General features: G+C 54.5%; 1 protein-coding gene across 1 annotated transcript; it reads left to right on the forward strand.

Moving 5' to 3' along the window:
• Positions 1-1,521: 1,521 nt before the first annotated feature.
• PARVB (parvin beta) lies at positions 1,522-114,979 on the forward strand. Its single transcript, XM_065945150.1, has 13 exons — positions 1,522-1,754; positions 59,828-59,917; positions 62,332-62,402; positions 75,897-75,999; positions 82,337-82,477; positions 84,146-84,261; positions 87,261-87,319; positions 90,485-90,504; positions 98,064-98,125; positions 101,126-101,194; positions 105,015-105,116; positions 110,533-110,605; positions 111,812-114,979. The coding sequence occupies exons 1-13, from the start codon at positions 1,640-1,642 to the stop codon at positions 111,886-111,888; spliced, it is 1,098 nt and encodes a 365-aa protein (XP_065801222.1). The 5' UTR covers positions 1,522-1,639; the 3' UTR covers positions 111,889-114,979.
• The last annotated feature ends 6,350 nt before the right edge of the window (positions 114,980-121,329 follow it).

Consider the following 121,329-nt stretch of genomic DNA (forward strand, 5'->3'; position numbering starts at 1 on the left):
CATCAGGTGGTCACAGTACTGGAGTTTCAGCTTCCGCATCAGTCCTTCCAATGAATATTCAGGACTGATTTCCTTTAGGATGGACTGGCCGGCCGGATGTCCTTGCAGGTCAACTAAGGGGTGACAAACCACCTAAGCCACCCCTCCCACCCGACCCTGGACACACCCCCTACTCACCCCATATAAAGAACCAGCTTGCCCACTCCCCAGGAAGTGAGGAAGGGGGCCTGTGGTTCGTTCTCGCTCCCCCTGGCTGCAGCAGGGCCCCCAGTACAGCCCTGCCTGGGAGCCTTGTCTGGTCTCTGATCAGTTTCTGGTGATTACGCAGGGCAAGCCTCCTGGTCCATAACACTCTGGCTGCCCTCCCCCCGGCTGGGTTCCTAACTGTGGGGCGTGCGTGTCCCCTAGATCACCAGCTCCGGGAGGGCAAGGCTCTGCCCCTGTGATCAGCGCAATCTCCGTGGGAGGGCAGGGCCTGGCCCCAATTGGCAGGCTAACAGAAACCTCCGCTCCCGGAACCGGAGGAGTTAGAGGAGTTAGAGCGTGCTGTGGAGCACTGGGCCAGCCCTCAGGGAGACAAAAAACAATGTTGCCCACACCGGGACCTGGCTGCCCCTGCTCCTCCCAAGTCGGGCCTCCTCTGATAGTTTCTATCTGCTGGGGAAAGCCCCCGCCCCACTGGCCTGGGCCCAGCAGGAAACAGGCTTAACCCTTCCCACCCCTTCCAGCCTGGGGCGCCTTCCACCTATGAGCTTCTCCATAAACCTGTTCACGGCTCTCCCAAGTCATCGAGGCCTGGGACCTGGGCCCCGGGCTCACTCCTTCCCCACGCACCTATCACACCTCACCCAGAGTCAACTCTGCAGAACCCAAGTCCTGCACAGCACCTCCACCGTAAATCTCTTCCTCATCTTATTCTCTCCTCCTGGGAGCCCGGACACTGTCCCCTCTGGTTCTCCTGCCCCGCCCTCCTCCTGAACACCCACCCCTGATGCCACACTAGGGCTCATTCCTCTGTCAGAATCACCAGGAGTTCCCCTGGGACAGGGCGAGGTGTGCAGGAGGGTACTCATGTAGCCGCACTGCCCGTCGTGCCCAGCTTCTGGAGGGCAGGCACAGGTCACGAGGGCTCCCCCTGACCCCTGGCCTGGTTGTGGGAAAAGCTCAGCAAATGAAACGACCCATTTGTGTTCTTATTTGATGTGCCACGGCTGTGCAAAGGTGGTGGCCTTGGCTGCCTCGCTGCCCGCACCCCCCCACCCCCAACCCCGGCGCCCAGGTAAGGACCCCAGAGTCCAGGGCTCAAACGTGTAGAACAAAAGGGGGCAGAGGGTCCGCGCGGTCTGTCTGATTGGCGGCATTTAGGAGCGGAACCACCGCTGCGCTTGGAGAGTGAGTGTGACGCGGCGCGTGGGAACTGCCGACGGCTCTCGCGGGCTGGACGTGGTGACCCAGAGCCAGACCTCGGGCGGCGGATGCCGCCGGGGCCAGGGGCGGGCGGGGGGCGGGGGCCGGCGCCGGGGCCGCGCCCTCCCGGCCACTCCCCGGGGCGAGCGGGTGGCGGCGGCGGCGGCGGCGACCAGGGCGGCTCCCAGACGCGCTGCTCCCGGCCCGGCCACCAGGGTCCCCGCGCGCCCCCATGTCCTCCGCGCCGCTGCGCTCGCCCGCCCTGCGGCCCCACAGGATGAAGAAGGACGAGTCGTTCCTGGGCAAGCTGGGCGGCACGCTGGCGAGGAAGAAGAAGGCCAAGGAGGGTGAGTGCGCCCGCCGCCGGCCTCCAGCCGCGCCCGCGCCGCGCTCCGCCCCGCGGGACCCAGGCGGGCGGCCGACCCGCCCCGCGCGCCCGGGCGCGCACAGCGCCGAGCCCTGCCCGGACCCAGTGGGGCGCAGCGGGCGCCACGCGGCCCGAGTCCCCGCCGGACCCGACTGAGCGGCTGCGGGCACCCCGCTGCCTCTCCTCTCCGGCCCCGCGCGCACGGTTCCTTAAGCCCGCCGGGCCCGCGCAGCGCGCCGCCGTGACCTTCAGGACAGCCCTTGACCCCCTTTAAACGCCGCCGGGCCGGGAACCAGCCGCCAGCCTGGCGGCGCCCGCTCCCCCGGCGGCTCATGGAGCCCACTTTGGGCTCCTGGCGTCATCGAAACGCGCATCGCTGGCTCCTGCTCGGGACAGGACGCTGAGCAGACGTGGGGACAAGCCCCCCGGCCCGCGGGAGACAGCCCTGCGCCCACCGCGGCCCGCTCACCAGCCGTTCCTTTAGCCTCCTCTCCCGCCCGCGGGCTCGCGCGTTCAGCCCTGCCTGGGGCCCGCTCGATGAGCATGTATTGGGCACCACTGCGGGGCGACCCTACTGCTGGGGGCCCGCTGGTTTTCGGGGTGCGGTGCACTGCACGGATTGCGCCCCCAGCCTGGGCGAGAGGGGAGGAGGGAAGGGATGCCCGAGGCCGCGAGGCCCGCCGCACGGACTGCAGAGGCCCCTCGATGCTTGCCTCCACGGGTCCACGAAAATTATCCTAAAAAACTTCCTGCCACCTCTTACAAGTCTTTTTTTTTAAGAGTTGTGGAGGATGTGACTTCGGGCCTCTTGTTTGTGTTCTTTAAACACGGCTGTTCCCCGGGCCTCCACGGCTGTTCCCCGGGCCTCTCCCAGGACTGCATTCCTGATTTTTCCCTTTGTTCTGGCCAGGGGAGTCTTCCCCCTGGCCCAGATTCCCTGTGGGTGAGGATCGGTTATGCTGGGGTGGCTGTGAACCAGGCTGCCGGGAGCTGCCCGTAGTCTGGACCTTGGGAGAGAGAATCCCCAGTCAGGGGTGTGCAGTGAGATCCTTAAACCGCCCGGAGCCTGACTGTGCTTTAGAAAGTCTTCTCGTACCTGCCAGGCGAGTGCACCCCCCTGGGCCGTGTTACCCCAAGGACAGGCTTGCAGGCTCACGTGGCCACATGTTAATTTCTCTCTTTGACATGTGTATTCCTGGGGATGTCTGTACAGACAGTGACCCACCTTCCGCCCAGGGGTGTGTGTGTGTGTGTGTGTGTGTGTGTGTCCGTGTCTGTGTCCGTGTGTGTCCATGCGTTTCCCACCAGGGACAGTTTTACCACATTAGATGGTTTCCCCTGAGGGCAGGGCCTTTCACCTTTACTTTATCAATGAAAAAAATGTTGCCTGCCATATCAGTAAGGGAAAGGATGTGGCATTGCACCCGGAGGAGGAAATTCAGGATGGAGACAAATCCTGCTGAGCAGCCCCTCCCCTGGTGATTCACCCCAGGAAGCGCGGGCACGCTGGCTCCAGGAGCTGAGGGGCGAATGCCAGGGGTGATCGCAGTGATCCAGACCTGGGCCGCTTCCCGTGCACTGTTGTCGTTAGTCGCTCAGTCGTGTCTGACTCTCTGTGACCCCGTGGACAGCAGCACGCCAGGCTTCCCTGTCCATCGACAACTCCCGCAGTTTGCATCGAGTCGGTGATGCCATCCAACTATCTCATCCTCTGTTGTCCCCTTCTCCTCCCACCTTCAATCTTTCCCAGCATCAGGGTCTTTTCCAATGAGTCTGCCAAAGCATTGGAGCTTCAGCTTTAGCATCAGTCCTTCCAACGAATATTCAGGATTGATTTCCTTTATGATTGACTGGTTTGATCTCCTTGCTGTCCAGGGAACTCTCAAGAGTCTTCTCCAGCATCACAGTTCATAAGCATCAATTCTTCGGTGCTCAGCCTTCTTCATGGCCCATCTCTCACATCCGTACATAGAAACCTACTAAATGCTTTAACTTGAAATATCTGGTTTTCTTTAATTAACAGTGATCTTTTGATGTTCAGACTCCCCAGTCTTTGTTGCAAAAACTGCTGCATATTCTGGCTCCTCCGTTGCATCTTCTGGAGCCCTCTCTCAGAGCTAGCGGTGTCCCAGGCTTATGTCCTCAGTTTTGTCCACCGAGTAAAACGTAACTCTCAACTTTGAGGCTGTGCTTTTTTTTCAGTTGACACTGTTGTACCAAGCAGATGAGTCACTCCTTTCCTAAGCCTGACATTTAGGATCCGGAATGTCTTTCGTTACTTGTATCAAGTCACACCTCCTAAAAGAGATGATAAGTGGCCTTCCCCCAACCTAGATCATTCCCGCTACCTCTCTGATCTGCAGATCAGAGGGACAGTGGGAATGATCTGTCGTGCTCACCAGAATGATTTCAGTTCCTCCTTATGCCTTGCGGCAATTATAAACACAAATGTCATACACTCTCCAATTCATTCATTGCCTGCCGTGGGACCCTAGGAAGAAAAGATGGACAAGGCTCTTCTTTTGTGGACCAGGAACTCAGTCATAATAAATAAAACAGATTTATAATAATATCTGCCAGGAAGAAGGTGTAAAAGTGCAATCAGAGAGGTGCCTGGGGAAGGCCTCAGAGCAGGTGATGTTTGGGCTGAGACCCGAAGGAACCAGGAAAGCTATCTCTCACAGAATAGCGAGTCAGTGGAATGTTGTGGACAATGACAGCTTTTGATAGGTGACATTTACTCCCTTGGAATATGAAGAGCAAATGCCTGAACTCATGGACTAGCCCCAAGTTCCAAAGCAAAGTGTTTTTCTTTGCCTTTGTGAACTAGCATGCGTCTAGAAAATCAAGGGCGAATCAGGTTTAATTTGAATATACCAAGAGTAGTCGGCATCATCCAGTGATGAACAAAATAGTCATGAAACAGCAGAAGGAAAGAGATATTTCTGTAGTATAGCTGTTTTTTTTTTTTTTTTTCTGTTTGTTTTGTTTTGGCCACACCACATGGTTTGTGGGATCAGTTCCCTGACCAGGGATTGAACCCAGGCCTTTGACAGTGAAAACGCTGAGTCCTAACCACTGGATCGCCAGGGAACTCCAGCTGCTTTTGCTTTGCTGTGTGAGTTAACTGGGTCCCCTGCCTCATTTCTCAAGATTGGGGTGCCTGGCACCCCCCTCATGCAAACAGAAGGTCACAAACGCTAATCAAACTTGGATGTAGGAATTCCAAGAGGACTGACCTTGGAAGGGTGCAGTGGCTTCTGTCTGTCTTGTGGGAAGAGCAGAAGGAATGGGGAGTGGGAGGGAGGCCGAGGTGCGAAGGCTGGAGAATGAGGTCCTGAATGATTGATGGAGAGTTGCTGGTCTCCCTCTGGGGCTGTTGCCTTGGCAACCTGACCTCCCTGCCACTCGTGTGGTTCACTTGGAGCAGGTCCTGGTCCCTCCCAGGCCCCCCATGGGAAGGTGCTCATTTGCCTGCCAGGGACTGGCGGGAAGACAGTGATTCGAGGTGCGCTGGGCGCTGCCAGCTGCGCGGTGGGTTTCATTTCCTTTTTGTTAGAAAGTCCACAGTGAGTTCAGGAGCGTGGGTGGAGGTGAGGGGGAGGGCGCTGGGACGAGGACCACGCTGCTGGGAAGTTGGGGCATTTGACACTGCAGAGCTTGGGGCTGTGACAAGCGCTGAGGCACGTATTAGGGGTGAACATCTCCTCACTTTGCCGGGGGAGGTCATGTTCAGAAATGTGTTCTGAGGTTTGCAGGAAGTGCCCTGGGTGAATTCATAGCATGATTAAGGCTGTGATAGTCTATGGGAGGGAAGCAAGTCACATCATGTGGTGGCCCGGCTTAGAAAACGGAACTGTGATGAACAGTGGGGCGCTGGGAAAAGTGGAAAGGAGCACTTTAAAAACCCCAAAACTCCCCATAGAAAGCCCAGGGACTGTGAAGGGCCACTCGCTGAAGTGGTTCGGTTTAACGAGCTGAATGGAGCAGGCCCAGAGGAAGACTCCCCGCGAGGGTCCCCTGGTGACCACGCGTGACTCCCAGAAGTCCCGCGGGCCAGGACGGGGTGAGGGGGCGCCCCGGGACAGATGCCCTTGCAGCTGGGTGAAGTCCTTAGAGGCAGGGGTCCAGCTCTGGGGCGGGGAGGCCCTGGATGGAAGGTGGGGACGGGCTCCCCTCCGCCCATTTGCCTGAGAGGTTCCCACCTGCCCTGACCTCCGCCCTCTGCCCAGACCCCAGGGCCAGCGCCAGGCTGTGAGAGCCGAACCCACCACGGCCGAGCCAGAGGCTCTGTCCCTCCTGCTTTTCCGGGGAAAGCAAGTGTTCATGAAGCTGCCGTTCCCTGATTGCTTTTCTTTCTGTAATTATATTTTTTAGAGCAGTTTTAGGTTCTCATTGTCAAATGACATGATGTGGAGCTTCTTTTTCTAGGCGTGTGTGTTATCTGTACATCTTTGGCAAAGTGTCTGCTCAGATCTTTGGCCCATTTTTTTTTTTTTAATGTATCCTTTATTTTATTTTTTTTGGCCATGGCTTGTGGCCTGCGGGATCTTAGTTCCCTGACCAGGGATCGAACCTGTGCCCCTGCCTTGGCAACTCAGAGTCTTAACCACTGGACCTGCCAGGGAAGTCCCGTGTTCTTTAAATCAAGTGGTTTGATTTCTTGTAGTTGAGTTTTAGGACTTCTTGGTGTATTTTAGATACAAATCCTTTATCAGATGCGTCTTTGGTAAACACTTTCTCCGGCCCTGCGACTTGTTTTCTGACTTTCTTCAGCCTGGTCGTCTTCTGAGCCTTTGATGCACACAGAGAGATAAATGAGCAGGATATTGGCTGAAACCTCAGGAGCGAGATCTAAAGAGACTCCAGGTGGCTGCGACTTTGCCCTGAGGGTTGAAAGTATTGAGTTGCTTTTCAGGGTTTTAAATAACTTCCAGGAGAGACCGTCAGTCAGTGGAAACCAGCCCTGCTGACTGCAGTGTGTCCCCGTTGGTTCACGCTGCTCTTTACTGAGTGACCAGCCGCGTGGACTCTGCTGTCCCCAAACACCGCCCCACCTCAACCCGTCTCTGTAAGAACCTGGACAGAGGTGCTGTGTGATTCAGCCTGGAAAGGGTAGGACTTCTCACCTGCCCACAAGTTACTTGCAGGACAGGACTTTTGCCCTCACTTTACGGTTGAGGAAACACAACCTTACCTGGCAGCTGCAGTTTAAACCAGTGGTTCTCGGCTTGGGCTTCCCTGGAGGCTCAGATGGTAAAGAGTCTGCCTGCAATGTGGGAGACCCGGGCTTGATCCCTGGATGGGGAAGATCCCCTGGAGATGGAAATGGCAACCCGCTCCAGTACTCTTGCCTGGAAAATCCCATGGACGGAGGAGCCTAGTGGGCTACAGTCCATGGGGTTGCAAAAAGTGGGACACGACTGCGTGATTTCACTTTCTTTCAGGCTCTCAACTCGGGGAGGTCCTGCCCCGGGGGACATGGGCACAGTGTCACGACTGGAGTGGCATCCCGAAATGCACTGGACAGCCCTGTGCAATGTCGGGTGACAGCGCTGAGCTGGGGAACCTGGTGTTTCTTTCCTGAGGTGTCTGCAGAACCAAGAGCAGGTTGACAAGCCCCAGGGGTGGCGCAGCTCCTCAGCGGCCCTCAACCAACCGGCAGGGCCTGGAAATGCCCCGCGAGTACCCCACCCTCCACCCAACCCCGGGGCTCTCGGCTCAGTTTCCTAAGGGGGAGAATCCGGACCGCCCACGGGGGCTGGCTACCCATGCTGGGCCAGCTGGTTCCAAGCAGGTGTGGCCCAAAGACAGAGTCACCGGGCCTTCTGGAGATAGATGGGGTGTCCCTGGCAGACCCCCTCCTCTCTGGACGGAGAGTGAGGAGACACGAAGACTTCCGTGAAGGTTCAGTGGAAATTGCAATTGAGTCCTCCATAATTGCTGTGGCTGGGAGATGGATGGGAGGTGGGGTGGGGAGGTGAAGGCCCGCTTGCCTCGTCCCAGAACAGCAGCGGAAGGAGGCTCCCGGAGCTCCCAGGACCTGAGGACAGAGGGGAGAGGATCTTAAGCTGGAAGCTGGGAGCTGGTGGCCTGCGGGGACCTGACCCAGGCCTGTCCTCAGGAGTCTGGGCGCTGCGGGGCCGGGGGCAGGTGTGGTGACGGATACCTGGGGGGACACCCACTCTGAATCGGAGGGGCTGTGAAGGAGGCCCCAGCTAACCCCGCTGGGGAAGTGCAGGCCGTTCAGAGCGGCTAGACTGTGGTGTGGTGTGTGGGCCGTGGTCAGCCTCAGGGCAGGCTGGAGTGGTCACCGGACCCTGTCATCTTTGGTGAATAGTGGGCGCCAGTGTCTGATCTGTATCCCTGCTACTTTGGAGAGTCTGGTGTGGAGTGAACTGGATTGGGGCAACTGGTAAGGAAACACCTGGAGTGTAGGTGCAGGCAGGGTGGGCTTCCTGGAGGCAGTGTGCGGGGCTGGGAGCAGCAGGATTCCTGAGACGTGAGGAAACCGCGGCTGCAGGACTTGATGTAGAGGCAGCTACCCAGAGGCTGCTCTGAGATGGAAGGAACTTTGCATAGAAACAGATTAGACGAGGCCTGCGGTTCTCCAGGGCCCCTGACCCTGCTTCCAGTTGCTCCCCGGGCTGAGGCACCTGGGGAGGTGTGGAGTTCACAGCTTTTCAGGGTGTTTGCATAAAGAGCTTATTGGGGCAGATGGCGACTTCGAAGTGATTTCCACATCCTCTTTTAGGCAGATCTCAGCACACTGTCCCACGTACCTTTGAAAATAAAAATGGAATAGTGTCTTTCTTTGCTGCAAGACGAAGGGAAGGGATTTATACTGAGTGTGGCCTCCTTTGTCCAGGGAGGTGGGATGTGCCTGGGGCTTTTTACTGACATGATGACCTTGATGAGGTGCAAGATGGTTAGGAAGAGATCACTACAGATCACAGGGAAGGTGGGTTGGACCTCCTGATGTGCAAGGAAGGAAAGAGGGTGGCTGGTAAGAAGGGGAGGGAGGTGAGCGGTTGAGGGACTGGGGCCATGTGCCCAGTGGGCTCTAGAATGTTCGGTGGGAAGAGAAGTCGGTGTAGGTCCTGTTTGAATCCCGTGGGCTGTGAGCTTTTCAACAGACCCTGCCATGCTTCTCCCTCCAAACCCTCTCGCGTCCTCTCTGAGCAGGGCTGCCTCTGCCCGTGGGAGCTGCTTTTGGTCTGAGAGGGGGTCAGTCTGTCAGCCCCTGCAGTGTACACACTCCTTGGGGAGTCACTGGAAATCACTCTTCTGTTTTCCTCTCTCTCTGTGGCTGAGAGGAAGTGGCTTTCAGTGGGGCTTGGTATGGCTTTGTTAGATTTCCTTTTTTTATTATTCTGTTTATAATCTTCAGATCCAACATTTTTCTTTGTTTGTTCCACGGTTGTCCAGATGCACCCGGAGCATTTCAGAGAGAAGCACGTAGGCACGTCAGCATGTCCCCTGCTGGGCTTTTTTTTTTCCTGGCCATCTGCTGAAATCTCTTGGAAACTTTGCTTTAGTAGAGATGCTGGGCCCAGAGTGATGACTTTGTGTTCATTACCTTTCAGTTAACTCTCTGTGGTTCTCCTAGCATCTTGGTTTTACCTGAGTGGTCCCTGGAGAGTCAGGTCGCCTTGGCAACCCCACACTCATCAGAGGAGCTCAGCTTTGAATTCCTGTCCCCAGTCTGTGGAATTAATATTTATCATATATCCCGAAGTTGCTTACCCTCGCGTTCCCTGTCCAGTCGTCAGAATAATAAAGGATGGTTAGCGGATGTAAGTGGGTAAGTGCCAGCTGTGAGCGGATTTCAAGTGCTCTGTGTGATGGATTTCCCCCCGCTGTGGTCAGCAGAGGGCAGGTACTTTTACCCAGCTATTTTCTTGTTTTCAAATGTGCGGTTCCATCACAGCAAACATGTACCTGAAGAAAGCATGTTTTCTCCTTGTATTAGCCATATGCTTGACCTTTTAGGTTTCAGATGAAAAATGGCTTTATTTTCTAAGGAGTATATTTATTATTTACCATATTATGTGGTGACTGAAGAGACATTTAGTAAGTCTGTACAGTGCTTAGTTGCTCAGCCGTGTCTGACTCTTTGCGACCCCATGGACCGTAGCCCACCAGGCTCCTCTGTCGATGGGGATTCTCCAGGCACGAATACTGGAATGGGTTGCCATGCCCTCCTGCAGGGGATCTTCCCAACCCAGGGATGGAACCCAGGTTTCCTGCATTGCAGGTGGCTTCTTTACTAGCTGAGCTACCAGGGAAACTGATGAATACTGGAGTGGGTAGCCTATCCCTTCTCCAGGGGATCTTCCTGACCCAGGAATCGAACCAGGGTCTCCTGCATTGCAGGTGGATTCTTTACCAGCCGAGCTACCAGGGAAGCCCATTAGTAAGTCTAGGAGTGCCTTATAGGCATTTGTTGATGCAGTGGTGTTAATCTGCTGGCCCGAACTCAGTGCTATTGGGGTGAGAATGTGAACTGCCGTCAATTCTAGGAGCTTTGATGGCTTCTGACTCATTGAAATGTTGCTTTGTCTTTTAAAGTATAGTTGATTGACGATGTCATCTTAGTTTTTGGTGTATAGCAAAGTGATTCAGTTGTACATACACAAGAGAAGAAGGGGATGACAGAGGATGAGATGGTTGGATGGCATCATCGACTCAATGGGCATGAGTTTGAGCAACCTCTGGGAAATAGTGAAGGACAGGGAAGCCTGGCTTGCTGCAGTCCCTGGGGTCGCAAAGAGTTGGACATGATCGAGTGACTGAACAACAACATGTATGTATGCCTGTGTGTGTGCTAAGTCACTTCAGTCATGTCCAACTCTTTTCGACCCTGGGAACTGTAGTCTGCCAGGCTCCTCTGTCCACGGGATTCTCCAGGCAGGAATACTGGAGTGGGTTGCCATTCCCTTCTCCAGGGGATCTTCCCGAGCCAGGGATTGAACCTGGGTTTCCTACATTGCAGGCAGATTCTGTACTGTCTGAGGCACCAGGGAAGCAAGTGTTACTTACTGATAATGTTGACAGGTACGATATTGACACAGAGCTGGTTCTTGGTAGGGCCGGGCTGGCAGGCCGTTTCCTCCTGACAGTTCAAGTGGTAATGACTGTCTGCCTGTGTGTTATGAAGGATTCTGAGGCTGCATCTGGGCTGGGGAAAGGATGCTGGGACTAAATTAGTGAAGCGTGTATATAGCGTGTGTATGGGCGGGTTCACTGCTGAGTGAGTGTCCTCCCTGGAATAGAAGCCTCTTCTCACTATGGTCCTGAATCGTGTCAGCAGCTCTGGGCTGCTTCCCTCACGGCGTGTCCCATGAAGGGGCTAGTGGGCGGTTGGTGTCAGAGAGACACAGATCCTTTAAGTCGTTTGCCTTTTGGGGAATGTTGGGGTCCTACCTCTTGTCCTGCCCAAGTGTGACCCGGAAGAAGCATGCACCTTGAGGTGTGTGCTGCCGAGAAATGGAAATCCCCATGTCTGTGTGGCAGCCGGTGTTTCTGAGCTGGGGTTCAGTGGTCCCGGGGGTGAGACCAGCTCAGCAGCCATCCTCCCCCACCCTGGCCCCTGAAGGTGCTTCCTTGCCAGCAGCCTAACGAAGCAATACGTTAGGTGAATCTGAATAGATTCTTATGTTTGCAGGTTAGTTGGAATGCTTGCTTGTCAAGCATTGTCCTTAGTCTGGGTCTTTGAAACTTTACTTGCTCGTCAAGCAGAGCGGGTTAGGGATGTTGGTTTCCCCAAATAACACCATCTTATTGGTTGATGCCTGTTGTTTTCATAAGTTAGTTATTTTCATACTTTAATCTGAAAAGTGACAGTTCCAAAGGATCTAGCTTTTAGTTTGAAAAGTGAAGAAAGTGTTAGCCGCGCAGTCGTGTCTGACTCTGTGACCCCATGGACTGTAGCCTGCCAGGCTCCTCTGTCCTTGGGATTTTTCAGGCAAGAATACTGGAGTGGATTGCCACTTCCTACTCCAGGGGATCTTCTCAACTAAAGCTTAAACTAAGCTTTTAGCTTAATATTGAGTTATTAACAAGGTGAAGATGGATTGAAGGTCTCCTGAGTCTCAGGGCTTGCTTGAATCCAGCAGTCTCGGAAGCAGCTGTCTGGTTCGATGGAGGCGAGGCCACCCTTGGTGTTTGCTGCTTCTCCTATCATCATGGAGTCTGCTCGAAGCATCCAGGTGCTGCTTTAGGTATGTGGGCAGAGTGTCCTTTGAGCAGGCTGGGGAAGAGGACACCAGGCTTGTGGTGGTCAGAATTCACTGTTGGTATAAATAGACTTGGAAGGACAACTTTCCCAAAGCCTCGAAGTGTCTTCATCCTCTGTTTTTGTTTTAAAAATTAATATTATCTTTCAAAGTAAGACCTGAGTGAATTTAAGTCTTAACTTTGAAAGACATACCTTACTTTCAGAGTAAGACCTTGATATATACAAGCTGAAAGGGCATTCATCTGAGAAGTGAGAGAAAGATTAAAAAAAAAAAAAATTACCCAGAACAGAGTCGACTCAGGTCGGGGCTCACAGCTGAGGCTTGTTGGCACCTGGGATATTCTGGGCACAGTGCTAGCCACTCCATGCATGACTCGGTTAATCCTCACGCACAGCTGGTGAGTGGGTACTTCTTAGTGATTCCCATTTTTCAGATGAGCAAACAGGGGCCCAGAGAAGTAGTCCTTTGCAGGAGGTTACGCTGCTGGGCCCGTGCGATTAAAACCTTGGCAGCCTTGGCTCTTGATCTCCACCAACCTTGTCAACTGGAAGAGCCTTTCAGATGCCAGTTACCTTTCTAGCTGGTCTGTAGCGAAGTCATTGTCATTCCTGGCATGAGGTCCACTCAGCCCCGGTGGTAGAAAGATGCTCTGGAGGAGACAAACGAGATCCACTGTGTGCTGAGTGGACTTGTTGGCATTTGCAGAAAGCAGACAGAACCCCAGCGACTTCGGGCTGCTCCAGGACTCAGGCCAGGCCCCTGCCACCCCTGCTGCCTGCCCGGCGCTCAGCCCGTCTCCCCATCCTCCTTGGCTCGAGGCCCTCATGTGCACTCTTTCTTCCGCCCCGTTGGCTTGCAGGTGGAGCCCCGTGCTGCCCACTTGCCCACCACGTCCCGTGCCTTCCTCCCAGAGGTTATGGGCTCTGTGGCCAGCTCCCGGCTAAGCTGGGTCCCCCGGCCTGGCGTGTCACCATCCCCTCTCCAGAGATGCTAAGAAATGCTGTCCGCTTACCGTGGTCTTTGTGTATTTGTTGTGTGAGCAAGAGGCAGTCTGCGTAGTGGTTAAGGCCGCTGGCCTGGGGACTTACTTTGGAGGTCTGTGACTCGTCCTGCTGCTCTTGGGGGCCTGGTCCTGGGCAGGGTGCTCACCTACCCCGTGCCTCAGTTTCCTCTTCTATAAAGAGTCCTTAACTCAAAGGATGTTTGGGGGAATTGGGTTATTCATTGAAATGATGTGGGATCACGCAATCACGTGGAAGGAAATATTCCTACGACTTGGGTACCAATTCCACTTTCTGAGCACCAGCTGTGATTCTGATGCCGATTCCAATGTGTGTGGGTTTTTATTATCCACAGCAAGCAATTCTCCAGCGCTAGCCGGTTGCCCAACAATTCAATCCCATTCTCTCTGTATAAAGTACATAACAAACAAGGACCTACAGTATAGCACGGGGAACTCACTATTTTGTAATAACTTATAAGGAAAAAGAATGTGAACAAAATAGATATGTGTGTTCGTATAACTGAATTACTTTGCTGTATGAAGTGAAGTGAAAGTGTTAGTTGCTTCATTCATCTCCGACTCTTTGCGACCCTGTGGACTGTAACCCACCAGGCTTCTCTGTCCATGGAATTCTCCAGGTAGGAATACTAGAGTGGGTTGCCATTCCTTCTCCAGGGGATCTTCTGATCCAGGGATCGAACCCAGGTCTCCTGCATTGCAGGCAGATTCTTTACCATCTGAGCCATCATGGAAGCCCTACTTTATCGTATGCTTGAAAATGAACGTAACATTGTAAATCCCTCAAGTAAAAAAAATTCAGACACTATCCAGAGATGGCATCAGATTCCACAAGTTAAGGGCTCAGTCCCACGAGACTGCCTTTGACTTTGGTTGCTGATCACAAGTTCAAGTTGTTACTTGTGCTTCTGACCGACTAGGTATAAACCTGAGGTTTCCACAACCCCCTCCTTGGGTTTGATCACTTTGCTAGAGTGGGTCACTGAAGTCAGAGGAACGTTTTACTCAGTAGGTTGCTGGTTTGTGGTAAAATTATGTGACCCGGGGACAGTCAGATGGAAGAGATGCACAGGGTGAGGTATGTGGGAAGGGGTGCCTCCCCAGTACCTACTTTGTTCACCAGCCTGGAGCCTCTGTGGACCCAGTCCTTCTGGGCTTTTATAAAGGCTCCATTATGTAGGCACGGGTGATTAACTCCCTGACCACTGGAGACTGGGCAGGTCCATCTCTAGCCCTTCTCTCCTGCCCGGAAGTTTGGTGGAGTGCCTGCAAGTACCACCTTTCTGATCGCATGGTTGGTTCCTCTGGCCTCCACCCCCCATCCTTAGGGGCTTTGCACAAGTTGCCGCATTCACCTAAGATGCCTTTGTTGCTCTCATCACTTAGGAAATTCCTAGGGTTTAGGATCTAGGGCCAGGAATTTGGATGAAGATCAGATATAGGTATTTCTTATTACAAACCACCATGATCACAATTTCCAAAGCACATGTCTGATAAAGGACTGGTGTCCAGGATATGGAAAGAACGCCTTCAACTGATAATAGAAAGACAACCCAGTAAAAGAATAAAGGTTTGAACAGATGCTGCATCTGAGACGATGTGCAGATGACCAGCATGCGTCTGGAAAAGACCTCAGCTCAGCATCGTTAGTCACCCGGGAAACGAACCACAGATTAGAAGCAGAGAGACACACGCCACACCTGCCCGCACGGCTGAAATGATCCCACCGCAGTTCAGGCGGAAAGTGGGGCAGACGGAAGGCTCATACACGCTGGAGGTGGGGTTTACAGTGGAGCCGAGGCTTAGGGTCTCAGTTTGGTAGTTTCTTGAAAAACTAAACCTCTCTCCTCCCTGTGACCCAGCAGTTCCGAGATGAGATACTCAAAGACATAGAAACCTGTGTCCTTATGAAGCCTTGTAGCAGAATGTTTATAATAGCTTTTTTCACGATAACCTAACCACGGAGACAGCTCGGCCGCCCGTCAACAGGAGGATGGAGAGGTGGGTGGGGCTCCTGGGAGTGAGGGGGAGCAGGTGACCGGTGTGCACAGCCCCGTGACTCTCAAAGCCGCTGTGCCGAGCAGAAGAAGCAGGCCAAGGAGTGCTCACCGTGACCCCGTTTCTCAGGAGGAGGAGGTCTAGATGGACACAGCTAATCTCTGCTGGTTGCCTCGGGGGTGGGCTGGAACCTGGCTGGGGAGGGGGAGATAGCATCCTCTGTTACTGTGAGGATGTCCTCTATCTTGATGGGGATGTCCTCTATCTTGATGTGCATTTCAAGGTATGCACATTTCAACTCGGAAAAAAAGAATTATAAATAAATACAGCGCTCTAGATAGAGATATGTAAGTTTCGGGGCAGAGTCTCTCTGTCTGCAGTTTACTCTGAAATGCATGGACGTTACGATGGTGTGGCAGCTGATCACAGAGATGTCCCCAGAGATGTCCACTTCCTGTTACCCAGAGTCTTAACTCCATCACCTGACATGGTCAGAAAGACTTAGCAGATGTGATTGAGTTGAGGGGCTTGGGTGGGGCGATGATCCTGGATTATCCGGGTGGGCACAGGGTCCTTATAGGAGGAAGGCAGGGGGTCTGTGTAAGGGAAAGAGATGTGTCAGTGGAAACAAGCTGGAGCGATGCAGGACCACAAGCCAGGGAACGTGGGCTCCTGTCGAAGCTGGAAAAACCAAGAAACAGTTTCTCCTACACCTGCCAGAGGGAACACAGCCCTCTTGACACCACGGTGTTAGCCTGCGAAATTTAGGTCCTTGTTGGTTATGTATTTTACACAGAGAGAGCCAAATTGAATTGTTAGGCAGCAGGCCAGCACTCGAGAATTGCTTGATGTGGACAAAAACCCCACACACATTGGAACTGGTGTTAGAATCACAGCTGGTGCTCAGAAGTGGAATTGGTACCCGAGTCAATTGGACTTCTGACCCTCTAGAACTCTACGGTAATAAATATATGTTGTTTTAAGCCACTGCATTTGTTGCAATTTGTTAAGGCAGCCACAGGCAACTAATACAGATAGATTGCTAGATAGTTAGAGCGATGGATCGATGGATACACAGTGAAATAATTACAGAAAAATGTTAGACTCCGGGCAGTGGTGTACAGATGTTCATGGTCAAGTTCCTTATATGTTTCTGCACACTTGAAAATTATAATCGTGAACATTGAGGAGAACGCCTGGGCTCGCACATCATGAGCTCTACCTAGATGTCAGCCATCGGTCTCACCGAAATTACCGTTGTGGCCACTCCCCACTGTATCCATCAAATACAGAACAGGTGCAGAAAGTGAAGGCTGCAGGCGGCAGTAACTGAACAGAAAGAGTAGAATGTAAGGAGACCGTCATGGCCTATTAATATTTGGGTAGTTGCTTGCATTTATTTAAGAAAACTTGAGAGAAGAACTCAAGTGGAGGGACTTCCCTGGTGGTCCAGTGGCTGAGACTCCTTGCCCCTGACACAGGGCGCCGGGTTCCATCCCCGGCCGGGGAACTAGATCCTGCAGCTAAGGATCCCTAGTGCCGCAGGGAAGGTCAAAGATGCCGTGTGCCGAAACGAAGACCCGGTGCAGCCAAATAAATACATACTTAAAAAAGAACCTGAGGGAAGGGAGGAGAGCTCAGAAGCTAGAGCACAGTTGATGTGTTGGGTTAACCAAAAAGTTCACTCAGAGTTTTCCATCGCATCTCATGGAAAAACCTCAGTGGGCTTTCTGGCCGGCACAGTAACGTCTGCCAGTCGTCCGATCGGGTCCAGGCAGCAGACCTGCCCGGATGTGCAGAGATGGGCCAGGAGACCAGGTGTCCCCGGGGTTGCACTTCCTGCTCAAACTCCCCGAGCTGCGACTGTTTCTGGGAACAAAGTCTCCACTTTGTTAGGGGAAGAGGGTGTTTTGGTTAAGTCGATCTAGAAAACATATTATTAGTATAATGAGATTTTAATGATTTGAAATTTTGTTGGAGACGCACACAGCCTTTCAATCTTATTGTGTGCAGCTGGGCTTGGTTGTATTTTATTTTTTGCTCGGGCCCCGTCACAAGGACACATTTCTACCATTATTATTTAGATTTTCTTTCTGAGAGCCCCGCTTGTAGGCTGCTCTTAATTTTCTTGTTTAGAAAAATCCCTTGGAAGAAAAGAATATCCTTTCTGTAAACACTTAGCTGGCTTGATCAGAAGCAGAGTGTGAGTGCTGTCACTGAAGAAATTGATGTTTGTTTAAGGGTTGTGCCAGGTCTTTGCTCCTTGTTCGAGATTGCCACGAAATGGAGACAGCCCAGACATCCATCAACAGCAGAATGGAAACACAGTGTGGCCTCTCCGTATGGTGGAACGTGGTGATGGTTTTTTAGTCGCTGAGCTGTGTCTGATCCTATGGACTGTAGCCTGCCAGGTTCCTCTGTCCCTGGGATTCTCCAGGCAAGAATACTGGAGTGGGTTGCCATGTCTTGCTCCAGGGGATCTTCCTGACCCCGGGATCAAACCCCAATCTCCTGCATCGCAAGCCCATTCTTTACCGCTGAGCCACCAGGGAAGCCGCATGTGGTGGAACACTATTTGTCAGTAAAAAGAAGCGATGTGCTGACACAGGCTGCACTATGGATCAGCCTTGAAATCCTGATGCTCAGTGAAAGAAGCCAGACGCAGAAGGCCACATGTTGTACAGTACCTTTTGAACGGCGTGTCCAGAATAGGCAAATCCACAGAGACAGGAACTGGGCTAGTGATTGACAGGGGCCGTGGGCAGGAGAGACAGGAGTGACTGCTGTCAGGGCCCAGGGCTTCTTCATGGGGAGACGGGAATGTTATTAAATTGATTGCGGTGATGTTTCCAAAATTCTGTGAATAGACCCCAAATCATTGAATTCACCCCAAAGGGTAAATTGCATGGAATGTGAATTCTATCTCAATCAAGCTGTCAAAAAAAAAAAAAAAAAAAAAAGTGTGGGCTGAGAGCAGAATCTCAGAACTTGTCCCGCTTCCTCCCACGTAGATCAGCGTCCCTGCCTGTTTCTGAGGCGGGATCCTTAGCCTGGAGGGGAGGATGGGATCCTCCATGAAGCATGTGGACTTTTCCTATATGATTCTGCTTCGTGTCACTGGAGAAATGTGCCGATCATAAGCTTACAGAACTGATTTGATGACCCCCGGGGTCAAGACGATGATTTTGAAATGATGCTCTGAGAGATTCAGGGAGGGGGAATGAGCCCACATGTGTTAGGGGCCTGAGTACTTCTGAGGGGTCTTATTGTTGGCACAGGTGTCTCGTGGGGCTTCCCAGGCTGCTGAGGGGCCTGCCTGCCCATAGAGGAGATATAAGAGATGCGGGTTCCATCCCTGGGTGGGAAAGATCCCCTGGAGGAGGGCATGGCAACCCCCTCCAGCATTCTTGCCTGGAGAATCCCCATGGACAGAGGAGCCTGGCAGGCTGCTTTCCATGGGGTTCCAGAGAGTCAGACAGGACTGAACGACTCACAATTTCAGTTTCCCTGGTGTCCAGTGCCCGGCTTCTCATCTCTTGTTTGTTCATTGTGATTCGTTAATCTTTGAGCCTTCCAGGCACACTGTCATTCATCAGCGCATTCTCTTAGCTCCCTCGAGACCAGCTACCACGGTGGGATGGGTGACCAGTGGAGTGACCTTGAGCTCTTGTGGTGTTGATTCTCCCTTCGCTCTTCCTGTCCACTTTTTGAAAAAGGAAAAGTGAAAGTCGCTCAGTCGTGTCCAACTCTTTGAGACCCCCTGGACTGTAGCCCACCAGGCTCCTCTGTCCTTGGAATTCTCCAGGCAAGAATACTGGAGTATTCTGGCCTGCATACTGGCCATTTCCTTCTTCAGGGGATCTTCCTGACCCAGGGATCGAACCTGAGTCTCCCACATTGCAACCAGATGCCTTACCGTCTCAGTCACCAGGGAAGCCCACTCTTTCCTCCCCATTGAGTGAACACCAGTTCACTGTTGGCTGAGGGTGTATTTTGGGATCTGTGTGTCCAGGCTGTGTGCCAGCATCACACTGTATGTAGCTTCGTAGTAAATTTCCTCCACTTTGTTCTTGCTGTTTCAAGATTGTTTTGGATCTTCAGGGTCTTTTGAGAGTCCGTATGAATTTTAGGGTGGATGTTGTATTTCTGTAAGAATTGTTGTTGGGATTTTGGTAGGGATTGCATTGAATTTCAAAACTGGGTAGGACTGTCATCTGAACAATACTAAGTCTTCCAGTCCAGGAACACAGGATATCTTTCTGTTTGTTTAGGTCTTTCTTCCTTAGTGTCCTCCGGCAGGGATGTGTAGTCCTCAGCGTGTAGGTTTGCCTCCTTGGTTAGATTTGTCCCCGGTGGTCCATCTCTGGATGCTGTTGTAACTGGAACTGTTTTGTGTGCCAGGTGTTGACTGGTTCCTGCGCTTCAGGGCCCCCCTCTCTTGCTCACTTGCCTGGTTCTTACCATTTGCTGAGGTCTTGCTCTTGAGATTCCCTTGGACAGCAAGGAGATCCAACCAGTCCATCCTAAAGGAGATCAGTCCTGGGTGTTCATTGGAAGGATTGATGCTGAAGCTGAAACTCCAGTACTTTGGCCACCTGATGCGAAGAGCTGACTCATTGGAAAAGACCCTGATGCTGGGAAAGATTGGAGGCAGGAGGAGAAGGGGACGACAGAGGATGAGATGGTTGGATGGCATCGCCGACTCGATGGGCATGAGTTTGAGTAAACTCCGGGAGTTGGTGATGGACAGGGAGGCCTGGCCTGCTGCGATTCATGGGGTCGCAGAGAGTTGGACACGACTGAGTGACTGAACTGAACTGAACTGCCTTTGTGGATGGATATCCCTGACAACCAGGGGAGTTTGTTCAGCTGGCAGGGCTTGGCCGATGGGGCTCGGGGGCCTGGCAGGGAGCTGACTGCAAGAGGGGATAAGCCCATCGCCCTGGAGGTGGACCAAGTCAGCTCTCAAGTGGCCACCTGGCAAGTCTGATAGAAGCTGGGGTCGGGGCACAGAGGATGGTGCAGCTGACAGTCATAAAGCCAAGGCAGGCTGTCTCGGTGATACCTTATCTCCTTGTGCAGCCCCTGGGTGCACCTGATTAAAAGAGGGGCGCTTACTGCTCTGGCAACATCAGCCAGACTGGGTGCTAGCCAGGGGTTGTTGTTGCTCTGTCGTTAAGATGCATCCAGCTCTTTGCCACCCCATGGCCTGCAGCAAGCCTGCCTTCCCTGTCCCTCACCATCTCCTGCAGTTTGCTCAAACTCATATCCATTGAGTCAGTGGTGCCATACAACCATCTCCTTCTCTGCTGCCCCTTTTCCTCCTGCCCTCTGTCTTTCCCAGCATCAGGGTGGTTTTTTTTCCAGTGAGTCAGCTCTTCACATCAGGTGGCCAAAGTATTGAAGCTTCAGCTTCTGCATTAGTCCTTCCAATGAATATTCAGGGTTGATTTCCTTCAAGATTGACTTGTGTGATATCCTTGCAGTCCAAGGGCCTCTCAACAAACAGTCTTCTCCAGCACCACAGTTCGAAAGCATCAATTCTTTGGTGCTCAGCCTTCTTTATGGTCCAACTCACACCCGTACATGACTACCAAAAAAACCATAGCTTTGACTATTGAGACCTTTATCAGCAAAGTGGTGTCTCTGCTTTTAATATGCTGTCTAGGTTTGTCATAGCTTTTCTTCCAAGGAGCAAGTGTCTTCATTTCATGTCTGCAGTCATCATCCGCTGTGATTTTGGAGCCCAAGATCCCAGGAGGGTCAGCCAGAGTGGGAGCTGGACAAGGATGGTTCTGCAGAATCCCGAGTGAGACCACAGGGTACTCTCACGGGCTCATTTCCTCCGCTGGTTCAGAACAGAGTAGAAGGCGTGGCTGGGGACTTGGAGGCTGAGGCTGAAACCGACCAGAATCCTGTGCGGCTCCTGGGCACAGAAGACTTTTTGCGCACTGCCCCCCTCCCCCGCCCATTTCTTGTAGGCACGAAGCTAGGCTCCAAGACCTTCCCTGAGTTCCAAAGGGCAGATTCTAACAGTTGCTAATCAAGGGAGGAGCTGCCAAGAAACCACCTGAGGCAGGATGAAAAGGGCCAGCAGGGTTTCCTTGCCGGGGTCTACTGACCTAGCCTCAGGGCCCTCGCTGATAGTGATGTCAGGGGAGCGGCAGCCTGGTCTCCGCTGGCCTGGAGGATAAGCAAGGTCCTGCACGCAAGGCTGGCGGGAGCTGTGGTTTGCCTTCCTTCTTGTTTTTGATGCCTCCTCCGAGCCAGCACCCTTCCCAGCCCTGCGCACTATCTGCTCCTCTGTCTTCGCAGCAGCCCCAGGGCTTGTTATGATCCCATTTCACAGATGCGGAGCAAGGGCGGAGAGGAGCGGCCCCAGGGCTTGTGGAGCTGGGCTGCACGAGGAACCTCTGCCCACTCCTCGGTCTGGACCACACCCTGGAAGTTCAGTGACCACATCCCGGTCATTCCAGGGCGTGGTTTTAATGACATTTGGGAGAGTGGCTGCAAGAGGATGGGGCAGACTTGTGGTTCCTCTTGTTGTTCAGTCGCTCAGTCGTGTCTGACTCTTTGTGACCCCATGGACTGTAGCACCTCAGACTCCCTGTCTTTCACTATCTCCCGGAGTTTGCTCAAACTCATGTCCATTGAGTCGATGGTGCCATCCATCCATCTCATCCTCTGTTGTCCCCTTCTCCTCCTGCCTTCAATCCTTCCCGGCATCAGAGGCTTTTCCAGCGAGTCGGCTCTTCGTATCGGGTGGCCAAAGTACTGGAGCTTCAGCTTCAGCATCAGTCCTTGCAATCAATATTCAAGGTTGATTTCTTTTAGGATTGTTTGGTTTGATGTCTTTGCAGTCCAAGGGACTCTCAAGAGTCTTCTCTGAGACCACAGTTCAAAAGCATCAATTCTTGGTGCTCAGCCTTCTTTACTGTCAGCTTTCACATTGATCCATGACCACTGGAAAAACCATAGCTTTGACTATAGGGACCTTTGTCGGCAAAGGTTCCTCTGCTGCCTTCTTTAGGGAAAATGCAGTGAGGCACTGACTTGTTCATTCATACCTTCGATGAGCAGCCTTGGGAACAGAGTCTATACAGTGCTGGCACAGTCCCTCCCATGGTGGTCCCAGAACAGACAGAGCAGACCCTGAAGCTTCCCAGGGACCAGGGGGCCTTAGCACATGTGTTGGTCCAGCCCTGGCCTGGGTCAGGGAGGCCGGCACTCCTGCAGAGGTATACTTGAGCTCTGAGCTGGGGAATGTGTTGGATCTAGCAGGAAGTGAGGACAGATGAAGGGAATAGCACGTGGGAAGGCCAAGAGATGAGGGTGGGGTAGCGGATGGGCAGGGAGAAAGAAGGTTGTGAGTTGTAGCCTTCCCAGTTCGGGTGTTAAAGTCCTCACCCCTGGTCCCTTGGTGTGACCTTGCTTGGAGGGAGGGTTTTTACAGAGGTAGTTAAGTCAGAGTCAGGGTGGAGGGTGGGCTCTCATCCAATGTGAATTGAGTCCTTATTTTAGGGGAACTCAGGACACAGGGCTTCCCCGGTGGTGTTAGTGGTAGAGGTGGTGATGCAGGAGACGTAGGAGAAGCAGCTTAGATCCCTGGTGGGGAAGATCCCCTGGAGGAGGAGATGGCAGCCCACTCCAGTATCCTTGCCTGGAGGATCCCATGGACAGATGGAGCCTGGCGGGCTGGAGTCCCCCGGTCGCAAAGAGGTGGACACGACTGAAGCGCCTTAAGCACGCACAGGACGCAGACTCACAAAGGGAAGCCGTGAAGGCGCGGGGAGCAGGCAGCCGTCCACAAGCCCAGCAGGGAGCCCTCGGGAGAAACCGCCGGGATGGCGGACCTCAGCCTCCAGGACTGCGAGGCTGGGCCCTTCCGTGGTTTAAGCTGGCCCGGCCTGTGTGCTTCCTCGGGGCAGCCCCTGGACGGGAAGGCAGTGGTTGGCTCATGGAGTGGGGCGGGCAGTGTGACCGGCGAGGCGTGGCCGCACAGAGGACCACGCGGAGGCCAGTTTCGGGCCTTGACCGTCATTGGCAGAAGCAGCACTGTCCACTCAGGTCGAGGACCAGCGCCAAGTCAGTCACACACCGTGGGGAGGCCTGCTCCTTCCTGGGCCGCCTTCTTCGAGGTGTGTTTATTTTTAGAGAAGCGCATTGGCAAAGATGCTGAGTCATGGAGCTTTGCTGCAGCGGGACGGGAGGGAGGCAAGGCTGTTAACCCGGGGGTGTGAACTTAGGCCCTGCACACAGGCCCCGAGCATGGTCATCCGTCTCCCCACGGCTCCAATGCGGGAGACCCGGGTTCGATCCCTGGGTTGGGAAGATCCCCTGGAGAAGGAAATGGCAACCCACTCCAGGACTCTTGCCTGGAAAATCCCATGGACGGAGGATCCCGGTGGGCTACATACAGTCCGTGGGGTCGCAAACAGTCGGACACGACTGAGTGACTTCACTTTCACTTTTAACAGAGAGAAACAAAAAACACCCCAACCCAAGATAAACCGGATTGAGGGCCTTGCATTTGAATGGGGTGAGACTTAAATCCTTTTTGCTTCCTTATGGAGGGAGAGTCAGCTTTGAGCCAGAGAGGCGCTGGTCAAGATCCTTTAGGTGGTAAGTGACGGTGATGCGCCTGTAATTGTTTCAAGCAAAAAGGTTTGGCTTAGATAAACGAGCCTGAGAAAAGACAAACGGGGCTGGTCTAGGGAGGACCTGCCCAGAGATTGGGGTTGGTGCTGAAACGGAACAGGACCTATGGGCCCTGTCCCCCATGTCCTCTTCCTGCCTTTTGTCTGTGGAAAAACTTTAGCCAAAGAAGAACTTTTATCACAGATGTGAGAAAATGCAAAAACAAAGGAAAGCAGTCAAAGGAAACCAAATAATAATAATAGTTAGTCATTAAGCATGGCCGAGGACCTTTAGTTCCTTCTCAAGGGCTGTAGATGATATTCTGAGCCATATCCTGTGAGCTGTCTTACAGATTCTGAAGCCCTCACCGGGTGGTGAAGGACCACCTAAGGGCCAGACTCTAGCCATGACGTAAGTGGCTGCAGTTCTGAGAACTGGCCTCAAGGAAAAGGGAACAAACCGACCCTGGTACGGAAGATTAACTGTACTTAGAACAGTCAAGATAAGGCCGGTCAGACCACTGATGACCAATTTCAGGATGACTGTAGGAGCTGACTGCTATTTCTGCATAAAGCCTCCTCCCTCCGCCAGTAAAAGCTCTAGCCCACTGAGGTGACTGTGCATGGGGAGTATGCCTTTGCACAGGCGTCCAGCCCCTACCTCACCCCCTGGTTGTGCATGCCAAGCGTGCAAGCTCAGCTGTGTCCCACTCTGTGCAACCCCATGGACTGTAGCCCACCAGACTTCTCTGTCCGTGGGATTCTCCAGGCAAGAATACTGGAGTGGGTTGCCATTTTCTCCTCCAGGGGATCCTCCCGACCCAGAGATTGAACCCGCGTCTCCAGTGTCTCCTGCGTTGGCAGGCAGATTCTTTACCCCTGAGGCCACCTGGGAAGCCCCCAGTTGCCAGCATCTGAAATAAAGCAAACTTTCCTTTCCACCAACCTTGCCTCTCTTGGCTTTTGAGGGATGAGAGCAGCCAGATCCCACTTTCAGTTTCAGTGAGACCCTGCCCTGCCTGCATATATGGGTCACCTCCCCGCCTGCATCACTTGCCCCGCCTCCCCTCCCCCTCCCCCCAGTCAGGTCACCTGAGCATCCTCAGCCCATCCTGTCCTGGATCCTGTGTGTCCCATCCTGTCTCTGGGGTGGCCGGTAGGCTCTGCTTCAGATTATCTGACTCTAGCCCCGAGGTCTCTGGCTGCAAGCCCAGCTCTTTGGCTCCAAGGTGAGCCTCCTTCCAAAAGACATCAAATGAGCATTGAGTCTCATGTGCAGATGAGGCAGCTGAGGCCCCAGGACGGGGTAGGGATCCAGGGTTCTGGTTGGGTTATCGTCTCCCTGTAGGTCCTACATGATCTCAGAGTTCGTGAGTGTCGTCAGGAAGGGCACCGACCATGATTGTGATTGGCGAGCGGCATCAAAGGGACTCCTTCCTTTTCTCCCTGCCTTGTCCTCTTTTCGGGCCCTGCCTGAGATTGGAAGTTCCATTTCTCCAGGTTAGCCCGATCTGATTCAATTTGGATGTTGTTCCACACTTTGAACCGGCTTAAAAATATCCACCTGGTGAAAATGTGAGCAGGGGGACCCTCCAGAGGCAGAGGCTGATTCGATTTCTCCAGCGGTAAAAGGCCCTGTGAGGCTGCGTCCCCACGGCCGGAGTGGCTCTGCTGATGGCTTTTATTGTTCTCAGTGTTTGGAGTGATCCAATTTGGAGCACGATTTCTGAGCGCATTGTAAGAAACTTTAGGGACTGCGCTAGCCCTGGAGGTTCAGGCTGGAAATCAAACTCAAATTGATGCTTCATTCCTATTAAAGGCAGCCGATTTCCGCCCAGAACACAGGCTCAGCCATCCGGAACGCAGAGCCAGTGGAGTTTAGCGGCCAAGCAGTTGGTGCCTGACTCAGCCCTAGCTTGTCTCCGTCGGGGATTGGATCTGGATGCCCCCACTGTGAACGAGCCTGGCACAGAGCTTCACATTTGCTGTCGTGGCCGCACAAGGTCCTGGGTGTGTGCCTGGGGCTGGACTTGCCCAAATTTCTTCCTCTGCCTTCCAGCCATCATCTACAGAGGGGTCTGCAAACCATTACTGTAAAGGGCCAGACAGCAAATATTTCAGTCTTGTGGCAGTTACTCTACTCTGTCCTTATAGCCAGCAAGCAGCCGTAGAAAACACACAACCAATGCGCCTATGTTCCAATAAAGGTGGTTTACTGCATTCAGCCAGGGACCAAAGCTGGGCCCCGGGCCGTAGTTTGACTCCTGCGGTGTGTGTGTCCTGTCGCTCCAGTCATGTCCGGCTCTTTGCGATCCTGTGGACTGTAGCCCACCAGGTTCTTCTGCCTGTGGAGTCCTCCAGGCAAGAATACTGGAGTGGGTTGCCATGCCCTCCTCCAAGGGGTCTTTCTGACCCAGGGATGGAACCTGTATCTCCTGCATCGCAAGTGGACTCTTAGCCCTGTGAGTCACCAGGAAAGCCCGACTCCTGGTCTATGGCATGGATTCTACAGCTCTGGGTTTGGAGTGTGTTTTGAGTCCTTTCTGACTTCCTAAGTTTATGTAAAGAGAAATCTCCTACCCAACCCGTCTCCCCTACAGCACCCTTAAGGCTCCGTGTGCAGATCAGAGGCGAGACCTGGGTCACTGGTCCACTCTTAGCTTGGGGACCTTGAGCTGGGCTCAGCCCTGTGCATTTCTCTGAACAAGGGATGGCCGTGTCCCCCTCATCAATCTCCAGGATTGCTTTAAGACTCACACTCGACCTGTGAGGAGGCCCTTGTGAACCGTCACGGGCCATCTGAGCGTGCACACGTTTGTCACTAAGTGGAGCAGTGCGTTGGGCAGAAGAGTGACACCAGAGCTGAGACCAGGGAAGGGGCGTTTGTTTCTGCCTGCGCCACGCTCGCGCCCCTGGTGTCTGGCTCTGGCTGTCTGATCTGCGGGATTGAATCCCCGGTGGCCTGGGGCTGTTCCTGGAGCAGCCGGCTTCCAGGCTCCATCTGGGCTGAGGAGCAGCTATGAAGGGAGAGGCATAGATCTCCTGTGACACTTCAAGCAATAAAAGTTCTCCTGCCGGTGAGTGGAAAAGGTCTCCTTTGACAGGTGCTGTGTAATCAAAGACGTGGGCTTTGTAGCCACAAATTCTCTGCTGCAAAATAGACATAATTCTTCTGAAGCGAGAGAGAGGGCCCGGAAGAGCTGTTCCACCACTCGGGCTGTTTATAGGCACCGGGGGGGTTTATGACAAAGAGGACAGTGTTCTGCTGGCCTGGCTGGAGCCGGATATAGCCTGTGACTCTGTCCCTGGGCGTATGGCCACGGGCTTGACCTGTGCCGGGTCAGTGGGCTCATGACAAGTGGGGGTGGCCCCAGCGGGGAAGGGGGGCAGGCGGCTACCCGTGACCCCTCTCCTCTCTCAGTGGCGGGAATCTGTGGATAATTGACTCTGCACTTAACACATTATTGACCGGAGATGTCTTAACATGTTTTTAGAGGATGATACAGTTAATATCTCTGGGTGAAGTTGTCAGAGCTTAAAATTGATCAAGGGCTCATTAGACAACCTATGATTGCCATTATCATTCACATTTTTGCTTCATTAGGTTTTTGTCTCAACTTTGTGAATGTTATAAAGGTAAAATTTTCAAAAATGACATTGCAAAGTTTTGATCGAAGAAGAACTTTTTGGTGAATTTTATGCAGCTCCTGTATCTGATTGTCCAAGTGATTTATATTCCAGTGTCTCAGAAGATGGTAATTCTTCAGCATATAGTTCTGTTTTAGATGATGTGAGTATTAAGACCAAGAAAAAGACAAAAACCCTAGTGATTGATTCTGATACGGAGAGTGAAAATGAAACTCATGGTGCTGGAGAATATGCCTCTGCGTCTTTCTACGGAAGAGTGGATTGAAGATAACATTTCCCGAAAACTAGGAGACTTTACGGGTGTGTCAGGTGTAACTATTGAATGTAATAACTCGCAAACTGTTAGTGAAATAACAGAGATAATTTTTGGCTGGCCAAAATAAAAATCACTGGTCGCAGGTGTTAGTTGCTGCAAAAATCCCCTGGTCAGTAATTAGAAAATGGCGCTCAGGGCAGAAACGCTTTGCTTCTGTGAATGTCATCGGCAGACCAAAAAAGACTGGGGAGGAACAGGGGTGATGATCTCTGTTTTGGGGTGGAACTGTGTCCTCTGAAGAGCTGTTCAAATCCTCATCCCAGGACTGTGACTGTGGCCGTTTAGGGTAATAGCGTCTTTGCAGATGTGATTAAGATGTAAGTAAAGGGGATTCCCTGGCGGTCCAATGGTTAGGACTCTGTGCTGTTGCTGCAAAGGATACAGGTTCAGTCCCGACTCTGGGAACTGAGATCCTAGAAGCTGTACACGTGGCCTGCCCCTCCCCCCAAAAGATGTAAGTGAGGATGAGGTCGTGCTGGGGTGGGATGGGCTCTATGCATGTGACTGGGGCCCTTAGACGAGGAGGGGGAGAAAGACACAGTCTTGCGAGGGGAGGAGGCTGTGTGAGGACAGAGCAGGGGGACGAGGGATGCGGCCACAAGCCAAGGACTGAGGGCCACCGCCGGACACTAGAAGGAGGCAGGAAGCGTCCTCTCGGGGCCTCTGGGTGTGTGTGTGGGGGGGGTACCATCCGGCCTACACCCTGGTCCCCAGACTTCTGGCCTCTAGACTGTGAATGAGTGAATGTCTGTTGCTTTCAGCCACCCAGTCTGTGGGCGTTGGTCGCAGCCGCCCTAGGACACGCATGCGGCCTCAGCTGGCCTCCGACCTGCCGCTTGCCTGGTTCTCCAGCCAGTTGAGGTCGTGAGTGAAATCTGAAGGCCGCAGGGAGAAGTCAGGTTAAACTGGAGGCCTTGGCCAAGAGGTGTTGTGGATGGGGACAGACAGGCAGGCCACGCTGGACTTGCTCAGGTGCTGCTGGCTAGACCCGGGGCAGGGGGAGGTCTTCAGCCTACTCTCCTCCCCTGGTTCTAAGAGCTGAGGAAAGAATTCCCATTCCTGCCGTCACCCCAGCCCTAGCTCCTCCACGTCATGGCAGTATTAAAAGATGGTGTGATTTCTGTTAATCATTAAAAAGCTGGCAATCTTCGTCTGTAAGGGTCCAAAGAACAAGTGCTTGAGACTTTGTGAGCCCTCTGGCTTCTGCCGAAACCGCCCAGCTCCGCCCTTGATAGTGTGAAAGCCGCCGTAGATGACACATAAACTTACAGGTGTGGGCGTGTGCCTGTAAAAGCAGGTGGAGGGGACTTCCCTGGAGGTCCGGTGGATGAGAGTCTGCCTGCCAGTGCAGGGGACGTGGGTTCAATCCCTGGTCCGGGAGGATGCCACATGCCTCGGAGCAGCTAAGGCCATGAGCCACAACTACTGAGTCCACATGCTGCAAGTACTGAAGTCCGAGTGTCTCGAGCCGGGGCTCCCCAACAAGAGAGGCCACCACAGTGACGATCCCTGCACTGCAGTGAAGAGTAGTCCCCACTTGCCGCAGCTGGAGAAGGCCTGTGCGAGGCTTCAGAGACCCAGCACAGCCAAAAATAAATGCATTTAAAAAATATAATAAAAGAGCTGCATTAGAGAATAAAGTGGGTGGTGGGCTGGATTTGGCCCACTGGCCACATTTTGCCAATCCCTGGTTTAAACCAATGATGGAAAAAGCCCCGCTTGCACAACCTGTTCTACTTTCTGGAATGTTCTTAGATGACCCTTTAAGGTATTACATTATTGCCACCTCTGCCTTTTCCCGGAGCATCTGAAGTGGCTATCAGAGCACTCCGGGGCACTGTGGGCCAGCAACCCTGGTTACTTTATGTGTGAGAGGACACAGGGCCTGGGACCAGGAAGGACTTGTGTGTCTTTTCCCAAACCCTCTCCTTCTTGGGAAGCTGGCCGTTAAAAAATAGATCATGACACAAACTTGACTAGCAACAGCCCCGAAGTGAAAATAGCTCGTGAGTCCACGGATGGAAGAAATTAAGCAGATGTGGCTTATCCATACAAGGGAATATGACTCAGCCTTAAAAAAGGAAACCCTGACACCAGCCTGCAACACTGATGAACCTCGAGGATGTTATGCTCAGTGAAACGAGCCAGTCACAAAAGGACACATACTGCGTGACTCCACTCACACGAGGCCCGAGGAGAGTCAAGTTCACGGTGACGGACAGCGGCGTGGTGGTTGCCAGAGGCTGGGGAGGGGGCAGGGGACGCTGTTGATTAATGGGAACGGAGCCGGGAAGAGGCAGTGTTCTGTGGGTGACGATGGCCGGAAAACAGTGTGAATAGACTTGCTGCCACTCAGCTGTCCCCTTAAAATTGCTGAAAGTGGTAAATGTCATGTTACTTATATTTTACCACAATCTTTAAATTTAATTTTGTTTTGGTTTTACATTTTTGACTGCTGCATGTGGGGTCTTAGTTCCCCGACCGGGGGATCCCACTTGTGTCTCCTGCACTGGAAGGCGGGGTCTTAACCACTGGACCGCTGCGGAAGTCCCTACTTTATGTTTTAGGTTTTGTTTTTATTTATTTATTTTCTTGACCATGCAGGATCTTAGCTCCCTGACCAGCGAGCGGACCCATGCCCCCTACAGTGGACGTGCTGAGTCCTAACCACTGGACCTCCTGGGAAGTCCCTACCACAATTTTTTTAAAAAGTAAAAAACTATTATGAGATGTATTGCACTTCCAAAAACAGTGTATATGGGTACAGTGTAAAGAATAATAGAGAAGTCCCACTGTCCTGCCACTGGGCTTAGACTACGCTGTCTGCACCCCTCCCTGTTGGGGCCTCTCCCTTCCAGTGGATGGGACCCACCGCCCCTTGAACGTGGCGCGCCCTTAGCATGTTTTGTTTCCCTGTGGCGTGGCCACACGCATATACATGCTCTTCTATGTTCTTGGGCTTTGCCTGACTTTGAACTTGACGTGTCTGTGTGTCCCGGTGACTCTTGAGGTCGCCCAGGGCTCTGCCCAGCCCCTCCCGCCGGGCAGCCAGGCCGCCCACCTTGGCCCTGGGTGCCGCATTGCTCGCTAGGACCACAGTCACTCCGGAGCTCAGGAAAGGGTGATGTGGCTGCCTGTGGGTTTCTTGCGGCCCAGTTCTGATCCGAGGCAGGCGGGAAGCTGGGGACAGGAGCTGACCCTGACGCTGTAGATGCCTGGCTCCTGGCTCTCCTCCTGGGAGCTACTCCGCCTCTCTGCCCGTCACCAGCTTTCCAAAGCAGGTGATAAGACAGCCTCAGGGTGTGAGGTGACCACCTAAGATGCCCAGAGGGCGGCAGGGTGAACGCAAGGGGCAGAATTCTTGTTGGATGGGCCTTGATGCCGGCAGCTTCTCCTTTTTTCTGTCACTCCACAAGGCATGCAGAACCTTAGTTCACTGACCAGGGATTGAACCCACGCCCCCTGCAGTGGAAGCGCCGAGTCTTAACCTTCGGACCGCCAGCGAAGTCCCCTCTTCTCACTTTTTTGCTACTTGTCTCAACCTGGCAAAAATGCTCGACTTGTAATCTCCTCGTTCCATTTGTGGGAAAATTAAACACATTTAAGAGCAAATTTAATTAGGGGATTTGTGATCGTTAGCTAAGTTAATTATTTTTGGAAAAATGTAATGTACCAAGCCCAATATAGCACATGGTGGCATGCTCAATAAATATTTGTTGGAACGAAGGGTAATTTTACAAGCCAATCAAGTCATATATAATGGGGTTATTTGGCTCTAAAATTAATGAAGTGACAGGAGAGCAGTAATGGCTGCTAAAAATAATCTGAGTGCTTGTAGGACATCCAGAGAGCCGTCAAGAGGTTTGTGCTGGGTCTCAGCCCGGAGCCAGGCACAGAGCAAGCTGGCGCGCCGTGTTCCGGGAGGCATGCAGGGGCCATCTGTGACCGAGGCCGAAGCCTGAGCTTTTCGGCGCTCTGAGCAGGCCTGCCTGGGGGCCGCACCTGCCTTAGCCATGCTCAGGAGCCAGTGGACACAGCCAGGGAGCCCACTTGGTAGTTTACATGTGTCTCAAGTTCAGCTGGGATCCTGGGGGTGGGGTGCTGGGGATGGGGACCCCTCCTTGCCTTTTCCTAGTTTCCTGGTGGCTCTGGAGGTTGTCCGTGGCCTTGGCTCGTAGGCACATCACTCCCATCTCTGCCTCTGTCGTCACGTCGCCTTCTTCCCTCTGTGCGTGTTCAGATTTCCCACTTGTAAGGACACCATCAATCCCGCTTGTAGGGCCCACCCCAGTCCTCTAGGCCCCATCTTGCTTTGATTTACTTCGGCAGAGGCCTCGTCTCCAGATAAGGTCACATTCACGGGCTCAAGGTGGCTGCGAAACTTTGGGGGGACCCTATTCCACCTATTCTGGGCTTCCCAAGTGGCTTAGAGCTAAAGAGTCCGCCTGCCAAGCAGGGGACATGGGTTGGATCCCTGGGTCGGGAAGATCCCCCAAGGGGAGGAAATGCAACCCGCTCCAGTATGCTTGCCTGGGTAATCCCACGGATGGAGGAGCCTGGCGGGCTACAGTCCACGGGGTGGCAAAGCGTCAGACACGGCTTGGCGACTCAAGAACAACAAACAACGAATTCTACCCACAGGCCCTGCACTTCGTGTCTAAAACCTGGTTATTATTGTTACTACTGTTGTTTTCTTAGAAGAGAGAGCAGTGGGGATAAATTGTACACACACAGTGGGTCGTGTTTCATTTTGACTCTGCCCACTCCGAGGTTCTTCTGGAAAAGTGTGCTTGGTTTAGAAAGAGCAGAAGGATTCGTCTCTCTGTTTTCCTTTGAAAAAGACAGTGTGAGGCTTGCGTTTTCGCAGTGCCCACAGCTTACAAACCGACAAGTGCGTTTAGATTAACTTCGCCTTTGTCGTTTCATTCTGTGCACTTTTCCAGCCGTCGGACCAACAGCCATTTGCTCGGACATACACTCCATCCACGGACACCTCGGGACCTTCAGTGATCCGACATCGTGTCCCATCCCCGTTCTTAGGGGAGGGAGACGGCCGCCGCCACACGATGTGGGTGTTGGGCGTAAACCCAGGGTATCCTGCCCTTGGTGTGGGCTGTGTTGGCTGAAAAGGAGATGCTGTAGGTCTCTTCCTTTTAAGACTCTTGCTTCGTTCGTTTGACAGGTAAGGAGGACGCGCTATTCGGCAGGTGCTCAGGCAGCTGTCATTTGGATTTAAATAGCACTTGTCACTCTCCTTGGGGCGCGTGGCTGAGCACAATGGCTGGAGAGGAGGATGCTGTCCCAGGCCACATTGTCCCACCATGACGCCTTCTCTACTTGGCATGGGCGGAGACCTTCTTGCTTATGTTCTGAGAAGGCGGAAAGGACATTCAGAAATGGCAGGTGGCTTTTCACGTGAGAATTCCGTGGCTGGTTATTGCGGCAGCATCTTTAGCTGCAGTGTCTGGGACCAGAGGAACTGCCTTCAGTAAGGAACTTGTAAACATTTGGAGCAGGAGAAACTTGGGCTGAGCCAGAGGTGAAAGAAACCCGTGGGGAGAAAGGTGGGAAAGGTGGAGAAAGGCAGGAGTTTCAGGGTCCATTCTCGGGGTTTCGGGTGTGGCCTTGAGTTACATCCAGTGGGACTTCTGAGTGATTATCATCTGGTGACACAGCTGTATTGGACATCTGTGTGTGTGTGTGTCTGCGCGGGCTTAGTTGCTCAATTGTGTCCTATTCTTTGAGACCCCATGGACTCTAGCCCACCAGGCTCCTCTGTCCGTGGGATTCTCCAGGTAAGAACACTGGAGTGGGTAGCCTTTCCCTTCTCCAGGGGATCTTCCCAACCCAGGGACTGAACCCAGATCTCCTGCATTGCAGGCAGATTCTTTACCATCTGAGACACCCGGAAAGCCCCTGAATAGGTAGCTTATTCCTTCTCCAGCAGATCTTCCTGATCCAGGAATTGAACTGGAGTCTCCTACATTGCAGATGGATTCTTTACCAGCTGAGCTACCAGGGCATCCCCAATTGAAATTGATGTAACCGGCCTGTAAACAGGAAGAAACAGTTAACCTGTGTTGAAAATAAACTTATGGTTACCAGGGGGTAAGGGGTGGGGTAAGCTGGGAGATTAGGATTGACACATAGACACACTAATAGGTAAATAATAAGGACCTACTCAGTGCTGTGCCATGACCAATATGGGAAAATAACCTAAAGAGTGGCTGTATGTATTTGTATAATTGATTCATTTTGCTGTACACCTTCCCTGGTAGCTCAGCTGGTAAAGAATCCACCTGCAACGCAGGAGACCCTGGTTTGATTCCTGGGTCGGGAAGATCCCCTGGAGAAGGGATTGGCTGCCTATTCATGGGCTTTCCTGGTGGCTCAGCTGGTAAGGAATCTGCCTACAAGGCGGGAGACCTTGGTTTCATCCTTGGGTTGGAGAGATCCCCTGGAGAAAAGAATGGCTACCCACTCCAGTCTTCGGGCCTGGAGAATTCCACAGACTGTATAGTCCATGGGGTTGCAAAGAGTCGGACACGACTGAGCGACTTTCACTCTTTTTACTTTGAAACTAACACAACGTTGTAATTAACGATGCCCTAATTAAAAAACAAAAAACAAAACCCAAACAGTCTACCTGCAGTTGGATAGTGTGAGTTACCTTAGTAAGGTGTGGCTTCCATCCCCTTGCCTGTCTCCATCGCACGGTGCATCCTCTGAAATACCGTATTTGCTTGTTGATTGACTTTCTCCCACGTTGAAGCCGAGGCCCTTGTCCTGTCACTGCTGTTCTGAAGCTTCAGGGACGCCGGCACACAGTAGGTGTGCAGCGCACGTCTGGGTTGGGGTCCCGACTCGAGCAGCCCGGAGCACCACCCCCTGCCTCAGTTTTGTGATCCGTTAAGTGGGGATGGTGATGAGAACTCTTTCTGGCTGCCTTAGGGAGCGTAATGAGGGTCCAAGGAAAGAATGGCTGTAACCCCTATTTTATTCTAAAGTTGGCACATGAGGAGCGGGCTTCACCGGCCTGGCCCAGCGTCAGGGACCCCCAGCGCCTGGCAGGCAGGAGGCCCTGGATGCACAGACAGTGAACAAATGAAAGGCGAGCTGCCCTTCAATTAGAATTGTCTAAATCTGACCCTTTGAGATGACACCGTGGGGCCCCCGATTCTTCTGTAATTTTTCAAGCGCACAGCTGTTTGCTGTTAAAACCTGGGCCATTCTCCTTCCGTGACTGGCACTCTGTTATTCTTGCCCTCCAGGAGCTGGGCGCCGGCTGCTGGCATCTGTGTGGCAGAGCTGGCAGACCCGGAGGTTCTGAGACGCGCCTCCTCCTGCCGTGGCGTCCTCCGGGTGCAGGCCTCCAGGGGGCGCTGGCGCCCTCAGCCGTGGCGAGGTCCCGGGCGGACCAGGGCCTTCCTTTCTGAGCGCCCGCGGGAGGCCTGGGTCCTGCTCCAGCTGGACAGGTGTGCCCTCGGGCACCCACAGCAGAGGGCCGCCGCCTGGGCAGCTCCATCTGCAGACGCCTGTCGGCTCACAGCTCTGGGGGCTGGCTGTGCCGGCAGGACCGCTTTCTCTGCTTGGCTTCAGGCTGGTGTCCGCCCTCGTCCTCACGTGCTCAGGCCTCTGTGTCCCCATCGCCTCTCCTTCCCAGGCCACCAGTTGCAGGGCTTTAGGGCCCACCCACATGACCCCGTGTAACCTCGAGCTCTTTAAAGGCCCTCTCTCCACATTCGGTCATCTTCTGAGGTCCTGCGGATTAGGACTCCGGCAAATGGATTTTGGGGGAAACGCAGTTCACCCCTAACAGGCTCCTTCATCAGGGGCCCCAAATAGAGGAACCGTTAGACCATGACCAGCTTTGGGACTGTATCAGCCTTGGGTTCCTCGGTGTCTGGGGACCGGGGTCTTGACTCTGAATGACCCTTGGTTTGCACCAAGTCTGGGGGACCCTGTGCTGCTGCTGGCTCAGCCTGGGCTGGGGTGGGTCCCCCAGGCGGCCCTGTCCCGTGATCGCCCACCGCCCCAAAGCCCCTGCCGGCAGAGCGCCCGCCCCAGGCACCAGCGTCCCTGCTGGGCTCACACACTCCCCGCTTGAGCAAACCTGGGAATTGGGGGGTCAGTCAGGCCGCCTGTACAGCAAGCCTGCGTTTCCTTTTGGAGTTGGGGGATTACTTTCTTGTCCAGTTGCTCAGTCGTGTCCGACTCTTTGTGACCCGGTGGACTGCAGCACGCCCTTCCCTGTCCATCACCAACTCCCGGAGTTTACTCAAACTCATGTCCATTGAGTCGGTGATACTGTTTAACCATCTCACCCTCTCTCGCCCCCTTCTCTTCCTGCCTTCAATCTTTCCCAGCATCAGAGTTTTTTCCAGTGAGTCAGCTCTTCCCATCAGGTGGCCAAAGTATTAGAGCATCAGTTTCAGTATCAGTCCTTCCAATTAATATTCAGGGTTGATTTCCTTTAAGACTGACTGGTTTGATCTCCTTGCCATCCAAGGGACTCTCAAGAGTCTTCTCCAACATCACGGTTCGAAAGCATCATCATTCAGCCTTCTTCACAGTCCAACTCTCACATCCGTACGTGACTATTGGAAAAACCATAGCTTTGACTAGACGGACCTTTGTTGACAAAGTAAAGTCTCTGCTTTTTAATACGCTGTCTAGGTTTGTCACAGCTGTTCTTCCAAGGAGCAAGTGTCTTTTAATTTCATGGCTGCAGTCACCATCTGCAGTGATTTTGGAGCCCAAGAAAATAAAATCTGTCACTGTTTCCTCGTCTGTTTGACATGAAGTGATTCAACTGGATGCCATGATCTTAGTTCTTTGAATGTTGAGTTTTAAGCCCTCTTTTTCACTCTCCTCTTTCACCCTAATCAAGAGGCTCTTTAGTTCCTCTTCACTTTCTGCCATTAGAGTTGTATCATCTGCATATCTGAGGTTGCTGGTGTTTCTCCCAGCAATCTTGATTCCAGTTTTGACTTATCCAGTCTGGCATATGGCATGACGTACTCTGCATAGAAGTTAAATAAGCAGAGTGACAATATACAGCCTTGATGTACTTCACGTACTTGATGAATGGCGGGACTTCCCTGGTGGTTCAGTGGTTGAGACTCTGTATTTCCAATGTAGCGGATGTGGGTTCCATCCCTGGTTGGGGAACTAAGATCCCACATCTTGTGCAACCAAAAAAATTTTTTTTCTAAATAGAATAAATTAAAAAAAAGTGAGTAGTGCTTCCTACCAGAAACTATATACATTTATTTATTCTGCCACAACCCTGTGTAGTCGGTCATTGTCATCAGTCCCATTTTATGGATAAGGGAACCAGGCGCAGACAGATGACCCGCCACGGTCACCCAGCTGGTAGGTGACCGGTCCAGGCTGGAGGCTGGGCGGTGTGTCCCATGGCTAAATCGAGGAGGAGTTTGGGGCAAAGGCGGGCATGGTTCTGCTTCTGCATACCACCCCCCACCAACGCTAGCACCTTCCTCGGTCCCCCACCCTGAGAAGCCCATGCCACAGGAAGCAGTCTGCCAGTTTGAGCGGCCTCAGCTCCTGCTCCGGCTTTGTTTCTGGTATTTGATTTCTGTTGTCGTGGAAACAGGGTGACAAGTGTTCTCATTAGCGCCGGCCCTCGTGAGGCAGTCAGCGTCCAGGAGCAGCGCCGTGGGGCCCGTGGGCCTGTGATCTGCGTTCTGCTTGGCGTTGGGACAGGCACCCGGGCTGAGCCCCCTCGTGGACCCTCCCGTCCACCTGCCCAGCAGCCAGGCCGAGATCGAAGGCGTATCGGAGGCCAGAGTCTATTGTTGAGCTTTTTGCTGAGCCAGACACGTCTTAAGTCACACACAGGAATGGATACTCCCTTCCTTCCTTCTTCTTGTGGGTTTTTTTTTTTTTTTCCCTGGGGAGTAGTTTGCCTGCCCATGAAGCCGTTGACAGCAGAGATAGAAATAAGACTTTGTGGTTAGCAGGGTCCTATCGTGTGAAAACGGCTCCATCCTCCCGGCAGCTCCGTCCCCCGTGGCCTTCCTCAAAGTCGCCCGAAAGGGGCCTTTCCCTGGAGTTGCAAGTCATGTCAGCATCCTTGTTGGGGCCCCCGAGTGACCGCGGTGTGTGTCTCGCCTGTCTCCCCGCCGAGCCCCCGCCAGCCTCACGCTCGCCCGCACCTCTCACCCCTCCTCCGATCGCGCCTGCTTTGCCAGTGAGTGCTCCCTGTTTCCCTTTTTTCCCTTTAAATATTTTTTATTCACCAGGTCTTCATTCGTGCACGGGGCATCTTTGACCTTCCCTGTGGCATGTGGGATCTAGTTTCTCGAGCAGGGATCGAACCCGGGCCCCCTGCATTGGGAGAATGGAGTCTTAGCCACTGGACCCCCAGGGAAGTCCTGCTTCCTGTTTTCTTTCTCATCATTTTCAGCAGAAGCTATGCCCAGGCCAGCCTTCATTCCTTCTCTGCTTTATGGTGGAGGGTCATTTATCCCAGAGTGGACCCTGGGCTGGTTCTTCGACTTTCCCCAGGAAGGTGGTGAGGATGTGGTGTGAGGTCGGTGGGAACAGGGGCTTCTCGTATCCCCCCTTGGTCCAGATGGACCAGTGCCTGATTTGCAGAATGAAGCCTCTTAGGAAGTTTTCATAGCTCCAGTGGGCCCTGTGGGTCTTTGGGTCTTGATAGAGGGGTGGTGTTGGGAGCACTGTCGGGGACAAGTTGCAATTAAGAATTTTTAGGGCTCTTGAAGGTGATGGAGTTCTCTTTAATGATACGATGGATTTTCTCTTTCTCTTTTGATTCTGTCTTCTCTTTAAACTGGCGGTTTGGGGCCAGTATCTGGCTTCTCTTGTTGCCACTGGATGAGAGGTTCGATCTGCCTTTTCTTCAGAGGCAGCATCGGTGGAAGGGGCGGTCTGGGGGTGAGCCCAGCTCTGCCCTGATTAGCACTGGTCGCTGCAGTTGAAATGGGGGACATCGGTACGGCTGATGTGTGCCGAGATCTTTGGGGCCCGGAGCTAGCCCCATCTCTTAATGTGCTTCATCTCGTGCCGTCTGCAGAGCAGTTTCGTTTTACAGCGTAACTGAAGCCCAGAAAGGCTCACTAACCCACCCAAGGTCACACCGCAAATGGGAACAGGAGTCAGAAGTTTGGTTGGAGCTCTTAACCTTCGCTCGAGGCTTGAAGGCCGTCTCCCCGGGACCTTTTAGGGGACAGAGTGAGATGATGGTTATTCAAATACTCCTGGGCCACAGACACCAAGACGGTTCCCGCACATGCTTCTTCCCCGCTGATGGAATAAAGAACTCATATCTTCCCTGGCCTCTGCCTGGAGGGTCCTTAAAAAAAAGGTCATCGGTGTCCAGGTCTGCAGGTGACCAAGATACCCCTTCCCTCAAGGAGGTTGCAGATCAGTTTTAACATTAATCAATTAATTTATTTTTGGCTCTACTGGGTCTTCATTGTTGCGTGCGGGCTTTCTCTAGTTGCAGCGCGTGGGGCCTGCTATCTAGTTCCAGGGTGCGGGCTTCTCGTTGCGGTGGCTTCTCTTGCTATGGGGCACGGGCCAGGAGCTCTAGAGCTCAGGCTCACCAGTTGTGGTATGTGGGTTTGGTTGCCCCACAGCATGTAGGACCTTCTCAGATCAGGGATCCAACCTGTGTCCTTGGTGTTGACAGCTGTCTTGGGGTCAGAGGCCCAGGAGCATTTGAATAACTACCTTCTCACTGGACCGTGAGAGAAGCCTGCAGACAGATTTTTGCCTCGATCATTCACATAGGTGTGTTAGGATGATTCTAGGGGGGAATCCAGCCATTGAGGGAGGGGTTTAAGGAAGCTGAATGCAGGGAGGGTCCTAGTTCACTTTCTGAAGCCATTCTTCCAGGACAATAGTGAAAGTCACTCAGTCGTGTCTGACTCTTTGCGACCCCATGGACTATACAGTCCATGGAATTCTCCAGGCCAGAATACTGGAGTGGGTAGCCATTCCCTTCTCCAGGGGATCTTCCCAACCCAGGGATCGAACCCAGGTCTCCCGCATTGCAGGCAGATTCCTTAACAGCCAAGCCATCAGGGAAGCCCAGAAATACTGGAGTCGGTAGCCTATGCCTTCTGCCCAACCCAGGAATTGAACCAGGGTCTCCCGCATTGCAAGCAGATTCTTTACCAGTGGAGCCGCCAGGAAAGCCCTCGTTTTACTTGGACTTGATAATAAAAGCCGGAGCGTGACTGAGCCAGGCCAGGTGGCCCTTCCCGGGTGGGGCTGGGAGGGGACGGTTGCAGGGGGAGCAGACCCTGTCCCCGCCCTCCCGGGGCTGTGATGACTTTGTGTTTCTTGCCTTTTCTTCCCGCGGGGGGGTGGATTACTGAGTTTGCACCCTCCCTCCAGGGGAATCACAAGGTACACAGGCTCAGTCAAGGCTCTGAGAAGTCCTGCAGAAAAAAAAAGACTCCTGTTTAGCTCTGCTTCACCCAGTATTTCCTCCTCTTCCTTGACCCTAAATTCATACAAGACCTGTGAGCGTCCTTGTCTGCGGAACTCACTTGGGGAAATAATGATGGGGATCAGATAAACAGCGACCTTGCTCAGTAAATGCTGCTGGTTTCTAGTTTTTCTCGGGGTCTGTTGGACTTCAAAAAGCTGAAAGTGGTGCTGGAATGTTCTGTCTGTCTGAGAAAGGAACAATGGCTGATGCAAGGAGGAGGAGGTGGTCTGTTAAGTTTTCTGTTGGAAAAGGGGTCGGGTCCCCAGGCTCTGAAAGCTCGGGGACCTGGACCGAGAGCCCCCCTTGGTTGTGGCTCGGTGCCCCCACAGCCTGCTGGTCAGCAGCCCCGCTCGGTCTTTGCGCTCAGAGGACTTTCATGGAATAGCTCTCGTCACGGGTGTGTCGTCCTCCTTTCTGCTGATGAGGCTGACTATGAGGACACAGAGGTTATGCTGGCTCAAGTCAGCGAATGTGTATCTGTTCTGGCTGCTCAGCTGGTGGGACTGGCGGGCCAGATCCCAGCTCCGTTTCCTACTTCCCGTGGGACCTCGGCTTTAGCTTCCCCGTCGGCAAAGTGACAGTGACCGAGGCAGCCCACTTGCTCTGTCGAGGAGCCCTGCAGCTACCCCGCCTGCCCAGAGCAAGACCCGGGGGAGCCAGGCGGCTGCTGACTCTTCTGTGTCTCTGCCGACCTCTGCTCGGCCTCCCGCCTCTCCTCCCAGCTAAGTGCCTGCCTGCGGGATCCAAGATTGTTTAGACCTTCCTAAGATGTGTCTGCCATTTCCCCATGGCTGTTCCTTTGTGCTGAGGATGTCGTAGCTGGGTAGCTGGGTTCCACTAGGAATTTAGCTTCCTCGTTGGCCAGGTCACCTGCTTGCTGGGCTTCCGTTCCCTGGTCTGTAGTGGCCCCCCACCCCCCAGCTGACTGTCCCCCCGGAAGCCTGCGTGAGCTCATAGATGAGGGTGTGGGGCGGGCAGGCCCTCCTCGATAGAGTCAGACTTCCTTCCTCCTGGGTGCGGGCCATAGTCTCCATCCCCACCCTGCAGGCCTTTCTGGGTTGGGGGCACTTCAAGGTAGGCATGGGATAGGACAAGAGAAGGGAACTCGAGGGTGAAGAGCTGGCAGTTTGCTGAGTGGGATGTCAGAAGCATTCAGAAGCATTGCCTCTCTTCCTGGCTTGTTAGCCAGCCTCCTGCTATAGGACGACCCAGAGCTAAAGAACATGCTTCCCCTGCCTTCTGGGAACGTGGGGATGGAGACTGGCACCCTCTCTCTCTGCCTCATGGGCTGGGCTTCTTTAAACTTAGACTCCAAGGCTGCCTCCTCCAGGAAGCCTGCCTGGACTGCCCTTGTTCCCTCCTGGGTCCCCAGCATCTTTACAGACCTCCATTATTTATGTCTAGGACGCTGAGACCCTCTGCCTCTGGGCAGGGCCTCTGTCTGAGTCCTTGCCCAGCCCTCCTGGTGCCAGGCCTAACTTAAGGGCACGTCCACGAAGTGGTTGTCGGATGAGTGAATGAGCAGGTGCAGACAGAACCCAATTCCATCATGGTTACACTGGCAAACGTGCATAAAAATCCAGACTTCTTTTATTAAGGGGAGGAAATCTGCATTTAAAGGCAAGTCAATATTGTTGTTGTTATCATCAATTATTTTCCATTACCTGTTTTAGAACTCCTTTTTAATGGAATCATGCACTACAAGAAAAGTGAATTCATCTAGCCACCCCTGCTTTCCCCAGCCCCTGACTATCTGAGGTCCCAGAAACCAACGACACATAAAGGGGAAGAAGAGGTGAAGTGTGTCCCTCCCAACAGAAGTTGGTGTACATCTGGGGAAGTGGGACACGCCTTTACACTCGGGGTGCACTTGGGAACAGAAGCGTTCATTCCCCTCGAAGGCCTGGGAGCGGAGGGAACACCCCTCTGAGAGGGAGGAAGCAGGCAGACCCCAGCAGGCTGTGCCCTGGGACAGGCTCAGGGCCCGCTTCCCTTCCCTCCAGCCGCGCCCATGACCGTCCTGCATGTACTAGGTCGGCAAAACTCTCACAGCGTACTTTTTTTAAATTTACCGTCATAACCATTTTTATTTATTGATTTATTTTCGGCTCTTTGTTGGGCGCGCGTGGATTTTCTCTGTTTGTGGTCAGCAGGGGCTATTCTTGGCTGGGGAGCGCAGTCTCTAGGGCTCATGGGCTCAGTCGCTGCGGCTCGGAGACTCTGGAGGGCAGGCTCAGCAGACGTGACCCACGGGCTTGGTTGCCCCACGGCACCTTCTTCTCGGACCACGGATCGGACCCGTGACTCCTGCACTGGCGGGAGGATTCGTAACCACTGAGCCACCCGGGAAGTCCCCTCACAACGCACCAGCTGACCGTCCGCTGAGCGTTTTACACGTCTTCTCAAGAGTCCGCAACCCTGAGGGAGGGGAGCCGTGGTTAGGACACGTGTTTTACTCAGGATTCAGAGGGCTCCTGTTGAAGGCCTCCTGTGTGCCAGACCCTGAGCTGGGCTTCCAGAGTACAGACAGATGGCCCTGGACTCGGGGACTGTCTGTTCAAACTGGAGAGAGACAATTTGTTCTTTATGTTTAAAAATTTATTTCATCGAAGTTGTTGATAGTTGATTGACGATGTGTTAATTTCTGCTGGGCAGCAAAGAGATTCAGTTATACATACACATGAAAGTTTGCGTCTACCCTGCAAAAGTCACGGTCCACCCTCCCCAACCTCCCCTCCTCCTTGACAGCCACAATCTGTTCCCTATGTCTCTGAGCCTGTTTCTGTTTTACGGACAGGTTCGCTTGTGTTGTGCTTTGGATCCCACGCATGAGTGACGTCATGTGGTATTTGTCTTTCTCTGTCTGACTTACCTCACTTGGTGTGATACTCTGGGTCCATTGGTGTTGCTGCAGATGGCATTATTTCATTCATTTCCATGGCTGAGTAGTATTCCGTCGTACGCATGTGCCAAGCCTTTATCTGCTCATCTGTGGATGGACAGTCAGGGTGTTTTCGTGTCTTGGCTCCTGTGAACTTTGGGGTGCGTGTGTCCTTTTGAATTACAGTTTTGTCTGGATATATTTGCCCAGGAGACTGGATCATAGGGAAACTCTGTTTCTGGTTTTTTGAGGAATCTCCACACTGTTCTTCATAGTGGCCTTCATAGTGGCTCCGATTTACATTCCCACCAGCAGTGTAGGAGGGTTCCTGAGACAGACTGTTTACTAAAACATAAACTAACAACAGTGTGATGGCTTTGAGTCGGGAGTGAAGTGGACTGCTGTGCTGGTCCCTCCGGGGACTCTGGAGTGGGCGTCCAGGGAGGGCTTCCAGAAGTCTAAGAAGGGGCCGGTCATCTAGAGCTGGGGCCAGGCTTCCGGCAGATGAGCTGAAGGAAGCCTGGCCGCCTTAGGACAGGCTCTAGTTTGGAGCTCCACGGTCCGTTCTGTGGACCTGACTGAGCCAGACCAGCAGAAGAAGGTCCCTTAGCGCTGTGACTCTGGGCTCGGGCCAGCGGAGCCTCCGGGCAGCAGCTGTCCAGGCCGCTCAGGATGTTGGCTCACACTTGGCCGGTCCGCCTGTCCTTGCCTGCCCCCAGCTGTCCAGAGTGCTCACCCTGCCAGAGCCTGTGGCTTCCTTGGGGAGGGAGGGTGCCCGGTTGCCAGGGCAACCAGAGTTGGGAGGCCAGGGCCTTGGGCTACTTGCAAGTAGCCGGCTGAGCTGCCTGCAGCCCCAGGGAGCAAGGAGCAGGGCAGGCAGATCCTGGCCTATGGCGCAGAACGGTGAGGACCCCTGCTAGCTCCTTGCCCCTTAGCAAGGAAGGGGGTGTGGGATGGGGGAGCATCCCTCACTGCCCGGTCCCCCTGCCTCCCAGCTGCCCGCTCTGACCCCCGGCCGGGCTGCTAAGGGTGTTTGGGGGCTCCCTGGGGGCTGGAGGGTCTGGGGTCCGGGACCCTGCCCAGCCTTGGTCCTGAGGCTGAAGGATGCCCACGCTTGTCCTTAGATGCTGACTCCCTGTGGGTGCCGCACGGCCGTGCAGTGCCCGGCCCCCTCGCCTGTCCAGCCTCTGCGTTCCCGAGTCGGCCCCAGCAGGGTTTCCCCGCCTCAGCACCCCGCACGTTTTGCCCTGGATGACCCCTCACGGGGATGGGGGTGTCCCAGCACCATCCTTGGCCCCTACGCACCAGACGCCAGCATGACCTCCTATCTCCACGTGTCACAGCCTCGAGTGTGTCCAGGCAGGGCGCTTGAAAGCGGGGGGCTGTCGTGCAGAGAGCTGAATAGCGGGAGCACTGGATTGGAGTCCCAGGCTCCGACTCTGGGTCCCGGCCCCATGCCCTACAAGCCTTGTTTGCGTCCTCACTTCAGGGGCGACACTGTGTCAAACAAACTTGGCTGGGGGGCTCTCCTTCCTTCCAGAGAAGCCCTCACTTAGGGTCGTGTCCCCATTTCCCCTGATGGGAAAGCTGACACCTTGGAGAATTTAAGTTGCTCAAGGTCACACACCCAGATGGGTAGTTTGCCCGGATCCTCACACCTGATTGAGTCCTTGTCCTCTTCCTCCCTACCCATCCCCACCTGCTGCCTCTTTCTCTGGTCTGTTCTCATGCTGGGAGGAGCAAGGGAGGTACCTGGATGCAGCAGAGGGCAGTTGACTTCCTGTGACGAGCATCCTTTTCTCCATTGGCTTGCGAATGTGCTCTGGATGCGGGTGTACCGAAGATGGTACAGGAGACATAAGAGACTCAGGTTTGATCCCTGGGTTGGGAAGATCCTCTGGGCCTGGGTCCAGAGGCCTGGCGACGACTCTGACATCTGGGCTGGTGTTTGCTATTTTCAGTGATGTGAAAGATGACCTGAAGAAAGAGCTAGCACACTCTGCCAGTGTCTGAAAATGGTCTGAAGGCCTGGTGGACCCGATTCCTGGAAGGATGGAGGCAGGAGGGAGAAGCTGGGTGCTCTGGGGGGACAGAGAGGATACACAAAGGTCCGGGGCAGGGAGGGGTTCTGGGGCACAGCTGTGGCCGAAAAGGTCCAGCAATTAGCACATCCCTGGCTGCTCCAGGCGGGAGGAGGAGAGCGGTGGGCGGTCTGACACCACCCCTCACCACCACTCGGCTTTCGCCCGAGGCTGCTGGGCTGAGAAGGCGCTGGTGGGGAAGCGACTTCGGATCTCACTGGTGTGAGTCACCCCTGCTCTTCTTGCACCTGAGTGAGTACGCACTAGCGCATTCGCCATCAGGCAGCCAGCCTCCTCCACCTCACTGTCACGTGAGCCACACGTGGGGGACAGCTGTGGTTTCGTCCGCAGCGTTGACCCGATGCCTTCTTCGTGCTTCTGTTTGCTCTGTTCCGGTGGCCGGGGTTGTGACCCGTTCAAGTAACTGTTGTGTCTTTGGAGCCTGGCCAGGTGCCTCACACAGAGCAGGTGCTCGGGAAGGCATGTGCAGCGGGAGGGTGTCCTGGGCCCTTCTGCAATGACTTGGAGTGGCTGGGTCTCCTCAGGTCTGCATGAGTGTCCCACGGTTGCTGTGATGAATCGCCACGGATCAGGCAGCTTAAGGCAGCACAGACTTAATATCTGAGAGCTCTGGGGGTCGTAAGTCCTAAGGTCAGGGTGCCTGCTGGGCTGAATCCCTTCTGGAGGCTCCAGGGGAGAATCCTTTTCCAGCTTCTAGAGGCGTGCATGGTCCTTGGCTCGTGGCCCCTTCCTCCATCTCCAAAGCCAGCGCCCCTGCATCTTCCAGTCTCTCTCTGCATTGTCATGTTGCTTTTTTCTCGCTCGGCTCCACCTGTGTTTCTCTTATAAGGACCTTTGTGATGACACTGGGCTCACCCAGATAATCCAGGATCATCTCCCACCGCAAGATCTTTCACTTGATAACACGGACAAAGTCACTTTTATTGGTAAGGTCGCTGTTTCCAGGGATTAGGACGTGGACCTCCTTGCGGGGGGAAGGAGACCTTATTCATCCTACCATGCTTGTTGATGTTCAGTCTCTAGGTCGTGTCCGGCTCCTTGCACCCCCATGGATTGCAGCACACCAGGCTTCCTTGTCCTTCCCTGTCTCCCAGAGTTTGCTCAGACTCCTGTGACATTGAATGAGTGATTCTGTCCAACCATCTCATCCGCCGTTGCCCCCTTCTCCTGCCCTCAGTCTTGCGCAGAAAATAGCTCCTACGAGCTCCAAAAAGAAACTGGAAAGGGAGGCTGGAGTCCTGAAACCTTCGTTCATTCATGAATTCACCATTCACTCACCAAGTGTAACTGATGCTTCCTCTGGGCTGGGCCCTGTGCAGGGAGCTGGGAGACCCACAGGCCTTCCGTCTGCCCTGAAGGACACGGACCCAGTAGCACAGACGCACGTGTGCTTTGAGTGTGTTAACACTGGAAAGGAAAGGAAGGGAGCAGATCAGGGTGGTGGGGTCGGGGGTAGGGACCTGGCTTGGTCCGGGCTGGCAGGGTGGGCATCTCCACATGCCTGTAGCGCCCCGCTTTGCTCTTCTGGGGCTTTCCCGCTGAAGGCCTGACCTGGGAACCCCAGGGAATCCTCAAGGCTCTTGTACTTTGTCACCTTCAGAGTGGCAGCCATTCCAGGCGGGGCCGCCAGCCGCAGAGGTGCGTGGCTTCGAGCACCCCCAGAGCTGGCCACCTTTGGAAGGCGTGCCTCTGCCCGGCGGCGGGTTCTCAGCGGGGCCGGGCTCCCGGCTGCAGGCGGACGCGAGCCGCCAGAGGGCGCCGTGCCTCCTGTGTTTGCCGCCCGCGTCCCAAGCTGCTTCCCCAGGAGCGTTGGTTCCAGCGGCAGGTGCAGAGAGAGTCCGTTCTTTTTCTTAAAATGACTTAATGGTTTAATCTTCTCATTTTCTCAGCAGAGCACACTTTGGTCTTGCCTGGGTACGATGGGACATTAACGATCTGACTAATTAATATGAGTTCCGAGGCTCGGGGACCAGCCCAACTTGCTTCACCAGTTTTATTTTCCCCACCATCTCTTTTTTCTCTTACGAAGCACATTTCTCTCTGAGTGTGTTAACCTCATCGGGCTGGTCCCGCTGAGGTTTCATGGCATCTCCAAGTGGGTGGGACACATCTCCAAGGGGCCGAGACTGTGGCCGATAAACGCAAAGGGAAATGGCCATTAGACTTTTTTTTTAATTGAAATATAGTTGATTTGGGCTTCCCAGATGGCGTTAGTAGTAAAGAACCTGCCTGCCAATGCCAGAGACATAAGAGACTTGGGTTCGATCCCTGGGTTGGGAAGATCCCCTGGAGGAGGGCATGGCAACCCACTCCAGGATTCTTGCCTAGAGAATCCCATGGACAGAGGAGGCTGGCAGGCTATGGTCCACGGGGTCTCAAAGAGTCAGACATGACTGAAGCGACTCAGCACGCACGCACATAGTTGATTCACAATATGATGTTACCTTCAGGTCATTTGCACCAACATGGACGGACTAGAGATTATCATACTAAGTGAAGCAAGTCAGAGACGAATATCATGTGATATCACTTCTATGTGAAGTCTGAAACAATGAGACAAATGAGCTTATCTACAAAACAGACTCACAGACCCGGAAAACAAACTCATGGTTACCAAAGCGGTGGGGAGGGATAAACTCGGAGTGTGGGATTACCAGATGCGTACCACTACATATAAAACATGTGCCTTTTTTGGGTAACTGAGTTTTTCTGGAGTTTCACCCCTTTGCGTCCTCCTTCTGCTTTTTCTAGACTCTGTCTCCTTTATCGTTAATTAATGACAGATTTTCATGATCGGTGATTGATAATTGCTTTCAGCTACTCACTTAGAACCAGCGCGGCTGATTGGTGGAAACGTGACAGATGGGCCGTCCCCAGATTAAGAGAACAGAGCGTGCACTTGCCAGGATTTGCCATCAGGTTAGGACAAATGCGACCAGGATGCCGTGACTGTCAGGGACTTGAGCCAAGGGGGCTGAGAAAACAGGAGGCAAAGCGGGATGGCCCCCTTGGCGGTCCGGGCAGGCTGGCTTCAGGAGTATGGTCCAGGTGTTCGTCAGAGGGGTGGGGCGATGCACACGATTCCCCGGGGGCTCCAGGAGAGCCTGCTAGCTGATGGTCGCCCTCGGGGTTCGCGGGGAGACCGGTGCCCTCTGCATCCCCAGACAGGCATGTCACCTGACCAGGCCCGCTCGGTCCCCCCGCCTCTGGCACGTGACTGCGTTTTAATGTCACTCCCAGTCAGATAAGCAATGCTTTCGAGCCTGCTGGGGGCTCCGAGCTTCCTGCTCCGTGTCACGTGTTGATCACTGATCACGGGTCCTTTGGGTGGCATCTGGCCCCAGCTCTGTGCTGGCTGACTTCCGGAGGCTCTTCACATTTTGCACTTTTCAGAACGGGTGTGGGGGGCTCGGGTCCGGCTGAGTGGCTGGCCCCGTCCGGCTGCCACCCTGGTGTTTTCTGTAGAGTTGCAGTTTTGTTCTAATTCAGCCTAATTAGTGTCTGCTTGAAATGCTCAGCGACCTGAGAGGTGGTGGTGGTGATGCCTGAGCGGGGCTTGCAGGATCTTCGAGGTGAGACGTGCCTGGTATGTGGTGAGGGGGATGGATCAACGTCTGGGTTCTTTAAGAACTGGTGACCCGGGGGTATGTGGCCCCTTGTCATCCTGAATGCTAATTAAAGAGACTGTTTCACACCTCGACGCTGGCAGATAACTCGGGCTTTACGAGGTCTGCTCTGATTCTGCTCCTTTAGGGGATCTCCTCTGTGTGCGGGGCCCCCCTCTGGGGGCACAAGGATGGTTGGACTTGGCCCTGCCTTCTGGGAGCTCATACCCAAACAGTGGGACATCGGCATGTCCACTCGACTGGTAAACTCGGGAGCCCAGGGCTGCGTGACCTTGAGCTGGCGTGTGCCTGGCGCACCCTCAGACTTGTCGAGCGGGTGAATCTGTAGGATGCTCAGCATTCCTGGCTACCCAGCACAGGTGCAGGTAAGGGGATGAGGATGGGAGAGACCCAGCATTTACCACGTGGCTGCTGCTGGACGCACCTCCTCATTAAATTAGTGGTCACGACGACAGGTCTGGTTCTAACCCCTCTGCAGAGGAGAGACAGTGAAAGGCGGAAGGACTTAAACCCAAGGTCATGGAATGTTGTGTGATGTTTCTCCAAATTCTCCCCTCTTTCTGCTACTCTGTCTGCACCAGCACGACCCTAGGTCAGGGTTTGGAGGAGGAACGGGTGCCTCTGAGCAGGGCCACAGAAGAAGGGGTGTTTGCAGTGGGCTTTGCAGCCGGGCTCAGCCACTGGACACAGTGCTCCTGTGGGGGGCAGGGTGCTGCCTGGCAAAGGCTGGGAGGGGTGACCACACCTGGCCCTGAGCTCTAAGGGGTGAGAGTGGGATGGCGTGGTCAGGGGTTTGGCTTTTGTGTTGGGAGCGGTGGAGAACCAGGGCAGTCTGTGGGCAGGGGAGTGACTCCGTGGGCCTGCATTTGAGGCCGACATCTGGAGACACGGGCGGGGGTGGTGGGTGGATTGGAGCGGGGAGAGACCAGGAGCAGACATCCGCAGACCCGTCCCCTGGCCGGCCGGCCACAGACCGAGCCCATCTCAGGTTCCTGGGGGATTCTTTCGACAATAAATTGATACTTTTGGAGAAGGGCCTTGAATCAGTTGACCCACTTGCTTTCTGTCTGAAAAACCAATCAAGTCATCACTGGTCCCTAAAGGATCAGCCATCCTTGTATGAGCAAGAAGCTCAGGTCTCCTCCTGTGTCCTGGTTTCTGCTCACTCGGTGGTTAATACGGTAAACCTTATGTTGAAGGCTCACCTAGAAGTCTTTCTTCCTGTTCTCCTTCTCACAGACAATTCGTTTTTTTTCTGTGGCTCTCACAGTTTTTTGATCACGCAGGTCTCAGGGGAGGAAAAGGACTGCTTTTGGGTGGAGGGAGTCATCTGTGAGAGCTCCAGCCTTTTCTGTGTTTGTACCTGAGCAGCCTTTGGTGTTGGGAAAACCTGGGGTCCCGGAACTGGGGGGAGCGCTTCCTTCCTGGTGGCCCCGCTTGGGATGTGAAAGCAGGTGGCCGGTGGGAGTGCGCTTTAGCGGCTGAGGTCTGGGAGTGTTGCCCCAGAGGCAGCCTGTCCAAGTAAGTCCCTAATTGCAGAGCAAATTCCTTCCTCTTGGGTCCTCACCCTCCACGCTGCCGCATCGCAGTAATTGGGTTCTTGGTGACCCACGACTGTCGGGCTAATGTAAGCCTTAATGGAAACGCTCTTTTTCCACCCAATTAAGTGGCTGGAGGTGGAATGCTTTGCAAAACAGCCAGTTCCCAGTTCTTCTGACTTTGTGTCTCTTACCTACATTCTCTATCCGGCTCCATTTTGCTGCGTAAACGCACTGACAGTCATTATTTATTCTGTGAATGTTTATCAGATGCTTGTCGTGTGCTGGCTTTTGAACAGTGCCTGGCCAGTCCTCGGTGGGGCAGGGCGATGGACACGCCACGATTTCCTGTCGGGGGTAATGCTTGGAAGCTGTCACGTGCGCTGAGAGCTGAGGCAACCCAGAGGAGGCACCCTAACTCTGCCCACGGGGTGTGGGGTATGGAGAATGCTTCCCTGAAGAATCTGGGGGCCCAGGTGGAGTTGGCTGGGCATTTCTGGTGTTGAGACAGCTGGAGCAAAGGAATGACCTCATTGGGAGGTGAGGAAGCATGAGAACTGCATCTGCCCGTTGACAGGGGTTGGGGTACATTCATCAGGAGTCTTTGGGTACCACTCTCAGGGGTTTGGGTTTTACCATGGAGCTGGTGGGAGCTCTGGGCTGCCCTTCATCAGGGAGTGACACCCAGACAGTCTGCAAATGACAGAGAACTCAAAGCGAATTAAGAATAAATGGAACTCACTTGTGCATTTGATAGAAAGGCCTTGAGGTCGCCAGCCTCAGGTAAGGTTTGATCCAGCAGACAGATGGCATGACTCAACTCTGTTCCCTTAGCTCTGCGGACCCAGTGCCTTCACTGCCAGTTTCTGAGTGGTGGTAAGACGACGGGGGCAGCTTCCACCTACATCCTCTCTAGGTCAAGGCCAAGGTGAAAGAGTGCCTGTCACTCTGCATTCCTAGGGAAGCCTCCTGCAGCTGTTGGCTCTCACTGGGCCAGTCCCCTCCCTGACTGTGTTCTGGGGAGTGCAGCCTGCCCCAGGCTGAGGTCTAGAATGCCTGAGTCCTGTTTGACCAGAAGACAGGTGCGTGGTTGCTGGAGAGGAGAAAAAGTGGAGTGCAGACGGTCACCTGCAGAAGGGGAGAGGCTGCCCTGGGGCGGGAGGAGGCCAGGAGAGGGTCTGCGGGAGGCTGACCGGCCATCCTGGTGAGGGGTCCCCGGTTGCCCCAAAGGCAGGACCCGAGATGCCGCTGCTGCAGAGGCTGGTTCTGGGTCCCACGTCTTGGTCGCCGCTTCTTTCTTCTGTGCTCTCGCCCGCACGCTGGGGCCTTTCGCGTGCAGTCTTGGTCCTAGAATCAGCTCCACGGGCACCCTCACCTCCTCTGGTAGGCCTCTGGTCGCCTTCTCTGTAGAACTTCTGTCACTCCTTTGAGTCCCTGCTATAGAGCATCTGTTTGCCGTCTCTTCTTTTAGCTTTAATTTCCACGAGTACCACGTGAACCCCGTCACGGCAGAGCCTCCCTAGCCTCCTCCTATCCTTCTGTCACGGTCCTCTCACAGGGGATGCTATTCTTATGTTGGCGCGCATCCTTTTGTTCCTTTTTCTATGAATTAATTGTGTACAATAGAAATATATAGCTTTGAGTTTTCTTTTTCACAAAAGAATTTTTGAGGTTTTTTTCTTTTCTTTTTTTTAGCTGTGCCATGGAGCATGCAGGATCTTGGTTTCCCCAACCAAGGATGGAACCTGTGTCCTCTGCAGTGGAAGCCCGGAGTCCTAACCACTGGACCGCCAGGGAATTCTCAGTTTTGAGTTTTCTGATTCTGTATTTTGCGTAAATATCACGCTGTCGTATTTTGGAACCTGCTTTTTAAAAGTCAGCACCATCACAGTACTTCCCTCGTGGTTCAGCGGTTAAGACTTCACATTCCACTGCAGGAGGCAGGGGGCACGGGTTCAATCCCTAATCGGGGTGCGAAGATCCCACGTGCCTGTGGCCAAAAAAACAAAACATAAAACAGAAGCAGTATTGCAGCAAATTTAATGAAGACTTTAAAAAATGGTCCACATTAAAAAAAAAAAAAGAAAGCCAAACTCAACACCATCTTATGCATTGCATTTAATTGTCCATTTGTTCCTCGAGAGTCTTCTCTGTGCCAGCGGCTGAGCCAGGCTGTCAGGCGGAGGCGGCCAGGACACACCCTCGCACGTGTTTGCGCCCGCACCAGCCTCCCCCCAGGACCAGGGCCGGCCCCGTTGGCCCCGAGCGATCGTTAGCTCGGCCACTGTAAAACCAGAGGGTGGCTGAACAGGACCACGCTTCAGCTGCGGGCTCTTGCTGTGGGGTCAGCTATGCCTGTTGACCTCCTCCAGGCTTTGCCTTATTGAAACGCTCACATATTTCTTTTCGCCTCTCAACTTATTTCATCTCGAGAAATGACATGGAACCTTGTGCCGCAGCAGAGAAAACCCCATCGATCAGGCTGTTCAGGCTGAGTAATCCTCATGGTTCAGGCAGCAGTCACGGCGCTTTCTTATTCCCATGGTCTTGTCAGATGCTCATCCTGCGCTGAGGAATTATGGCGGGTTAAACGTACATAAATACTCCGAGCTCATTATGTCGGGCTGGCATCGCCAAGACGGGGGCCAGCATGTCTTCCTCAGTAAAAACAAACCAGATCTGCCACTTGAAAGGTTAAGAGGCTCTTGCCGCGTGGATGGCTGAAAGCCTCTTTCCCTGTCTGGGTCGGGAAAGGCAGCGGCCGTCTCTGGGACTGTTAGCGCTTCCCACCTTTTACCCTGGACAGCAAGCAGGCATCCATCTGTCGCAATCCTGAGAATCCTGGAGCTGGAGCCTGGAGTCTTGACTTCCCGGGAAGGGTGGGGCCTCCCAAATCAAGGCCTTAACGAGGATGCTACACCGGAAGTAGCTCATCCACTTGAATTGTGACCATCTGGCCGTTTGATCACCTTGTCTTTGGCGATCAGGCAGGGCTGCTGAGTTTGTGTTCCCCTGCCAGCGGTCGAGTCTGTGGGCATCATCGTGCTTGTTGAGGTCTTATTTGGGCCCTATGGTCTCTCCACTGAGCTGTGAGCTCTTCACGTGGAATACAACTTCATTTATTTTTAGAAGAGCTACTCTGTTAGGAAGACCTTCATGGCTGATAAATTTAGTTATTCTGATAAACTGTGTAACTTCTGTGAAGAAGCAGTCCCTCTGAGTGCAGAGAGGTGGTGGAGAGTCATAGAAAGCTCTGCCTTCCCTGGGGAAGCATGTGTGGGTGCTAAGTCACACACATCAGTCATGCCTGACTCTTTTGCGACCCCGTGGACACAGAGCTTTATTTAACAGAGATTTTATTGGGTCCTTCTAACACATACAGAGTTAACCCTGACTCTCCCTCCCCAGCCTAGGGGGGTGGTGTGGGAGGACAGGGGTCTGGGTGGGGTGGCAAGAGCAGGGGTCTGGGGAGGTGGAATGGGAGGGATGGGGGTCTGGGGTGGGGTGAGGTGAGGTGGGAGGGACAGGAGTCTGGTGGGTGGAGTGGCAGGGGCAGAGATCTGGGGTCCATGGACTCACGTGGGAACATTCCCTCCTTTATCCTTCTTTGTCTTTCCTGGCAACTCTGAGGACTATTCCGTTTCCTCGCGTAGGATCCGTCATAACTGCAAGTGGGCACGTCTTGAAATGGTCTGGTTAAGTGCCCCAAATTGAGACAGCTTTCCTGCCATTTCCAAGTTCTCCTTTTAGCTGGAGGTGGGCACGCGGCTGCTTTGGTTGGGGTTTTCTTTTTGATCTTGGTTCAGACGGCCCGCTGGAAACTCTCCCTCTGTCCTTTTGTTCTCCGAGAAAACCAGGACGTGGGTATATATGGTGTAAAAGCCCTCACCGGTGGCAGACGTGTCTGCCGTGTTGAAATGACACACTTAGAGAAACGTTCCAGGATGGAGTTGTCAGCACTTCAGTCTCGGGCTGCGACTCGCCCACCGTGGGGTCTTTGCATCTTCGCTGAACCCCCAGCAGGTCAGCCCCCAGGGAGAGTCCTGCACCCTGTCTTTCCAGGGGGTGAGTCATGCTCCCCACTCCCGCTCCAGTGCCCCTCATGGAGCAAGAAGCCTTTTTGTCTTCAGATCTGTGTTTTCCCTTGAGGGTAACCTTGCTCTTTAAAAGCAGCCTGCTTTCAAAGTTGTGTTTTCTTAATAATGTCAAAAGGGAAAAGGAAAAAAAAAAACCTGCCTAAAAGCCTTTTTTGGAGGGGAGAGAGCCTGGGCATAAATAAATATGTAAGTGGAAACCTGTAGGAAGAAAATTTTTAAAAAATCAAGGATGGAACCTTTGCGCTCAGCCTGGGGTGTAAGTGGCAGGCCCTTTGTGAGACGTTTGAGGTTTTAGTTTTTGATTCTCTTTCCTCCTTTTCATGCATTTGTCATTCCAATCAGGAGAGGTGGTGTGTTTTTTAAACCTTGCCTGGCCTCTGGGTGGAGTGATCGAAGGAGAACGGGGTTTGGAAACACGTGTGCCTCCCTCTCTTTGGCAGAAGCTGGAAGCTAGCGCTTACTGAGCGCTTGCCGCACGACATTGTTCTGCATGGTCATTATCTTCTCCGTCTCTCTTTGGGGGTGTGACAGGCCCCATTTCACAGATGGAAACTGAGGCATGGAGCAGTTACACAGCCTCTTAGTGGCTCAGCTGGGATCTGAAAGAACAGACTGGCTCCCAGGTTCTAAGCCCCTCATTGTGCAGCTTCTCAAATATAAAGACCTACTATGTGCAGGAGCCGAGCCATCACTGGTGTGGGCAGATGGTCCAGGAAACAGGTGGTTACAGGGCTGGCTATGGGATGCGAACTGGGCAGAGGGGAGCCTGGAATGGGCAAGGGGCATCCAGGAGGGCTTCCTGGAAGAGGCAGCCAGCAAGCTGAGGCCTGAAGGTGGACAGGATGGAGCTGGGCAGAGTGAGTGAAGACCAGGTAGAAATGAGTTCAGTCCTGCCTGCAGGGCTCATGGCTGGTGTATATCAGATGCCTTCATATCTGACAGACACTGGCCCAGTGAGGACCAAGCCAGGGCCAGCCACTCCCTCACAGACATGTTGGGAGATTAGATGAGTGGAAGGCATGGAAGGTGCCCGGTACACAGTAGGTGCTCAGAAAATGCTGGTGGCCCTCTCCCACTGACAGGCAGGAGTGTGGGCTGGACATTTACTGCGAACTGGGATTGCAAATCGGTGGCCCCTGTCTGGGCCACAGAGTTTGAATTACTTGCTTGCATTTATAAATTGGGAGATTCTACCCCAAACCCTCAATTTCCAGCTTTATTTTGAAAGCTCTTGGTTTTGGCGACGGTGGTCTGCGTAGCCCACTCTGCACCCCCGGGCTGGGGGAGGTGTGGCTGTCCCCACAGGGGCACCGGCGCGGTCAGGGCCGCTCCCAGCCTCCGGCCCTCCTGGCTCTTCCCCGGCCCTGTGCCGCCCGTGGGGCCCACAGCGCGGAGTGTCACTGCGGGAAGGTGAACCTTGGTGAACTGGGAATGCACTGCCTGTTGGGTTTAGGGTGGATAAGGGCAGACCCTTAGCGCAACAGTGAGTCCCTGGCCCTGGGACTTTGGACCTCAGACCCTTTGAACGCCCACACACTCCGTGCACACCACAGGCCAGCGGATCTATCTCCGTGACGCAAGATCACGCAAGATTTCCAGTCTTTGAAGTGTTTGACTTTCTGACAAATGGACCAGTGCTTTCAAAGCCAACACATTCCTGAGATTAGCAGAAAGCCACTGACCTGGCATTGATGCTTTTGAACTGTGGTGTTGGAGAAGACTCTTGAGAGTCCCTTGAACTTGAAGGAGACCTAACAGGCTCATCCTAAAGGAGATCAGTCCTGAATATTCATTGGAAGGACTGACACTGAAGCTGAAACTCCCATACTTTGACCACCTGATGCAAAGAACTAACTCATTGGAAAAGACCCTGATGCTGGGAAAGATTGAAGGCGGGAGGAGAAGGGGACGACAGAGGATGAAATGGTTGGATGGCACCACTGACTCAATGGACATGAATCTGAGTAAATTCCAAGAGTTGGTGATGGACAGGGAGGCCTGGCGTGCTGCAGTCCATGGGGTCGCAAAGAGTCGGATACGACTGAGTGACTGAACTAAACTGAACTGACCTCGCAGAGTGGGGGCCTCGGGGAAAAGCTGTGGTTCAAGGGGCTCCTCCCTTCTTTCCAGGCACCAGACTGACCCTCAGAAGACAGTCATCAGATTTGGACTGAAGCCTTCTTGGTGAAGGGGCTGTGTCCCCCAGGGTTCCCAGGCCATGAACACTAGCAGAGTCCCGAAGAACCCTGCTGTGTTTCAGCATGGATGTGGCCTCCACATAGGGCTTCCAGAATCCCTTCTCTGATCTGTCATCCATGGGCTTTGCATGTAGTACCAAAGTCCCTTTTGGAGGTTCTTGCCATCTTTCAAGGCCAAGTTTAGATACTGCTTCCTCCAGGAAGCCTTCCCTGGTTCTCCTTGGGATGAACTCATTCCTCAGAAGTCCCTGTGAGGCAGATACCTCTGCCACCCCATGTTCCAGACGGGGAAACCGAGGCTGGGCAAGGTGAAGGGGCTTGTTGGAGGCCACACGCCCTCAGAGGGCACGGTGAGATCTGACCCAGGGCTCGGTGGTCACAGGCTGTAGTTGCGTTCCTTGGGGCTTTATGCTTCACAGGCCTGTGGAATGTGCGTTGGCCCTGAGTTCTGGGCGGGTCTTTGTGAGCATTTCTCATCCATTAAAGCCGCCAGATCCCGAGCCCTGTTTAGTGTTATCTTTGATGTTCAAGGGCGGTGTGAAAATTTCTGTTTTCATGTGACCCAGTTTCTCTGCTTTGAAAATGCCATTCCCGCGCCCTCCCCCCTCCACGCCTCCTTGTTTCTGAGATCAGGCAGCAGGACTTCTGGAAGCATCTCTTTATCTCTGCACCCCCCTACCCCCACCGCCCACCGGTTGCTCTGGCCCAGGTCCAGCATCCAGGTGAGTGGATGACCTGAGAGGCAGCTCTGGGGCTTCTGGGAGGAGCTGTGGGCTCATTGTAAGGACTCAGCTGCGTGGCTCACCTGTGACTTGAAGCCCGCCTGTAGAGCCCTCTGCTTATATGACATCAGGGTCTTCTGTTCTTCCTCCTCGGAGAAGAGAACCATCGTAGATGGACTTGACCGGGAGGGACCTCTCTGTTCTCTTTGGTGACGTCGGCCCAGGGGACGAGTACAGGGCGCCGGCCACTGCCACGTCCCCTTGCCCACCTCTTGTGTATGCAAGGACTTTTGTGAAAAACCTTTTCCACCTTCCCTTTTCTGCCTTGGAAAGCTCTTTGCTGGTTCGAAAACTCTGTAATTAGTTCTGCAGGGAAAGTAATTGCTGAAACTTGCTCTGTTTTCTCAGCGGGTCTGAGTGACCAGTTGGGGATCTTTGGAATGGGCAGCCGGGGAGGTGTGTGTGTGTGTCTCAAAACTCGTGTTTTGCTTGTGAAGGTGTTTCCCATGTGTCTGCTTCTTGCACAGAGTTTGGCCGAGGATGCAGGGATAAAAAGATGGCTGTCTGCTCCTAGGATGTGGGGCGGGGGCAGAGGAGAGACTGATGCCTCCAGCTGCAGGGCGTTGGCCTTCCAGATTAGACTGTTGTTGGGAGGGGCCCACTTTTTCTTCTCTCTCCTTTTAAATTGTGGTAACATACACATAGCATGCAATTTACCCTTTTAACCCTTTTTAAGCATAGAGTTCAGTGGGATTGGGTACGTCCGCATTGCTGTGTAGTCTGGTCACCGCATCCACCTCCAGACGTCTTCCATCTGCCCAAAGTGAAGCCTTGTCCCCCGAGCCCCCTGACTGCCCATTACTGCCCTGTGTCCCAGCCCCGGACGCCCAGCATTCTACTCCCCGTCACTCTGAATCTGACTCTCAGGCCCTCGTGTCTGTGCAGTCATACAGGACTTGCCATCCCGTGTCTGGATTATTTTACCTGGTACAATGTCTTCCTGGTTCCGTGGTAGCGTGTGTCTGAATCCCTTTCCTTCTTGTGGGTGGATAACGTTCGGTTGTGTGTTTGGACCACATTGGTGTGTCTGTTCATCTGTCGGGGGACACGTGGGCCGTTTCCACCTTTTGGCTGTGAACCGTCGTGTAAACCGTTTCTGCTGTAGACTGTGGGTGTGCGGGAGAGCCTCCCCACCGCCCCGTGGCTTTTCAGCTTTGTATCAGGGTCTTCCTGACGTTGGAAGCCGGCGTCCTGGGCCCCACTGCCATCGTCCTCCTGCGGGGCAGAGGCGGCTTTGTCCCCAGAGCTGGGTCTGTGGCTGAGTCCAGGGAGCCCGCTGCGTGCCGGCTCCACCCTCAGGATCTGACGTTCATCATTGCATTCGGTCCTTGCGGGGGTCCTGACGTTTGAGAAGACAGGCAGAGAGGTTCCCAGACAGGCCTGCCTGACCCGAGGCCATCGTGCCTGTCGCCTGGCTTCTCTGTCCCCCTGCCCCTTCAGGTCCCAGAATTGGAGATGTTCAGGGTGACCTCCATATTGAATGAGGAAGTAGGTTTCCACCTCTAAGGCCGTTTCATTACAGAGGAAAAGGCCTTGAAACTAACGCAATATTGTAGATCAGTGACTATTAAAAAGAAATACATAAAATGGAGTAGAAGGCCTGGGCCCTCGTCCTCGAGATCACCGAGGGAGAGGCTGGTTGTGTGCTCCATGGTCGGGGACTGTTGCCCGGCGGTTCTCAGCCAAGGGCTGGAAAGGGCAGATCCCAGGCGCCCTGAACCCACTGACCCGGGGCTGAGGGCTGGAGCCTGGCGTCGGCCGCAGTTGGGGCTGGTGGAAGAAACGCAGTGTTGAAGGGTGAGGCTGTGAGCCTCCCGGTGTTGGGGCAGCAAGGGATCTTCTCTGCTCCATGGGTGGAGGCCGCCCCAATCACCGCGTAGCCAGCCCTGTGGTCCTTGCGAAGGTTCGGGAGACGCCAGGCCTCTGGATCCAGTTCGTTAGACTCTGCCGCGTGTTCCACTGCTCCTGACCCTGTGTATCGCCGGGCATCAGGCCAGCAGGATTCTGTCCCGTGAAGGTGGCCACGGACAGTGGCACCACCTCTGACTCTGGGCTTGCCTGTGTACCTACCGGGAGGGTCTTCACGCCCGGAGTCCACGACTGTCCGAGTCGGGGAAGGGACCCTGCCTTCTCAGACCCTGTCACTGCAATCCAAGCTGTGTCCACCCCAGCAGCCTTGGGCAAGATCTGGAAGCATCCAGAAGCTTCCGTGACTTAGTCATGTGTTCCGAAGAGTGGTGAGAACAGCCTGGCAGGGCTTGGCCGGGAACTGGGCACTCTCCGGCGTGGGCGAGGAGTTGTAGAATGTATTCTTGGTTCGGGGCATTTTTCCTCGGACTCTTTCTGGGCAACCAGCCATTTAGGAATATTTGTTAAATGCCTTAAAAACGCGAGTTGGTTTCTCTTTGTTTTCACTGCCAACGTGTGAGACCAACACTAGTCCGTCTGTACTCACTGGTTTTGCCCTTTCTCTTTCTCTTGACAGTGAGTGACCTCCAGGAAGAAGGGAAGAATGCCATCAACTCGCCCATGTGCCCCGCCCCCGTGGAGGTCCACCCCGAAGACTCCCTGCTCGGTACTGTTGCTTCCTCCAGGTCCTTGTCCTGGGCGAGCTGAACGTCCCTGGGGGTGCGGTCGGTCTGGGAGGGGCCGACGAGGAGCCTCCTGATCAGACCTCACAGCGGGTTCTCAGCTCAAGGTTGTGTTTAGAAAAAAGTCTGTAGGAACAACGTCAGCTTTCCCTTGTAGATTTCGGCCTCTCTGGTTGCAAATGTCAGCTTTATTAGTATTTAAGTATGATGGGGCCAAGAGATCGGGGGCCAACTCTCCTTGAAAAGATGGTTTGTTGCACTCACGCTTCCCCGGGTGCCGGGGGAGCAGCAGTGTCAGGGCAGGAGTGAGCAGACATCTTTATTGTGGTTTTCACAGGACGGAGTGGGTGAGGCAGGTTCATGAACAGGTTTGATCAGCTGGTTCGGGTAGTTTCAGGGGCTTCTGGGACACAGAAACTGCCCTGAGGGTTCCGCACCTGGTCTCAGGTGACTAGGGCTGGGGCTGTTGGCTGGGTGTGTAAGGGCCTTGTGGGAGCTGAGTTAGAGAGCTGGCTGGGGCGGGGGGTGGGCTTTGGGTTGGTTGTTCGCATTGAAAGGCACTCACAGGGGACACGTTTGGTGTCTTGGGAGTCAGCTAGCTCTGAGCAGGGAGTCCCCGTAAGTCCCTAAGGCCCCAGGATGTTGAAGCATCTGAAAATACAGAAAAGGGACTTCCCTGGTGGTTCAGTGGATCTGAATCCACTTGCCAACGCAGGGGACGCAGGTTCGATCTCTGGTCCGGGAGGATTCCACTTGCTATGGAGCAGCTAAGCCCGAGAGCTGCAACTCCTGAGACTTCATGCTGCAACTGCTGCAGGCTGCACGCCCTGGAGCCTGTAACAAGGGCGTTAGAAGGGAGCAAGAGGAGCAAGAGAAGCCATCGCAATGAGAGGCCCGTGCACCACAACTTGAGAGGAGCCCACATGCGGCAATAAAGACTCCGTGCAGCAAAAAGAAAGAGAAAGAAAGCAGTGCATGCATGTCAAAAAAACCCTTACAGTTTAAGAAAGAAAAATACGGAGAATCAGAAAAACTATTAATACCTGCCCCGTCTCTACGCAAGCTGGAGGGGCCTCCCGACGCCAGGGGCTTGCTGGGTGGGACCTGCTGGGTGATGCCGGCCCTGCGCCCCTCTCCCTGGGACCGCGTCCCCGCCGGCACTGTTGAGGTGACGGCCTGGACACGTTTTCCCTTGGAGCGTGCTTTGGGGTCTGATGGATCTGGAAGGCTGGCTTGGAACATTCCGCTTCTTTCCAATCCCTGGTTCAAAGGGAGGTCCCGGTGGATGCCTCTGTTGTGGTTCCCAGCACAAGGCCAGGCCAGCGGGAGCTGGTGGGAAAGAAATGCCAAGGCCGTCCAGACAGCCGACCTGTGGCCAAGGGCTGGGCGGGCTCGGAGACGCTGGGTCCCCCGGGGCGTCCCCTCACCTCTCAGAAGACCCTCTTGTGCTGCAGCCTCTGTCTGGCTGCAGCCGCTGCCCAGGCAGGTGACTCTCCCCCTGGGGGAGCCAACAAGCGCTGTCTGGAAATCACCCAGATTCAGAGCAAGGTTCCTCTCCCCTCCCCCGGCTGTGGGGGCCTGTGTGGGCCCGGGGACCCTGGTCATCTTACCTGCACGTCCCAGGGGCCAGAGGCCATGCCTCTTTTCTTCCCTTTTAACGCTCGGGGTCAGTGTTGTTCTGTGTAGTGTCTGGTGTCTGCAGTCCTTCCCCTCTGCCGTCCACTTAGTAGGCTTCCCTGCTGGCTCAGTGGTAAAGACTCCACCTGCGATGAAGGAGATGCAAGTTCGATCCCTGGGTCGGAAAGATCCCCTGGAGGAGGGCATGGCCGCCCGCTCCAGTATTCTTGCCTGGGAAATCCCATGGACAGAGGAACCTGCTGACCTACAGTCGGTCAGGACAGGACTGAGCGACTGAGCGACACACGTGTCCGCTTATTACCATGTGTCCCTCTCTGTCCAAGCTCGCTGCCGCCCACGGTCCATGGTCAAGGCCAAACACGGAGGGAAAAACAAAACAGAAACAGAATATGGATAAACACCCTTTGCTGTGAAATGTCTTTTTTTTTTTTAGCGCTCCCCCCAAATGTTTTTGTCCATACCATCGTACGTAGAAGCAAGCTTTCTTGGTGAAGGACAGCTCTTTCTCAGGTTTATTTATAGTGACTTTTCTCCAGATCTGAATCAGAGCCCCCCCCACACCCCATCGCTTCTCCTGAAATACCAGAGTAGGTGCCCCGTGGCTTTCTGGAAGGCAGGCCCGCCCGCCTGGGCCGCGTGCCTGGCTGCAGGGCTGCTCCGTGAGAAGACCTTGGGGGTCTCTGCTCTCGATCCCCCCATCTGTGTGAGGGAAGCCAGCTGCCCCCACCAATGCTAACCCGCCTGTCCTTTGTCCCCACAGAGGAGAACGAGGAACGCACGGTGATTGACCCCACCTCCAGGGACGACCCCAGATTCAAGGAGCTGGTCAAGGTGAGGGTGAGCCTCCTGGTTGGGGTGTCCAGTGAGGGCAAGACTTTGGGTTCAGGCTCTTCTGGGTCAAGGGAGCAAAGCTGGGGGGCTGACCAGGGGGCCTCGATGCTGCGTTCGGTGGAGCGCGGGGAGACTGGACGGCTTGGAGCGTCTCCCGGGGGGGCTGGCCCAGGGGCTCTCAGACGGCCCGCTTACCCTTCTGTGCCGTACCCAGGTACACGGGGACCCTTTTCTTAAGACTTGGAACGAGCAGCTGCAGTGAACGCTCGCAGCGCCTTGCAGACGAGATCAAGGCATCCAGACTCTTTCTGGAGCGAGCGGGGAGCTCAGAAGAGGCTCTGAAAAGCGGGCCCGTGGGTCTTTCTGGACACTCCCGCGGGTCCTCATCGGATGGTGACGCCCCTGCTCCGGGCAGTGGGCAGATTCAGCCGCATCTGGACGCTCGGAGACAGGCGAGGCCAGAGGACAGCCACCTGGTTCCTGAAAGTCAGGGAAGCAAGGGTGGGGGGACGGGCGCTGGCTCTGGGCTCCCTCGGGGCCGCTGCAGCCACGCGTCTCTCCCCAGGGGTCTCTCGAGCCCAGCCTCGCGGTGAGGGTTCATTGGTGGCGTTAGTCCAGCTCCAAGCGCAGATTGAACTTTGACTGCTCTGATCTCAACCACAGCAGGGCTTCAGAGGTAATCCCCCGGCTGGCAAGGGCTCCGTCAGCATCCTCACCCTGTGAGCCCCGACCCAGCGGACTTGGGCTGGGCAGACACCAGTCAGGATAGTGCCACACGCACGTCCCCTGAAAGGGGACTTTTCAGAAGTTTCTCCCCCTTAACCACTGCAGTTGGGGCACAATTGCCTTTTCACGAGGGCTTCTGCAGGATAAACAGAAGCCTTGCACGTTGTAGCTGTTTAAAACCTCAACACGGAGAATGTTCTAGTGCGTGCGTGTGTGTTCATTTGCTGAGTCATGTCCCACCCTTTGCGACCCTGTGGACTTTGGCCCACCAGGCTCCTCGGTCCATGGGGTTTTTCCAGGCAAGAACACTGGAATGGGTTGCCGTTTCCTTCTCCAGTCTGTTTTAGGGCCCACCCCAACATGTTGATGCTGAACAACTTAAATTGCCTAGTTTAGATTTGCCTAGTTTAGATTCCTCCCCCCGCCAAATACCACTTTGTTTTTTTCCTGAACTGAAGAATGTTGGTGAGGAAAAATGATCCTGCATTTCAGCCACCACGGTGTCCTCCACAGGCGATGTGTATAAAATGTTAGTTCTTTGTTTATCTGGCTCTGTTGGATCTCAGTTACAACCCATGGGCTTCTCTGGTTGCGGCACGCGGGCTCAGCAGTTGGGATGCGCGGGTTTAGTGGCTTCATGGCACGTGGGATTTCAGTTCCCCAACCAGGGATGGAGCCCCGTCTCCTGCACGGGAAGGTGGATTCTCAACCACTGGACCAGCGTGGGCGGCATTTAAGTAGGAGAAGGGGATGTTTTGTGTTTGTAAGTTTCCCCAGAGGAACCGAACCCGTGGGAGGTGGCCTGGCCTCTCTACCTCTCCCTGTCTCCATTTACCTGTCTTATCTCTCTGTCTGCCTGTGTTTCTATCTATATCTCTGTCTCTCTATAGAGATTTATTGTAAGGATAGGCTCACGTAATGCTGGGGACTAAGAAGTCTCTTGGTATGCCCTCTGCCAACAGGGGCCAGGAAAACGGGTCTGAGGGTCTGAGAGGTCAGGCCGTGGATGCCCCAGGCACACAGAGGGTGGAGCGCAACCTTCCTCCACCTTTTTGTCCAGTTCAGGCCCTCCCTGGATTTCGTGCCACCCTCCCATGCTGGGGAGGGTCCCTCTGCTTTACTCAGAGTCAAACACCAATCTCTTCCCGGAGACCCCAGCACAGACACACCCAGAACAAATGTTTCATCAGCTGCCTTGGCATCCATCCCAGCCAAGCTGATACTTAAAATGAACCATCACGTGCCCGCTCTGATTTTTTCCTTCCTCGACATTTGAGCGAAGCTTGACAGCCCGTGAGCATCAACTCCTTGAAACAAGTCCCAGGGAGCCTGGTGCCACCCTTACATCCACACAGGGACTCAGAGAGAAGTAACTCGCTGCCCATGCCCCAGGTGATCCTGTGAACCGATGTGAAGCGTCCTATCTTGAATGAGCATGTCTGTTTGAGGCCACATCGCCTGAGGCCTGGCTGGGGGTCGGGAGCTGTGCTGGACCCCAGGGATGCAAGACAAACAAACCACCTCCCTGCTCTATGCGATCCAGAGCCGCTTCCTGCTCCTTCCGGGTTCGCTCAGCCCCACCCACCTCTGCTTTGCCTCCTAAGACTGCAGGCAGTTTTGGCCTCTTTGGGGTGAGCGCTGGGCAGCTCCGCGTCCTTGCTTAACCCGCACGGAGTGACCACAGCATCTCTGCACCCAGGGCCAGCCTGACGGGGACCTGAGGAGGCTCTGGCAGCTCCATGTCCCCCAGATTCCCAGTTCGGGTGCAGGCCCACGTCTGGGGTGTAGAGTGTGCCGACTGAAGGGGGTGGGAGTGTGGGGCGCTGATACCTTGGGGAGCGAAGGCGGACTAAGGACCGGAAGGAGTGGGAAATATCCTCTTCTCCCTCTTACCTGGTGGGCAGTTCTGAGAGCCCGCTCCTCCCAGACACTGGTCCTCTCCTGCCCGCCAAGGTCCACACGTAAACCAGGATGCTTTGTCAGGCAGGACATTCCAGGAGCTTGGAGGTCACCTCCCAGGGCCCAAGGCAGAGCCTGGTGGCTCTCAGGGCCCCGCAGCGTGCCTGGCCTCTGCGCCCGCAGCCCCTTGCCTGGAGCGCTGTTTTCCAGCCTCCTGTTTTCTCTTGAATTTCCCTCCGCAGGGATGGGTTCTCTGGCCCCCTCTCTGCCTGTGCTGTCCCACCCTTTACGTTCTTGCCCTCTTTCCCTCAAGTTTCTGCTGCCTGGAACCCTTGCCTGTTTATTTGTTTGGTTTTGATCTTTCTCCTCCCTCTAGAACGTGACCCCCGGCCACCAGGGACTGTCCGTGTTTTGCTCCCCGCTGAATCCCGGTGCCCTGAGGTCACCACACCGTGGTGCTGGCTGGGGAGCTGGGCTGGTGGCAACGTTGTGAGGGTCTGCATCGGGACCACCCAGGGGAGGGTCTGCGTCGGGACCGCCCAGGGGAGGGTCTGCGTTGGGACCGCCCAGGGGAGGGTCTGCGTCGGGACCGCTCGGGGGAGGGTGCAGCCCAGCCCATGGGCAGGACAGGCCTTTTGCCTGGGTCCAGACCTCCAGGATCCGAATCTTAAGAAGGTGAGCTCTGGGATGAGGGGGCAAGGCAAGTGCTGGGGGGACCTGTGGATACCGATGCAGGTGGTTCGCCAGATGCCCTGGGGAGCCGGAGGTGGGTGCGGATGGCCAGGCCTGGTGGTTCAGACAGACCTCCGTCCACTTTGCCTGTGTGATCCTCACTGCTTTTCAGAATGCCCGTCTCGCACTGTGTGTGCGTGCCAAGTCACTCAGTCGTGTCTGACTCTTTGCGACCCTATGGACTGTAACCCGCCAGGCTCCTCTGTCCATGGGATTCTCCAGGCAGGAATGCTGGAGTGGGTTGCCATATCTCCTCGAGGGGATCTTCCTGACCCAGGGATCGAACCCGCCTCTCTTACGTCTCCTGCATCGGCAGGGGGGTTCTTTACCACCAATGCCACCTGGGAAACCCTAGACTCTGACTATTCAGGCTTGATGAAATATGAGTAGGTCCCAGCACAGGCTGCCTCCTAGGGACCTCTGTTGAGATTCGGTCTGATTATTCAGGCTTCCGGTTAATGAAATCTGAGTAGGTTTCAGCACAGGCTGCCTCCTAGGGACCTCTGTTGAGATTCGGCCCAGAAGCGGTTGTTTTCGGTGCAGGGCTTGGACCACGGGCAGGCCCGAGCAGGTCAGGGTGAGGTCCGGCTGACCTCCTGACAGCTGGCCACATCCCAGTCTTGGGACCAGCGGGACCTTTCGGAGGAAGCACAGTCTCCTTGCTTTTTCTCCGTTCTCCATCACCTGCACTTTTTAGCCCCCTGTCTTGGCCCCTGTCCTATCTCTCTCTGTAGATCTAGCCTCACTGAACCCCGCTCCTCTGTCACTGTTTAAACATAGTGAGCTGCTCTCCGCTTCCTGTAAGACAAACCAACCAACAAACACAGCTGCTCTGGCTTAGCCGGGCGTCAAGGGTGAGGCGGTTCATTGAAGCCCTGTCTGAGCATCTACTGTGTGTGACGCAGTGTGAAGGGCTGGGCATGGTGGGCTCTGGAGCCGGCTTCCTGGATTCAAATCCCGGTTCGGATTGGAGTAGGAGAACCACTGTGCCCGTCCACACGCATGAGGGTGACATCAGATGCTCCGTGCTTGCTGTCTGGCGGGTGCTGTGTTGGGCGCTGGAACGTGGGTGTGAACAGGGCCAAGCCGGGAGGGAGGCGTACAGGCAGGTCTGTGGTTCACGTTTAGAAGTGAGTGTCCTGTGGGTTCAGGAGAGACTTCTGTCTCCTCTCTGCAGGGGCTTCGTCCTGCGGTCCTGGGAGCTGGCATCGTCCAGGAGTGCCCTGACTCCTACAGGGTGAATAGCTGGCGCTGCCCGAGGAGGAAAGCAATTTCCAGATGAGATCCTTTGTATTTTTAATGATCCTCGAAAGAAGCAATGGCAGTTCTCATGCTTTCCAGAGTAAATCGCCCGAGAGGGGCCTCCACCCTGGTGGCTGCGCTGGTCCAAGGCCGGCAGGCTGTGTTGTCCCTGGGGGTGGCATTTCTCCCCAGGAGCAGATCTCCCGTCTCATCTCCCGGTCTATCGGACAAGACTCTTCTGGGTTATTAAGTTCTGTTTGCTGCCTCCTTTCATCCCTAAGAAGAAAGTCAGAAAGACAAGGATGGTCTTCTGGGCAGAAGACGATGCCATCCTCCCTGGGCAGAGATGCCTGGTGATGTGTCTGCAGGTTGCAATAAGCCTGCATCCTCAGTGCGTTAAGCCATGACAAGCGTATTTGCAAATGATTAAAACATAACTGTCATAGCTTTGGGGGAGATAGGCTGTAGGTCCTGATTATCATTCAGACGGAACTCAGGGAAGTAATTTTTTATTCTAGTTTAAGCAAGCTTGTGGAAGGTCCATGCAAAGAGCCCTGTGCCAAGGGCATCATTAATATCACGTCCTAGACACGTGCCTGTGGGAGTTGGGGTTTGCAAATAAGCACATCTCGAAACGTAAGGATGGCTGCCATCTTTAAAAAGTCTTTTGTGAAACAGAGGATTGAGACTGGTGACCTGGACGGTATACGGATGGGGGGTTGGTGGTGGCCGGGTCACTGCGCCTCTGTGGGGGTGGCAGGGAAGTTGGGGCGGCTGGTCGCTTTTGCTTCTCAGACCTGACCTCTGTGGCTTGTTGGCTGAAATCTGACTTCCATCCCTCTTCTCTGTCGTTTTCGTATTTGACTTGGACCAGGTCAGAGATCCAGGTGGGGATTTTTGAAGTTTTAGTCTCTTCATAGCAGAGAAATCTCTTGTGTGTTTTCCAACAGGTCGTGTCCTGGGTGAGGCAAAGATCTGCGTGCCCAAGACACCTTTCTAGGTCTGGAGGCAGTTCTGCAGTTGGTTTGAGCACCTTCCGAGGTTCTGTTCCTAGTCTTGCCCCTGCGGCGACGGCTTAGAGCAGGCTGGCGGTCCAGCTGGAGAGACGGATGTGTCGGGGGATGAATGAATGTGTGACCTGGTGGTGCGAACACTTGGGAGGAAATTGAAGCAAGAAGCGGGGTGGTTTCCTCTCCCTTCTGTTTTCTTCCTCCCTTCTGTTTTCGGTGGGGTGGTTGAGGGCGGGCATTTGAGCGGGAGACCTGCTCCTTGGTACCTGGGGTGGCAGCAAGTGCAGAGACCCCACCGGAAGCACGTGGTGGCAGATATGAGGGCGAACGAGGGAGGCAGCGTGGCTGGAGCTTCGGCAGCAAGGACGAGAGTGGTCAGAGGTGGGATCAGAGAGGCGGCAGAAGGTAAATCAGGGTCTCTCAGCGGGTGGGGGTGTGGCGGGGCAGGAACCAGCGCCCTCTCGTGGCTCTGAGAGGACCAGCGAGCATCTGCGACCCACGTCAGACAGAGACTCGGTCACGTTCTTTGTAGCTCCAACACCTAGGATGGTGTCTACCTGGACTAGGTGCTGCTGGTTATGCTGCGTACATCGGAAAGGGGCTTCTGGCATGCAGAGAGCTCCAGGGGTGGTGACGGTAACACTGACGAGATCACTGAGGGTTATGACCCCTGCAGAGGTAGATGCTAACACCTGCATTCTAGAGATTAGCTTCTTAGTAACAGGTGTATTGAGATAGAATTCCCATAGTGCACAATTCACTGGTTGTTAAGTGTACTCCCAGAGTTGTTCGACCATCACCTCTATCAATCAAGGACTTTGCATCACCCCCAGAAAGAATCCCCATATCCATCAGCACTCAGTCCTGAGTCCCCCTTCCTGGCCACCGGCAGCCACTTTGTCTCTATAGAATTCTTCCGTCTCTGTAATTTTCATATTCTGGGTGTTTCATTTAAGGGGAATCATACACTATGTGGTTTTTGTGTCTGGCCTTTTTGATTCGGCGTGGTGTTTTTTAAGAGGCATCCGTGTTGTAGCTTGTGTCCAAACTCCATTCCTTTTTCGTGGCTGAATAATATTCCATCGTATGGATATATCATGGGCTTCCCTAGTGGCTCAGATGGTAAAGAATCTGCCTGCAGTGCAGGAGACCTGGTTTCAGTCCCTTTATAGGGAAGATCCCCTGGAGGAGGGCATGGCAACCCACTCCAGTATTCTTTCCTGGAGGATCCCATGGACAGAGGAGCCTGGTGGGCTATGGTCCATAGAGTCGCTGAGAGTTGGACATCCATTTTGAGTTGATTTCTGCATGTGGTATAAAGGAAGGGTTCAGTTTCATTCTTTCACGTGTGGAATATACTGTTGTCCCGGCACCATCTGTTAAAAAGACCGTTCTCTCCCCATTGAATTGTCATAGCCCCCTCACTGATATCAGTTGACTGTAATGTGAGGTTTATTTCTGGCTCCCATTTCTGTTTCACTGACCTCTGTGTCACGTTTTGGTATTCTAGCTTTGTAGGAAGATTTGAAATCAGGAAGTGTGAGTTCTCCAATTTTGTTCTTCTTTCTGAAGATTGTTTTGGCTTTTTGGGGTCTCTTGACTTTCCATTTGCATTTTAGGATTTGCTTGTCAGTTTCGGCAGAGAAGCCATCTGGATAGTGATTAATTTTTATAAATGGCATCTATTATTATTCTTTCTAATTACTGAATAATATATACTGCTGAAAACCTGGAAGATGTAAAAATCAAACAGAAGGCAGTGGTGGCAATTGTTTAATTTGCATCCCTCCAGGCTTTTTTCTCTTGTGGATTTGGCTTTTTCTACACAAAATTTGAAATCGCTTCTGAGCTAGAAAATGTCTAGGAGCACGTTTGGACTGGCACCCTGGGAGAAATTTCCGGAAAGGAAATTGCTGGGTCACATGGCACACACGGGGATAGGAACTGATTTGTCTTCTTTTTCAGGAAGACTCTGGGGGCCCAGAGAGGTTAAGAGGCTGGCTCCAGGTCACACAGCAAAAATCCTAGTGGGAGCTGGGTCTCAAGTGCAGACCCCAGATGTCAGCAGTGCACTGTTTTTATAGGGTGTACTCTTGTTGGTATATGAGGCTCCTGCTTGGATTCGCAATAGTGGAATGCTGTTTGTATTAGTTTTCTATTGCTGGGTAAATTTTACCAGTTCAGTGGCCTAAGGCAACATCTATTGAGTTAGCTCATAGTTCTGGGGCCCGGGGGTTAGTGTGGTTGGCCCGGGCCCTCTGCTCAGGGTCTCCTGAGGCTGAAATCTGGCTGTCAGCCACACTGAGCGCCTTACTGGAGGCTCTGGGGCGGCGGAAATCAGCTCTGCTCCTGGAGACACCCAGCTCACTCTCCACTGTTACAGCCGGCGGGCCCCTTCCTGGATCCGCCTGTGGCTTCTGGATCTCTGACCTCTGGGTCCAAAGTCAGAGGGCTCCCCTGATGAGGTCAGGCCCTTGGACAATCTCTGTTTCTTGAGGTCAGCTGTCCTGTAACAGCCTGATCACAGGGTACCGGCCCATCATTGCACTGTCCGAGGGGTCCTATGGGCCTGACCACTGAGGTCTTCGGGGGCATTTTAAAATTCTGCCTACAAAACCATTTAAATTGTTAGCCAAAGGCGATCAACCTCCTTGGGAGCCTCATTAGCTGTCCCTGCTTACCTGAGCTTCCCAGGTGGCGCAGTGGTAAAGAATCCACCTGCTCTTGCAGGAGACCCAAGAGATGTGGGTTCGATCCCTGGGTTGGGAAGATCCCCTGGAGGAGGAAATGGCAACCCACTCCAGTATTCCTCTGCCTGGGAAATCCCATGGACTGTAGCCTGGTTGGCCACAGTCCACGGGGTCGCAAAAGAGTCAGACGCAACTGAGTGACTGAGCAGGCACACACACACAGCTGGTGTTTATAGCATCTGTCGGGCTTTGCTGGGTGCTGTGGGGGCGGGGGTGTGAGACAGCAGACGGGGGTCCCCGGCCCCAGGGGGCTCCCAGTCTCTCTGAGGGTCAAGGGCCAGCCCCTCGTGGCAGCTGTAAGGGCCCAAGGAAGGGCAGGGTGGTCAAGGAGGAAGGGAAAGCTGCTCAAGCAGAGGGTCGGCAGGTGAGAAGCTGGGAGAGCTGGGGGAACCTCTGGGGGGGAGTCCTTCTGACCGGAGTGAAGCCGGAAGGGGGGCTTCGAAGACCAAAAAGGCGGTTAGGATCTCTAGGCCTGCACTTACTTTTATGCCTTAAATTTAAATCATATACTTTGCAAAAAAAATTACAAACCAATGAAATCTCATTTAGTGGCCAGAAAAGGCCCCGTGGATGCATAGACGTAAGAGTCTTGGGTCCGTGGTGGTGGGAGTCGGGTTTGGGGGTCTGGACACTGGGTATTCAGCCTCTGAGAGCCACCGCCGGTGACCTGCCAGGTCTCGGGGTCTTGGGGGGAAAAGCGTGGTGTTTGGAATTGTGCCCCTGGTCCGCGGCAGCGTGGCCAAGCTGTGGTTGTCTGGGACTCCGGCCCAGCGTGGAGGATGTTTGGCGGCCTCTCCATGGGCTCTAGCCCCTCCTGACTTCCCTGCTGGGTCCACGCTGCGACAGAGGATCGCTCCTCCGTGGCTGGGATCTCGCCACCCCCGATACCAGGCCTGCCTGCTCCCGCCCCCCACCCCGGGCGCCCACTTTCTGTGCAGCCATCTCCTATCCCGCCTGTGAATGCTGCTGCCTCCGATCCTGGGGCCCTGTGACCCCTCAGGTCAGGCTTCTTCATGATGCTGGTGCCCACTCTTCATCTCTCTCTGTCCCCTGGCTGGACCCGCACTCCCGGAGCGAGGAGGGGGCAAGTTGAGCCTCCCTTGCCCCCACGGCCTGGCACAGAAAGGTACTCAGTGTCAGCCCTTGAGCTGGTCTAATGTGACTGCTTGGCTCCGATGCTGCTGTTGTGTCCGACTCTCTGCGACCCCATGGACCGCAGCACGCCAGGCTCCTCTGTCCTTCGTCTCTCAGTGTCTGCTCACACTCACGTCCACTGAGTTGGCGATGCCACCGTCTGCCCTCTCTAGCCCCACACTCTGCCTGATTTTTTCAACAGACAAATTTTTAGAACCGTTTTCAATTTATAGAAAAATAGCAAAGATGGTGCAAGAGTTCCCGTATTTCCACACGCAATTTACCCCCGTTATTAACATCTTACATCAACATGGTACATTTGTTATATTAATGAACCAGCATGAATACATTATTAACTAATGCCCACCGTTTATTCCAGTTTCCTTAGGGTTTAGCAGATATACTTTTTCTGGTTCTATCTAGGATCCCACATGCCATTAGTCATCCTGTCTCCTTAGCTCCTCTGGGAGTGACAGTTTCTTAGACTTGCCTTATTTTGGATGACCGTGTCAGTTTTGAGGAGGGCTGGGCAGGGGTTTTGGAGAATGTCTTCCTATTAGGTTTAGTCTGATGTTTTTCTCAGAGTCATGGGTTTGGGGCGGGAGACCACAGAGGTGAAGTTCCCTCATCTCATCCCACCAGGACACGTGTGACAACATGACTGATCCTGTAATGTTGACCTTGGTCACTTGGCCGAGCTGTGCCTGTTAGGCTTCTCCACTGTATCCTGACTTGTGTGTGTGCGTGCTCAGTTGCCTCCAACCCTTTGCAAGCCCATGGACTGTAGCCTTGCCAGCTCCTCTGTTCATGGAATTCTCTAGGCAAGAGTATTGGAGTGGGTTGCCATTTCCTGACCCAGGAATCGAACTTGCGTCTCTTGGGTTTCCTACATTGGCAGGTAGACTCTTTATCTCTGCGCCACCCATGCTTCCCTGGTGGGTTAGATGGTAAAGAATCTGCCCGCAGTGTAGGAGATCTGGGTTTGATCCCTGGGTCGGGAAGATCCCCTGGAGAAGGAAATAGCAACCCACTCCAGTATTCTTGCCTGGAGAATTTCATGGACAGAGGAGCCGGGCAGGCTACAGTCTGTGGGGTCGCAAAGATTCGTTCACGACTGAATGACTAACACACTGTTCTGACCTATTTTTCTCCATAACATCAATCACAGCCCAACAGTGTGTGCATCTGTTTGTCTTTTAATGTCTGATTGGAAGGTAAGATCCTCAAGGATAAAGTCCTCACCTTATTCATTCCCAGAGCCTGGCACACAGTAGGTGCTCAGTAAGTTAACCAACGAACTCAATGTCAAGTGGTGAGCACTGGGTGCTGGAGACAGAGCCACACACAAGAGGTCACAGTTTCTGCCCTCACGGAGCTTCAAGTCCAGCAGGGAGATAGTCACAAATGAAGTTGTGTTCTCACTGCAAACGTGAACAGGTTTGGGGAAAGGCCCTTGAGTGCAGCGAGAGCCATGTTGGGGAATGTGACCTGGGTGGAGTGTGGGGGGATGCTCAGAGGATGATAACGGAGCTTGAGACCTGATGGATGAGTGAGAGTGGCCAGACAGTGATGGAGGCGGCAGGAGGTGCATTCAGACTGCCAGGATTAGCACGTGCAAAAGCCCGGGGCAGAGAGGAGCTTGGGGATCTGAAGAGCACCAGCGAGGAGGCAGCGTCCTTGGCCGGCGGGGCTGTGGCAATGGCCCGGGGAGGTGGTTTGGATGAGGGCAGTGGGAGAGGAGATGGTGGGAAGTGGATGCAGTCAGGAAGTGGGATGAAGGGATGAAGGGGTGGAATCCAGGCTCCTGAAGCTGGAGGACGGTATCCTGTTTGCTTCTCAGATAAGGAGGAGATTTGGGAGTTGGTAGGGGCAGGCAGCACGTTCAGACAGAGATGCTTATGAAACATGCTAGCAGGAGGATGGGGCAGAGATGGGGCTGGACCTTTAGGGGGTTACTGGGACTGGGAGGGAGGCATTGAATGTCACGGAATGGCATGCCATGTCACAGAATGGCATGAACCGGCCTTGGAGGAGAGTGGAGAGGAGCTGTCCAGGGCGATTTCATTTGAAGATTCGGAGGAGGGGAAGGTGTCATGGCGACCCCCCAAACACACACACACACACACAAGGACACTGAGAAGGTGGTCAGAGAGGAGGTGGGAGCTGGGTGATGGGAGAAAGATGCTGGAGGCTGGGAGAGAAGGCCGCTGGGCGGGGACGTCCGGCTCCCAGGCCGATGCTCCCTCCCTAAAGAAGGTGGACGGGGGAGGTCTGCAGCGTGGGGCCACCTGCCTCCCACCCACCCTGCTGGGGTGACTTCGGCAGAACCAGGATGCCGCGGGCCTGCTCACCTCTTTCTTCCTCCAGTTCTCCCTTTAATTTACATTTACTTCTATTCATGGGATTGTGTGTCTGATTTAATATTTCCGAGTTAGAGGGAAAATAGAACATACTCCACAGAAATTTGCTTTGTGGCCAGTTTTGCAGGTGGTGTGGTATCAGAGGGTGACAGAGGACACTCTAGGCTGGATTTGTGTCCTTTTCGTTTATCTCCGAGAGGACCAATAAATGCCCATCTCCAGGAGGTCATTGGGACCAATTAGACAGTTTTATTGGTTTAGCTCCACAGGGAAGCCTCGGACTACATATATTTTTGATCAAGTCTGTTCAGGGCATCGCTTTCATTCTGAGGAGAAGCGCCTTAAGCAGTGTCGGCCAAATGAGATTCTGTTCAGTGAGAATCCTGTGTCTCCGTAGATATCTTCACAATTGAAACTGTCTTCTTTTACAGTATATTAAACTTGGTAAATTGAAGGCAAACTTGTTGAGAAAAGACTGGTCTAGAGAAATGAACATGTGTGTCCACGTAAAGCTTGCATGCCCGTGTTCATTGTAGCTCGGCTGACACCAGGCCCAAAGGGGCAACAACCCGAATCTCTATCACCTGGTGAATGAATCCGGAAAGTGTGTCTGTCTGTACAACGGACTATGACTCAGCCGTAAGAAGGAGTGAGCGCTTGGCATGTGCCACAACGTGGGTGAACCTTGAAAACATCATGCTAAGGGGAAGAAGGAAATGGCAACCCACTCCAGTGTTCTTGCCTGGAGAATCCCAGGGACGGAGGAGCCTCGTGGGCTGCTGTCCATGGGGTCATACAGAGTCGGACACGACTGAAGCGACTTAGCAGCAGCAACAGCGAGGGAGAGAAGCCCGACATGAAAGATCACATATGATGCGGTTCCCATTCATATGAAGGATCCAGAACAGGCAAAACCCTCGGGAGAATAGTTTTGTGGTTGGGAGGAGCAGGTCGGGGTGTGCGGAATGAGGAATGAGTGCTGACGGTACAGGGTTTCCTTTGGATGAAACTGTCCTTCTGAGGGTGATGTGACCGTTGTACAACTTTGTGAGTCTCCTGACAACCGCCGAATCGCACGTTTTAGCAGGGTGCGTTGTGTGGAGCGTGGATTCCATCTCTGTATAGCCTTAGAAAAGTAGTGTGCCCCTGGGAGCCAGTTCTCAGAGCCGTAAGTAGCGGCCACTCGGGATCCCCTTCTCTGTGTAGCTTTAGGTTCACGTGGTTTTGATGTGGATGTTAAGGGCAGGACGGGTGTGGACGTTTTACGGCTCACCGTCCTGCCTCGGGCCATGGCGGGGATGGAGGGGGCTGTGTTACTGATGTTTCCTCATTTGCTCCCCTCGCCTCCCATGTTGTGGTGAATACCATCATCTCCTTTGGCTGAGTTTTCTCATGCACTCAAGTCCCCCTCCAGGAGGCAGGCAGTTTCCCCCGGGTGCCCCCTCCGCCCGGCCCCTGTGAATCCCACGGGATTCTGGTGGGGCAGCCTGGTGGGGGCGGGCGTGCGGAGAGCAGCTTGCCTCTCCCCTGGGACTCGCCCGGCCCCTGCCCTGGGGGCGTCGCCCCCTCTGCACGCGCTCTGGTCACCGCCTGGTCCTCCAGGCACCAGCGAGCGAGGCCGTACCGCCTGTCCACCCGCAGGTCCTCATCGACTGGATCAACGACGTGCTGGTGGAGGAGAGGATCATCGTGAAGCAGCTGGAGGAGGACCTGTACGACGGGCAGGTGCTGCAGAAGCTGCTGGGTGAGTCCCCGGGAGGGGCGGCCCCGGAGCCGGACCACGCCGTGCTCTATGTGGAGGCATCGGTCAGTTGTCCGTAAGCCGCGGGCCTGAGCCCTCGGCTCCCAGGTGGCGAGCCCCTGGGCCCTCAGCTTCGACTGGGCTCCAGGTCCCCTCTCTCGGGCCCCCGTGAGGGTGGCCTGGAGGACTCCGCGTCCCCTTGCCCGTTGGGGTAACTCGTCTCCTAAGGGCCCCTCCCAGCCCTGGTGGGGTGCAGACCTGCTCTCCGGGCTCACCTGCTCACACTCCTTGCCCCTTACTGACCCACAGACACGTGCCGTCCTGCGCAGGGGTCTCCCCGCAGACCAGCTGGAGGGTCCCTCCTTCCAGGGGGGCCAGCACTGGGGTGAGGTTGTGTTTTGCTCCTCAGGCATGTGCTGGGAGCGGGGCTGGGGTCTGAGTCAAGCACCTGGGATTTAGGGGGTGCTTTTGGTGGGAGAGATACTGAGGGACAGCAGACAGATAGGGAGGGGGCTGACCCCGGACCCGCAGGGCGCAGCCTCTGCAGCTGCCCAGGTATTGGGCTCGGCTCAGCCTCTGCGTGCTTCCTCGAGCCCGGTCCCCGCGGGCTGGTTTCCGCACTCTACACAGCAGTGCCTACAGACGGTATGATCTGGGGGGAGCCCGCGAGGGGGAGGGACCGTGTCATGTCCCCGGCTCTGAGGCTGTGGGGTTGTCCTTGTTCGGTCAGTCCTTGGGAAGCACGTGAGGAAGGAGAAGCTGTGTTTTTTTCTGGTTGTCCCTTCGTTTGCTGAATGAACATCCTTTCACCCACAGGGTGGTGGGTGTGGAGACTCAGTGGTGATGAGAGAGGAAGGTCCCCATGCCCCACCACCGATGCCCGTTCTGCCAGAGGGAAGAGAGAGAACTGTTGTGAGGAGGTTCAACCTAAAACACAAGTTCTCTAAGAGAACGCCTGGGACGTCCCTGGAAGTCCACTCATTAGGGCTCCGTGTTTCTGCTGCAGGGCGTGTTGGTTCCACCCCTGGTCTGGAAACTAAGATCCCACCAGCCGCACGGTGTGGCCACAACAGAGAGAGAAAGAGAGAGAACCCAGTGCTACGGAGAGAACTGGGGAGGTTTACAGGGAGCAGAGCTGGCTGGGCTGGAGGGGCCGGGCCATCAGGGGCAGCCCCCAGGGGGGCTGACATCCCAGCCGACTTCTGCACCAGTTGACAGGGAAAGAAACTTCCAAGCCGCGACTCTGAAGAGAGGAGAGTCTGTAGTGTTTAAAGAGCGACGGAAGGAGGCTGCAGGAGGCGGCAGTGGACAGACCACGTGCCCTGGGGAACAGAGGCTTTTATCACACATGGCAGGAAGCCGCCTGAGGATGTAAGCAGGGCCATGATGAGATAGGAGTTTGTGCTTTACAAGGTCACTTGGGCTTCTGGGTGCAGAACGGCAGGGAGCAGAGTCAGGAGGGGGAGATGGGGGGGGTTAGTCGGAGCGCCATCACAGCTCCCTGGGCATTGGATGGGGTGGCTCGGTGTGGGATGGAAGCAGAGGATATTTTGGAGGTTAAAGCTGCCAGAGGCAAGAAGCTGATGGCCAGGATTGTGGCCTGAGCAACCAGTGAATGAGAAAGCCCTTGGGAGTAGTGAGGGGAGCGGGGATAGGGAGGCCAGTGTGCCCTCTGCCCTGGCTGAGATGTCCATCCTGCCCAGGCCAGCTGCGGGGAGAGGGTGGAGGCGGGCTGAGCAGAGATGGTTGATACTATGGGACCCGGTGGTCCCACCCACAGGGAGTGTCCAAATTCAGTGTTTGGCTGAACGCCCCGCACCAAGAATTAAACCTTTGTTTGGCTAAGCAGAGAGCCCACATCTTAGAATGAACTTCTGTGGTGTAAGAGCAAATCTGAAATGTTGCCAAGATTGTTTAGCCAGTGTCACAGTTTGATTATTAGAAATGTTGGTTGGAGCTTTGTTGTTTCATATTGTATCATCAGTACAGCGGTTCTCAGGGCTGTCGGGTGCTAGATTGCTCTCGAGGCTGCTGAAATGGACACTTGTGATGATAGACGCTTACGTTCAGCACAGAAGGATGGAGGAGGGCGTGGGTCTTGGACTGACTGCACAAGGATCGTACTGGTGGTGAAGCTGCCCAGGGTCATCAGCTTCCTTCCTCCCTTCTCTATGTAAAGCCCTAGCTTCCCCCTGACTCCTGGACTTGAAGGCTTGGCTGCTGCTTTATTGAAATAGTCCTTTGAACCTCTGCTTTATTCACTGCCCAAAGGAGATACTTTCTAATATTTTCAGAAGCAAACATAAAAGTGTGGTGCTCACTCACTCTTTTATTTCTGACTCTTTTTGCATGCAGCCGTGGCTTCACTCACCCAGCCACTTGAAAAAATTGTGTCCCTAAACCTTAGATCTAGTGATGTGATCCTGGGAGTCTGGCTCTCAAGGTGCCTCCGCATCTCAGCTGTAGATGCCGGTAAAGGATGCCAGCGCCCTCCCTGGAGTAGGGCCACAGCCGCGTCTGAGAGCAGGTAACCTGTAAGGAGTCCTCGTCTGCTCAAGGCACACCCTTTGGGTCCCCTCTGCAGTTGGTCTCAGCAGATGCAGGACTTGCTCCGAAGTGGCTGTGGTTGTCCGTGAGTCCTGCTGCATCCATTTTATTATCTGCAATGTATGACAAGAGGTCGGCATTGGCTCCAGCAGCCTTTTTATTCCAAAGTAGCTGCAGTTCCATCCTGTCTGACTGTCTTGCATAAGTACTCCTTGATAAGGCAGTTCTAAAATCTCTTGTGTGTCAAGTGGTTTGACATACCACTTTGTTTAAAGAAGAGAACAATGGAGGAGACTATCCAGATATTAACGGAACTTCACAAGGCCTTGCCGGGTCCTGTTAATGATGCTGTTGCACTGATGAGGTTCTGTAGTAACCAACGGGCTCACATGACCCTAGGGCCCAGGGCTGCCAGCAGCGACACTGATGGAGGAGCTGAGCTCCTTGCTTTCCAAAGACAGAAAGCTGAAACTAGACGTGGGCTGAATGTCAAGGCCAAAACCTGATTTCTGGCCTTGGTAAAGAGGCTGCCTGCAATGTGAGAGTCCTGGCTTCCACCCCTGGGTCGGGAAGATCCGCTGGGGAAGGGATAGGCTCCCCACTCCAGTATTCTTGGGCTTCCCTTGTGGCTCAGCTGGTAAAGAATCTGCCTGCAATGCGGGAGACCTGGGTTCGATCCCTGGCTTCAGAAGATCCCCTGGAGAAGGGAAAGGCTACTCACTCCTGTATTCTGACCTGGAGAATTCCATGGACTGTATAACCCGTGGGGTCACGAAGGGTGGGAAACGATTGAGCGACTTTCACTCACTCTGTAGAGAGAAGAGGTCTGGGGACAGGGCCTTGGTGGGGGGTGGTCAGGGGTCAGAGGAGGGGCCAGGACAGGATTCTGAAGGGTCCAGCCAGGAGGGAGGAGGAACCGGGGGAGGGATAGAGGAGGAGGAGGGAGTTGAGGACAGAGAGCAGACCGTGGGTTTGACCAACTGTGGGTCACCACCAGCCCCCAGTGCGTCCCTCTCCCTAAGAGTGGGTTCTGGGAGCAGCTGCCAGACCGTCTGCCAGGGCAGGTTCCCGGGGTGTGGCACTCCTGGATGGGCAGTGTTGTCCGGGGGACCACCGGCAGGCAGTGAGGGGGGCCCCCGGGCTGGCTGCCGTCCTGCTCGGACTCAGGCTCTCCCTTCTCCTGGAGAAAAGGCAGGCGCCTCCTTCTGTAATAAGTATTCAGAGCCACGTATTCACCCATGTTTTCCTGCCCCCTGGAGAGTCCGCCCTGTCTTCCTCTGGCTCTTCCCAGGCTCGGGAGAGAGGGGTCCTGGCCGTGCCAAAGCCTGAGCCGCTCCTGCAAGCCCCATCAGTGGGCAAATGGATGCGGGTGATACAGGCAGCCACGGACCTCTTCTCTCCCACACGGGGTCGTTTCCTGAGACATGGCTGCAGGCAGCATCAGGCTTGACCGATCGCCTTGTTTTCTGTTATCGACTGAGCTGTGTCCCCCCTGAAGTCATAAGACGTCAGAATGGGACTGTATTTGGAGACAGCATCTTTGTAGTTACAATGAGGTCACTGGGGTGGGCCCTAAACCCTTCAGACTGGTGTCCTTTTAAGAAGAGGAGATGAGGATGCAGACACACACAGAGGGAAGGCCAGGTGAGGATGTCTGCAAGCCGACATCCTTGAGAAGCCTCAGAGGAGACTGACTCTGCTGACACCTCGATCTTGGACTTCTAGCCTCCGGGACGGCGTGGAAGTAATCTCCATGTTTAAGACACTCATCCCGCGGTGCCTTGTGACGGCAGCTCTAGCAGGCTCCTGCCCTTTCCTCCCCTTGTCCATCGACGGCCTCTCCTCCCCCGGGACGTTCCGTCTGCAGGTTTGGCTGGAAGGGACTGCAGAGACGTGCCCAGCTCCTCATCTCTCCCCGGTGGGCGAGGCTCTCTGACCACCTGGTTCTCTACAACCCTACTTCCTTCCCCAGGGGTCTCTGTTCCGTCCTGTCCCTGGCTGTTGAGCGCCTGGGGACCTTCTTTGTATTTTCAGCGGGGCTGGGGGGGTCACATGAACAGCTTGGAGGAGGAAACGGCAACCCACTCCAGTATTCTTGCTGGGAAAATCCCGTGGACAGAGGACCCTGGCGGGCTACAGCCTGGCGGAGTCCATGGGGGTCACAGAGAGTCCGACACGACAGAGCAAGTGAGCACGCGTGTGGACAGACAGCGGTGGGTTATTCAGCTCAGACCTATTAGATGCAGATGGGGGGAAATGAAAACACGTAAACGGGAATCACCTCCGTCCTCTGTTGAGCTGCTTTGTTTTGCCTCTGGCACAGCCTGCCCTGCACGAGCCGATGCCCTTCAGGTGTGGCCGACTGCCCCGTGACCCCCGTTAGAGTCCTCTCTGGTCTGTGCTGGCTCCGGCCCTAGGACGGCGCCTGGACGTAGTCGGTGCTCAGTAACCATTCTATAAGTGAATGAATGAATGAAGGCGTGTCCTTCATTCCAGCAGGTATTGCTGTGTCATCATAGGATCCTGAAGGGGGCTTTTAAACTGCTGCTTCTTGAGCTGGTTGAGGGAGGGGAGGATGTGGGGAGACCGTGTTGAAGCAGCAGGGGCGTCCGGAGAAGACGCCTTAAACAGATCCTTGCTGGGGGCCGCTCGCCAAACGGAAGGCCTGTACCCGGCCTGGACGCCACGGCCTTTGCACCTCCCTCCCGTCAGGGCCACCGCCTCCGGCACCTCCGTGCCCGAGGCTCACAGCGCCTCCGCCTCTCTGCCCAGCACTTTCTCATCACCGTCCGGGTTCCTGATCTCATTATGTCCTGTGACGTCCTATCTGTTGCTTTGCAGAGGAGACCTATCGGGGAACCCCCGAGTCTGGGAATGAGTGAACAGGCAGGAAGCCTGGGGAGCCCTCCCAGCCTGCCCCTCCACAAAGAGTGCAGTGAGGGGGTCCCTCTGGCCCCGCCCGGGAAGGGAATGAAGGCTCGAAGGCTGAGGCTTAGTGAAAGTGAAAGTCACTCAGTCGTGTCCGACTCTCTGTGACCCCATGGACTATACATTCCATGGAATTCTCCAGGCCAGAATGCTGGAGTGGGGAGCCTTTCCCTTCTCCAGGGGATTTTCCCAACGCAGGCATCGAACCCAGGTCTCCTGCGTTGCAGGCAGATTCTTTACCAGCTGAGCCACCGGGGAAGCCCGAGGCTCAGTCTCTGTAAATGAGTCTGGAGCAGACATGACCATGCTGGTCGGCTCCTCGTGACTGCTTCCTGCTCCCTCTTGGTGAGAAAAGGGTCTCAGGGACCTGAATGTCACATAATCCTTCTCGCTGTGGGGTCCGAGCAGTAGAGAAAGAAGGGGGGAGTGCAAGGTGCGAGGAGGCAGGGGCCACATCTGAGGCCTTCCTGTTTTCTCATCTAAGTCCTCCTCCCCCTGGGAGCCCACTGGCTCAGCCTCCTCACCTCCAGTCCCGTCCCCACAGGTCACCTCCGCGCCTCCCCAGCCGCACCCTGAATCATCCTGTCGATTCTCTGGGCGTAAAATGTTCCCAGGTGGGACACCCACACTTGAATCCTTGACCTCCCCACCCCTCCTTTTCCTGCTGGTGTGGTTTTCTAAGGAACGGGGGTGACTTGCAAGTTCAGAGTTCCACGGCACAGCATCCTGGCGGGCCCCGCGGCCAGGGGTGATCTGATCCACTCGACCATGCCGGGGGTGGGGAGACCTCATCGCAGCCGGTTGACCAGGCGGCCCTGTGTCCCTCCAGCTTTTCCTGACACTGTCCTTGTCCTTCTTATTGCAGAAAAGCTGGCAGACTGCAAGCTGAACGTGGCCGAGGTGACCCAGTCGGAAATCGGACAGAAGCAGAAGCTGCAGACAGTGCTAGAGGCGGTGCAGGAGCTGCTGCGGCCCCACAGCCGGCCGCTTCAGTGGAGCGTGGACTGTAAGCGGCTGGCGGGTCCAGGCGGGGAGCTGGGGGGCCTGGCCGTCTAGCTTCCCGCCTAGTCATTCATCTGCGGGTCTGGCCGGGCCACCGTCCGGGTTTGAGAGAGGCGGCCGGGAGTGGAGCAAGGTGATGATCCCGGGGGCCCATCGGTAAGGGGTGAAGTCACACCTGCTGATGTCCCCAGGCTTTAGAGAGGAGAGGGCTTGTTTCTGGTTGGTCAAGGGAGACTTCCAGAGCCAGGGCGGGGGTTTGCGTTATAAGACAGAAGAAGCTCTGAGAGGTTCTTCCACCCCACGTACTGGGGGCGCCAACACCCAATGAGCTGTGTTACTGGTGACTCGCTGGGGCAGGACCTTGGGATGGGGTTCAGTCTGGTCCCCAGAGTATGTCACCGAGCGTGCTGGCTTTAAGAACACGTGCATCATAGTATTTCGGGCCAGAACGTAAACCCGGAGAAGTGGAGCATTGACCATGAGAGGCTGGAAAGGGCTTGACCCAGCTGCCCGCCGCCCAGCCTCACCCCCAGGGCGGGGCGGCCAGGGCGCCCTGGGGTCCCTGCGCTTGGGTGAGACCAAGACTGCCGTCCGATTCCCCTGGCTTCTTGGCATGGAGACCCAGGACAGACCCGCCTCCTGGGTTGTGAGGCTGGGGGAGGGAATCAGTGAAGCCTGGCACAGGGCGGGTGATAAGCACGCCTTGGCCCACATCCTGCAGAAGAGCTGGTGGGGCTGGGTTGGCAGCCAGGGCCCCAGGCAGGGCGGGAGTCAACGTCCGACACCCCAAGCTCCGTTTGCGCTGCTTGGCGTTCCCTGTTGGAGAAGCTCGGTGGCACAGAGGAAGGACCGTTAAGTGCCCAGATAAGAATGTGCGTGGCTGTGGGTGGGTTGGCGGCCAGGTGCCCTGTTTTTCCAGAACCTCTCCCGTGTCCTGTGCCCATGGTACGTTCCTGCTCATGCTCTCTCCTTCCCCACCGCCCGGTTCACTCCTACGAACAGCATGCCTTTGAACGCAGTTGCATGAGTCACCTGAGGCCAACAGGAAAGAAAAAATGAGAAGCCAGAACTGCATGAACCAAGTTCACACAGGCTGCTTCTCAGCTCTCTCCATGTTTCTGTGGCCTGTGGTTCCGCCCGTGGTTTTCCTGAGCTCTCATTTGCATTCAGCATCTTCATTGCCTTCTCTCCCCTTTTCCTTTTTAAAAATTGAAGCATAGTTGATTTCCAGTGTTGCGTTCGTTTCAGGTGTTCGGCAGAGTGATTCAGTTACACATACACGTTTTTTCAGATTCTTTTTTCTCATCGGGCTCTGTTACTCCAGGCGTGTGCGACTCTTTGCCTCCCCATGAACTGTAGCCCCCTCCCCAGGCCCCTCTGTCCATGGGATTCTCCAGGCAAGAATAGTGGAGTGGGCTGCCATACCCTCCTCCAGGGGATCTTCCCGACCCAGGAATCAGACTCTGGTCTCTTGAGTCTCCTGCATTGCAAGCGGATTCTTTACCCACTGAGCCATCTGGGAAGCCTCCTTAGAGGTTATTGCAAAATACTGAGTATAGTTCCCTGTGCTCTGTAGCAGGCCCTTTGGGGTTGGTTTCACTGCCTTTGGGACGTGGGCTTGGGGTTCCTGTCTTATGATCTAAAACAGTTCGCTTCTTGCCTCCCCGGCCAGCGATCCACGGGAAGAATCTAGTGGCTATCCTCCACCTCCTCGTGGCCTTGGCCATGCACTTCCGGGCCCCGATTCACCTCCCGGAACACGTCTCCGTGCAAGTGGTGGTCGTGCGGGTGAGTATTGTCAGCTTGGCAGTCCGCTTGCCCGCGGCTCCTCCTCAGAGGCTCCAAGATGCACTCCTTCTCATTCCTCTTCTGGTTTGCCTGCTTTTTGTTCTTTTTCCCTTAAGAGGCTACCTTCTATTTTTTTTTTTCCTCTTGACAAAATGCATGCCTTGCCCTGGCTTCAAGGTAAATGATGGAGCAGGAACAATGGCATTGATTTCAAGAGAGGCAGATTCAAAGGCTTGAGTGTGTGGAGGTTTAATTTCCACATTTTTGAAAAGAGCATTCATTTCTGTGCAAAGCCAAGTAGCTGGAATTCAGGCCTCTTGAATGAGCTTATTACTCAGTGGAGAGGGCTGAGACCAGAGGAATGAAATAGATACTCTGGTACCCCAATCAAAGCCTCTTGCATTCGCTGCCAATTACATCCATCATCCCCCATCTTCTCTTTTTGAGGGTCATTTCGCTTGCTTCATTTGAAAAAATGTAACGGGGCGCCAGGGTGCACCTGATTGGAGTTGGACCTTCCGTGTCGGTTTCCTCTGAATTTAAGGGCATAGACCCTGCCTTGGGTTTGCGTGTGCAGTCTCATCCAGCAAACATATATTAAGCACCTACTGTGCCCTGGGCCGTCGCCCTGATGTGGGGGACACTGGAGGAGGAGAGCAGGCTAGGGTCTTCAAGAGTCGGCTGCTTCTGCCAGAGCACTGAGGTTACGCTTGGGACCTGATGTCTCTCGTGGAGATGTCCAGCGCCTCACTCCCTTCTGGTTTTTAAACCTATCAGTCCCACGGTCTCTGCGGTCTGCAAGGCTCTGGCTGATCCAGAGCTTTGTTTTTCAAAGCCTCTGACCCCTCCGTCACCCCCACAGCCCGGCCCAGACCTGATGGGCAAGAATGCCCCCCGGGGCCCCAGGCGAGGCTTACCTGCTGCTCTGCCGCATCTGCTTCCCAAAGGGGGACGTTTGCGGTCAGAGGTGGTGATGGACAGGGGACTGTGCCTCTTCCCCTCATCTTGGATGCTCTTCTGGGGCGGTCGGCCGGGAAAGGCTTCCTAAGGACACATGAGAACGTGGTTCCCAAGCCCATGTACGTCAGACTCCGGGCTCCACGAACTCTCTGCAGCTCAGTAACCAGGATATTTCCTTTCAGGCCCGCGCTTCGGTCCAAGAAAATCTTTGGGGTTTGCAGAATGTTTTACTGGCCCAGGCAGGCACTCACTGGCACTTTCTTCCTTGACCGAGGTCACGGGAGGATTCTCTGGGCCACGGCCAGAGAGAAATGAAGCAGGAGGGAGGCCCTGGGGACTGGCCAGCCTCAGGCCTTAGAGTTGCCCCTGGCCTGTTCCTTGTGTGTCTGATTATCCAGTCGATATGGGGAGATGCGAGAAGCGTGGCAGTTTGTGGAGGGAAGGAGTGAGGGAAGGCTGCGTTTGCACCTGGCAACATGGCCTTGGAAGGTCACTTGGTTTTCCTGAGCTGCAGCGCTTTCCCCATAAAATTGAGATTCTACTGTGTTGTTATTGTTTAGTTGCTGAGTCCTGTCCAACTCTTCCCAACCCCACAGACTGCAGCACGCCGTGCTTCCCTTCACTATATCCTGGAGGTTGCTCGAACTTTCATCCATCGAGTCGGTGATGCCATCCAACCATCTCATCCTCTGTCGTCCCCTTCTCCTCCCGCCTTCAATCTTTTCCAGCGTCAGGCTCTTTTCCAATGAGTCAGCTCTTCGCATCAGGTGGCCAAAGTATTGGAGCTTCAGCTTCAACACCAGTCCATCAGAATAGTCAGGACTGATTTCCTTTAGGATTGACTGGTTGGCTCTCCTTGCAGTCCAAGGGATTCTCAAGAGTCTTTACCATAGACTTCAAAATATTCAGTCTGTCTGACTTATACCCAGCTCTGGGTCCAGAGTCCGGTGAGAGCATGATGCCCCTTTGATGTGTGAGTAAGTGGATAACATGTCTCTGAGTCTCACACCCCCGCCCCCAGCCCCCCATGGGTGCTCCTGAGAATCAGCCAGGGTGAAGCCTTGGGAAAGCTGACAGCTGCCCAATGCTGGTTACTCTCCATTCACTAGATCCAGTTGTGAGAGTTCCCTGGAGGCTGAGCTCAGGAAAGCCCGCGGAGCTTGGATCTTGAGAAGTGTCTAGCAGGAAGCGAGCTCCCTGTCCATGGAGGGGTTCAAGGAGGGGCTCACAGCGGGGTTGGGTTAGACTTCCGAGCTCTCCCCTGAGGAGGGGACGCGCGGGCTCCCCGTCCACCACCATCGCCGCCTCTCTGCACCTGCCAGGCTCCAGGACAGGCGTGTCACACACCATGCGCGTGTCTTGGGGCTGCTGGAACAAAATCCCTCAAAGCGGTGGCTGAAAAAAGCAGACATTTGTTCTCTCACATAACAGAGGCCCAAAGTCCAGATCAGGGCGCCGACTGGGTCCCTCCGAAGGAGGGTCCCTTCCTTCCCTTTTCCAGCACCTGCCGGCGCCCTTGGCTTTCCTTGGGGTGTGGACACGCACCTCCGATCTCTGCCTCCGCCTCATGTGGCCTCTTCCCTCTGTGTCTCTCTCTTCTCTTCTCATAAGGACTCCAGTCTTCAGCCAGGACTCACCCTAGTCCGTCACGGTCTCATCTTAACTCATTACATCTGCGGAGACCCTGTTTCCAAATGAGGTGACGCTCGGAGGCTCTGAATGGACACGGCTCCTGGGCGACCCTGTTCAGCCCAGCGCACGTGTGTTATTTAATCTGGTGCCTCCCTCATGTCATGCATATTCCTTCATGCTGCCTGCCTCCCCAGCTGCAGGGCGTCCTTTGGGAGCTGGGGTGACTGTCCTGAGACCCCCGCAGCTGCATTAAGAACAGTGTGGAGAGCAGAGGGTTTGGGGGAGGGTAATGGGGAGCAGGTTCCGGCCACCATAGGGCCACCCCTGTGGCTGCCCCGCCGGTGATGTCCTCCTGCTCTGCCTGCCCGCCCGCGTGTTGATCTGCTTGTCCATTTTGGGGTTTTCAGAAACGGGAAGGCCTGCTGCACTCCAGCCACGTCACCGAGGAGCTGACGACGACCACCGAGTAAGTGGACCCCGCCCCCAGGCCCCGCTCCAGCTGGGGACCCTCAGACATGTAGGGGCCATTTTCCTCTATGTGACCCTTGACCCTGGGATGGAATTTTCTCCAAGTGTCCACCCTAGCTTTCCACCTTTCGTGCACTTTCTTCAAAGTGTTTTTGGTTTTGATTTTTGTTCTTTGTTTTCTTTTTTGTTTGTTTGTTTGTCTTGCTGAAAAAGGGCAACACAGCAGTTTGGTTTGGTGTTTAAATGAGAAATCCCATATCTTTTATTTTCTCCCTAAATAGAAAAATGAGTCAATACCTGTGGCATATGAATTAAAACTTCTTTACGCTGCTGGAAATCTTTTCTGGAATGAGACAGGGAATAATAAAGAAAAATATAATTGATCACATTCAAAATCTCTTATAAGAATGAGGGGAAATTTATAACAGTGAACTTCCTTGTAGTTAGGCATGCTAATGACGTCCAAATTTTTAATGTTTTGAAGTAAGTTATTCTCCAAAGATGTGGACTGTTATTCCTTATTTGGAAGGTGAACTTTAAGAATGTTGAGAGAGGGAATGGGACAGAGGTGTTTAGACTGGTCCAGGGACCCATGGTCCTAATTGATTCATCCATCTATCTTAGCTCCATCGGAGGGAAGGAGTCACGCATCTAAACTAGAACTTCCTTTGAGAAAGTCCTGAGCCATCTCTGGCCTTTTCGAGAAGGCTGGAGGGCACTTTTTAAGAAGTCTGAAAAGCTTCAAATCTATTGAAAATAGCAAATCAAATGGATCTATTTTGCGTGTGGTTTGTAAGAGGCCTTAGGACACCCTACGAAGAACCTTTAAAATGCACTGCCTCTGTGCCTCCCTACTAAAGCTGTTTCCGATGAAACAGGACATTAAAAATTGATCGTCTCAGCTCACCCACCTGCTCAGTTCAGGGAGTGATTAATTACTGTGTCATGAATTCATGGACGGTCTTTCAGAAATCAGGCCGGCACAGGAAGCCACTCCCCGTGTGGGGGCCGTCAGGTGGACGGGAGAGACGGGTGTGCCGTGTGTGCACGGCTGTTCATGGCCCCGGGAGGGGAGGGGGGACGGGGACACGGTGCTGAGCCTGACCTGGGGAGGGGTCTCACGCAGCCAGCTCGGCCCCTTCGGGAGCAGGAGAAGGGCAGCTTGGGGGGTGGGTAGTCAGGAGCGGGCTAGCGTCTTGGTTATCCATCGTTGTGTAAATAACCACCCCAAACCTCGGGGCTTAAGTCAACGGTCACTTTGTTTGCTGACAGTTTGGTGGCTGGCGCTGGCCGGTGGGGGCCTCTGTCCCTCCCCGTGGCTTTCACTTTCATGGAGCCGGCTTCCTCCCGGGGGTCCTCAGGGTCCCCGGGGCGTGACAGGGCAACTGCAGGCCTCTGGCCCCCTGCATGCTGTGTCCTTGTCTACTGTGGGTCACAGCGAGTCCCGGGTCCCCCTGGATGGGAGGGCAGGAGGCAGATGGCCACTGAAGGGGCCGGGAGCAGCCAGGCCTATTGACGGTGGGGGGCGCCCTCCCTCTGACGGAGCTAAGATAGATGGATGAATCAGTGAGGACCACGGGTCCTCCCGATCAGTCTAAACACCTCTCCCCCATTTCCTCTTTCAAAATCCTTAACTTTTACTTGCCTGCTGTGATGGGAAGATGCTGTGTCCATCTTCCCTGATCTTGAAGTGGGTGAGGGATCCCTGAAAGGGCAGCAGGGGGCAGTGGGAGCTTTGTCTCCAGAGCCGGCCCCTGAGGGAGTGGCCCCAACGATTGACACGGGTCACCAGCACCCACAGGGCCTGCGGTGCGGCGGGCACCGTGCTGGGTGCCCAGAGGCTAAGAGGATGCGGTTTCCCTCCTCCAGGGGTGGCGGTCTAGCTGGCCAGAAAGATTGTGTCCATAGAAATGTGAAATCCAGCCCAGGGGCCTTGTGGGAAGTACAGTGTGTCCTCAGGGAATTTCAGGCAGTGTGGTGGGGGGAGGGGGGGTGCCCCGAAGTCAAGGTAGAGAGAGGCTTCCAGCAGAGGCTGCCCAGCCTCCTTCCTGTTCTCCCAGACTCCAGGTTTTCTCTGTCCTATGGGTCGCCTCCTCCAGGAAGCCCTCCCTGTTTGCCAAGCAGGAGTGGCTGGCTTCCTTTTACTTCCCGTAGCATCTCCTGTATGTCTCATTGCTGCTGTGTGGGGGCTGTGTAGAAATGTGGGCTTAGGAGTCTCTCTCACCATCAGGGGTCCTGCGGCAGGGCCACGGGGTGTTTATTTCCACATCTCTATGACCTGTGCATAGTAGGTGCCCTAGAGACTACTTGTTAAACAAGGTGGAGAGGACTTGAGTCTAGAGGGGTTTGGGGGTGAAGCCGAGGTCTCGTTGCCTCTCAGGAAGCTGGTGCACAGAAAGCACCTGTGCGTTCGCGCTCCCAGATCCTTCGGGAGGACCCAGCCACCCGTCCTTCGTGGCTTCAGCTCTCACCCTGAGTCAGGGCCCAGCCTGTGTTTCACCAGGACCCTTTAGTTTCACGCTTCCCCGGAAATGTGTTGTCCTCACTCCCCAGAATGTGACCTCTGGGTAGTCTGCACCCTTGTATTTTAAAGATTAAACTCAAGGTTTCCCTGATGGTTCAAGTGGTAAAGAATCCGCCCGCAATGCAGGAGACGTGGGTTCAATCCCATGGTCAGGAAGAGCCCCTGGAGAAGGAAATGGCAACCCACTCCAGTGTTCTTGCTTGGAGAATCCCATGGACAGAAGAGCCGGGTGGGTCGGGGGGGTCACAAGAGTCAGACACGACCAAGCACCTGATGGATTGTAATAGTTTTATTTTAAAGTTTAAGCTCAAGGTGCCAGAAGACCTGTTTTCTGTTGAATTGTTCTCCGTGTTAACTACTCCCTTGATTAAATGCCCGCTACCCCCCACCCCCCCAAATGGCATTAAAAGGATGGCTTAGAGATATCTATTTGCTTCCCGTCTTGTGCAAACATTTAGAATCCACATAAGCACCTCCGGTTTGTAATTAGAGCGGGAGAGAACTTATCCAAGTGGGACTTACATTTTTATAACTCCGACTGGCCAGCTGCGGGCCTGCGGGGCACCCCCACCACCCTCCGCCCCGCGGCTCACTCAGCTCTGAGGACCGTCTGACGCTTCTCTCTGCTCTTGTTTGCAGGATGATGATGGGGCGTTTTGGTAAGTAACTTGGGGGGAAGCGGTTGGGGAGGGCATGGGGCGTCTGAGGTCGCCGGGCACTGTGGGGCCACCCCGGGAACCCCCAGGGTTCACACGGTCTCTCAGAGGCCGCAGGGCCCAGGGTGGGTTTTGGCGTGTGGTTTGCTTCTCAGCTGGTTGGGTGGGGGTGATCCAGGAGAAGGGGGAGGGCGGATGCCCCTGTGAATACAGAGCATCATTAGCTAGCCAGAGGTTCAGAGGTTCCTTGTGGGATGTACTTTTTACCGAACGGACCATTTATTTAATTTATTGGGCTGCACCGGATCTCAGTTGCGGCCCGCGGAATCTTTAGTTGCGGCATTTGAGCTCTTAGCTGCAGCATGCAGGACCTAGGTCTCTGACCAGGGATGGACTTGCAGACCCCCGCGTTGGGAGCGCAGAGTCTTAGCCACTGGACCACCAGGGAAATCCTGGGATGTACTTTCATACATAGCTTTCCACCTTAAAATCTCCCGCTTAGCAGACCTCAGAGTCAGGCAGCCTTGACTCTGGTCCCAGCTGGGTGACCTTTGGCCTCCTCCTTCGCCTCGCTGCTCCCCATCTGTGAAATGGGTCCTCGGGCTTGCTGGTGGGTTTTCTGAGATAACAGACGTTCACTCTGGTGGCCCAGGGCTCGCTCTCTGTTGGTTTTCAGTGGCTGCTCCCACAGAGCTGTCCCCTGCCCCCTGAAAGCCCCACCATCCCATCTTCATCTTGGGGAAGGGTGGCAGGTGCAAGGGCAGCTCATGGCAGCGTTTCAGCCCTCCGGGAGGGGAAGCCCCCAGCTCTTAGTCACAGCCAGAGGCAGCTGGGGCCAGGCTCCCTGCTTTGGTGATATTTCAAATCAAGAAGCCCTCAGCACTCCCCAAATGCCGTGTTCTCCAGAGAGCAGAGAGGGGAGTGTAGATGTTAGGAGGAAAATAGAGACCAAATAGAAGTTTCCTGCATGCCTTGTGAGCCGGCCACCAGAGCTGGTCCCTAGCCGAGGGTGGGGGCCTTGGGGTGAGGGGTGCACCTTGGGGGCACCCCGAGCTTGGCCTCTGTGGCCTCACAGTGATTATGGGGACCAGAGACACCCCTGCCACTCGGGTACAAAGAGGACGAGCGGCTCTTCAGTTCCCAGAGGTCTTGAACCAGAGAAAATGCAGCAATTATATGTCCTTAAGTACTCCTTGAGCTGTGCTGGGGAAACGCAGTCTTCACTCTTTTTTTTAAGTAGTAGTGGAGTTCTTTTTAATGTCTTTATTATTAAAAAACATTAAATAAAAAGGGAGTGAAAAGGAATCCTCCTGTGCTCAGTTGCTGAGGCTGCAGAACAGGCTGGGGCGTGCAGCTCCAGGGCCGGTGCGGGGGCGCCTGGCGCTGCCCTGGGCGTGCGGAGGGGTGGGCGCAGGGCACCCTGCTGTCCCCTCCCTGCCCCTTCAGCAGGAGGGGATCAGAGCCGGTGGGCTTGTTGAGGACAGAGGTGACCCAGGTGGGGCCCTCCGAGCATCTTTAAGCATTGCCTTGGCTTCCTGTGGGTTTTCACTTCCGTGTGGCGGACAGGACTAGTGGGACTGGACTATCTGGGGGGCTTCGGGGGGAATCAGTTCTGCTGGGGTCTGTGTGCAGTCTCCCATGCTAGAAGGGGCTAGACGCTCAGCCAGGAAGGCCCTGGCAGCCCTGATGAGGGGCTCTTGGGGGGTCTGGTGGACTGGATGGCGGCTAAGAGTCCCCGGGGATGGCTGAGTGTGGTGGGGGGCGGGCACCCAAGAGGCTGAAGAGCCTGGAGTCGTCGCCCTCGTTACGTCCGGGGCCGCCCGTGCTCCTGAGATACAAACAGGCCGTTAGTGGGTGACAGGCGACTCGCCCGCCCCCAGCTCTGCTCCTGCTGACGCGGGTCCCTGGGTCTCCTGGTTACCCTGAAGCGTGGCAGCTTCTGCCAGCCCGTCTCCCGCGGGAGCCCTCGGACCCCGCGACCCCAGGACCCCATCACCTCCCCCCACTGGCCCCTCGAGTTGGCTCCTCTGCACGCCTTAACCCCTCCCTCTGCTCACCCCCAGCTTGCCAAAAGCTAAAGCCTTGCAGCCCTTGCAGGGGCTTCCCAGGCCCCCTTAGATCACCCTTTGGAAACCCCCTCTTCTCCGCTCTGGCCTCCTGGCCCCCCTGTGCACCTTCAGCAGCCCCCCACCCCGCACTCCCCTTCTAGCTCTTATACGCACAGTACCCTCAGCCTGAAATGCTCCCCCTCTAGATTACCCCATGGCTCACCTCCTCCAGGGAGGCCCTCCTTGACGCCCCTGCCCGAATCACCGCCTGTCCTCTGGCCCCCTCGCCCCTCCGTTATCTCTTCACTCACCTCTTTGCTGAGAACACTTGGTTCTGTGCCTGACAGGCATGGGGCACCTGGGCAGTCAGGGACCCCCGCTTGGCCCTGCTCTCTTGCCTTTGGCGCATGGCTCCTTGAGTCACGGACTTCCCTGTTGGCCCAGTGGTAAAGGATCTGCCTGCTGATGTTGGAGATGCAGGTTCGATCCCTGGGTCGGGAGGCTCCCCTGGGAGAGGAAATGGCAACCCACTCCAGGATTCTGGCCTGGAGAACCGCATGGACAGAGGAGCCTGGCAGGCTCCGGTCCATGGGGGTCACAAAGAGTGGGACACGACTGAGCACGCACACGTGCCTTGAGCTGTAAGCCTCCTGTGGGCTGGGGCGTGTGTCCCCCACGTGCATCCCCAGCCCTGGACCACACGCGTTCCAGGAGCACCGCAGCACCAGGCAGACCCTCCTTGGCTCATGTCTGCCCTGGGGCGGGGCGCAGGGGTGGTACAGGCTTCACAGGGAGCCCAGTTCTCAGCCTCAGTTTCTCACTTTGGCACTCTGAGTGAGGTGGGGGGTGGGAGGGCGCTCTGCACCTCCCCTGGGACCCCCACACTTGCCTCCTTCGGGCTCTGCTGTCCTGGCTGGGGTGGATGGGAGGCCCTTCTCTCCCCGGGGGAGCTGGGGAGCTGCAGCCCAATCTCCATGGTAACGGGCTTGCTGGCTGCCTCTCCTCCGCAGGCGCCCCTCCCCCTCCTGGGCTTCAGGAAGTTGGAGAGAAGGATGGAGAAGCTGTCTTCCTTTTCTTCCAGGACTCCTTGCAGCCCCTGGTCTCTCCCCTTCACATCTCCCCGTTGCTCCCGATGCTGCGGCTGGATCACGCCATTCCTGGTCCCCACCCTCCACCACTCCTTTCACCCCCAAGGGACCCAGCCCTCTTAGCCTCCCCACCCCCACCCAGGCCACACCGTCTGAAACCCACTCTTGGCTTTCTGTTCCCTCTGCCCAGAACACCCTCCTCTTCTTGTCCCAGCGAGCCCCGGCTCAAACATCGGGGCTCCTCTGACCCCAGGCCTGTGTCCACGTCCCCAAGCTGGGGGACCGCAGGGACCAGGTGGGTCACACGAAAGAGGGAAGTGTCGAGAATACTGAATGATGAAGGGCTGCCTCCGCCCCCACCTCTGTGCTGTGTGCGGTGGGGAGTGCTGGTGCCTGGGGGCAAACAGGGGAGTCTGCGCCCCCACTTCCACGGCGGCTTGTCGATGCTGGGAGTCGGGGAGGGCGAATGGAGGTTCACTGTTTCCTCGGCTCCTGTTTCTTCAAGAGAAGCCAGAGATTCTGGACTTTTGGACAGACCTTCCGATTTCAAAAATGTAGACTCAGACAGAGCCTACTTCATCTGGAGTAAGCTGAGCATCTTCAGAAGTTGAACCTGGGAGGACACTGGGGCCCTGGCTGATGCGGCCGCTTCCTGCATCTTTCTGGCTTTATTGGTACCCATTCTTGGACTGCCTGTGCCCTTCCCGGGGGCGGGGCTGCCCCCTGTTCATTCATCCCTGTGACTGTCCCCAGCGCCTACAGGGAGGTCAGGGTGGGGTCAGGACGAGAGGACATCAGGGACACACTTGCTTCTCCCTTTGTACCCTGTGCGTGAAAGTGAAAGTGAAGTTGCTCAGTCGTGTCCGACTCTTTGCGACCCCGAGGACCGTAGCCTACCAGGCTCCTCCATCCATGGGGTCTCCCAGGCAAGAATCCTGGAGTGGGTTGCCATGTCCTTCTCCAGGAGATCTTCCCTACCCAGGGATTGAACCCGGGTCTCCCTCATTGTAGGCAGACGCTTTACCGTCTGAGCCGCCAGGGGAGAACGTTTCCCTGTGTGTGCTGGGTGCTAAGTCGCTGCAGTCGTGTCCGTCTCTTTGCGAATCTATGCACTATAGCCCCCTGCCAGGGTCCTCTGTCCTTGGGATTCTCCAAGCACGAACACTGGAGCGGGCTGCCTTGCCCTCCTCCATGGGCTCTTCCCGACCCAGGGATCGAACCCATGTCTCTGATGTCTCATGCACATGCATTCGGGTACTTTACCACTAGCGCCACTTGGGAAGCCCTTCCTTCTTTACCTCGCTTAATCCTTCACACTGGTGGTGAGCTGGGGTCTGTTTTCATCCCCACCTTATGGAGGGAGACGCTTTGCCTAAGTCATGGGCCTCAGGCTCTCGGCCAGATTAGTTGTCATTCCCCAGGCCTCGGCCGTGACGCCATCCGCCCGCCCAGGTGCAGGTGAGCGGGCGTGGGGGCTCCGGCCTCCAGGCCCCGCAATGGCCCCCCTGCCGTCCTGCCTCTGCCGGCCCAGCGGTGGCTCGGCTAAATATACCCGGCTGACGTCAAGGCTGTTCTGCTCCTGGGGGTTTTCTTAAAAGCTGCATTTAAAGTTTGTGGTTTGCTTTGTGAAGATTTAGCTTTTTTTTTTTCTCCTCCCTCTTAGCAGACTGCCTTGTTGAGTATAATCGGACTTAGATGATTATAAAAATAATTTACAGCTGCCGCGATAGAAAAGCTGGGGGGAGGGAAACCTGCGGGGTCGGGCCTTTGGGTTGCTGTTGGCCTTTAGGTGAAAAAAGCAGGGTGCCCCTCCGCAGACGCACTCCCCACCCCTGTGCACACACCACACACGCACACACACCGTGCATACACACCTTCCTCTTTGCCTCTCACCTTCCTTCCTGCCGCCTGCCCCCAAGGCCAGGGGGAGGCTACCTGGGCTGGGCCAGCTGCCTTCGGGGGCTCTGGCCGATGGATGCTGAGCGCCTGCCTTTGGGGACGGCCCCGGGGGAGTAGCTGGGACGCTTCCCCCAGGAGAGGCGCAGGCTCTGGCTCCTTGGTCATGACCTGCCTTCTCGTTTCTCCCCTCTCTGTCGGTGCGGTCCTGAAGCAGGCGCTGGGTCATCTCTAGCTCTGGGTCCAGACAGGTGGAGGGGCTCTTTCTACCCCAGCCTTCCCCCAGACTCCACGCCGGGAGTTTGAGTCCCAGCCCCAGCTTGGATAGAGACCCAGAAACAGGGCCTCTCTGCTGGTTGAGGTTCTCTGAGCACTGACCACCCCCAGGCACCTTGCGGGGCTGGGGATCCTTGAGGACAGAAGGGGGGCCCCATGGCCTCCAGATGCCCTCCTCCCCACCCGCTCCGTCCTGGCAGCGACTCCCCCACAGCCCTGAGTCCCACACTGAGACCTCCGCCCCGCTGCCTGGGCTCCAGGCGGCCCAGGGGCTCTGTCTGCCCCTGTGTGACCTGCCACGGCAGCCTCAGGCTGGAAGCAGGCCCCGGCCCCAGACAGCCCTGCTCCTGTCTGGTCCACTGATGGCCACATCACCCTGGCCTCTGGTGGCCTCGCAACTGAAAGAGAAGGGGCTGATTCTGTGTTAATTTGGAAGGCATGGTTGGGCCCACAAGTGGCAGGCAGGAAGAGTGGGTTGGGGTCTCTGGGACGTGGCGGGACGGGCCCCTTCTGGCCCTGTGGGTCTTCCCACAGAGGCGGACACCCCGGGGAAGAGCAGCTCGCAAGGCATTCTGAGCAGGATTTCCTGGCTCTTTCCTTTGTTCTGAGCACCGACTGCGGGTCCTTCACGGTTCTGGAGCCAGTGATGGTGCAGCGAAGAAGAGAGCCAGCAGTCCCGGGCTGCAGGGAGCGGACAGTCCAGTGGAGAAGTGAAAACAGAACGTGCTTGCAGAGAGATGGTGGTGGACTAGTCGCTCAGTCGTGTCCAAGTCTTGCGACCCCGTGGACTATATAGCCCGCCAGGCTCCTCTGTCCATGGGATTCTGCAGGCAAGAATACTGGAGTGGGTTGCTATCTCCTCCTCCAGGGGATCTTTCCGACCCAGGGATCGAACCTGGGTCTCTTGCCTTGCAGGCAGATTCTTTACTGACAGCCGTGAGAAATTGCTATGAAAGTTGCACCAGGGTGAGAGGACAGAGAGCGAAAGTGGGGTGCTCTTTTAGAGACAGGTGGTCATAGAAGGCCCCCCAGACGACCTCAAGGAGGTGAGGTTGATGAGGAATAGGTGCAGAGGCCCAGTGGTGGGCGTGTGACGGAGGGAGGTGCTGGTGCGTGGAGTGAGGTTTCCGGGGAGCGTGTTGGGAGGTGATGCTGAACTTGTGGACCCTATGGGTCCATGGGAGAGAGAGACTTTATTCTAAGAGTGATGAGAGAGTGATGGGGAGTTTTAGTCCCTGCAGGGGTGGGGTTCAGTTCAGTTCAGTCGCTCAGTCGTGTCTGGCTCTTTGTGACCCCATGGACTGCAGCACGCCATCCATCCCTGTCCATCACCGACTCCCGGAGTTTACTCAAACTAATGTCCATTGAGTCGGTGGTGCCATCCAACCATCTCATCCTCTGTCATCCTCTTCTCCTTCTGCCTTCAATTTTTCCCAGCATCGGTCTTTTCAAATGAGTCAACTCTTTACATCAGGTGGCCAAAGTATTGGAGTTTCAGCTTCAGCATCAGTCCTTCCAATGAATATTCAGGACTGATTTCCTTTAGGATGAACTGGTTGGATCTCCTTGCAGTCCAAGGGACTCTCAAGAGTCCAACACCACAGTTCAAAAGCATCAATTCTTCGGCACTCCCCTTTCTTTATAGAAAGAAAGCAGGGGTGGAGAGGGGGAAAGAAATGATCCAGTTTACACTTTAAAGTGGGAAGCCTGGCGTGCTGCAGCCCATGGGGTCCCAAAGAGTTGGACACAGCTTAGCGATTGAACAGCAAAACTTTAAAGGGCTCACTGGGCCTTTGAGGGAGAATGGATCGGAGGGATTGGGAGTGCAGGAGTGGGATCCATTCAACAGGAAGTTGTAGCCACCATCCCCAGGTGAGGGCTTGTTTGAGGGGGCAGCCACGACTAGCGGGGGAGGTGGTCAGGTTTATCCGTCAGATGTATCGAATAAGATAAGGCGTGTGGGGAAGATAGAGAGAGATTAGAATGTGATGGATGGGCGCCAGGATATGATGTCTGAGGGCTTCCCCTGTATTCTGTGCTCAGAGGCAGAAGCTCAGTTAAAGGGACCCTTCAAAGCATCTTTCCCTTGATTTCGCTCCTCGTCAGCAGCTGCCTCTCGGCTCTGGCAGGAATGCAAAGGATCCCAGGCAGGTGGAACATGCCGGGGGATTAGACGCTGCTTGGTTCCGGGGATGTGCAGGGATGATCAGAGCAGCAGCCGCGTCTCCTTAAACCCTTCTCCGTGTCTCTGCAGAGCGGGACGCCTTCGATACGCTCTTCGACCACGCCCCCGACAAGCTCAGTGTCGTGAAGAAGGTGAGTTCTCGGTCATGGTGTTTCCCTCCATCTCTGGGTGTTTTTTTTTTTTTTTTTTTTAACAGCATGAACTCCGTGCTGGGAAAGAGGTGGGAAAATGTTTGAAATCTCTGAAATGTTTGCCACATGGATTGAAGTGTAATTATAGTCAAAAGCGTAACTGCGGTGCATAAAATTAGCACCTTTTTAACTCAGCATCTCTGCTCCTGGGTATCTTCCTGGCCACCCGCCCCGCCACTGCTGTGGAGTGAATTACCCCGCCAGCGTTGAGGGGCGGTTCATTCCGAATCAAGGCTTTTTTTCAATGTGGAAATGTTTTTCAGCGCGTTAGCCTGCTGGCTCGTGCTGGCCTCGTTACCGCAACGCTGCATCCACGACGTGCCTGGTAAACAAGCAGGCGCCGTTGGCGGAGTTGTTCCGAGCTCCATTTGGCCTGTCCCCCCAGCTGGGAGCACAGAGGGGAGGCACCGTGCTGGTCAGTCGCCGATGGAAGAAGCCCGTGAACAAGGCTCTGGAGTCGGGGGCTGGGGAATGGCGAGCTTCCAGGCCGATGGCTTTCTCTCCCCCAAGAGGAATCAAGACTCAGTACACATCAAGTTATTTGAGCGCCTGCAGAATGCTCAGGAAGGCAGCGGTGGGATGGATCTCAGCTTGTAAAGTCTGAGCCCTCGACCCTGCAGAGACAGCTCTCGATCTTGGATCGTTTTCCCACACAGGTTGCTTCATGTAAGACTTCTCAGAGGCTGTAATATGCTGACATGCTTTGCAGTTCTCCAAGAGGGGGCTTGGGCTTCCCTGGTGGCTCAGCTGGGAAGAATCTGCCTGCAATGCAGGAGCCCTGGGTTTGATCCCTGGGTTGGGAAGATCTCCTGGAGAAGGGAAAGGCTACCCACTCCAGTACTCTGGCCTGGAGAATTCCATGAACTGGATAGTTCATGGGGTCTCAAAGAGTCGGACATGACTGAGCGACTTTCACTTCACTAAGAGGGGGGCTTGGTGGGGTGCATTTTTCCAAGCTTGTTTGTCTGTAGTGAGATCTGTTGATTTAAATATATTGGGATAGAACACATTAAATTCCCATGGAACTCACATTTGGAAAATGTTGGTCCAGACTGGGATGATGAGATTGTTAGTTCTTGAAGCACTTTGCAGAAGTGGGCCTTCTGGGGCCAAGCCTACTTAATGTCCTTGGATAATAAGCAACACACTCTGGGCCCTCAGAGCAGTACTCCCAACCCAACCCCGGCCACATCCGGCCCCTAGAGTCCGTCCCCAAGAATGGATTCACAACCCATTCACATCCATGCACAAGTTGTTGTCCACTAGTTCAGTCATGTCTGACTCTTTGCGATCCCATGGCCTAGAGCAGGCCGTAGGGTTTTACTATCCATGAGATTTTCCAGGCAAGAATACTGGAGTGGGTTGCCATTTCCTTCTCCAGGGGAGCTTCCCGACCCAGGGATCAAACCACCCTCTCCTGCCCTGGTGGGTGGATTCTTGACCACTGAGCCACCACGGAAGCCCTGAGTTGCAGTAGATCTGATTCATTCTTTGAGAAGGCGTGTTGCGGGGATCCCAGCAATGACCAAGAAAGAATCCTTTGGTTTCCCTGACACCTTCCTGCTTCCAGCCTGGCTCTTCCCCATCCCCACACTGGGAGTTGTGTTAGTGTCTCCCGAATCCCAGAAAAAAAGCAAGGGGGCCCTGTCCAGCTCTCCAGGTCCCTCCGCGGTCACGCCCGACTCCTCTCTCCCATCCCACCCACCTCCAGCCGCCGCTGGAAGGTGCTAGAGGGCTCCCACAGGTGTACACAGCCTGGGTGGCTGCTCCGCCCACTCCCCCCACTCCTACCCCCAAGTCAGATCTTCCCCCGCCCCCTCATCTTTCAGGGATCCACGTGCTTCTCATTGACATCCTCCCACCCGGCCCTATGTTTACATTTCATCAGCTTTGCTATATCTCTGGATTCCCTGTTGCCTCCACTGGGTGTGTGTGTGGAAAATCGTGTCCCAGGCATCAGGGTGGGGCTCTGTCTTACTTACTGTCTTGCGTCCCCTGCACCAAGCAGAGTGCTGGGCACACAGTATAGTTGGGTTAAATGAATAGGAAATGACATCATGTCCAGGGTAGGGAGAGATGGGGTTGATACTGAGATTCCATCAAAGTGGGGCTTGATTACTGAGAAAAGTTGCAAGTGACAAATTTTAAACTTTTGCCAGAGAGGAGAAGCCAGTGACCCTGTGTAGGTATATACCAGGACTCAGCAAATCTCGGCGGAGAAGGCAATGGCAACCCACTCCAGTACTCTTGCCTGGAAAATCTCATGGCCGGAGGAGCCTGGTAGGCTGCAGCCCATGGGGTCGTGAAGAGTCGGATGCGATTGAGTGACTTCACTTTCACTTTTCACTTTCATGCATTGGAGAAGAAAATGGCAACCCATTCCAGTGTTCTTGCCTGGAGAATCCCAGGGACGGGGGAGCCTGGTGGGCTGCCATCTATGGGGTCGCACAGAGTCAGACACGACTGAAGTGACTTAGCAGCAGCAGCAAATCTCTGAGGTCTCTTCATTTACTGAAACTCTGATGGAGGTGGCCCCAGGCAGCCTGTCTGTCTCAGTCTTTTGTAGTTCAAGGCTACATCTAGCCTACGTTGAAGCATTTAATTATCTCCCCCTGAGTGGGAGTCGTCACATCCATCTCGAGGGCGCAGATGACTCTTCTGCAGGGATGCTAAATATGGTACGTGTGCACATCACGTGTGCACATGGGCTGGTGGCAGAGTTGTGCATTTCTTTACCTGCTGGGATAGATTTAGGTTTTATCTCATTAAAACCAAGGGGGATTGTAAGAACGTTTCATTTTCGACTCGGCCTTTCATTCCAGCCAACAGGGGAGATTACGGAAGCGTCTCACGAAGCCAGAGATGGCACCTGTCGCGCCCGTCCCGTGATGCGGGAGCTGAATCTCGCGCTCACGTTTCCCGTGTCTCTTTGCCTTGCAGTCTCTCATCACGTTTGTGAACAAGCACCTGAACAAGCTGAATCTGGAGGTGACGGAGCTAGAGACCCAGGTGAGCTGTGTTCTGGGTTGAAGGATCCTTTGTCTCGTGTGGTTTTCAGCCAGCTCTCTGACCCTCAGTGGGCCTTGCGAACAAAGCAGACAGCATTGTATTCGTCAGAGAATGTCCATCATGCAGTCGAAATAGTCCCAGGCCTAGCCCCCTGGACCTTCTCCCACACCCTCTATCTTAATTCCTGGGGCTCCTAGAACAAAGCCCCTTAAATAACACATAGAACCTCATAGTTCTGGAAGCCAGAAGTCCCAGATCAGAGTGTCTACAGGGCTGTTCCTTCTGAGCCTCTGGGAGGGGGTGGGGAGGGGGGCAGGGAGGTGATCAGGGCCAGGCCCCTCCCCCAGCTTGTGGTGGCTTGCTGGTAACTTTGGGCATTTCTTGAGTCATCAGATGTATCATCTCCATCTTGGCTTTCACATGGATCTGTATCCAAATTTCCCCCCGTTTTTGGTAAAAACACAGTCGTGTGGGATTAAGGCCCACCCTAATGACCTTACTTCCGCCAAGACCCTATTTCCAAGTAAGTTTACACACAGGTTCTGGGGGGGGGGGTCAGGATTCCAACACATCTTTTCTGGTTATTGTTGTTCCGTCGCTCTGTCATGTCCGACTCTCTGCGACCCCATGGACTGTAGCGTGCCAGGCTTCCCTGTCCATCACCAGCTCCTGGAGCTTGCTCAAACTCGTGTCCATTGAGTCGGTGATGCCTTCCAACCATCTTGTCCTCTGCTGCCCACTTCACCTCCTGCCCTCAATCTTCCCCAGCATCAGGGACTTCTTTGGTGCAAGGGATGCAATTCAACCGCAGCACCCTCCAAGGTGCCGGCACCCCCACCAAAGAGCTTCTGCGTGTGTGGGTCCCTCAGGCTAGAAAGTGTAGCTGCCTCTGCTTATGCTTTTTTTTTTTTTTTTTTTTTTTCATTTTTTTGGCTGCGCAGCATGTGGAATCTATATCCCCGACCAGGGATCAAACCCGAGCCCCCTGCAGTGGGAGTGAGGAGTCTTAACCTCTGGGCCACCAGGGAGGTCCCTGGCGCCCTCTGCTTCTGCTGTCCGTGGCCGTCCTACCCTGAGTGCTTAGCCAGCAAATGCTGGCTGGCGTCCCTCTAGTGAATACACACCACATATTTCTCCTGCCACAAGTGTAGAAAGTATACCTCCCCACCCCCACTCAGAGAGAAAGCTGCAGAGTGAAAATATGTTTTGAGCACTCGGCAAGCATTAAAGGCAGAATATAATTTCCCCAGGATTAGCTGGGTGCTTGAGTTTGACGTCTTTTGCGTTCTCGGTGCCCGTTTCTCTAATGTGCCGCTGATCCTTCTTAAACCCCTGGGTGATTGCATTCATTCCTTCCTCTTTCTTTAACTTTTCTCATTTGCTTTTCTAATTAAAAAAGTAATTCAGGTTCATTGTAGAAATGTCTGAAAATGCAGATAACCAAAACAAATAAAAATCACCCGTAATCCCCTCACCCAGAGATAACGGCGCTGGGGGTTTACTCCAGATCGTTTCTCTACACGGATGGCTCCTCGCGGGCAGCTCGCTCTATGTTGGAAAGCTGAATGGGCCATTTTTTAACGTATGTATTTATTTGTGCTTTGTTTGCAAGAACACTTTTTTTTTTTAGCAGTTTACTAATATTGCACGTTTAGCCTCTGATTATTTGCGGCTTGATGTATTAACAGTCCAGAAGTGTACTCATTTGAAAAGGAACCATCCTTTTAGTCTGCGCCCGCCTCAGCTCCCTCACCATTCTCTCCAGAGGTAACCAACTGCAGCTAACGGTTGGGTGTGCATTTTTCTAGATGGTTTGTATGCATGAGTGTGTTTTTTGAAATGGCTGTGGGTCATTTTTTTTTTTTTTTTGTAAAACAGCTGTTTTGCAAAGTGTTACTTAATCGTGTGGGCATCTTTTTGTGTGAGTGAGTGGGTTTCTGTCGCATCCCTTTCGTGTTGTCTGGCCTGTCTGCTTTAGTAGCTGCCTCCTATTCCACGTGTCATTAAATCCAGTCCTTGTGATGGGACGTTTCCTGATCTGGTAAAAAGCTGTACACCAGTATCTTTGCACACAGCTGTTTATGCCTTCATCCACTTCCTCGGGAGAAACTCCTACAAACGGGGTTGTTAGAGCAAAGGTCGGTATTTACACGGAGGGCCCGGAAGCTTTGCCCGCCTGAAACTCTCGTCGGCGGTGGTGAGAATCCACATCCTCGCCAACTGTCTGTGATGGTCACTGCCCAGATGGCTCTGCCTGCCGCTATCAGCAGCCACACATCTGAGGCTGAATTCTGAACTTAAGTTTGCATTGATGTCTGTTTGCTCTGTATGCCATCGTTTGTTCCTGTCACTGCATGGTGTGAAGTCACGGGGCTTCCGAAGTAGCGCTAGTGGCAAAGAGCGCTCCTGCCAGGGTAGGAGACGTATGAGAACGGGGTTCGATCCCTGAGTTGGGAAGATCCCCTGGAGGAGGGCACGGCAACCCACTCCAGTAGTCTTGCCTGGAGAATCCCGTGGACAGGGGAGCCTGGTGGGCTACAGTCTTAAGGGGCCGCAAAGAGTCAGACACAACTGAAGCGACTTAGCAAACAGACATAAAGTAATATCCTAAAAATAGTTTGAGCCAGTGACCCACCAGAAGAGATACCCAGCCCTTGAAATGCAGATCTTTCTTTTTGTGGTTTCAAAGGACTGTGAGTATTTTCATAAGTATGTTCATTGTTAAACTTCTGATGTCCTGCAAGTCAATGCGAACGGGACTCCAGTTCTTGCCCTGGATGTGGGTTTGTGTGTATTTTCTCCTTTTTAAAAGCACTTTCAGATTGTGGGGCAGCTTCCGAGCTCTGTGACACTGAGCCAGTTCCTCAACCTCTCTGAGCTTCTCCCCACTTGTTTAAACTGGAAATAAGTCAGTCTCATTCAAAAGCCTGTGAAGAATGTCAGCAGGCACATGTAGCCAGTGGAAACTGTATTGGACCACACAGTTTTAGAATCTGGAGGCTGGGTTCGTCACAAGTCCTTGATCTGCAGGAGATGTCCTCTGGGAGGGCAGGTGGGCAGGTCCGTGTCCCAGAGATCAGGCCCCGCCTCCCGCATCTTGGTCCTCTCCTCCCCTTGGGCAAGTTGCTCTGCCTTCGTGGGTCTCCGTTGGGTTACCTGTAAAAGGAGCAGGTGCCTCCTGTCCTGGCTTCTTGGGGGCGGGGGAGCCCAGGCAAAGAGCAGAGTCTTTGGGTCTAGATTCCCGGCGGCTTCCTGTGTGTGGGAGGTGGTGCTGGGCCAGGTAGCAGGTCAAGGGGCTGGGATCTACCAATTAGGACCCAGCTAGGAGAAACTCTCCATCACCAGGGCATGGGAAAGTCTTGTCCCGCCTTGAATGTCTCTAGAAGAAGATGCCCAGGCAGCTTACCAAGTGAGGGAGCTGAGCGGGGCAGCAAACCCCAAACCAAAGCCTAGGGCACCCTGCAGGCTGTGGATTAACCGTGCCCGCTGCTGGCACAGGTGGAGCACTCCCTGCATGCTTGGTGCTCCCTGCCCCCTACTCACAGGGTCCCCACGGCCACCCTGAGAGATGGGACCATTGTTATCCCCGAGGTCAGTGGTCTGGTCCTCCCCACTCAGCCGCACTTCATGTCATCATGTACAGTCTCAAGTGCCCACTTAGCACCCTGGTCCTTCACCTGACTGCAGGCTCGAGTTCCTCAACAAGAGATGGATTCTTTTTTTTTTTTTAACTCTAAAACACTTTTCCTCCGTTTGAGTGGCTGCAGAGCCTTTGCTGACTCCGTGTACGGCCCGGAACATCACGCGTGTCCCTCTGTAGTTTGCAGACGGCGTGTACCTGGTGCTGCTCATGGGGCTCCTGGAAGATTACTTCGTACCCCTGCACAACTTCTACCTGACCCCTGACAGCTTTGACCAGAAGGTACGTGTGTGCGTGGTCTCCATCCTGGGAGTGGCCCGGGACACGCTCATCCAAGTGAGCAGCGTGGAATCCCCGGGCTGCTCTTTGTGAAGTCCAGCCTGCCCAGAAAATGGTGTGGTGATGACATGTGACCCTCAGGAGAGGAAGGAACCCCGTGGGCAGTGCCTAACGCATCCAGGGGTTGTGTGCCACGTTCTCGTTGGACTCTTTCCCTGGGACGATGCTGGTCTTAATCACTGTGGCCGAATGTCAGTAGAGTTGCAAATTCTTCCCCTGGTCGGGCCACGTGGTCTGCCTGCTGCTTCATGAGCTTCCTAGACATCATCTTCAGTGTCTGCACAAAGTCCATGGAGCAGCTGTGATGCCAGTCTCCCTGTTTTCCACTTTGGGGCGAGCCATTTGTTTCTTTTTGGCTATTAAAACAATAAGGTATCATCTGCATATATTGTTGTTCAATAGCTAAGTCGTGTCCGAATCTTTGACCCCCATGGACTACAGCACGCCAGGCTTCCCTGTCCTTCACTAACTCCCAGAGCTTGCCCAAGCTCATGTTCATTGAGTCGGTGATGCCATCCAGCCATCTCATCCTCTGTCACCCACTTCTCCTGCCTTCACTCTTTCCCAGCATCAGGGTCTTTTCCAGTGAGTTGGCTCTTCGCATCAGGTGACCAAAGTATTGGAGCTTCAGCTTCAGCATCAGCATTAGTCCTTCCAATGAATATTCAGGGTTGATTTCCTTTAGGATTGACTGGTTTAATCTTCTTGCTGTCCAAGGGACTCTAAAGAGTCTTCTCCAACACCTCAGTTCAAAAGCATCAATTCTTTGGCACTCAGCTTTCCTTGGAGAAGGAAATGGCAACCCACTCCAGTATTCTTGCCTGGAGAATCCCAGGGACGGAGGAGCCTGGTGGGCTGCTGTCTATGGGGTCGCACAGAGTCGGACACGACTTAGCAGCAGCAGCAGCAGCCTTCCTTATAGTCCAACTCTCACATCCATACATGGAAAAACCATAGCTTTGACTATATGGGCCTTTGTTGGCAAAATGATGTCTCTGCATTTTAATATGCTGTCTAGGTTGGTCATAGCTTTCTTTCCAAGGAGCAAGCGTCTTTTAATTTCATGGCTGTGCAGTCACCATCCGCAGCAACTTTGGAGCCCAGGAAAATATAATCTGTTATTGTTTCCACTTTTTCCCCATCTATTTGCCATGAAGTGATGGGACTAGATGCCATGATCATGAATATGTAAATATAAAAATATATATATATATATGTGTGTGTGTGTGTGTGTGTGTGTGTGTGTGTGTGTTTCCATTCCTGTGGATTGTTTTCTAGGAAAATCCTCAAAGAGGATTGCTTGGGTCAAAGGGCATGGCCTTCACATTTGGGACACTCTTGTGACCAGGTGTGTACCTCCTGCCTGCAAGGGCTTCCGCAGGTCCAGCCGTCCCAGCAGGGTTTAGTTCCTCGCCTTCAGAAACCTGGCTCGTGGAGTGACCGTATTGCTTGAACTCGAGAGCATCTGTCATTTTATTTTCCTGAAGTGCTAGACCCATGAGTCAGGGAGGCAGCCAGGGACGCATCCGGAAGCCGGGCCAGTGTTTACCAATCAGCCTGCTTCTGGCATCTCGAGGGCGGCTTGCTCGCGGCCAAATGTCGCTGCCGTCTGGCCCGCTGAGATGGATCAGAGCAGATCAGTGAGGTTCTGGCACATTCCCCTCCTCGGAGTGCAGAGGGGGCAGGGGTAGGGGGGATGCTCGGGGCCGGTCAGGAGGCAGGAAGACAGACAGTTTGGTCACGGAGCTCATCTTGCATTTCCTGTCCACGTGGCTGGCTGGAGAAGGATTTCTGTTTGTTTGTTTTTTGACCTGGACCATTTCTAAAGTCTTTATGGATGTGTTACAATATTGCTTCTGTTTGATGTGTTGGTTTTTTTGGCTGCAAGGCATGTGGGATCTTTTGATCCCATACCCCCTGCACTGGTAGGCAAAGTCTTAACCACTGAACCGCCAGGGAGGTTCCCAGAAGTCTTAGCCACTGAACCGCCAGGGAAGTTCCCAGAAGCGTTGTTCTGGAGAGATCTTTTCTCTGTTCAAATGAGCACGAAGGCTGGTGAGAAGGGTGAAGTCAGCCAAGCCAACTGGAGCTGGGCTTCTTTCCGGGACAGGCTCTGTGCAGTAGCAGGGGCGGCCCCTCCCAGCCCCGGCCTCCTTCCCTCTGAGACGGGACGAGTCTCTGTCCATCACCCTGGCCTGGGAAGCTCAAAGCCTGTTCGGTCCCCTTCGCCTCTGAGCGGGAGACGGGGGGCTGCTGTAGGGGACAGCATCCCGCGTGGTGTGAGACCGTCGCTTGTAGGGTCCAGTGGTGGCCCGAGGGCCTCCAGAGCTCTCCTGGCTGGATGCCGGCATTCTGGAGGGTCCTTCTCCAGCCATGTTAGCCTCCAGCCCCACCCCTGGATTCTTTCCCTTCCTCCCCACGAGTGATGGTCTCCTGGTATCACCAGGAGCTTCCTCATTAGCCGTGGGGCTTATTAACCTCCAGGTCCTCCAACCACCTCGCAGATGATGGCCTCTTCCTGCTGCACACACCTGAACCCCCTTCCGGCCGGGGCCAGACACCTCTTCCCAATGTGGCTGGGCAGTGGCGACACGTGCCGAGGGACCCTCTCGAAGCATCCCCGGGACCCCAGGCTCTGCCAGGCACTGAGAATCCTTGTAGCAGTGACCGGAGACTGAGATCAGTGAGCAAATCCTAGATGTACCATGGGCGTGTGCTTTTAAACGATCGCACTGGAGTTTAAAAAGATGAGATGGGACGTCTCCGACCCTGAGATTCCTGCAAACAACTGCACGGCCCCATCGAACCATCTCAGAGGCGTGGGTGCCACCCTCGCTTCTTGTTTGAGGCCCATTGTTGAGCCTTGCTCTGTGCTGCTCACTTTGCTGGCTACCTTGGGTCTGTGGTCATCTTCTGGAAGATTCCGCAGTGTCCCTCTCTCTCTGGGGGTGGCCTGCGTTCTGGAGACTTGGAGGTTATTCCTGGAAGCAAGTCCCAGAAAGGGCTTTGCAGTTTCAGGGTGCTTTCCCATTTGTTCCCTCATCAGAGTCCCTGACCCTGGGAGAGGAAAGGGGTCCTGGGTGTGGGGATGGATCACGGTCAGCAGGGGCAGAGTCAGGAGATCCCATTCCTTTCTGGGACCCTCTGCCCTTCTCTCTCCTCACCTGGTTTTTTGAAACTCCTTTGCATCCCAGAGAGAAAACACTTTGGGGGTCCTGCTGTGGACTGGCTCCTGGGAGCAGTGTGGGGCTTTGGGGTTCAGAGTGTGGCCTGGGTGGGGGTGGGGTCTCACTCTCGGGGATCACGGTCAAGGAGGTGGCCCCACGTCCTCTCAGGAGGTATTTGCTCTTCTTTGTGCTGGGTCCGTGGAGCCGGGCCCCGAGGGCGCTTCTCTGCAGGGGCAGAGAGGTTGTGGGGTTGAGGCTTGGCTCAGAGAGGACGGAAGGAGAAAGGGGCAGTCTCCTGTCCAGTGGGTTCCTTGGACGGAGAAGAAAGCAGAGGGAAGTCTTGCTCAAAACCTATCCCTGGTTGGGCTGAGCAGCTGCAGAGGGGTGGGCCTTCAAAGGGTGCTCCCCCGACCCCTGCATCTCCCCCCTCCCACACCCCCACCCCTGGCCAGTCAGTCTTTCCTCAGGGCAGGGAGGGGCCCCGTGGACTTGACCGTGCTCCACACCCGTGATGGGGGCGCATCCTGCCAGCCTGGGGCCACGGAAGACGTCTGTTCCCACGTTGGGCTGACGGTCTAACCCAAACATTGCCCTGTCTCTCCCTCTTGACCGTCCTGGCTCCGTCTTGACTCCAAACCTGTTGTGTGTATAAATCAGGGGTCCGGATCTCAGCTGACGGTGGAAGAGGCAGGATGCTCCCGGAGACAGGGCACAGATTCCCATCCAGACTTGGGTGGGCTGAAGCCCGGCCCCGTCTCTCGGAGCCCGGGGACTTTCTCGGCACAGATGACGGATGTCCTCACCCGTCTCGCCCAGGATCTCCTTTGGGAAGTGAGAGATTAAGACCCTCCGGTCATCTCCCGTGCGTGTCCCTCCTCCAAGGCCCAGCCGGGTTCAGCCCTCTCTCCAGGCTGGCTCCGGGCCCTGCAGGTGGGACTCTGACAGCCTGCGTCCTGTCTTCCCTCAGCGTGGCCCACGAGACTCAGGTCATTTGCAGCTCACCCAGGTCTGGGTGTGAGTGGCCTGCACCCACTCTGGAGTGTGTCCCGCGTGCCAGGGCCAGGCTCCTGTTTGATACTCAGCGGATGGTGGCCTCCTCTACGTCTCTGAGCGCTGCTCACCCAGTGCCCCCGTGGCCTGGAAGCTTCCCTGCTGTGCCCCGGGCTCTCGTGGTCTTGACTAACAGAGGAGTATTTTGCCAAGTATCTCTTTCCTGGTTAATCATTAAACCACTTTGCAGGCAAACTTATTATTGTGTTTCTGATTTATTGGCAGGGAAATCATGAAAATGTTACTGTTTAGAGGGTGTTTGATTACAGGAGAGCCCTAAAGTCCTTTCCAGCTCTGACATCTGTGATTTATTTTGTTTTTTGGTTTCCCCACCCGCCTGTCTTCCCCTACCCCCACTTCGCTCGAAGCAGACTTCTGGTTGGCTGTGCTTGGGTTGATCACCAGTGTCTCCGTGGTTCAGGGGGACTTGAAATGCAGCAGAGGCGGCTCTGTGTCTAACCTCTGCGGCAGAAATGTGCAAACTTTGAGCCTCCTTGGGGGCCGAGCGCAGATGTGTCCACCTTTCTGGAGCATCATGCAGGTTGAGGGCCGTGCAGTAGCCACCAGTGGCCTGACTTCAGTTCCAGCAGCGTCCACGGCCCCGGCTCTGGGTCAGGGCTACTGATATACCCCTGCCGAGGGCACGCCGTCACACTCGGCTGGCTTGAGGCCCTTCTGACAGACAGCAGGGGACTGCTGTGTGCTGGGGACAGGGCCCAGGGCCGGGTGCCTTCGGGAGGTGACTTGCCCTCTCTGAGCCTCAGGTCCTCAGCTGTAAGAGGAAGCTGCCGTCACTTGTCTTCTCGTGGGCGTGTCGGGGCCTGGGGACCCCCCAGCCCCCCAGGGCATCTTCTTGCCCTCATCTCCTTCCTGCATCTCCCGGCCACGCCCTCATCTCTGGGAAGGGGAGTGAGGACCACTTGGTGGATGTGTGTTGTCCTCAGCAGACTCCCTCCCCCTCTCTCTGCCCACCCTGGGTCCTGCCCTGGGCACCCCTGGTCCTTGTGAGCCGAGTTATTCCAAAGGCTCCCCCTGTCCACACTTGCTTCCATCCCCTTGGAGGAAAATCGGTGGAGGTGGGGGGCAGTGGGCAGACCTGGGACCAGTTGCGCCCCCGGCACTAACTCTGGCTTCCTTGGCAGGTCCACAACGTGTCATTTGCCTTTGAGCTGATGCTGGACGGAGGCCTTAAGAAGCCCAAGGCTCGCCCTGAAGGTAACACCCTGATCCGGGTCTTTGAGGGGCTAGGGGACCGGCCGGGTCTCTCCCATCAGGCCCCGAGCGTGTGGCTCAAAGGCCGGGCTCTGCCGACCCCAGCTCCCTGTTGCGCTCGGGGCTTCGGGGACCTGGAGTCCTGTGCTGGTGAAGCCACCAAGGCCGGTTCTTCAGTGAGCATTGACTTGGAGGCTGTGGCCTCTGCCCCACGGCCTCAGGGCTCCACTGCCCACCAGGCGCCCGTGCTCAGACCGGAGACGCTGCCTCACGCCTTGAGAGGATGTTTAGGGCTGGCTGCAGTTCAGCGCCTGTCAGGCTGCTGTGCTGGCGGCCTGGTGATGCTCGTGAGCAGGACCGTGGCTCGGTCATGGCCTATGAGGTCTGCATGGCAGTGGAGGCCAGCAGAGCCCCGGCGAGAGGCCCCCTCACCGCTGCACTCACTCCTGTGTTAAATGCCCTCCACCAGGAATCGAGCGGGCAACTGAAGCCCTGGGGTGGGGGGGGGTGGTGCGGGGGTGCTGCTCAAAGCATCTTCCAATCCAGGGGCTGTGGCGTGGGCCCTCCAAATTCCGATTATAACAAGTTTGCAGGTGACGCCAGTGCTTCTGGATCCCCGCCCAACAGTGACAGCTTGAATCCTGGGTGGGGCATCCTCGTTAGCCTCCACCCACGCCCCCTGGGAGGCTCAGGGGAGTCACTGTAGAACACCCATCCAGGACAGGATTTCTGTCCCGTGACCCATGAACCGCAGCCCTCCCCAAGCCCTTGTCGGAGCTCAGAGAGCAAGTGAGGAGAAGAACCAGGTGCCCGACCCCCAGGGGGACAGGGCCCCTTCCCACCAAACAGGGTGCTTGGACTTCCTGGGCCACACCTTGGTCCTGACCTCGAGGGGATAGGACCGCGGCTGCCGCCTGCCCTGCCCCAGGAGGCCTGCAGGATGGACCGCGGTCACCAGTACGTGTCCTTGGCTGTCCTAGACCCTGTACCACGCAGACTTGTCTGGGCCCATCCTGGAAGGGATGAAGGAGAATCCTCGCCATCCCAGGGGTGGTGGCCTGGGGGCTCGGGCAGCGGCCTGTGAGTGGTGGGGACAGCAAGAGTGCTCTGCGGGGGACATAAATGGTGTCCCCCATGTCTCCCAGGTGTTGGCACCAGGACTTGGGGCACCTTCTCTCACCCGCATTGGCTTCTCTTTTCCTTCTGCAGATGTGGTAAACCTGGACCTCAAATCCACCCTGCGGGTCCTTTACAACCTGTTCACCAAGTACAAGCACCTGGAGTGACAGCAAGGGGCAGCAGAGACCTCAGCGGGGACCGCGCTTTGGGAGGTGCCCTGGCCTCCCCTCCCAGCCCGCGGTTGCTCCCCACCCCACCCCACTTTTTGTTTCTGGTAGATGCTCTTCACCTCCTTCCCCTGTAATTCCACAGCGGGCGGCATCCTTAGAAATGCAGGTTCCAAACACCAGTGCTTTGTGAGTTTGCAGCCTCGCCTCACCTGGGGTGCCACAGGGGGCCAAGTCTCTTGTTGATCAAAAGATGGAAAAGAAAAAAAACCCCGGAACCCTGACCCTCAGCCCCTGGGAGGCGGCAGAGGGGTGTCTGGGATTCCAGCTGACAGCCGCCAGCGATCACAAGCCGTCAGAAACGCACGGCAGCGTTGCCGCAGGGGCGATGGCTTGACTGTCCTGGAGGCATCTCCTGGGCGGGACTATCCTGGGCAGCCAGGCCTTTTTACAAAAAATGCATTTTGCTGTTTGAAAAAAATTCCCTCTGAGCTCCCGGAAGCCTCAGCTGCGACCGGAGTGTCCACTCGCAGCCTCATTCCTTGGCCGCTCCGTGCAGTTTGCATTTCGCTTTTGCACAGACGTCTGGGACCCAGCGGACCCAGTGGCCACAGTCCGTGGGAGGAAGGGTTTCTGAGGCGTTTCTTCATCTCTTGCTGTGGCTGAGTGGGCTGTGTCGGAGCTGGCTCTAAAAGGCAGCTGGAGACAGCTCCGCTGGGAAGTCTCCAATCCCAGAGGCTCTGGTTGAGGATGGATGCCTTTCCAAAAACCTTTGGAAAGCAGGCTGTTTCAGTTTGCTGGGGCTGCCGTAACAGAGTGCCTGAGTTGGGGGGTGGGTTAGAGCCCGGACATTTATTGTCTTAGTTCTAGAGGCTGGAGGTCGAGACGGTGGTGTCAGCAGAGCTGGTGCCTTTGGGTCCTCCTGGGCTTGTAGACGGACGCCGTCTTCCCTCGATTCCTACGCTTCTCCCCGCTGTGTGTCTCATCTCTTATAAGGACACCAGGCAGAACGGACTGGGGTGGACCCTAATGGCCTCATGTTACCTTAATTACCTCTGTGAAGACCCCTGTCCCCAAATACCGTTACCTTCTGAGGTCTTGGGGGTTAGGACTTCAATATGCGGGTTCTGGGGTGCGGGGGGTCACAGCTCAACCTGTAAGAGGGGCGGTGCAGTGTTCACCTCTGTCCTCCGCCAGTCCCAGCTTTCTGCAGCCTGTGGCATCCTTGGGGCACCCTGTCGAAGGAAATGCGGTCCCTCATTTGCATGCCCTTCACCCCTCGCCTGCCTCGTCTCGGGAGAGAAAGGGGCACCCCTCGGCTGGGTCTCGGGCAGGTCCTCCGCCGGGTCACCCCCACCCCTACCTCCCTGCGGAGCCGGGGTTCTTGGGCTGGCTGCACCCCCTGGGTTTGCTCAGCACCCCGGCAACGTGGGCCTTTCTCTTCTGTGATGTTCACCTTCCTGCTGCCGGTCAGAGCTGTTGAGCGCGTCATTAAATCTTATATTGCGTACCCGTGCTCAGGACTTAAAGAGCAGCTGCTTGTTCCGCCTGGGCTCGGGCGGCTGCCAGCCTGGGGCCGGGTTCAGAATAGCCAATTTGATGGCGGAGGTTACCCAGCAGGGGAAAGAAATAATTAAAACGGCATTATGGTGTCTCCTGCGGGAGGCGGTGACATTAAAGATCCACATTGACAAAATAGCCGAGGCTGGGACGTTCTGTGCCGCCTTCATTACACGCGTGGATCCACGGTGCCAGGGAGGCGGAGGCCCCTCCACCTGCCGTGGGCGCTCGTGGGCCTGGCGGGGCGATGCCGATTCCTGGGGGCCTGCGGGGCTGGGGGTGGGGGTGAAGGAGGGGAGGCCGGGGTTTGGAAAGAAGCTGGGGCCTCAGCCCAGGTGGGCAGCACCCCACCCTCCGCCCCCGGCCTGTTTCCACACCCTGAAGGTCGGGGTGGGGGGCATTGGTTCTTCGGGGGAGGGAAGTGGTGATGGGGTTCAACTCCCAGGGCCGTGAGCCCACTCCAAGCCTTCTTGTGTTTCAGGCAGGAGAATAACAGGAGTGATAAATATGTGGGAAACCTATAGACAGGCACTTTTATCTCGTAATGCTGACTCTTTAAAGCCCTGTCCAGCAAAGCATGTCGTCTGGTCTCCAAATTACTTTTTCTCAAACCAGCGGGAAGGCATGGGCGTGCCTTCCGTCCACCTGTGCAGGCCCCCTGGGGCCGTCCGCGTCATTCTCCCCGCTCCGCTGTCTGGACTGAACCCGAATTGAAAGCGTGTGTGGGGTGAGGGCTGGGAAGCAGTTTTGAGGCTGAAGCCAGGGTGACCTCTGCAGTGGCTAGATTCCTCCTCTTGGGATCCACCCGTTGTCCCTGGTGGGGGGGACAGCTGTCAGGACGTGAGTGTCAGGGCCTGGGACATCATCCCCACTGCGGAGGCCCACATGCTGCAGCATCTTGTGGGGAAACTGGGGCAACAGAAACTACTTTCTTTTGACACTTGCTGGGAGTTCCTTGGACGGCAAAAGCTTCCCTCTTAGTCCTTAAATGAGGAAAGTTCTAGAAACCTTCCTCCTGCACTGATTCCCATTTGTAGTGAATGGCCTCCCCCCCTTTGCCCCGAAGAGGGACCTTCATCACAGGAGCTAAGTGAAAACAAAGTCATCGGTTCCCATGCCGTGATGGCTAAAGGTCCTGAAATGCCTCCTCTTGTTGTTCTCCGGATGGCCTGTCTTTTGAATGCCCTCCCCTCCACTGGTTTTGGGGCGCCTGCTTGCAGCTCTGGTTCCCCCTCGAACACGATATCACGAAGCGCTGAGCCCAGAGCCCCACCTGCCCTGAGGTCCTAACTGGATGTGACACAAGAGCTGTGTTGTTTTAAAGCAGCCAAATCCTCTTGCCCAATTTGTGTGCCAGTATCCTCGTGTCCTTGATTTGTTTTAAGCAGTGTTTACTTTGGATTTCTGGGTATTAAATAAAAGCCACTGAAACCCTGACTGTGTTGTCAACCTACCCTGCGGGCTGGCGACGGGAGCCGGCTTTCTGGACGGCGTGTGGTGGTTTATCCCAATAAAGGCCGCTGCCTCTGTCTGGGTGCCTGGCTTTCTTTTGTGCCTTTAGCCGTCATGCTGGGCCCATGACACCAGCACAGCCCCGCTTCCCCGACAGACGAGGGAGGAGCCAGCTTGCATCCTGGGCTGGGCGGGAAGGGTCCCCGGGGCAGGGGTGCCGCACCAAGGGTTTCCTGGGCAGGAGCAGAGGCTGGCGGCTCACAGCAGCTGAGTCACAATATGAACAGAGCAGGCGAGTCTGTCCAGGTGCCTGGTTCTAAACCCGAGCGAGAGATGCCAGTGGCCAGTGGCACGAGCTGCTACAGGGCTCTGGTGCCCTCCCCACCCTTTGGGGCCGGGGACCCTGAGGTGACCCCCAGCGGGGCCAGATCACTGGGGTTCCACGCGGGTCCTGCTGTCAACCCTCCCCGCAGTGGTCGTGGGATACTTCAGGTGCATCGAACTTTTCTCCACGTCAGAATGAAAATGGTGACTGAACGTGCGGCTAGCCTGGGGATTGAGGCAGCAACACTTTAAACATGCTGAAAGTGACAAGCTGTTGCTGCAAAGATCCTGGGCTTTTGGAGAAAGACCCGAGTTCACGTTTGGCTTTGTTCCCACGTGACTGCCAGTGAGGTCATGAACCTACAATTTTCCAGAGGGCATGTGTGCTCAGTTGCTCAGACGTGTCCAACTCTTCATGACCACATGGACTAGCACCCCGCCAGGCTCCTCTGTCCATGGGATTTTCCCAAACAGAATACTGGAGTGGGCTGCCATTTCCTCCTCCAGGGGAATCTACCCAACTCAGGGATCGAACCCACGTCTTCTGCATTGGCAGGTGGATTCTTTACCACGGAAGCAAGTCCCTGACTGCTTCCTTCTTTAAAATACTGATGAGGGTGGTTGTTCTCCACCACCCCAGCCCTCATGTTTGGCCACATCAGGACACAGTTTGGGTTGTCGAACAGGAGGAGGTGGGGAGGTGCAGGTGGTGGGTATGGTCCCAGGGGGCTGGTAAGCATTCCAGGACACACAGGAAGGCTCCCCCAGCTCAACAGGTCCACTGGTGCTGAGCGTGAGAAACCTGCTGTGAATCGCCAGCTCCTCGAGTCTGTCTTCCCAGTGGTTTACTTGGATGGGATTATCTATTAATACTGATGAGGCTAAAGCTTCGTCCTACAGCAGTTCTTCAGGCCAGCAACGGTGCCCTGTGTCCCAGGGGGGTCTTCTGGTTGGTCTTGTTCTGGGGACGTTCCTCGAGGGCTTGTCCGAGTGGCCAGGGACAACAGCCATGGAGAGAGAGACACAAGCATGTGGATCATTCCCAGGGAGAAGCACAATGACGGAATGGCCCGGGGTGTGGCTGGGCGAGGTGAAACGCTGTCTGGGGCGAGGCAGCGAGCACTTCTGGAAAAGGATGAAGTGCCTCGGGTCCACGCGGAGTGGGGGTGGGCTCGCTTTGGTTGGCGTCTTTTCCGAGTTTTGTCCCCCTTCTTTCTGGCTGACCCTGTGGAAAGCCTCCGCATCCAGCCATCCCTACCCAGGGGGCTGTTACTGGGTGTTGGGGGGGAGGACCACTGCTCCCATCAGGGTCTTTGCCTTTTGGTCAGTCTTCGGGAACTATGACATTGCATGGCCATCTGGCCTCAGCAGAATGTGTAGACCCTGAGAACTCAGAGCAGGAAGGGACCTTCTGAGGTCATCTCGTTTAAGCCTTTCCCAGGCAGGAGCCAGCTCGGGGCTGACAGCTCAGGTCATGCATGCTGCAGGGGCGGGGACGGTTCCTTCTGCAAAGACAGCATCTTGTGCTTGGGAAGCTCAGATTCTGTGTGGTTTCGTTTCAAGGGGAAATCTGCTCCTGCGGGTATAATTTGATTCCATAAATCCTTGTTTCCCTTACTAGCGACCAGGGTTAGCCCTTACCCTGGGGCGGGATGTGGGGCCCTCCATGGGCTCAGCACAGTAGGAACTTAAACTGTATTCGTGTGAGTGTGCGTGCATGCTGTCGCTTCAGTCATGTCCAGCTCTGTGACCCTCTAGGCTGTATCCCCCCAGGCTCCTCTGTCCACACGATTCTCCAGGCAAGAATACTGGAGTGGGTTACTCCTCCAGGGGATCTTCCCAACCCAGGGATTGAACCCGTGTGTCCTGCATTGGCAGGTGGGTCCTTTACCACTGGCGACACCTAAATAAGCCTGAACCCTATTTAGTCAGTACTTATTGAGGGCCTACTGTGTGCCAAGCTGAGTCCTGAGGATGCAGCAGGGAGCAGGGTAGACACCAGCTCCTGCCTCGGGAGCTGAAGTGTGGAAGGGTGTGCAGCTAGGGTGGGGTGGGCAAAGTCAGTGCAGATAGAGCAAGATCTGGGCGGAAAATAAGGCCATGATGTACTAGAAAGATGCAAGAGGGGTGGGCGACTTTGGAGGCAGAGGGATTTTACTCATGAATCACACGTCCCCCCGTCCCTGTGGACCTGGTAGGGCCCCGTGGCTCGGCCCAGCAGCGGGCTGAGGACAAACAGATAGGGTCTTGTAAAGTGAAACTTTAAGTCACATTGTGGATTTAAGCCCACAGCTCCCTTGCTGACATGGGCGTGCCTTCACTAACACATGTGCAGGATTCTGACTTTCTGCATATGTAGAATATAGTTCACGATTTCCTCCAAGGTCACATTTCCTCCCACAGCTGCACACCCTTCCACACTTCAGCTCCCTAGGCAGGAGCTTATGTCTACCCTGCTCCCTACTGCATCCTCAGGACTCAGGTTGGCACACAGTAGGCCCTCAATAAGTACTAACTTCAAGGTTGTTTAAATGCATTGGCATTGCACCAGACGGCCAGAAAGAACACGCCAAGAATGATGGAACATTTCACGGGACCTAGGAGTTGTCTTACAGCCTGTCCATACTGTGGACAGTTGAGCATCAGAAAGTTTCAGTTCAGTTCAGTTCAGTCACTCAGTCGTGTCAGACTCTTTGCAACCCAATGGACTGCAGCACGCCAGGCCTCCCTGTCCATCACCGACTCCCGGAGTTTACTCAAATTCATGTCCATTGAGTCGGTGATGCCATCCAACCATCTCATCCTCTGTCATCCCATTCTCCTCTCGCCTTCAATCTTTCCCAGCATCAGGGTCTTTTCCAATTAGCCAGTTCTTTGCATCAGGTGGTCAAAGTATTAGAGTTTCCGTTTCAGTATCAGTCCTTCCAATGAACATTCAGGACTGATCTCCTTCAGGATGGACTGGCTGGGTCTCCTTGCAGTCCCAGGAATTCTCTGAAATTATGTTAAACAAGGGACTTCCCTGGTGGCCCAGTGGTTGCCTCTGCTCTCCCCTGCAGACAGCATGGGTTCCATCCCTGGTCAGAGAGCTTAGGATCCCGCATGCCACATGGCAAGCTGGGGAAACAGTGGAAACAGTGGCAGACATTAATTCTGGGGGCTCCAAAATCACTGCAGATGGTGACTGCAGCCATGAAATTAAAAGGTGCTCACTCCTTGGAAGAAAAATTTTGACAAATTTAGACAGCATATTAAAAAGCAGAGACATTACTTTGCCAACAAAGGTCTGTCTAGTCAAGGCTATGGTCTTTCCAGTAGTCATGTATGGATGTGAGAACTGGACTATAAAGAAAGCTGAGTGTCAAAGAATTGATGCTTCTGAACTGTGGTGTCAGAGAAGACTCTTGAGAGTCCCTTGGCCTGCAAGGAGATCCAACCAGTCCCTGGGTCGCAAGGGGTCAGACACGACTGAGTGGCTGAACTGAACTGAATTTCAGACTTAGAGTAAATTTGCTGCAATGGTATAAGGAATTCCTATATCTACCCTGATCCCCATAAACATGAATGTTTTACCATATTAGATTTATCCTTTCTACCTTCTCAATATAGATATAAATGCAGATATTTAGTTGTAGGTCAATCATATAGATAGAGATCTAGCATCTGTCTATCTGTCTGGATAATTATCTCTTTCCTGAATCCTTGAGAATAAGTCGCATACATTATGCCCTTCTATTTTTAAGTATTTTGTTTCCCAAAAACAAAAACATTCGCTTCCATAATTCCAGCACAGGTGTCATTACCAGGAAATGACACTGATGCAATAGCATCATCTAACCCACCGGCCTTGACTCTATTTCCCCAGTTGTCCGAGTAATGTCCTTTTACCCAAAGAAATGCACGGACATCTTGTCACGTCTCTGCAGCCTCCTTTAATCTGGAGCAGTTCTTCAATCTCTCTTTACTCGTCGTGACGTTGATGGAGAAGAATACAGGTCAGTTATTGCCTAGAATGTCTCAGCTTGCCTTTGTCTGATGCTTCCCTCATGACGGGATTTGGGTTGTGGATTTTTGGCAGAAACCAGGTATTCTCGGTGCGTCTTATCAGGAGACATAATGTGTGGATCTCTCCTATTTCTGAGGATATTTATTTGTTTTAATATTTAGTTAAACTGATGTCGATCATGTTTGTCCACTGAAAATGTACCTCTTCTTTCTAAGCAAGTATCTCATGGGGGAAGGATTTCTATGTTTAGAGTTACCTTTCCAGCAGAAATAACTGGAAAACTGGGCAAAATGTAGGAAACAACTACTTTAGACATTAGAATAGAGGCAAGGCAGGTCTGTGAACCTTAACAAAAGGGAGACAAGTGAGCCGACTGCCACCTAGAGAAACCTATGATTTCTAGTGGATCTTGGAATAAAAATAATACAAACAAAACCCCTGTAAACAGCATAATAATATTTGGGGAAATTTGAGTGTGAATGACAATATTACTATTTCAGTGTTAATTTTCTAGAGTGTCCTATAGAAGAATATGTTTGTTTCTAGGAGATAAATTCTGAAATATTTGGAGATGACGTGTCACACTCCCTCCTTGGAATTTATTTTTAAATGGTTCAGAAAAAAAGTGAAAGAAAAAGCAAATGTCAAAAAAAAAAAAAAATGACAAGCAAACCTTCTTGAGATTCAGCAAATGTAATTCACATCCTTTACATAGTTCATCGTCATTGTTTAGTGCTGAGTCCTGTCCGACTCTCACGACACCGTGGACTGTGGCCTGCCAGGCTCTTCTGTCCATGGGGTTTTCCAGGCAAGAATACTGGAATGGGTTGCTATGCTCTCTTCCAGGGGATCTTCCCAACCCAGGGATCAAACCCGCCTCTCTTGTATTGCAGGTGGATTCTTTCCCTGTTGAGACACCAGGGATGCCCAAGCTATGATAGATAACTCTAATATAGTTATATAAAACAATTATATAGTTTTCTACATGAAGTTCAAATTTTAAAAATGGTATTGAGTGATAGCCTCTTTCTCACTGCACGTTGTCACAAACTCCAGTCCCATACAGGTGGGACAGAGCGGCAGACGAGACCGTGCATCTCTGTGTCTTCCTCTGTAACGTACGGATGTAAGAGCATCTGCCTCCAAAGCTGGGTCCTAGTGAAGTTAACGCCCTGACAGTTATGCTTGCTTCATCATCAGTCACTCGACACATGCAATAGCATCAGTAATACCTTTGGTCATTTTCATGACCTTTCACGAACAGCCTCACTTTCCTTCTCGCACGCTTCCCACTTGCTCTGCCCCCTTCTCTGCAGCATCTGTCAGCAGAGAAAGGGTGGTTACTCTCTGGTCACCCAGCACTGTCACCTGTTGCTATGGAAACTCTCAATTTCAGCCTGACTCATAAAGACTCAAGCTCAAGAGACCAGCTTGAGTCTGCCCCACTGTCCTGGGATCTCGCCTTCTTGTGTTCCTCTAGTCCTTTGCACAGGCTGTCCCCTCCACCTGGAGCACTCTTACCGATCTTTCTTCAACTGGCAAACTCTTATTCATCCATCAAAGCCCATATCTCTTTGGAAAAAACTTCCTGATCCCCTTAGACAACAATAGCCATCAGTGTTTATCCATTGAGCCCACTTTGTGCCAGGCATTTTTCTAGGCACTAGGACAAGGGAACCTTAAGGGCCTGTGGTATGGGATCATGAAAGGATCTGCTTCTTAGATAAGGCAGTTAGGGAAGGCTTCCTGAAGGAGGAGGCACTGAAGCTGATGATAATGATGCGGACTCAGCCATTTTAAAAGCTAGGTAGAGGGCATAGTACGTGTGCCCACCCTAAAGCAGGAAGGTAGGTGACACTTTCAGGGAATAGAAGGGCTGTCCATGTGGCTGGGAGGGTGTGAGGATGGGAGAGGTTAGGAGATGAGAATGGAGACAAAGTCGGCAGGTCCTATGAGGACCTAGGGCTGGGCTGGGCAGACTGGATTTCATTTTAAGGGCTACCGGATACCGCTAGCGGGTTTAAGTGAGTTGAGAGGTGAAGTGGGTCCTCTGGTCACTTGTGGAAAACAACTCAGGGGTAGGAGGTGGGGTTTGAGCG

The sequence above is a fragment of the Muntiacus reevesi genome, chromosome 1 (genome assembly GCF_963930625.1).
Source record: "Muntiacus reevesi chromosome 1, mMunRee1.1, whole genome shotgun sequence".
Lineage (NCBI taxonomy): Eukaryota > Metazoa > Chordata > Mammalia > Artiodactyla > Cervidae > Muntiacus > Muntiacus reevesi.

What these genes read in the sequence shown, in the direction of transcription:
- PARVB (XM_065945150.1), top strand. Translation starts at nt 1,640, where the DNA reads ATGTCCTCCGCGCCGCTGCGCTCGCCCGCCCTGCGGCCCCACAGGATG. An exon ending in CCCCGAAGACTCCCTGCTCG is followed by an intron (nt 59,918 to 62,331) that starts GTACTGTTGCTT and finishes TTGTCCCCACAG; the next exon opens with AGGAGAACGAGGAACGCACG. An exon ending in CTGACAGCTTTGACCAGAAG is followed by an intron (nt 105,117 to 110,532) that starts GTACGTGTGTGC and finishes CTTCCTTGGCAG; the next exon opens with GTCCACAACGTGTCATTTGC.